At 41.9% G+C, this 125,477-nt stretch overlaps 4 protein-coding genes across 8 annotated transcripts; 3 read left to right on the forward strand and 1 right to left on the reverse strand.

The window, feature by feature from the left end:
- Nucleotides 1-29,918: 29,918 nt before the first annotated feature.
- TACC3 (transforming acidic coiled-coil containing protein 3) lies at nucleotides 29,919-49,195 on the reverse strand. Of its 2 annotated transcripts, XM_082759754.1 has the most exons (16): nucleotides 49,177-49,195; nucleotides 45,612-45,792; nucleotides 45,319-45,464; nucleotides 41,848-42,891; nucleotides 40,578-40,671; nucleotides 39,928-40,120; nucleotides 39,182-39,234; nucleotides 38,191-38,330; nucleotides 37,991-38,102; nucleotides 37,119-37,271; nucleotides 33,847-33,923; nucleotides 33,723-33,766; nucleotides 32,655-32,815; nucleotides 31,738-31,844; nucleotides 31,405-31,525; nucleotides 29,919-30,105 (listed from the first exon to the last, which is right to left on the reverse strand). In XM_082759754.1, exons 2-16 carry the CDS (start codon nucleotides 45,789-45,791, stop codon nucleotides 30,037-30,039), a joined length of 2,694 nt encoding a protein of 897 aa, XP_082615880.1. In that variant the 5' UTR covers nucleotide 45,792; nucleotides 49,177-49,195; the 3' UTR covers nucleotides 29,919-30,036. The 2 variants fall into 2 exon arrangements, with proteins under 2 accessions (XP_082615880.1, XP_082615881.1); XM_082759755.1 differs by lacking the exons at nucleotides 45,319-45,464; nucleotides 45,612-45,792; nucleotides 49,177-49,195 and adding an exon at nucleotides 43,632-43,887.
- A 1,565-nt stretch (nucleotides 49,196-50,760) lies between these two features.
- Nucleotides 50,761-61,664, forward strand: TMEM129 (transmembrane protein 129, E3 ubiquitin ligase). Its single transcript, XM_082760376.1, has 4 exons — nucleotides 50,761-51,632; nucleotides 52,022-52,496; nucleotides 54,954-55,113; nucleotides 57,469-61,664. Exons 1-4 carry the CDS (start codon nucleotides 51,428-51,430, stop codon nucleotides 57,715-57,717), a joined length of 1,089 nt encoding a protein of 362 aa, XP_082616502.1. The 5' UTR covers nucleotides 50,761-51,427; the 3' UTR covers nucleotides 57,718-61,664.
- Nucleotides 61,665-61,983: 319 nt separating this feature from the next.
- LOC309877244 (uncharacterized protein) lies at nucleotides 61,984-76,017 on the forward strand. 4 transcript variants are annotated; one of them, XM_082758474.1, is made up of 12 exons: nucleotides 61,984-62,074; nucleotides 63,271-63,387; nucleotides 65,136-65,240; nucleotides 65,913-66,044; nucleotides 68,393-68,542; nucleotides 69,358-69,495; nucleotides 70,093-70,209; nucleotides 71,315-71,422; nucleotides 71,776-71,889; nucleotides 72,171-72,278; nucleotides 73,020-73,206; nucleotides 74,102-76,017. In XM_082758474.1, exons 1-10 carry the CDS (start codon nucleotides 62,010-62,012, stop codon nucleotides 72,268-72,270), a joined length of 1,146 nt encoding a protein of 381 aa, XP_082614600.1. In that variant the 5' UTR covers nucleotides 61,984-62,009; the 3' UTR covers nucleotides 72,271-72,278; nucleotides 73,020-73,206; nucleotides 74,102-76,017. The 4 variants fall into 4 exon arrangements, with proteins under 4 accessions (XP_082614600.1, XP_082614601.1, XP_082614599.1 ...); XM_082758475.1 differs by having other exon boundaries at nucleotides 73,037-73,206; XM_082758473.1 differs by lacking the exon at nucleotides 72,171-72,278 and adding an exon at nucleotides 72,321-72,395.
- Nucleotides 76,018-79,529: 3,512 nt separating this feature from the next.
- On the forward strand, nucleotides 79,530-87,427 carry SLBP (stem-loop histone mRNA binding protein). Its single transcript, XM_082758751.1, has 8 exons — nucleotides 79,530-79,811; nucleotides 80,058-80,189; nucleotides 82,526-82,630; nucleotides 83,204-83,263; nucleotides 83,495-83,626; nucleotides 84,327-84,476; nucleotides 85,624-85,708; nucleotides 86,443-87,427. The coding sequence occupies exons 1-8, from the start codon at nucleotides 79,768-79,770 to the stop codon at nucleotides 86,557-86,559; spliced, it is 825 nt and encodes a 274-aa protein (XP_082614877.1). The 5' UTR covers nucleotides 79,530-79,767; the 3' UTR covers nucleotides 86,560-87,427.
- Nucleotides 87,428-125,477: the final 38,050 nt, after the last annotated feature.

The raw sequence follows: 125,477 nt of genomic DNA on the forward strand, positions 1-125,477 counted from the left end.
AGCATTATTTCTCCAAAATTCAATCATGATGTGCAGGCTGGACCATGGCAGCAATGAGCTCAGGTGCACGTGAGGGTACTATCAGGGCCTGCAGCCTCGTTTGTGATCACTCACTTATAAGATCTGCCCTCCTGGCCCCACCACACCTAAGATGGGTCTGAAATCTTTCCATGCACATTGAATTTTAGAGAAGTTTAACTATTTTGTGAAAAATTGGGCAACAGCTGAGAAATACAGTATTTCTGTACCCTTACATTGACAGAGCACTTTTAAGTAGCACATGTTGTACATGGGTTAGTAGCTCATGTTGTATTACGACTCCCCACATTTAATTTGAATGGGGATCAAGGGTGAAAAAAGTGCAATAACTTGGTAAGTCTCTACCTCAACTCATTTTGCCATGCAGTGGCAATAATCCCAAATGACTAAATATTTTTCACTACCTGACATTTCCTACGGCTAACTTCTCCTAAGATGCAAAGGCCTCAAAACAAGACATGTATAAACTCACCATTGATGTAGATGGGAAGGATTTTTGTAGGAAGCTAAAGTGGCAATGGGATAGGGATATTTATACTGAATTTTCTGCTTTTGCTAATAAAACTGCTGAGGCATCATATCAGTTGCTGTCAAACCATGACTGCAGACATCACCGTAAGCCATCCACCCCCCTGCCAGCAGAGGCTGTGACTTGCAGCAGGCATAGCCCCTGCAAAAAGGACTCCCTGGCTTGTTTCTGTGGCTCAGACACATCGTTCTCCTAACTGCTGCCCTAAATAACTTCTCTGCAGTGGCCAGCTTGATGGTGGTCGTAGCCACCTGAGGAGCAGCAGACCCATATCAATCTGCAGAGAAGGACTCGAAAGCAGCTGTGCCTTCTGGAGCCACCCCAATTCATTCAGAGGGCTGAACAGCCAAAACCACTTGCTCAAATTACCACAGTATTGGCTCGCTAATCCCAAATTAGATACACAGGAAGCACAGCAATTTTCAAGAGAATCTGTTTCTGCAAGTGGATTCAGAGTCGCTCGGGAACATCACCTCTCTGGACCCATGCTGGTGTGGGGCCATGGCCCCAGTGGATGTACAAAGAGCCTTGAGTTCATTCCCCTCTGTGTCTCCCCATGCTCACCACATTGTAAATATTGTGCTGATGCCCTGCAGTTGTTATGAGCATGGGGCTTTGTTCTTGTATGTGATATTTTCCTTTCCAAAGACAAACATAATAAGCAGGTTCCTAATGTGCTGGAAATGCTAGGGATGGTCTGTGCTCAAGATAACAGTTCATTTGTGTTGAATGACAACCATCCTAAACTGCTTCAGCTGGGAAATGCTCATCGATGCTGGGAAACTGATGCTGGAAGAGTGGAAAAAGCAGGGGACCCATACAGCATGGATCCACCCTGATTGCACAGGCCTCCCAAACTTTACCCTCTTCAGAGGCCACCCATAAACTCCAAACACACCAAAGATGCTAAGTGCCCTTGGCAGCTCTACATGGACCTGCTTAAGCAGGGGTTTCAACCAGATGACTTCCAGAGGTCCCTTCCAACCTCAACTGTTCTGGGATTCTGTGAAAAGGCAAATTCTGGAGAAAGAGCTGACATCATAACTCAGTAATATTTGTGTACACAGAAGGAGAGCAAAAATCATATTTTGGACCTCATGTTAAGAATCTCAGGATGCAGATGGGCCAAGTCTTCCAAAAATGCCAGTTGCTTTGACTGGCGTCAAGCCCTTGCCAAATTCGGTAGCAATAAACTTTCTAGCCATGGTCAGTTGAGCTAGGGATGAAGAAAGGACAAGGAAGAGGAACACTAGCAGAGGAACACTAGCGCTGGTGAGCACCTTGCTGGCTAAAGGAAGCCTTCCTGCAAACTTAATTGAAATGTGAATTCTGCCACTGTGCAAGGCTTGAAATCTGAATGTTTCCTGACGTCCCACACTGCTATTAAAATAAACCGAAAAGGTTTCCAACAAAGCAGCACATTTTATATATGCCAGGAAGAAAATGAATAAAAAATGCATATCTTTGTTTCTCCTGACAGTATCCCATTGATGCAAAGCAGCAAGCAAACCACAGCAACAATCAGTGCTCTGCAAAGAGGTGCCCATAACTGAGCAAGGAGGAGGTTTTGCTCCCCACCCTTGGACTACCCTCACTAGAAATCTGGATTTCCATGTGAATCTCCCTCCCCACGATGGAGACATCTCAAGGCCTATTTGCGTGCAATGGCTCTTGAAGGGAATAAGCACTTTAAACTGGCCCTGGCACCATGGAAAAGAATCAGGAAACTTTAATTAAGGGAGCAAAAACAAGAAATCACCCACAAGACATTTTTGTATTTACTTTCACTAAGTGCAAAAATGAACTTCACAGGAATTTCATCCCACAGGAATTTCCAATATTTCAGTATTTGTTTCCGTTATGACTCGGGACAAAATGTTGAAATATCAAAATGTTTTTCGTAGAATAAATTGTTCTGGGAAGCAATATTTCATACGTCACTTTGACGTGCTTCAGGCTTGATCTTGCACCTGGATGAGCTGCTGAGAGGTCACCAGACACATGCCCTATGGTCCCAGCCTCCTTAGTAGACAAGCCTCAGCGCGTTTGAGACTTCCCACCCCAAAATGCATCAGCGGGTCCCATGGCAAAACACAGAAACACAACAAGGCAGAAGGCAGTAGTTCATTATGGGATATGTAGTCCAGCTACAGGCTTGGTCTATGTAAGAGAATTAGCCACCAGGTCTCCATCCTGTGTGAGCTGAGCATGCATAAATGTTGAACACAGCTGAGCCCAAATGTTTCATTTCAATATTGTTGGCTTGTTTATTTTTTTTTTTGTCATAAAAAAATAGACAGTTCTCAGCCAGCTGTAATAGTGTCTTGGTTTTTCAGCACGCCAAAGACATCCCTACCTCAACCTGCACAGCAGAACTCAGTCTGTCCATCTCTTCCCTCCATCACCATCTTCAGGGGACTAAGCTTCTAGCTTAATCTTGTCACTTAAGCTCTCTCCTTGCCCTGGATGTAGCTCTGTTGGAGCTCCTGCGCATAGATCAAATCTCCAGAGAGGATTCATCTCAGCATAAGCTGATTAAAAGAGAGGCATCCAGTCCACACTCACCCATGTACTTTTCCATCATGAGGAGCAATGACATCCAGCAAAGGAGGTTCATTCCTATGCACTACCTCGAGGTACCTCCTTTGAGGCACCCCATGGAGGCACCCTCAGCATCCAGGTTAGAGGGTTACATGAGGAGAAGTGCATCCCACCTAATGTCCGCAGCACTTTTTCTTGATAAATCTGTCCTCCTTTTGTGGTTGTTTGTCACAGCCCTGCCTCACAGAGGTTTCCAGGTATCAAGATGAAGGAGCAGAGCAGCAAGTGGGGCCAACATACAGCAATCCACTTTTTCAGAAAAAGAGAAAAATCTCAACTCAGAACAATAACAAAAAAATCCTAGAGGTACAAGGGCCCCTGTGACTTTTTTGTATTAGTCTCAGTATCAGATTTCACATTACCTGGCAGAAAAGGATGGCAGAACTGATTGTGCCTCTTAATTTTTCTAACGTGTCTGGCCTAAGAACTGCTACTGTATATTTTCCACGTCTGATATTTTCTCACATATTGTTTGGTGCTCTCCAGCCATTGCCTTTCTGGGAATTCAGGTGACCTGTGGGGTTGGGCAGGAATTTCCCAGCCAAACATCACTCTTCCAGACATTTTTGGTATCAAGATAAGTAAGTCCCACTTCACACACACACTCTTTTTACCTTTGAAACCTTAATTTCTCCTGGAGCAAGCGTGGACCAGGAGCTGGCCAGGACCACACACAGCTCTCCCAATATCCCAACCTGATGAAGAAGATGGGGATGGAGGAGGCAACCAGCACATTGTGCAGAAGGGAAGGAGATGAAATCCAGCCATTGACAGGAAAGGACCACGAAGCCTAAGCTCAGATGAAAAACCCTGAGGAAATGAGTGGAAGTTTTGACAGAGGAAGGACAAAGTCCCATGATCTGCATCCTAGAGCCATGCATGAGGTTTTCCTGCAGGCATGGGCCCTGTTTGGGGCAGAGCATGAAGGCTGGCATGCCCATTGCTTCCTCTCAGGCTACTTGCCGGTCTCTTTCTAGGCCAAAGTCTTTTGGGCAAGATACCTTATGCCAAAGCCACCTTACAAAAGTGGGCTCCTCACCGCCAGCTCAGTCCCAGGGCTGGTCCAAGCCCCTTGCAGAGCTCCTGGTGGGGTGGAGGGCTGTCCCCAGAGGTTGGCTGGAAATAAATCAGCGTTGCATTTGTGTGGGTTTCCTGGCAGGTGGAGCAATCACACTCCACTGAGTTAGGATAAGAGCCTTCCATTTACCATGGACTTGTTTTCTGATGTAATGGAAGGTTTGGTTTCCACCATAACTCATGAGTCGACATGTCACAGGCTGCAAGGATGCATCTAGCCGACGGACAGAAATGGTGCATTGGGCTTAATTCTTCCAATTTGCAATTGTTTTGTTCCAAAGACAGGCCTTCACCCAGCAAAAGGTGCTGCCTGCAGGCATAGCTCCTTCCTGCAGCCCACAGCCCTCCGTGCATCCCTTCCAACAGGCACTTTCTCCACTTATAAACAACTCTTGCTCTTCCCAGTATTTCCAGGATGCATGAAGATTTTCCTACACATCCTCCGTGGCCACAAACACACTGTGTATGTTGCAGGCTTAATAAACAAAGAGTATTTGTTAAGCTTTCCATCAGATCATTCCCACCGAGACACGGGACGTTCTCAAGTCCAGTCAGTGGAAGCTTTTACTTAGGAAGAGACAGGGGAGGACATCTGCTGCAGCAAACCTCAGCTGATAGCAATTGGGAGAGCGCCTTTATCTCTTGTAATGGTATGCTAATTCAAACCAGAGCAGATTTCCTCGGATACCATGGTAGCAGGCTCAGATTGTTGTGAGAATCAGAATTGTTTGCAAGAGCCGATGTGCCTGACCAGACCTAAACTCTAGAAATGCTGTCACCTGGCCAAAAAGCACCTGACCTGCTGACAAAAGGGGGTTCAACTGGTCCCACTGCTCTGAGGTCTACCCATTCGGATGTCCAATCCCATGTCAGCCCAGGACTTCACCTCTTTTTCCTTGCCGGAGTGCCAAGAACGCTCAGTCCTCCGCTCTGCAAAAGGCTGAAGCACATGCCTCTCTTCCCAGCCAAGCATCAAGGAAATGATGATTTCTCTGCCTTCCAGTAACTTTTTAATAATGTGCAACTTATCTAACTTGGGACAGATCCCATCATTTTGCATCAGTGAAGATTTATCCCACAGCTGCCTGGTAGGAACAGATGAGGGGCTGCCGTGTCTCAGGAGTTATTTGCTGCCATTGGGACAACAGGGCCGAATGCTGCCCTCTCCTGAAGGAGAACAAGGGTGTATGTTTGTGGCATTGGGCTCAGGGGGGTTGGCTCCCAAAAAATCCCTTGTCTCAGTTTACTTGAATGAGCAAAGACACAAGAGAGTCAAAGGGTGCTTCTCAACATGTGTCATTCCTCGGGGCTGTGGGAATCAGGATTTACAGATGTGATGTCCCCTCACCAACTCCAAAAAGAAATGTCCAAACACACCTACTTCTGTGCTAGTGGCATTTTTGCTAATTTTGCTAATGGCATTTTTCCTAAATGCCATTTCCCATCCATTTTTTCCTAAATGCCATTAGGAAAAGTATTTTCACGTGTTCATTTTCAGGATTGCCACTCTGCAGATGTGCAGTCTCCACCATTGTAGGGAGGGTTGGCCTGAAATGAGGAACACCTTGTTTGCAGAGGCAGCACTGGAAAGCAAGAGCATCAAAGTGAAGGAGGAATGGAGAGATCTGTCAGAAATACTTTTGTCCATTCAGGACAGCACCAATACCTCACAGCAATGAGTTCCACAGGTCAACGGCAGCATTTAGGAAAAAAAAAAAAAAAAAAAACTGTTCCCACATAGTTATCACCTCAGAGTTCAAATTTTTTGGAGATGGCCATGGTGTTGCAGCTAAACAGAATAGGAGAACCCCTGACAACTTTAACACCAGAGCCTTTTGACTCTGATCTCTTTATCTGTGGTGTCTTCCTACATCACCCCCAAGGCTGAGGCTGTATACCAACACAGCATCTGGCTGCGGGTGGATTCACTCTCTCTGCAGCTTCAAAAACTAAAATAATAATTAAAAAAAAATCCCAGTGCAGGCACAGAAGCACCAGAACTAATTTTCCGGCAGATGCAAGAGACCGTCAACTAATGTAGGAAATTAAATGTTTAAGGAAATTATAGAACAAAAATATAAACTCTTGAATGGGAGCCAAAAAACACAAATTCCATCATTTATCAAAAAAAAAAGAAAAAGCTCTAAAATGAGCCTGAAACAGTGTGGGGACGACTGAATGAAAGGCTATATTCAGGCGGCAGCACTGTTTAGCTTACTTTTTGGACCTTTTCCCTTTATTGATGCTGTTGGGAGGCCCTCATTCCAAAACCTCTAATGCCGTCGTGTTCTAGGATGAGTTACTAAAAGCAACCGTTCTTCTGCATATGAAAACATTTGATTATTTGCATGTTCGGTGTCTTTAATGCCTCTTTTGTGCCTCTGTTTTAGGGGGTGAGGCAGATGAGGGATCTTGAATTTCAGCAGTATTCTGATATAAACTTCCTCCAAGAGAGGGAAGGCAAAGAAGAAAAAGTCTTTGCAAGCCTGAAACGGAGTCAAGGAGGGCTGCTTTTCTTGATTTACTTGAAGGGACCGATGAAGGTGTTTATTCAGGACTTGTGGAGTCCTGCCAGGCCTTAAATAAGGACTCAGCCCCAAAGTTTCAGCATTACCTAGTGCTCCTCCTGCCACGTGACACAGAAATGTCCGATCTGAACCACCCCAAACAGTTGCTGTAGTGGCATGAATACTGGAAACAGGCACAGGACAGACGACGGGCTCAGAGAGCTGCTCCATAAGCATCACAGAAAGCAGTGAGAGTGTATTAGGGGGAGCATTTAGGGGCAGAAAACCTTCTGGCACGTCACAGCAGCCAAGTCCAATGCTTTGCCATGTCAGTTTGGTTTTCTCTCGCTTGGGCTAGAAAGTTATAGGGAAGCTGGAGGCACCTGGCCAGCTGCAGACGTGTTAGCATACTAATGCTGGTAAATGCTGTCTAATTGACTTGTGAAACTCACTGCTGCAAGGCATCAGCGTGACTCCAGGTATGAGCGGATTGTGGCTCATTCCCTGGTAGGTTGGCTGGTGTTGAAACAGTGCCTGGCGTTGTGGGAGATGCTACCACTCTGCGAAAGCCGATTAGATCTCAGTTAAAAGTGCTGCCGAGCTCCACTGTGCAACTGCAAAGGGCTAAGAGCTCATAAATCGCCAGTGGCCAGGGCTCAGCGGAGAAGTGGTAATTCATTAAGCCATGATAATTCAATTGCCAGTGATTTTCTTCCTCTAGCCAACAAATCTAGTAGGAATCCACAAGAGAATTGCTTGCATTTGTGGCTAACAAGATTAGTTGGTCATAATAGCCAGCATTAAACAAACAAAAAACAAGAGGTTTAGAAGAAATCAAAATCTTAAGGGCTTAAACCAATGGCTGGGGATTAGGAAGAAATTTCTCTGATGTTCAGTTATTCCTAATCTCTCGTGGTTTCTTACATCTCTTGCCAGAGCATCTACCCTTTGCCCAAAAAATCCTGGCCTAGGCACAGCTCTGTCCTGCTCCACCATGGGCAGGGCTGGGTCTGCAGAGGACAGCCGAAGGAGATCGCTTTGTCCCCCCAAACACCCCGGTGGTCCTCGATCCCTCAGCGCTGTCTCTCTGCGTCCCCTTTTCAACACATCAGCTTTTGGCAGCAGAGCTCAGCATTTACCCGCCGAGGTGCTCCGAGAGCTCTGAGCTGCCTTGGTTTTCTCCGTGCTGACTTGCTCAAGTGGCGCTGCTTTTACTGGAGCTTTTATGGTCGGCAAATAGAGCCCAGCTCCGCTTTCCTGAGCCAGCAGCACCATCTACCGCCCGCTCCTACATCTGCAGCCTGCAGGGAATAGCCTCCCTCCTTCCATCTGCAGTTGAGGAAAAAAAAAAAAAAAGAAAGAAAAAGAAAGAAAAAAAAGTCACAAATAATTTACTCGTGTTTGGGTAGAAAGAGAAGGTGACAGAGAGAACAACACCTCTGGGGCTGGAAAAGATAACACGCAGCCATATACAGCTTGTGTAGTGTAATAAAAACGGGAAGGTAGGCGTAGTAGTGTTAGAGGCAAAAAGGATATGTTCCTAGCTAGACAAGTTATCTGCTGGTAGCTTGTTCCCAGGTAGTGCTGCATGTATCTGGAGGAGGAAGCTGGTCAGCCAGCGGGGGGTACAAGCCTTGTACAGTGCTTTCATCATGTGAAAAGGGGGCGGCAGCTTGGGCAACGTGACAAGAACGGCTGGTGATGGAGCCAGGACCACTGTGGATGCTGCTTCTGATTTCCTGGCCAACAGCCGGGTCGTTGCTACTTCTCCAAAGGCAAATGAAGAGGGTCATGGGGTTCAGTGTCCTAAAAACATCCATCCAGTGCAGAACAAGAGTCCCTTACACCATGACAAGCGCTGGTGCCGTGCAGGGCTTCCAAGGGGCACTTAAGGAGCAAGTTTATATCCTATAGAAGAAAACCGTATGAAATCACTCTAACATGCCACTGGAAGAGAGCAGGAGCAACCCAGGGCACAGCCTCTTGCAGATCTCTGCAATAGGAAGCAATCTGAACAATAAAGCTCGGGGACAATGCTAGCAAGCAGAGCATGCCCCATGCTCACAGAGGAAAGAAAAAAAAAATAAAATTAAAAAAAAAAAGAAAAAAAAAGAAAAAAAAATGCTTCCTTCTGTCTTTGGGTCTCAGGGGAAACTCTTCCTGATGCCCCAGCACTTTAAGCTCCCCAGGCTGGCCTTTGAGACAGCACTCAGCTGCTTAGAGGAGCCAGTGCTGAGAGCATGGGTTAGAGCAATGTCTTTCCCAGAATGAACTGGAAACAATTAGATCCTGAAAAATGGGTTAGCCAAAGCACTGGAGTTTGTATGGAAAAGGACAACCCTGCGTGGCCCCAGTGCTGCATGCCACCACTGAGGACAGCAGCTGGGGACATCTGCATCATGATGTACGCAGAATGGCAGGAGGAAGAGCTGGACACACACACAGATTAGTCCTAAACTAACCTATCCTGCCTCTTTTTGCAGCAAATCCATGTTTTGCTGTGTTGTTACAGGAGCCATGGACCAGTAAACCCAGGGGAACACATAAATTTCCCCCTTGTCTTCTCTTCCTTCCTCTCGGAAAGCAGGATCTGCTGTGCTGCCGACAGCTAAGTTAAACCCCACCAGTGCTCATTAGATGAAATTGTCTGGGACAGAGATTGTACCTTGTGGTTACACCCATATTAGTAACCTAGATGGGACCAAGAGACCAACACATGGTTCACGTGCCATCCCACAGCTGTCCACGGCCACCCATGCAGGAACAGCAACCACCAGGTCCTGGAGCCACGACTGCAAAGCCAAAGCAGCGCTCCTGGAAGGAGGGAGCAGAGATTTCCCAGGAGATGCTGAAGTGCCAGGACCACGCATCTTTGATCTCATTCACTCTTTCTCTCCAAGTAACAAGGGACTATACAGGAATAAATCAGCATAGTAATGGTGATGCTAATTGCAGCTGAATCTGGGATGGACTAAAATTTACATTCTTTTAACACCCCAATTTAAAACACTTTTTTTTTTTCCTTTTTTTTTTCCTTTTTTTTTTTTTTTTATGAGCGCAACTCATTTGAAAGATCAACCAGCCTTTCAATGCTTTTGAAATTTTGGTTAAAATTTATATTTTAACCAAACAGGACAACTAACAGGACTGATCCTGATCTCTATATCACAGTATAATCAACACTACCTCCTTTGTTAACGTGGAGCCATTCTGAGTGACTGAGGTCAGAATAAGGCCCCGTATTCAAAAGTGTGCCCTTTTAACAAGAGGCAGAAAATACACTTCTGTTCCCATTTCTCCTTGGCTGAGCAACACTGCGCTGTTAAATAACTGGCATTTCAATGCCTGTGTGCAGTGACCACATTCCTGAGTGAGCAAAGAGCTATGAAGTATGTGAAACTGCTAACGCTACGTATCAGGATACATATACGTGTGCTGCTTTGTTACCACCGGGGTGAGACTTCCACTCTCTGTACCTGAGGACCTGTAGCTCTGTCTCAGGAGACAAGCTGGATGCAGTGTGTGCCATCTGTGGAAGACCTTTCTTTGATCTTTGCTTTGACCAAAACTAAAAGGGCTTCAGGATGTGTCTGTTATGCACAGGAGAGCACAGCCCAGATGCATCTGGGCTAACACATGAGTCCAGGTCACCGAGTGCCTTAAAAATATAATTAGAGTGCCCCAAGTGCTTAAGCTCTCCTGTTCTCACGTGCTCCTCTTGCTGATGGTTTTGGTGCAGGTGGAAGGTGTGCTCCACCCCAGGCAGAGGAGTCAGGGGAGATTGCCAGTTTTCCCACTCCTGTTTTCCCAGCTCTACTGCAGACACCATCACAGGGGATGCAGTTTGGAGAGGACACTGTAATAGAGATGTAAAAGAACTGAAACATTCTCTCACACCCATGCTGTTCTAATACATGGCCCACAGCCTTGTCTTCCACTAGCTACCATTGAAGACAGCAGCTGTGTAAAGATGGGCAGCATCCCCCCTCCTTGTCCATTCTCTTGTCAGTCTGTCCCACTGCCAGCAGCTTTTTTTCCCTTTTGTTGGTTGTGGTCACCAGTCTCCAAAGTGAGCACATACCAAGCCAGAGACCAGTCAAACCACCCGAGTCTCATCAGTCCATGCAGAATCTCAGATTTTGCATTGGTTTGGTGTTTCGTGAGCTTTAGATATTTCTGATTACAGAGAAGCAGTGATAGCCCTTAGGAAAATGTTTTAATTAAGGACACAGTACCCTCTCTTTCTACTCTCTTTCCACTAAATCGTCTGTAGGTCCCAAAAGTACCCCAGTCACAACCTCTTCAGCCTTTGCCTGAGGTCTCAGCCCTGAGGCCAGGAGCTGGTCTCATCAGCAACATCCAAAGTTACTCTCTCTCATCTCTGCAGAACACCTCTCCAAATCCCTCTTTCCCCCATCCACATGTGGTCTGTTCTTCACACCTGCCTGTATGCATCCCAGTCACTTCACACCTTCATCCAGCTTGAAATGTTTGCCTGGAAAATAAGCATTTTGGCAAGTTTCCTCATTATAGCCTATTCTCACTTCTTTCTGAGGCTTTGTTCAGGAGAGAGTAGAAAGCTCCAGGGGCTTCTTTCTGGAGTCCCAGCTTAAACCTGAAGAGGATTTAGCTGTGGCAAAGCCATAAGACTGCATTTTGATTTGGGAAATTGCCCTGCTCCTAATAGGAAGACTCAGAGACTAGGCCTGGAGGTGCACACGCTTGCCTCTATGCTGAACTTAATTTATGGTGTGTTGTCATATAAAGAGCTGTTAAATGGAGTGCTAATCTTCTCCTTTAAGGGGGAGCTATAACAACAGAGGGGTATGAACAGGCTCGTGCACTTGAATCAGCCAAGACACAACTCTCCAGGCCTTCTCCCCTGTAGTGAGGCAGGGTAAATGCTTATAGCACTGCTGATGGCAGTGGATGGAAATACATATTTTCTGATATGTTAGATATGCATGCATAGGAAAATTTGCTTTCAGTTTTATAATATACATGTATGGGCAGAGTTTGGCCTTGCTTCTCTCGTAGGAACGTCATGGCTGGTTGGAAGCACCCAGGTAGGACTGGAGTGTCCCCAAGGACCCTAGAACAGTGATCCTCAGTGACACTGGTGCAGGTGTATGGGGACATGAGAAGGGAAAGGCTAGACCCCAGGAGGAGTGCTGGATGGCTCTGGATTCCCCCCCCCAGCAGTCAAACTTCCTCCAAGAACCACATGGAAGGAAGTTTCAGATGATGATGGGAGTCAACCCTCTCTTGGTGCATAGGATTTCAAAAACAAGTCTCTCTCCGAGAGAGATGCCAAAGGAGGGGTGGTGCCAAGTTCTGGGTGAGGACGCAAGGCCACAGTGGCTTTTAGCACCAGGAGGGGTGCTTAGCAGTGATTCCCAGGTCCAGCAGCCACCTGCACAGCTGTGAAAAGATGTACTCGTGTACAAATCACTTGACTCGAGGCTGGAGGCCAGCAGGCTTCACCACCCTTCAACATTGGGCTGAAAGCATTTGGTTCCTAACATGTCACCAAAGAAAAGCATCAGCTGCTGCAAATACTGAGAAGAAAAACCTTACCTTTAATCGTGGCTTCAAAGAGCTCACCCAGTGACAGGCAGGGCTGGAGCCAAGCTCCATCCCACACTCAGCCCCAGCAGCTCGGGAGGTGCTCGTGATGCAGAGGTGCCCTGAGCAGAGAAAGGGCTGAGCTCCCCGAGCGAGTGGCCAGTGATGTAACTGGGCAAGCACGCAGTAAAGTAGCAAATAAGTGGATCAAAAGTAAATAGTAGATTTTATGTAGCTGTTATATTTATTCTGCTGAAGTGTTTGGATGCCAGATTGAGGGGAAAGGGAGGGGAAGAATTTCAATTTACTTAATGGGACCTGGCTCCAGTGTACACATCCTTTCAAGCCTTGTCAGTCACTGTTATAAAAGGGGTGGCAAGGTGGGTGAACGTGCCAGCTTTTCAGTCTGGCAGATTTGTGTTGGGTTCACGGCCACTCACTGATTCCAGCACTCACTACTTTCACGTGCACCTTTAAACAGCCCCTGGGCTCTGTGCCCCACAAGTCGAGTGAGCAGGCGAGGCTGCCAGCTTGTGCTGAACAGCAAAACCATTGAGACATCACAGCGGGGCAGAAAGGTCCCCAAAACACCCAGCATGAACCCCAACCTGATTATTTCTTTAGAGTACAGAAGTTTTTAAATGCATCCAGAAATCTCCTGAGCCAAGATATAGACTTAGATAAATGGACAGTCTCTGCTTGGAGCAAAACCCTCTCCAGTGTGTCCAGCACTCGCTTTAGGGACAGGTCAAGCAGGGGACCAAAGCATGGATGGCAGACAATGGTTATATCCTGGCTGCAGTGATGGGAAGCATGTGCATGCAAGGGCAGTTTTTCCATAGGTCAGTTTTCATCATTTGGTATTCATGGGTTGGAAGTTTGGGATTCCTCATAGCCACAACTCTGCTTAGATGCTGTTTATAATGTTAATCAAAACAGACAAACGAGCAAAATATGGTATCTGAGGATATTCTGGCTCTTTAGATCAAATTTGGATTAATGCCAGTGAAATGACCTTTCCACTGACAAATGGCACAACCTTCAACTTTTCATAGTTTTGGGGGAACTCATGTCCAGCTCATCATTTTTATATATAAGGAATTAGGGAGAAAATGCATTGTTTTTCTCTGTTTTATCTATCACATCATATTAACTAGTTAAAGAACACACAGATAATTACTGACATAGATTTGTAACCCACACGTTGTACTCAGATTATGTCACTATATCGTATTCCTTGCTAATTGATGACAATATTTTCAATCGTGATAACACAGAAATGAACCTTTATACAGTATATCTGGAGAATTTATTTCTCATTGAAACAAAGAGGTTAAAATCCCTGCTTTGAAATGTGACCTATTCACATCAGAGTCCTCAAAATCAGCAAAATCTACCAATTAGATGATCTTTGGATAAAACCTGAAAGTAATTGAGGCTTCAGCTGGATTTGGTAATCTTTGAGGTCCTTTCCAACCTAAATGATTCTGTGACCCAATGATTCTACCTCTGTCCCCTGTGACTATGATCTCTGATCAACCTGTGGTGTAAATCAGGGCTTCCTTTTAAGATTTCCACACAGTTATCATCTTACCAGAGACACACAGTAGGAGGCACAGGAATTATGTTATTTGAGCATACACATCCTATCCACCTCTCCTAAAGCATTAGTGACAATATACAAAATACCACCCACACAAACCTGTGCTGGTAACTCTCTTCTACTGGCATGTCTGCAAGAAGAAGCACAATAAATACAAGCATGCTCTCATTTACTACAAAAGAGCTTTTAACCAACATTACTATGCAGCACACAGAAACAGTTGGTAGAGCTAAAGAGCCTGGAAAGTTTAGCCAGGCCCAAGTCCACACAGTAAAGCATCACAAGATTTTAGTTTTGTTTAAACCTTAACCAAAGAGGTACAGAAGCAAGTGTCTAAATTATAGCACAGGCCAACAGAAATATGAAGGAAAAAATGTGAAAGTCATTGGAAACACGTCGAGAGTTGAAGGGCTTGCTGCCCAACACCAGCTATAAGAAATTATTTTTTTCTACTTTGAAATGTGCTACAGAATGGTTCTGGAGCAGCCAGAGAAAACCTGTGGGCTTCCAGAAAGAAAATCAATGAGAGCAAATGTCTGAATTTTGCATTTACAATCTCTTGATAAAGTTTTCACCTCAGGTGCCTCCTTCACCCTTCAGCTGGCGGATCTCCAGCCAGACTGACCACAGAGACACCAAGCTGGCCAGACATTTATGCCCTATCTTGCCTAAACAGCCTTCTGTCCTGATACGCAGGATCTTCTCCATGTCCATTGGAGGGGACCATCTTGATCATTATTTTTTATTATTATTATTGTTGTTGTTGTTTTGTTGTTGTTGTTATTACTATTATTATTTTATTGTAGCTTCTTTGGGCTTTCTGCAATACTGAGAGACTCCTGGACTGAGAGATCAAGATCCACCAAGATGCCACGTGCTTGGGATGAAGTGCATTCCCTGGATATCCCCCTGGCACTGTAAGGCAAGCCAGGAACCATTACTACCTCCTCCCACAATGGGGTAGCTGGTCAGTCCCCACCACTGCTCCATGCAGCTCCAACACCTGGTAGCTGCTGGCACATTCATCTGCCCCAACATTTTGGTGCAATACAGGATGAGAGGAAATGATGGCATTCCCTGAGGAACAGAAAATAGTTTCAGCCCTAGGTGAAGGTAGGTGAAGGTTTAAAAGAAGTTGCTGCTCAAGCACAGAAGAAAAAAAAAAAAAAAAAAAAAAAAAAAAGGAGTCTGCTGAGCCGTAAGCTACTAGCTCTGGTTCTTCTGCTCTGCTGATGTTCTGGTTTAACCCCACAGGCAGCTCAGCACCACACAGCTGTTTGCTCACTCCCCGGCTATGGGATGGGGGAGAGAACTGGAAAAAAAAAAAAAAAAAAAAAAAAAAGATAAAACTTGTGGGTTGAGATAAAGACAGTTTAATAGAACAGAAAAGGAATGGAAAATAATAATAATGATAAAAGAATATACAAAACAAGAAATGCACAATGCAGTTGCTCACCACTTGCTGACCAATGCCCAGCCCAGCCCTGAGCAGTGCCCTCCCCAGTGTTTTTGTTCAGAATTATGCCATACAGTACAAAACATCCCTTGGGCCAGCCTGGGCCAGCTGTCCTGACTCTGTCCCCTCCCAGCCTCCTTGCTGGCATGGTAGTATGAGAAACTGAAAAATCCTTGACTTACTGTAAGCACTGCTCTGCAACAACAAAAACATCAGGGTGTTATCATCATTGTTCTCATGCAAAATCCAAAACACAGCACCACAGGAAGAAAATTAACTCTATCACAGCTAAAAGCAGGACACCTGGCCAGGTTCAATAGACAAGAGGCATCATGAGCTGTGCTTCTGTTGGCTGGTGGTTGTGGACACTGGATGCTGCCTGCTTTGTCCTCGCTGGACCCTCTTGTTCTCTCGGTACCCAGACACTTGGTGAATCTCCTTGACCAGACCTGCCAGTTGTATTCACAACATAGGCTTACAGCAACGGAAACATCTCTGCCTCTTCAAAGAAATCCCAGTAGCATGTGAAGGTCTGGCCCAATGTTTTTTGGCTGCTTAGCAGATGACATAAATAACTCAAACACATGCTTTAACAAAGTCTGGTCCGGTGGATTGCCAGACTAGGAGTCCTGCCATTGATCTGGCAGAGAAGGGGACCAAATCCACACATAAACACGACAGATCTGAAGGCTGAGAGCAAAACCCAGCAAGTGATAGGGAAGAAAGGACCCCATCTCCTCACAGCTGGATCCCTGAAGTTTAAGCAAGGCTCAGTCCTAACCTGTGGGCACCCAGGAACAGGCCTTAAAAGCTGCTTAAGGCAGGGTCACAGCATGGCTATGGTGGTAAGGGACTTCTGGAGATGTCCTATCCAGGGCCCTAGCTCAAGCCAGGCCAGAGCAGGTTGCTCAGGACGCCACTGGCACCACAGGTTGTCTCACCAGCACAACATGTTCACACATGGGGACCAAATCGCTCCCTTTCTGTCATCAAAATGTTCACTACCCCTGGAGAAGGGCCCGGTGCAAGGCCTGATCTGCAGGCCCACTTGGAGTAGTGCTGCTGGGCCTGGTACACGTGCAGAAAGGCAAAGCATAACCCCAGCTGTAATCCTTGTCCTTACCACAGTTTTTACTCTTTCTTTGGGTTAAAATAAATAAATAAATAAAAATCTCCAGTGTAAAAAACATGAGTTACATCAGCATGTGATCTGTGAAACGTGCTGACAGAGGCTGGGCCAGAGCCACTCTGGAGCAGTGTTAGCAGGTAAACCATGTGGAAACCAAGCAAACCGGTGCCAGGACTCCTGACAGTGGTGGATTTCCAGAGGAAAAAAAACACCTTCAGACCAATGTGGGAGCAAGCACAGAGTTTATAATGGAGCTGCTAATGGGATAAAGTGGAGGAAATGCAGACACAACTGATTGTACTGTCTCGCTGTGAAGAAAAGCAGATGAATCGAGTGGGGCATGGCTGCTGAGAACCATATTCAATGCGAAGGCTGAGGAGTCATTTGATAAGTACTGGGATTCCAGCAACCAGAAGAATGTGGAGAAATACTATTGTTTGGGCATTGTTTTTTTTTTTTCCTTTTTTACTTGAAACCAAGGAATGGAGGACAAAGTAAAGAATTCTGCTCCACAGCTGAGAACTTTGGCATCTGCATACAGACCGTGAAGCACAAACACTTCCTGGCTCAACAGAGAACTCTTTGTGGGACCCAAGATTTTCAGGAGGAATTACTGAGGGCAGCAGAGTTAGAACTCCAAACAGCAAGGCCAGCAGAAATGTCCAGGGAGCGGATGCTTTCTGCAGCCACTGAGCTGAACAAGTGCATGGCTTCAAGTGAAGGGAAGTTGGGAATCAGGACAGTGAGATGCACTGGAGGATCATATATCACAGGGCAGTGATGTAGAAAAGAAAAAATAAATAAATAAAAAATGAGTACCTAAGTTCTGGATAACAGCTGAGGGAGGAAGAGAGCTACTTTGTGTTCCCAAATAGCCTTTTCTTGCCAGAAGCTAGGCAAGGAAAAAGCAGTTTTATTGATGGAGGTGTTGGGGCTCTCCATTGCAATGGCAGGTGTGGAGCAGGTCTCCAGACTGGGTGGAATTAGATGGGATTAGAGGAGGTTTTCCTCCAGTAGTCTTCCCCACACATAAAGTGGTTTTGCCCCAGGAGAAGGATAACACTAGGGAGAGGTGATCCTCAACCATGGTCCCAGTGCTGTGCAGGGGGAATCTGGGGGTGGGCGCAGAGCGGGAACAGGCTGACCCTGGAGCTCTGACACCCCTGGCATCCCGGGAACTGAGGGAAGACATTGTGCCCTAAAGAAAATGTAAATGTGAAGCATCTGAAGGCTGAAATGTGAAGCTCCCAGGCCTCGGGATGGTGGGCATCCCCATGAATGGGCCCCATCTGTTGGCTTCATGACCACAAAGTTGTATTAACTCCCTTCCATGCCAAATGTGAGACACAAATATCCTAAATGTCTCAGCCTCTGGTCCTCAAGCACCCCCAGAAAGCCACCTAAGGGGCTAGCAGTGGCTCCCATCACTCAGCTGGATCCCTTCTCAGCCAAGCCCACTCTAGGAGCATTCCCAAACCGTGTTTCACAGCAAACAGGGCCGGAATAACAAGAGCCAATTTCCCCACCCTCCTGCCCTATATAGCATCACACCACGGATGGGCAGTAGCATTATTGTGGTTATCCTAACACAAGTGTGTGACCACTCAACCATGTCCTGTTCCTCGAGACGGTGGCACATCAGCCACGGTGTGTCAGGCTTAGGACCACAGTCCCTGGCATCACTCAGCCACTTGCTGGCAAATCTGAGGCAGCCCCATCACTGGATGGCAAAGAGCATTTTAAAGCATAATCAACTTTATTATTTGATAGTGACTTGTTATGCATGTACAAAAGTTTTTTGTTTGTTCCTGTTGTTGCAGTGTTTATTCCCCAAACTTTCAATAGTGGGCTTTTCACAAAGTGTTTCCCCAGCAGTGGGAACTACCATATACAGCACAAAGCAAACACTTGCAAGATAAACATCCTTCACATCCCGTGCTGGTCCTAACCCCTTGGAGCTTGCCATTACCTCCCTTGGAGCAATTTAGCACAACTTAATCAAAGTTAAAAATGATACTGTGTGATTTTATTTTTTGTACTTGCTCAGCGAGCTTTTATTGGCAGTTGCTGCCAGGATCTGGGATCCTGCCAAATTCCCTGGTTATATTGCTCCAGTGTGGACAAACAAAGAAAGCCTATTTAAAGCTTCTTGGAGGCAAATAAGGTAAAAACATAACAAAATAAAAAAACAATGTGTAATTATTTCTTTCCTTTATGAAGGGCCTCCTTTGGAGTCCTTTGAAATCTGTACTGGCTTCCACCTACGAAAGTCACCCAAGTGTATTATTTAATATTAATAGACATTCCCGAACCAGAATGCTACAACCAGAGGCACAAAATCCAGGGGAAAGAGGCTATCTGTATTTGCATTTCATATTAAACTCTCTGAGCCAAAATAACAACTTCAGCTCCTTGGCTTTCTTGGTAATGTAGGTTGCTTCACATCATGACTCAAAACAATTTTGTATTTAAATTAGTTAAGTGCAATTATATTAACTAAGAATTCTATATTAATTAAGAATTTAATGCAAATTATAGCAGATCTCAGTGCAAAATTGTGATGGGAAGGTTTTCTGGCCAGAGGGGAAGTGGAGAGGAGGAGAAAAAAGAGGGAGATGTGCAGATAGGATGGGAGAGGAAGAGAAGGAGATGTAGAAGGATAGGAGTACAGTGGGAACAGGAGAGAAGGAGAAGGAGGAGAAGATCTCTCCCTGTTGGACAATGATATTTGGCAGTATTTTGGAGCCAAAGCGCCTCCTGTCAACAACACACACAATGTACTTTTGAAAAAGCAGAAGCGTACATGGAGTTCCTTGGCAAATGGAAATAACCATCAACGTACAGACAAACAGGTTTTGGAGCATATGGTTTTTGAATGCACAAGAAACTCCAGCTTATTTGTTTTTTTTTTCAGGTCACCTCCAATTTATTATGCAGAGTCAGTTGCTTTCTGGTGTGCACAATCCCAAGTCACAATAAGAATAAGGGAAAAAAAAAAAAAAAAACAACAACTCTCTCCCAACAGAAAGGTCTGACAGCAAAAAAAGAACTAAGAGCTGAGAAAAGCTTCTTTTTTCCTCACCAGTGGCTGCAAAAAAAGAGATTAGTGGGAAAATAAAGTCCCCGTTTTGCTGCTCCCTCTCACTCAGCAAGTTTTGGTCTGAGAGAGCCTCTTAAAACTTTTTTTACAAAGCTTGAAAATGTTAAGTCTAAGTTAAATTCAGGTCACTTGTAAGAATTTCTTGGGGAACGTCTGAATTTCCACCTATAACAGAAAGCAGGGGCTGAGATTTTTGCCTTTCTTTCTAGGCCACTTTATGCAAGTCAAAGCTAGAGTAAGTATTCACAGGGTGGCCAAGGCTGGCAGGGACCTCTGGGGCCTTCTGCTCTGAGCCTTGCCCCAGCAGGGCCACCCCGAGCAGGGGTCACAGTCTTTAATAAAGATTTCTTTATTCCTTTATTTATTTCTTTATTTACTTCTGTGCAAGTTGTTGTCTCTTTGTTGCTTTTGTCAGGGTGGCTGTATCTTGGAATAGGATGGAGGGAAGGAATTGGGATTGGAAATTCACCTCATAAAGCTGATGGCTCATGTCAGCCCCATAGCCAGGTGGACCATCTTGAGCAAAAAGCCATGGTTGTGTCCTGCAGACCTTTAGCATGGCCCCGACTCACCAGTCTTTGAAAGTCACGGTCCTGAAAACCTACCAAATCCTTCCTGCAACTATCCCTCGCTCCTGCCGCGACCTAATCCAAGAGGATCCCTTGTGCCACCTCCCTACTTTTCTTTGAGAACGACAGATCATTTCCCCACTGGTCTAAAAAGAAAGCTGAGAGTTGAAAGCAGTCCATTGATCCATCTGCAGAGCTGTGAAGAAGATGTAAAGGAAAGGCAGCTTGCTGTGACAGCAGCCTCCCACCCTGGAGCTGTCTCGCGCAGGAGGAAACAGCTGGGACAGAGGCCAGCTCTGGGCCAAAGGAAATGTCTGACTCCACTGCAGTGACACCTGTTAGCTTCCACCATATATATATATATATATATTTTTTATTTTTTTATTTTTTGTAAAGTTACCCCTGGAATCATAAGTTATATTACCAGGTATTACAGGAAAGGGGGAATTGCAGCAAAATGCAGCTTGGTGGCAGGGATACCTCACAAGTCTGCTATCTCCCCACATGTAAAGCGCAGAGTAGGGGGGAGGAATAGCACTTGGGTCCTCATCATGAGCAAATACCTCATTCCCACTGAAATCCGTGCAAATGACATGTCTAACAGCCTTAAGGAACTGGCTGTATAGGACCAGGACATTTCTAGCTTCCCGTGCATGACAGTCGTGCTGAAACGTGCCTTGGACCTGTTTATTACAATTATTACAATTATGTACAGCCAGCACAGAAACCTAGCTCCTGCCTGTTCCTTGCTGCAGATGGCATGGATACGTGGCCTTGCAGTTTGTTGTCTTGTTTTGATGTTCCAAGGGAAGTAGCAACCCTCTTTTCACTTTTTCTTATTTGCAGACCTCTACTGGCAGTGCAAAGCAGGTGTGAACTACAAACTGGAGAATTAAAGCACACTTACACCATTTATTTATTGAGCCTCAACTTTTTGGGAACCATGGGTTGAAACTCATGCTGGCTCTTTCTGCCCTCTGTCCCAGCAGACACCCTGCAGCATGCTGCCTCGAGCCCTGGAGTCTATCACCATCCTCTGCCATGAATTCACAGCCCAGGCCCCTCTTAGCACACTTGTAAGGACCTGGAGATGTGCTTGCTGCTACCAAAACGCTTCACAACCCTGCCTGAGCCATACCATAAAACCTGGAGCTCGGTTTTGCCCATCCAGTTCATTTCTCCTATGATTGCTGGTAGGTTTCCAGCTTTTCATTTCGTATTTTACTCAATATTAATCAAACTACAACCCAAGCTGCTGTTCATTTTATTTACAAGAATCCACTATGTAATCATGGATCCACAGTTTTATCCATTTCTTCATCATCCTCTGGATTTCACAGCCACGTAGCACAGCAAAATGCAACTGAAAGATGCAGCCTGAATTAATTGCTTGGTTGCTTGCCAGGAGTATGAAGTTCCCATAAATTATATTTCTTACAAAGCTGAGAAACCAAATATCGCTGTGAGCAAAGCAAGCAATTAAGTGCACAACAGTTTCACACCTGGACAGGCAGCATAGGTACCTTAACTCCATGCCTACAGCAATCAAGCTGCTTTGCTCCCTGTCCACCCATGCGAATCAGCTGAAAAACACCTGGCAGTGCTACAAAGTGCTATGCCACTGGTGGACTGGGACTCTTATTTAGCTTCGGGAACACTTCTCGGAGCTGGTAAGATCCTGAGCTGCGTCTTAGCATAGTTGAAAACACGCAAGACCCTTATCTGGAGGTTTGGAGCTTGGATCAGACAACAAGGAATGATGCTTAGAGAGATGTGTATTTATGTACTGACCCGTGGTCTTATTTATATTTTTGTATCTAAATAGGAAAGGACAAATATGCCACCAACATTTCCAGTTGTATTTTTTTTTTTTATCCTGCTCACGTTAGGATGGATGCTCAGATTGGACCTAATCCTGGGTAATACAAAGCATCCTCCTCCTTCGGTCTCCATGGTCTGCCATTACCTAAAGCCCAAGCACAAGCTTTCCTGGGGTGCCTTGGATGGGATTTATGGTGGAAGAGGAGAGCAGCACTTGTAGGAACGAATTGCAGACGCCAAGCAGACAAACCAGCTCTGGGCTCTGCCTTGAATAATTGTCACTCGAAGACCTCGGGCACCAGAAAGAAGTTAACAACACTCCTTGCTCATATTGAGTCACCCCAAGTATTGAAATGTCACAAGTTTGAGCAATGGGTTTGTCAGTGCCAGCTAAATAAACAGTGGGTGATACAGCACCAGCTGCTGGGGGCTCTGCAACAACCAGACAGCCTCGCCCTAAGTCCTAGCATCAGCCACCACTTTGAGACTCTTTAAAAGCCTTCATTTTACAGAAAATACAGGGTGTTCCCATTTTTGTTTAGAAAAAGCACATTTTTTCATTGCCAGTTGCTCACCCAGTGCTACGAAACACAGTCCAGCTTTTCACCCCCACATCCCAGAGCTGCAACCCCAGGTTTGGAGGTCATCTTGATTAAACCAAGACTCAAATAAAACTTAAGAGCTACTCACAAGTCAGCCCTTTGGCTGAAATGTATTGGCATAAATGGACACCAAGGGTCCTGGCATGATCTTTTCCCACAGAAAGGCTCTCCTCCAAAGCAACCCCATACAGCTTGCCCTGGGAAATAGGGACAGGCTGAGAGAAACACGAACTTTGCCGCGGTGCCAGCTGTGAGATGGCTGACAGGGGAGATGTCTGTGGGGCTGGCAGGTTCAGAGGTACCACGATGTACAGCCAGACTCTGCTCATCACCCAGAACACTCGTCACAGACAACGTGAACAGTGCAACAAGATCTGCTTTTTGAAAAAAAGTATCTGTCACCTCCATTCAATAGTTAAACCCACAGCCAGTCTCCATGTCCTGGATTCCAGGCAGACCAGATCTCAGCTGGAGATTTCAGATTTGAGACCCAGATATAAGTTCCATTGTTTGGAAACAACTGCTGATCAAAACACTGTTTTGGAAAGGATTTTATTTGTTTACAGAAATCTCCCTAGAAACTCCAGCAGATATTTTTCTACCAGATGTGATGCTTCATTGTTAATTAGTTCATTTATCAGAACAACAGCTTTTCTATCACGAGATCTGGGTGGCTAAAATTCAGAGTGCTAGCTCCAGGCTGCCCCTCAGACGGAAAATATTAGTAACAGGCTCAGCTTTTGGAACTGAAAACCTCCCAGTGCATTGTGCAAAGCAGCAGCCCTCATCAATTTCCAGCTACCACTGTGCAAACGGAGGCACGGAGTACCAAAGCAGCTTTTCCAAGCGCACGCTACAACTCAGCACTTAGATCCCAGCACTCAAATTTAGCCCCCCATTGACTAAACCCCAGCTTTATTGCAAGATCCAATTAGAAATGTTATTGATTTACTGCAAGAACCAATAAAAAATGTTATCGATTAATGCTATAGATTATATTCAATGACATTCTGCCTCCAGGCTACAGGGGACACAGTGAACAGCAGCACTGAACAGGCCGGCAGCAAGATGCTGCTGAGGTTGGGAGAACAGAAAGCAGCCAGCACACCTCTATGCCCTCAACTTTGCTGAACGCACTTTAGGAGCTAGGCTGAGGATCTATTTTTAGACCAACATTTACCTCTCTTCCAACCCAAACATAATTCTCCCTCATCACACTGACGATGCTTTCAAAGGGAATGACAAGTCGTGGCGCCACGCTTATAAATAAAACCATCAGCTGTTGGGCAAAGGCTCCGGCACAGCTCCTCAGCACAAGCCAGGATAACGCTTGTCACTCGCTTCCCAAACGCAGTCCCGGTGGGTTTGCTAATGGAAAGAAAGGCAGGGGCTGGCTGGTTTAGGTGCCAGAGCCAGACAAGTGGTGGAACTTGCTGCATGATGGAACTTTACATAACTAAGTTCCCAAAAAATGTTCTCTCTTTCCTGTGTCTGCCACGCAATGCCTTTTTTTTTTTTCCTCCTTAATAGTACCTGTTCTCTTAAACTAGGGACAAATCCATGTCCAGAAATTCAAGGAAAACATTTGGGTTCCCTTACTGCCTGACGCCCTCCTATACTCTAGGCTGCACAGCCCATTCCAGCTATTTAATATGGACTCTTTGTTCCTTGTATCCAGAATCACCTTTCTGCAAGTTTTGTTCTTTTTTTGGCTAGCTACAAGGGAATAAGAGAAGCATCTTGAAGAACTGGTACAAAAGGGAGTTAACTGAATTTGAAAAGCTCAACATTTACTTATGGTAGAAGGAAAGAAATACAGGCTTTTGATTTGGGGAGAAAAAGGCAATGCAGAGAAACTTTATTTCTTTGTAGATGAAATTGGACAAAAAAATAAGACATCTAAAATTAAAAAGCATAACTGGCTTGAGGATACAATATAGCTCAACATGCTCCCACGACAAATTGAAGAAAAGCATTGAATGGTTCATTAGACAGCTCCATGCCATCCTACCACATTTCTTCCACAAACATCTGAATTCCACCTTGCTGTTGCACAAGAGGGTTAGCCACCAGATCTGGGACTGGAGCAACACAGTAGTGGAAGGGCTCAAAGACCTTTCCCCCCAGTCTTGCACTGCAAGTCCAAGGGATTTAAAGAGATGCAGGGAGGAAGATTCACCAGATTTATGTCCCAAGCAGCTCTTTTCTTATGCCTAACAATGTATATGACACATGAGCACACTTGGTGCTCTGTTGCAACCCACGTTTGCTCCATCAAACTGTCACAGCTGCTTCTGGGACACTGGGATCATACACAAGCTGGGCTCCAGCTCCATCAGCGCTCTGGCAGGTGACACCAGCCAGGAGCCAGTCTCACAGCCTGGCTTCTCCTCTCTAAGCACACCAAGAGTCAGGAAGGACTCCAGAAGACAGATAAAGTTACACCACAACCCTCTTAAAGCCAGCAGGATTTCACCACTGGGAAACTCTCGCCCAGCAGACTCAAAAAAAAAAAAAAAAAAAATCTAGAGTCTGACAGAGTTATGTTCCCAGTCTGCAAGTTGCCACTGAGATGTTCAGGGAGTAAGACATCATTGGCAAAAGCCTGACAAGTGCTGAAAAGCAAATACCTGATGTAAACTGCTGTTACTTTTAATGATACGAGTGTCAGTAAAACTAGGAAGAAACTCACAGGAATTCCTTCACTCCTCGGCAGCATTTAGTTTGCCAGTACTAACTAGGCATACAGGAAAGGAAAAGACATCTAAGAAAGTAAATGCTGTGACCAATCCATTTTACAAGCTCAAAAAAAAAAATCACAGGAATCTTTCAAAGCCAAAGAAGGATCAGTTATGCCATGATCGAATGACTTCTGACAAGGCTGAGCTCCTCATTCAGCCAAATACAGCATGCTGAAGCTAAAAGCTTTCTAAATCTGTTTTCTGGTGGAAAAAGAGTATTAATTTCTATTTTCTGCTTTAAAATATTGTTTACTGGTTCAGGTAGCAAATCCTTGCTCCAAAATGAGGAAAACACATATGTCCCATTATTTGTCTGGCTTTCTTCTGTGCAAATTACAGCATTTGGTTTGTGTTTTTAAATGTGGGACAGAAGTGAATTACATCTGCTTTGGAGTTATCAGTTCCAGCCTTAGAAGTGAAGCTGGTACATTCAAGTGTCCATCTGAAGTCACAGCAACAGATTCAGCCCTGCATGGTTCAAGTTTCACACTGGAGATGACTCTCCTGAAACTCTCCCACATTACACTATGGCATTTATTTAAACCAGAGCAGTGCAAAAAGGACTAGAAAGTCAGAATGCAACCCTCCAATTCTGGAATGAGTCTGGAGATATGTATTAAATGCAGCAGGGTTTGAGCCATGACTTCATAACCTATGTCTCTAACTATATGTGAGTCCAGGTACTCTGTGCTTGGACCATGAAGAGTGTTCCCCTGAAATCAGGTTATGATGGAACAGGAGCTGACATGGCTGGAAAGGTGACTTTGGATATGCTAGACAAGGCTAAGCAGTTACATTTGCTTTGAAAACCTAACAGAAAAAGGAGTCCCATCACAGTCTGACTAACATCAGTGCAGATTGCCTGCACAGTAGCACAGCTGAGAAGAGTCCAAGAGCAGCTGCGCACTCTTAAGACTTGAGTAATATGAAGAACCTGGGAAACGTCATGAAAAGGTGTTAGAAGCCCAGTCCCCTGAAAGACCTTACTATAAACACACGTGTGCAGTTAGCTCTCACAACAGATTCAGTACCTTTGATCCACCCTAAACAACTTCAAAATAAAAGTATCTCATCCTGTATACTTGAACCAGAAACTGGCTGTCTGGAGCAAGAATTGTCATCCTCTGATTGTGCAGCACCTAACAATTACTTGCATTTATATAAAATCTATATTATTTTAGTATGAATAAAGAAAAACAAGTGAGCACAGAGGCACCAGGTAGTACACTATTTCCCTATTATCTGCTTGCTGCTGGTAAATAGCAATAAGATAACAAACCAACCAGCTTGATGCATACCTGAGGGTAGTGTACTCTAATCTCATCCAACTGGAACACACAACTTCAGTACTGTGCACCCAGCCACCTATATTGCATGCTGTAAAAATGAATTCTTCTGACGGGGATTGTGCAGCACTAGAGGAATAATAGTTTAAAAAAAAAAAAAGATGCTTTGAAATAAGGAAGGTGACACTTAAACACTCTTCAACTAGAAATTATGAAACATTAGACTTTCTCACAGACTGTGAGTGCTAAATTGAAGATATATACTGCACTTGTAGAGAAAAATAAGTTATCCCTTCTGAGCTGATTAAAATGCAAAGGTCAAAGCAGACCATACAAAGAAGCAAAAGGGAAAAAAAAGCCATGCACAAACTTGACAAGCAAAATGTAGTCATCCAGGCTGAAAGTTAAGGAATACTCAAGCGATAAGCTTTGGTAATTCACACATTCAAAAACTGCCCACTCATCCTCCTCAGTGCACAGGTATTCATAGCCATCTCTGAGTGATGATTGTCACATACAGTTATCTTGTACAGAGGGAGATAACCAGCAAATAGAAGAGCCTCAGGCAGATTTCACAGCACAGTAGTCACAGATTGCAGTAGGACTGTGGTGTGCTATCTCTCAACATCTTACTGAAGTGCAGTTTCCATTATTCAATATAAATAGGCAATAAACAGCCACATGAGATGTGACTTTTGATGATACACGTGATAAGAGACCAAATGAAAATTGTATCTGGTGTGCTGCTCTCTTACTGGACTTGATCTGCATCCACCTCAGTCAGCAGACTGGGGACTAAGGTGTCTGCAATGCCCTTATATTCAAGCAAGGGAACAAGCAAGCTGAGAGGCTCCTCTCCTTCCTCCACTTCACAGCTCTCCTCCCTTTATCTGCCGAGATACTGGATCAGAGACGGTCTGCTTATGCAGCCCACCCAAAGCCATCCATGGACATTTCACTCTGATGGAACAAAGGAAGGTGAGGAGGGTGCCAGTACTCCCTTATGCAGCAGTTGCCTAAAGGCACGCACAAAATGCCTACAACTCCCCCATCCCACATCCATAGAGCAGAAGGGCAAAACTAGCAACAGAGACCCTATCACCCAGCCAACTCTGAAGAACTTGATTATATTAATTGGTGGTATGATTACTATTTTGATAGCTGTAGCACTGAAGTTCCATGTAGTATTATCACTATGTATATACAGTCTGTTGGCATACATCACTTTGCAGCTCTTCATCCCTCCCAACAGGAACCTACTAGAACAATTTACTAGAACAATTGCCTTATTAGTATTAAGCACTAGTCAGAGATTATCTCCACTTCTGCAGTGTGCTGACACACAGCCCTGCCATTTACAGCCAATATTTGGAAGAGCAGCAGCTACATCTTGTGGGAAGATTTGCCATTGCAAGTTTATTTCTAATAATATGAGTTTGTAGAGTTATTAGTTCAAGTTCAGTTTTGCATTAAGGTAGTCAGTTACTCTGCCAAAGTGACCTGCCTTTTTTTTTTTTTTTTTTTTTTTACCCCTTTTTGTACTAGATGTAAAAAGTGAACCTTCACAGCACATCGATCACATCGATCCCCTGCAAACCAGTTTCTTCTAATCAGACACCCTTTCACCTTGGCCAGTTAGTCCATCTGGGCCAGCACACCACAGAGATGATCCAACACCAGAGAGAAAAGGACTACACTTTGTGGCTACACGCCTAATCTTATCTTAAGATCAACCCACAGCCTCAGTATTCAATGAGGACTTCAAGAGAAATTAGTCTCCATAATTAAAAATATGAGCAAGAGTTCATATTCAACAGGCACCAAGTTTCTCAGCTCTGTTTAAGTCTACTACAAAGGGACACTCCAAGACACAGCTTGGAGCAATCCCTGTTATCTAAATTTGATAGCAAGGCTTTGTTTTTGTACAGTCTGTTCTGTGAATGATTTCTTCTCTGCCTCCATGTAGCACTTCCTGAGCTATAGATTAAAGAAAAAAATCTAGCAAAGCAATTTCTGCAGGAAGCGGGCATTCAATATCATTGCTACTGACTTCACATTGACATTCCCAGGTTAGTTCTGAAACTACAAAGTGAAAGAAAACTCAACACACCATGAGCTTTGAAGTATTAGTTAACCCTAGAGTGGAACAGGTCTCGAGTATTCTAGCTACATACGGCTTCCTGTAAACATACCAATAATGATGAGTAGCTACCTAGCCAGAGTATACCACAGATTCTATGATTTAAGTACTGTTAGTCATTTTTCCTCCTGCCCCAAGCAAACTACCCTTAACAAATAAGGGAAGAGCTCCAAGTACAGCTACAAGCACACCCGGCAGCAACAACCCTTCTGAGAGAAAAATGCAGCTACTAGTTAGGCAAGTGAGGGAATGACCTCCCAGTAATATTAAATGAAAAACTATAGCTTACACAATGAGACAATCCTGTAGAAGGTCTGTTAGGTAATAACTTATCTGACGTATCTACTTCTGTCCTAATTAAAACTGATTTCATTATGACCTGTGACCTGCAGCCTACTACATTCCTCAAAGCCTTTCTGTAAGAGTGGCATAGAACTCTAGATGGCTGACTGGAAAGTCAATAGTATCAGACTAATGACTTGAAAAATATTACGGCAGTAGAGTAGCAAGCAAGTCTGTCCTGTTTTCCAGTCCCTTGGCATCTTAGCCCATCTGAAAACAAATCACTTCAGCTCATGTTTATATTTTTCTTTTAATAAAGAAAAGCTGAAGTTCTGAGTTTTTTTTTTTTTTTTTACATCACTAAGTGAAAAAATTATCCCACAACTTCTTCCCCCCACCGCCAAGCCCTGCTTGGAAATAAAGTACAAAACACTCCTATACAATATTCTGCTCAGTATTCACTTTCAAGATCAGTAATTGGCCTGGTTTACTGCAAACAGCTATCAGGTCTTCTCAAGATTCACAACCGTCTCTTATTTAGAAGGAACATAAGTCACCATTGACAGGATGTGACACCTAATCTGCTTAAAACTACAGTCCTCTAACTTTGTAAAGTTTTGACTGAAATGACACAGCAGGAAGTGAAAGACAGACATGGCCTTAATGCTGACCTTCATCAGCAGCCAGGTCATCACAGAATCTTGGTGTTCTCACACAGGGAAGAGACTGAGGGTAAGACAATTAGAAGTTTTTCCTTCCACTGACATATGTGAAAGTAGGCAATATATTGATACATACCAGAAGAGAAAATTGAACTTCAGTATTTATAAACATATCGGTAAACTGACATTTCCAACAAGAGATAATAATATACAAGAGGAGTGCAAATGTGAAGTTTTATTTTTTCCCCCAATACATAATTAAAAGACTGAATGAACACACGGGACAGGAAGTCAGAAAAACTAGAAATATTTACAAGAACAATTAAGCTATGCATTTTTTTCCATCTTCAAAATCAAGTCATCACAGATTTTTGTTAGTTCATCATTTTCTTTAGCCTGTTAAAGAAAAAAAGAAGAGTTACAGGTACATGTAAGGTATACTACAGGTAGCAAGCTGAGTCACAATAAGCCACATTTCCCAACATGGAATAGAAAGTCCATTTATATGCTAGTGACTTACAGAAATTTACTCAAAAGGGACAGTCTACTTTGTAGATCTCATGTAGATCCCCTTAAGAGCCCCAGGAAGTGAAGCAGAATTAACTACAATTTCTCTCTACTTCAACAGATTTCCATAGATCAATTTGTTTCTAAAAATTTTGGTAAACTTAGACTTTTCAGACTCAAGGTCATTTTGTTAGGTATACTGAAATTCAAGATGATAGCAATGGTTTGGATTTTAAACTTCACAAGACAGACATCTCCATGGGATGATGCTTCAGTACTTTTACCAACATGTGGTAGTAGTTTCCAGCTTGTGTTAATTGCTTGAGTGGTTAAACCATTTTAATAAGAGTTCCTAACATAAAATAAAAGAAAAATCAAATCTTAAACAGGAAAAAAAATAGTTCTCTGCTAAATGACTCATCTCATCTTTCTAGTTATAGGCCTACTGTTTACTTATTTATTCAAACCTTAGCCATAACCGTGAAGACATAAATACAGGATATTTTTTCTTAACAGCAGGAATGAATCAGAATTATCTGTTTTTGAGTCTTCAGTGTTGGCAGAAGTACAACCACGATGCAGTAGAACTAAGAGCATGCACTTCCAGCAATATATGTTTCAACCCTCAAATATTTCTATTTATTTGTTCTAACAAAGGAGACTGATGTGGCTTTACAAAGCATTTCAAGACTTCATCCATGAAGTGTATTTGATCGCAGTGTTTCATAAAGATTAAGGGCCTGAACAATATTGAAAGAGTTCAGCCAATACAAAACAGCTTGACTAGTGCTAATGGCTTACAAATCATGTGTCTACAAACAAGCTGAATCAGACAGTTATTCAAGATCATTTCCAGATTCTGCTCTTGGATGTGTTTAAGTTTCAAAACACTAACTCCTTCAGTAGTTTAGAGAGCATCCTGAGACAGCAGCCTCGATTGGTCATTTCTGTGACCCATCTATGGGAACAAGCCCTTTTGCTCCAAAAAAAAAAAAAATCTATATACAGATAAGGCACACATCAATTATGTCAAGACTCAATTTCAGTACTTATTTCCCAACACCTACCTGGACAGCAGTCACCTAAAACAGCAGTTATTAGGACTATTTCTAGTAGTGGTGCAAGGTATTTCTTCAGCTTGTCTAAGGCAATAGATTAAAAAGACTCAATCACAGCATTTTGACTAACCTTTTGTTCAAGGCTCCTCTCTAAAGACTGGATCCTCATTTGTTCTTTGCGGAGGCTGGCTTGGAGTGCTGCAGTCTCCGATTTAGCTTTGCTTCGTACTTGGGCAATTTCCTCATTTGCTCTGGAATTGAAGCAAAATGGATGTTTCTATCACATTCAAACAGCACAGTATGACTGTTCATAGAATCACACTAGATTCTCATTCTTTGAAGATCAACCCCCCAAAATCAATACTTTAAGCCAGGTTTTGGCATAAGCAAACCCCATTTAACAGCAACTGGGGAAAACTGCATATTTCACTCTTAGTACTTGGCTTCTTGGCATGGTACTTACTGATGCAGCTTTTCTTCAGCATGTGCCTTTAGTGCCTGATATCTCTGTTCCTCTCTCTTAATTCTAGCCAGGTATTCTTCAGCATATTTTTTCAAAGCCTCTTCATTCTGCCACAGGAAGAAGTTTAGTTGGCTTTTTATGTACTAGTTGGTAAAATGGAAAGACTTTGCACAAGTCAGCAACTTAACTACACCAAAGTGACAGTATTTACCAATCAGAGTAAGAGGAAAAAATTGCCAAGTAACATAAGCTATGAAACAAGTGCCAAGTCTCCCTACTAATTCCAACTCCTGACTTCAGCAACTCACTGTCTCCAGGTGATGCTTTAACTCTGTGCTAAGGAAAGGGCTTTGGAAAGCAGGGCAGAGGGATGGAAAGAATGCAAGATGAAGTCCTGCATAGGTTTCTGCTGAATAAGTCTAAGCATTTTGTATAAGAAACCATAGCTTATGATCATCATTAACTTCATTCTTCTAGTCTGAGTATGTTTGACTTCACCAGTTTAAGCTAGAGAACATTCAGTAAAGTATATCATTTTGACTTGTAATAGAAAATCCTCTTCAGTACCCATTCAATGCTACATAGGGGAAAACAAGCTGTCCTTATGCAACAAGTTGCTACAATAGATTTGTTCCTCATAATTAACAGAAAAACCAATATGCATACAATAAGAAACAGCTCATTTTTGTTTGAAAAGCCTTTGGCTTCTAACAGAAAGATCATTATCATACTTTAAGCCAGCCACTAAATATAATAGAACATTTTTAAATCTTTAAAGCAGACAACTTGTTTTACAGGCTGTGCCTCTACTAGCTAATTAATGGCTGCTCTAGAAATGCATAACTTATGATCTTCTCTAATAGGAAAGGAAGTCTTATTTATCTTGGAAGAATATTATTTGCATTATAGCATCTTACTTTATGGTAACCCTCCAGCACTTCTTTCTGTTTTTCAAATCTCTTAAAGAGTTCAGAAAAAGATTTCTCCATAGAATTCAGATCTGAAATAACTTGTTGCTTCTCTTCCATCATCCTCTGCATTTCTTTCTTTGAAAGCTCCTTTTGCTTCTGAGCATCCTCTAAAGAAATCGGAGGTAACAGGGTTACATTAATGATTGTTATTGAATTAGTATAAAGCTAGATCTATAATATGGACAAGTAACCCACCAGATAACACTGAAAAGATGTTTTCATAGCATAATGTCTCCTCCAAAAAGGAGGCTGTATCTTTACTTTTAGTAAAGTAGTAGTATTCTCTTAGTTTGCTACATATTCTCTTGTACTAACCCCAAGGCTATTAAAGATTGTGATTATCACAATAGTTGAATAACTGGAGAAGACTGGGATAACAAGACAAACTAGCCTGGCAAACCTTTCCAGGACAACTTTTCGCTAGCACGCCTGAGCTACATTTCCCATAGGCTTACTTTTAAAAAAAGCATACATACAAAAGACACAGCATACTCTTCAGTTTCCTGAAAAGGAACTACATTTAAGCAAGGCACAGATTTGGCTAATTCACTTCTCAGCTAGGACAATGTACCTATGTAACAAGAACTTCACTTAATGTGCTTCAAAAGTTAGGAAGACAAACTTGATGGAAGCAGAGGGCAGATCAGTCCAGCAAGATCTCCTACTGACATCCCATTGCTTAATTAAGGCCAGATAATGAACCGTTAAGCAAGCTGCAGACATCTGGATCTGCCAGTTTTAATAAACTGGTAGTTCACAGTCCACTGGAGTGTCAGAGGATGTTAGATGTGCTCATGCTTGCCTCCCAATGTCATTATTATCTACTAAATCAACACACAGCCATGTCTATATGAATATTCATTGAAATGTTACCCTCTAAGTACCTTGTCTGAAACCTTATTCACCCTCAAAGCACTTGAAACATTAATGACATCAGAAGTGAAACAGTTCAGTTGGCAACCTTAGGCTAAGCACAGCCCCCAGAATAATTTCAAATGCAAATTCAGAACTTACCCATCATTTGGGTTATTGTACCTTCAAACTCAGCAACTATTTTTCTATAAAAAGAAAAGAAAGTTAGACTATAAGATGGAAGAAGCAGCTGCAGTAAATAAGCTGGCATAGAAGAGATACTTACCCCATTTCCTTATATTCCATATGAAGCTTTTCATACTTCTTTTTCCATTCGAGAGTCTCCAACTGTTTCTCTTCAACCTTTCAGGGAAAAGTAAACATGTCTCTTTCACATGAAGTGATACAAGATTTGATACTAGGAATGGTCCAAAGGGTAGCTTAGTTATACTTAATTTTCCCCATTTCAAACTCTAACTGCCTAACAGGTTCAAAGTGAAACATTTCTTTACAAATTTGAGTCAAGTAAGATGTACGTGAAAACTAGAACTCAAACTGCACAATTCCCAGCGTTACCAAATTCTCTCAGCTGGCAAGTCCACCACTTGCTTGCTCTTATCCATCCTACACATTGCTCATTGGCCAGTAATGCTCTCAGGTGACATATATTCCCTTTTTATTTACAAATCATAAAGTCAGTCACGCATCTACTGATCATAACACAAGACAGACAGTAAATACTGAAAGACTAAGCTGGTCAAGATTAATTTGCTGTTTGGAGTCATCTTTATTCAATACTCAACTCACTCCCTAACATGTTTCCAAATTTAAGACACCTCAGTCATCTTAAAAATAAATGTAACTATTTCACATCAGTTTAATTAAAGCAGAGCTCACAGTAACAGCAAAGAGTGCTTTTACTGCTTAATACTAAATAGTTTGTGCAAACCCCAGGAATTCAGTTTTGTCCTGGAATTTCTATTACTAGCCATAATGTTGATAAGTTGACTGCACAGTGTGGGAGGCCTTGAACATCGAACAAGGCCCAAAACAGCTGTGAAATTTGAACAGAAAAAGGTAAGTGCACTTAATTATTGCTGTCTTCCTCTCAAAGTTGCATGGTACATTGCAGTACACTGTTTTTTGTTTGTTTTTTGTTTTTTTTTTTAAGCAGTTTTAAGAGTAAATGCATTTTAAGTGTACTGTAGTATTTCAGATGGCAGGAAGCAAGTCATGAGTGAAAAAGAATATAAAATAAGGAGAATCTGAACATTTCAACTCAAGAGGTATGCCTGCAGAAGGCATCAATAATAGTTAAGCTAGAAATAAGTGTTAAAACAGCAGAAGCATGTTAAGATAGAAGCTTTCATTAGCAAACTCATCTGAAATGGTTCAGCAGACAAGAAAGCATGCTTTCATGAAACGATACATTTGCTCAGGAGGAAAACACATTTTCCCTCCTTCTCATCTCAGCTTGAGGTGTTTCACAAAAATCGTAAATTCGATCCATCTTGCTTTCAGGTTAATACAGTAAACCCGAGCACTTCTATCCATTTTTAAGAGCCCCAATAGCTGGTATAACAGTCACACCTGCCTTGCTGCAACTATTTCTCCATGTTTAAAATGGTGCTCTAATATCTCACTTCAAAGAATTATGTTCAAGATATTATAAGCTTTGCTCCCTGTTCTTCTAACTTCTTTGTTTCAGATCAGCGCACTAAGAGGTGACCCCTGCCGGAGCCACACATTTCCCATTTCATGTGTTAGACAACATACTGGGTAAAAGTCACTCCCAGAAAAGGTAGTATTTTTATACTCTAAAAAAGAAAAGAACTGTAAAGCAGCAATAGGCTGCAGGTCACCTTCACCAAGGGAATTTACTGGTTGCCATATTCACTTGGAATTTAGAATGCTTTTCTTCTGCAGTTAATTTTGAAGTGAAAACTAGCTTTATGGGAACTGGTGCTTCAGTCCTTCTCTTACAATATTCAGTATTCATGAATTCACGTAATCCAAAAGCTATAATAAATTAAGTATCCAGATTCTTTAAAGTGAGTGAATACACTATTCTTTTGGCATCAGGGAGAAGGTGGGGTTTCAAAAGCAATTTCTGTAGTGATTTAGTTACAGAAGATAATGAGGGAAGTGCCTCAGGCATCAATACTTGGTCCAGTCCTATTTACCTTTTTCATTAACAATCTGGATGACTGGGGGTAGAGTGCACCCTCAATGAGTTCACAGATGAGGCAAAAGGGAGTGACCCATTCACCAGAGGGTCATGCTGTCATCTAGAAGGACCTCAACACACTAGAGACATACGAAGTCCTGCACCTCAGGAGGAACAAATGGCACCAACACATGCTGGGAGGCACCCAACTAGAAGGCAGCTTTGCAGAAAAGGATCTAGGAATCCTGGTGGACACCAATTTGAAAACGAACCAGCAACACGCCCTTGCTCTTAAGAAGGCTAACTATTCTTGGATGCATCAGGCAAAGTATCAGCAGCAGGGAAAAAGGCAATCCTTCCTCTCGCAATCCTTCTCTAACTCGGCACTGGTGAGGCTGCACCTGGAGTGCTGGGTCTAGTTCTGGGTCCCCCAGCACTGAAAAGAGTCCAGAGGTCCACCAAAATAGTGAAAGGCCTGGAGCACCTATCCTACGAGGAGAGCTGAGACTGTTCAGCATGGAAAAAGAAGGAGCTCAGGGGGATTTCATCCATGTCTGTATATACCTGAAGGAAAGATGCAAAGAAGATGAAGCCAAGCTCTTTTCAGCAGTGCCCAGTGACAGGACAAGAAGCAACAGGCAAGAACTAGAACACAAAAGGTTCCTCCCGAACATCAGGAAACATTATTTTTACCATGCAGGTTGCCTGGAGAGGTTGTGGAGCTCCCCTCCTTGGAGGGCTTCAAAAGCCACCTGGACATAGTCCTGGGCCACCTGCTCTGGGTGGCCATGCCTTAGCAGGAGTCAGACCACACAGCCTCCAGAGGGCCCTTCCAACCTCAGCCACTCTGTGAGTCAATGTTTAAAATCCCATTGACTCTTTCTGCCCCTCCCAACTAATGTTAGTCCAGAGGGAGCTCTGGATCTCCCCAGCACTTATTTTAGTTGCTGGACATACTGACATGCCTCCCTATTCCACAAAAAAAAAAAAGTTATCACCACACTGAATTGATATTACAGATTTATCTTGCTTTACTGGAATAGTTATATAAAACGCAGCCCCTCCTTCCCACTGGTAAGAATAGGTATTTCCTGGGTAGTTTAAAAAAAAATTTTGATAACTGTTATCAAGCCCCAAATCTGATCAAGAATGCTTTTTAATATGCATCGGTTCTAAGGCAGAACCCAACTAAAAGTGAAGTTTCACATATTTCCTTAGATATCAGCTCTTCAGAGTTCTACACCTATTGTTCCTATCAAGAACACAACAAACTTTTGGAGATGAGATGTTTATGTCTAGTATGACTGACAGAATTGCCAAGCATGGAACTCTACAACACAATCTAAACAAAAACAATTTTCAAGGCTATGCAGAGTCATGTGTCACCATACCTCTCTTTTAACCAGTTCAACAGCTGCATCCATGTCTTTTTGGCTATATTTTAGTACATCTATAATAGCATCCACCGCAGCATCTGTGGAAGCAGCAGAATGGAGTGGAGAAATGTCACTAGTGAAGGAGTCTGGGATTAAGGAATCTGTGTCCTGTGAGGAAGTAAAAGTTGAGTTAAGTGATTCTGACTTTTTTATGCAATCATTAACTGTTGATAGATTATTCAGTGTAAATGAATATATCCCAATAAGAAGCCCCCCTAAATACCTCCATAACTTAATTACCATGGCTTTCTTATCTTGTAGGTATTTTATAAAGCTACATTGTTATCTGAGGTGTAACAGAGTGCTATCCTCCAATTATCTGCTGTGTTTCTGATGGTTATGACACCATACTATTCCCTATGAATAAACAGAACACCTTTTCAGGATGAGTTACTGTGTGCAGATCTGTTCATATAAGGGTGTTCATTGCTCTGAAGCTTACACTGTATGGCATCAAGTTTAATCAAAAAGTGCTTTTCATCTCAGCACTGCAATTAAAATAGAAGTTTGTCTTATTTTTGTGGCTTCAGCTGTATGAAAAAAGATTGCTTGATTAAAGCAGTTTTTAAAAACAGTTCAAATTCTCCTAGACCATGTGCAATGCCATCAGTTTCCCCAAAAAAAGATTTGTAATACAAGAAAATTAAGTCCATCCAAAAGTTCAGCTTTGATATGAGTAGTTAACCAACCTTTCTAGGACAACAATTAAAATAAGCCTCAAATATTCTGCAATCTTTAAAAGCTGTGTAAGTCTTAACTCCAGATTCTGGCTGATCGCTTCCCCAAAATAAAGACATGAAACCCAGTATCACTCCAGACATCCTTACAGAAGTTGTAAATGTTCCTAGAAGATCTAGTCCTTTTGGTTTCTCTTCATTTTGAAGACTCACTGCAGGCTTTTCAGCTTCCTCAAGCAGTTTGCTTAGATCAGAAACAGGGCTAAAAACAAACAAACACAACATAATATTCCAGCGCTGCCTTTCCTTATACCACCACATACTACAGTCTGGATTAAATCAATACCTACCCATACCGTGGTGGAGCAGTTGCAGTCATGATACTTGTACTTGTCTCAATAGTGCCAAAAATTGGTTTTCTTGGACTGTCTCTCAGCAGAGGGTCAAACTTCAAATACAGAGATTGTTTCCTCAAAGCAGACTCTTTGAACTGAGGGGAAGAGGCATAAACTGGTAGATTTGCTGCTTCATAGAATAACACACACGCAAACCCCCACACAAATAACCCTCTGGAGAGAGGGTGAGCCTATTCTTCTGTGGCCAGAGTATTGTTCTCAGGAGAAAAATACATAAGCTTGTGGGCACCGAGTTCTGAAGTCCTTATGTAACATCAAGTGAACAGTCCTCTGCTCACAGATAGAGCCAAAAGGACAAACTTTTACTAACTATTCAAAACCAGCAAAGACACTGAAAGATGGTACTGTAAACTGAATGCATAGTCTTGTCTTTTGTTTTTACTCACATAAAAATAAGGACAAACACAGTATGACTAAAAACCAAGTTTAATTTCAGTATATTCACTCTATACTCAAAGCCACTCCCACTCCAGCCCAAAGCGGGAGAAAAAAACAACTGAGCTGAACTGATTGAAACATGACATAGCCAATTCAGAGTCAGATTTCCTGAAACATTTCCTGAAACAGCCCATGAAACGGAAGGGCTTAAAAAAATCTTTTCAAAACAATGATCCTGCACTTTCAAAGCATGCTGTTCTTGCCATTTTGGCAGAGAGGGGAAATGTCATCCATCCGAACTTCACCACTGTAAGAAAACTGGCAAACTCTCCAAACTGGAAGCATAGGACACCTGATTCTTTGCAGAATTGTTTATAACTATATTCCCTCCTCCTCACCATGCCTTATTGACACATTCCTATGAAATAAACCTGTATTTCTGTAAGCAAGTTCAAAGTCAAGTTACTTCACAAAAACATTTAAGGCTTCATGGCTTCCTTTTCACCCAGCCAGGGAGGCAAACAAAGCATTTCAATACAATACTTACTGATGAAGTTCCAAACTGCTCCAGATAGTCTATTTCATTGCCCATTCCTAGAACTGGAAAAGAAGTGATATATGATATGATAATATTGCATCTTCATTGCTATCTCACAGTGAAGCATCTACAGCTATGCTGGTGTATACAGTCAATAAGTTTGTGTTCCTATCTCATGAGCTCATTTTCCATCTACTAAAAGATATTGCACTTTTTATCTCAAAAAGAAATAAAATGAAAATCAGGCAAAGAGCTCTAAAATGTATGAATGACCATCCATATAGCAATAAGCAGCGACTATTCAAGCAGTGCTGGGGGCTTGCAGTTACCCTCAAGACTCACAATTACAGGTAGTTGTATAGCTCCAGTGTTCTCCCTTTAGAAACCCCTTAATACCAGAAGTGATTTTAAGGGCAGAGGTTTTCTTCTTAAAAAAAGAAAAGCTGCCACTGAAGCCCCAAATAAATTATTTCTACACAAGCCCAAGTTTCATCTTCACAAGCAGCTGATGGCTGATAGCCAGCTATTTCAATTTAGCTTAACCTATTAATACAGAAAAAGTTAGAAGTAAGCTCAGGTACATTTCCCACCCTGCTAGTTATTGTGTTGGGCTTTTTTTCCCCCCAACAATCCTTCCAGAAGAAGGAAATGGAAGATAATAAAAGCTAAAATCAGTACTAAAACTGAAAAGAAATACATGCACAGAAGTTACTATAACAATATCTTTCCATTTTACTGTGAAGGAGTATCCTTACCTTCTGCTGATGGTCTGAAGAACTCTTCAGCTTCAGTGCTTGCTGTCTGCTCATCTGCTGTTATTTCAGTTTTGTGTGAGCTAGGTTTAGTTTCTTCTGCAGGCGTTGACCTTTTCCCACTGTCAGCAGAAACTAAATTATCGTGAGATGGGGTATTAGCTGGAGACACTTTAGATGGGTTTATTTGCTTCTCCTGAAAAGAAAAAAACAATCCTTTTTATTGTTTAAAACAACAATTTAAATGCAATATGAAAGTCACTAATAATCAAATTGGTTTGGCACAAATTAGCTGTGCAACCAGGATAATAAGCCTCAGTAATTCAGACTGGGAAACTAAACAGTACCAACACTAAGTACAGGAGTCACTTTTTAAGAATCCACACCCTTGTGTTTGTCCTCGTACGCAACTGCTGATCAAAAATGATACCACATACCAAGACACCAATTGTCTGTCTCTGATGTTACCTTCAAAAGACAAGTCGACACAGTTTACATTTACTCTAGAACTGCTGAAGCTTCATTAAAAAAAAAAAAAAAAAAAACTATTTCTTGGATAAATTATCAAACATGGGTCTGACAAGGTTAAGTTGCAAAGAACTTTGTTCCAAGGAACAACTTGGTAAAAGCTGGCTATCTTTTCTATACCTTACCATTGCCGGTGCTTCTGGAAGTTCAGCTTCTTGAACTCCTGGCGTTTCTTGCATTCTTGGCTTGTCTTCTACCACATTCTGTTTGCCGATCTCCCTTGGTGGGAAGAGGAGGGAAAAGTCAAAATCCCAGTCACAGACAGTTCTGAATTTTACCTATATGAGATATACTGAAGCACTGAATAAATAAGCTTATTTGAGCGCTTCTACTGCAAAGTACAGGAAGCTTCAAGGAAGATGAGGATGTAAATTCTCCATCTTGCCTGGTCACAACTTAAATGACAAAGCTCTACCTCCACCAGAAGCAGTGCTATGTGGGAAGCAGAAAAATCACAACAGTATTACTTGTTCCTGTTCACTTAACACCCTTCTCATTTCCATTTGAGCAGCCCAACATTTTTAAACTAAAGATAGGCTTTTGTTTAATTAAGAGCAGAATTACAAGCAGGCTGCTCTTTCCACCAAAATAACACTGTGATTCTTGGTGTAAGCCATAGAACTTCATTAGAGAGGTCCAATACTTCAGTTAATGCTGACAGCATAACTTTCCCCTTTGGTAAATAGTAGCTGATTACAGTACACTGGGAGAGCAAACATTTCTGTTAAAATCAGCATCTCCTGGCAGTCTCCTTCAGGTTTGTTCCTGGCTGCCTATTGTAATGCTGACATTTTAATAGTTACACTTCCAAGAAAAGGCAACACATTATCTCCCATTCCCAAGTAGGAGAAGCTTGCTTCATCTGGTGCCAAAAAAACAGAACTTTCATAACCAGCATTTTTATGGGAGATAGCATTCAGATACCAAGAAAATGCAAGGCAGAAACAGCACCTCTGAGTTCAGCCAAGACACTAAGTATAGAACAGAACTGCCTAGTTCTTCCATGTAGTACCTGATATGCAACACTGCCTATTTACCTGTTTACTGAAAGATAATAGTTACCTGATATTTCACACTTCACTTTCATCTTGGAGTAGGTAAAGAGCTACTTGACCAAGGCATTAATGCTCTTCCCATGTAAGTCTGCCCCCTTCCCTTCCTCCAAATTTAAAGATACATTTTGCCAAGAGCTAGCCATGGTTTCTCCAGTGAAATCTTAGCTGCTGCAACATGTTGTGTTAAAGGTTACCATGTGCAATATAAGCCAGCCAGCCTTGGAGGAAGAAAGTCAAGGAGGTGTAGGAGTCTAATTATTATTAGATAGATACCATTTAACTACTTTTTCCTCACACGAGTTCAAGGCCCTTCTACTTTCAGTTATACAGATTTACTTACGGGCTTCTGGGTTCTTTTTTCTCAAGAATTTCACCAGTAATTGGTCTGTTATCCTGCTCCACTGGAAGAGGCTCCTTTCTTGGTGAGGTGTGATCCAGCTCCTCCTGCAGGTCAGCTTTCTGAGAGCTAGGTTCAGAGCACTTGGGTGAGGTGGAAATTTTAGAGCCTCCTCCAAAGGGATTGAAGTTTGGATCATCAAGTTTGTCCCAGTCAAACTTATAAGATGCTTTTGGAACAGGAATTTCATCTTCCACATTACTTTTATTTTGCACTTCAGTATTCTCTGGCTTTGTTTTGGTAGTCGGAATTTTTTTGGAAGGTGGTTTAATACCAGGCCTTTTACCTAGTTTCTTCGGCGGTGGTTTTCTAGCACTGGTATTATCAAAGTCAAATTCCAGTTTTACTGGTCCGGCTTTGGGGACACCAGGCTTTTCTGAGGGTTCCCTTTTAGAGACAGCAGGTTCTTCCAGAGGCTTCAACTCTTCTGCAGAAGCTTTTTCTGCTACTGAAACATTCTGAAGCTTTGATTCCCCAGTTTTAGAAGAATCAGTTACATCAGAGCTACGAGGACCCAGATTGCCAGATTTACCAGCTTGGTTTACTTCTGTGGAAGTTGACTCCTGCACAGAGTCACTGATAGTTTGTTTTGGGGACAGCTTGGGTTTGTTAGACTCCAACTCTGTCAAAACAGATTCTTTTCCAGCAAAAAAAGTATTCTCCTCTTCACTTGGGTGCTCAGTACTTGCTATAGCTGAAGAAGCTGTACTATCCAGTGGAAGAGAATTACTACTTTTTTCAGAAGTTTTCCCAGAGCTGCTAGATACTCTTACAGGAGATTTTTGCAGATTTCCAGGAGAGTTCTGAAGCTGCATTGAACTCTGAAAGGGATTGATGTCATTTAAGTTATCAAAATCAATATTGTAGGAACCTCGGCTCTTCACTGGCATCTCATCATCTGGGAAAGGAGCAGCACTGACTTTCTCTGGCATTTGCGTATTTATCTCTGTATTACTTGCTTCAGCTTCAGTCTTTTGAAGACTCGTGCTGCATTAAAAAAGGTCAAATCACACATGATATAGCCATTTTTTAGATATCTCTTTAAATATGATGTGAAATGCTATTTGCTTAAGTAGCTTTCTTCAGATAATAAAAATTGGTGGTATAATGAGAGCAGCTGATAGCAAAAGAATGCCCTAAAAGCAAAAATCCAGATGCTACCTAAGTAGTCTAAAATCACGAGCTAGCACACACAAACTACATGAAAAAAACAATCTTTGAAGGTACTCAGTATTCTTAAGCCATCAGTTCTACACACAGCTACCTTACACCAGTCACCTCTGATGACCTGTACTCACTACAACTTACAGACATTTCTCTGTCACTAAGCAGTGTGAAATACACGTTGCTTAGGAAGTTATTAACAACAAGGAGTCTGAGGAAAGGCACAACAAGTGGTGCATTTTTGTGTAATTTCATCCATGAGTCATGACCAAGTCACAAGACAGACTAAACTAAATTATGATTCAGGTTCTCCCATTCTAGTCAATGCTCTGTCTGGTCACCAACAGATTTCCCCCCCCTTCCCCCCGGTGCAAGTATCCACCAGGATATCATCTGCAGAGGCCTATATGTCAAAAACAGATCCTACATTTCAGGCACTCTGAACTCAATACAAAACAAGAGCTGAAGAGCAAAGCAGTATACAAGCAAATACTTCTCCAGTAAGTAAAACATAAGACTCTCCAGCAGAAGAAACAGGTTAAAGAATGAGTTTGTGTACTCACTACTGGTTGGTAGTCTACAAGTCATTGCTCTCCACGTTAGTTCCCCAAACTTGACTTAACTTCTGAGGCTTTGCCTCAGACTACAGAGAGTTAAGCCATTACTTCCTGAAACAGGATTTCCTCCCATTGTTTTGTCCCTGCTCAAAGTAGCTATTTCTATGTGCCAATCATATCTGCTGTAGAGCAGGACATGATTAAAAGCCTGTCAATAAAAATACCACTTTGATAAGCCTGAAAGCAAAGGCAGGAGATAGAGTTCAGGAAGTTCTTCTCACCGGGTTGGAGCGCCTCTTCCCTGCTATAGTTCAGCCCCAGACTTGTTCAACTGCTCAGGCCCCTCCCATTCTCCTTCAGTGCTTAACCTAATAAATGCCAGCCCAGAGCAAGACACCTGCTTGAAACTTTGCTTAATTTATTCAGAAACTAGTCAAAAGTGACCTCTTTCAGCAAGACCCACTCCTTTAGCTTGTTTGCTGCAAGCAGATTCTTATATTTTAAATGTAGAAAAGATATGCACAGCCAAAGTGGTATCTTGACACACACTCATCCCCCTAACTAAAGCCAGTTTGGTGCTAGCCTTTTTAACTGAACTGAGCCATGTATGTACCAAATCTTCATTTAAGCAATAAGTTTGAGGCATAAACACAATTAAGTTACTTAAGAATTGAGGTGGTTTGCTCAGATGTACTTTTCTCAACTGAAGATTACATACAAATTAACGGCTGAAGCAAACCTAAATGTTTAATGAACATGTAAGCATTCAATCTTTCTCTCTTCTCCCTGTCCCAAACACAAGAATTGGGATCAAATGAATACTATAGAGTAGCTGAAAACAAAAGGATGTACTTCCTCACAGAAGACAAAAGTTAAGATCTGAGACTTCTTGTCACTGGGCACTGTAGACACCAGATGTTTGCAGAAGTTTAAGAAGGGGCTGAAAAATTCAGTAAGAAAAATATGCATTGAGGCTTGCCTATTTAGATATTTTATCATTATACCATTATAACAACACTTGTAGTAAAGGAGAGGTTACAAAACCCTAAACTGTAACATTGCAGACCTTGTGCTCTTCTCTAGACAGGTGCCACCAGGCTCCTTAAGACCCAGGCTGCTAGACTGTTCTTACTTGGAATTGACATGATATTCCCTGTGTTATTAGATTTCCTTTAATCTTAACACTCACTGGCTCAAGGTGGCAATTCAAGCTAACCCTCCAGAAAACGTATCCTAAGGAGAAAGCCTAAAGAGATAAAGTAGTACCTAACATAAAGATGGAGTTTTAAGGCTTGATTAACTTCAGAATAGTCATAGCCTCGCATGAAAACCTTACCATAGGAAGCAGTTTCACATTCTCTGCCTAAAGTACTTTTCTCTTAAATTATTTATGCTTACTAGTAAATACACTAAGAAATATATCTTATTATAGTCATCTGAAGGAAATCAGTTAGTAAAGGAATTAAAAATGTAGTTCAATATTCAATATTACAAACCACAAGAAGGCTTTCTTAAAAGTAGTAACAGTTATCTTTGAAAGAAGTTTATGTATCAAGTCAGCATTATTTTTTACTGTTTCCATCTCGTTACAAAATATTGTATTACAGTTTAAATATACAGGTTTAAAAAGGGGAAAATTAGCTTGCAGATGTCCCCCATTGCTAATGCTGCTAGCAGTGAATACTCTACTTACTCAATACTGACTGGTGCAGATAAAAGATCATCCTGAAAGGCTTCACTGCAATCATCAAGTGTGAAAGTAGACTCAAGTTTGTCCGTCATGGTAGGACTCAAGATTTTTCGAGTCTGAGGATCTCTTAGAGGAGTTTGAAAGGTTACCTTTAAGAAAGGGACAGGGGTGAGCAGGGGAAAAGAAAAAAAGAACATGAACACCAGAACATCTTCAAGCTCCAAACAGCATACGCGTTCAGTAGCGTAGATCATAGGAGGAAGAAGAACATAACCAATATGAAAGCAAAACTCTACCTTCATAGCTTTTGCCACGCTTTTTGGTGGCAGGTTTTCTTTCTGGGACAGGCGCAGAATGGAAGGTCTTCCTGTAGGTTCCGGTGGTGCGAAGCAAAAACCACAGTCTTCCGCTGTTAGATCATCACTGATGTTTTCTCCATTTTCTCCATTTTCTGCATTTAAAATCTGCAGACTCATTCTAGGATATCAACACATACAACATCACTGCATGAATGAGAGGGTGTGGTCAGCCAGATGCACTTTCAGATAACTGAAGTTGGAAGCCTGACACTGGCTAGCAAAAAAAAAAAAAAGCTTCAAAAGCAGCCTTAAAAGCATTCAAAATCCTGACATGAAAAGGTACCTCGAGACTATGAAAGCATCTAAATGCAGCATTTGTCCAGCCCCTCTGCTTTTGCTAGTGGTCTAGGCAGTTAATTGCTAATATTATGCTTTCCAGTTAACATACTACCCTACTAATTAAGCTGCCCATACTTTAGAAGGAGCTCTATCATTTGCAAGTTTCTTCATTCTCAGCCCCTTAAAACCAGCAGTGACATGCAGTCATGTCTCTTGTAATAGGGCATCCAGCTAAGCAAAATTACAGCTTTTGCAAGGGGCAGATGACAATCATTCCTCTATTTTATTCACATGGTCTCATTTCTACATTGTATATCAGCAAAACACAAATGTGTTTAGTTAGGGTGTGTTTAGGATCAGAGTCCTGAATACAATTATTCAGCTTTTTCCAGCACTGTCTGAACACATGCTGCTTTTGTGAAGCACATATACTTAAGAATCCTTTGTTGTATAGACATTACTAGTATGTAAATCTAAAAAAAAAGTAATAAATAGATATTTATGAAATATTGCTTTTAAGACATGCACAAAGCTTCACTAGACCATACAGGCTTGTCTAATTTTACTAATATTTAAAATGTGAAAGACTTGAAACTAAAATTTCCACAACATCTAAGATCAAAGATGAAAATAAGTTAGAAATACAAAAAGAACACTTCAAGTATCCCAGGCAAGCCAACATGTTCTATGTACTTGAACTCAGTCTACTTCTAATTCCCATTGGAGTCTCCTCTGTTTTTAAACATTAAAGCAACAATGCTCAGTGTTGCTACTGAGCAAACAGAAACAACCAAAAAGGACCAGAGCACAAGAAGCATTTTAAGCAAGATCTAGGCATAACCATTGTCCACCAAGGATAGCTCAGCTATCTGCCAGGCCTCTGACAAAGTGATTTCTTTCATAGGAATTGAAATTAGAAGGCATCAGAAAGCACTTATGCAAGATAACCAGGATCATCAAGCAGAGATGTTGGCTTTCTGCACTGGATAACCATTCCAAGTTATCTCAAAAGCTTGATTTGAACAAACAGCTGACCATCAGCTGCTTTCTTCACCCTCCATCATGCAGTCAACAAAATTAGCAGAGGGAGACTCCAAATGATCATTTTAATTTTCGTAAAGAGGTAACAAGAACACTCACACTGAAAGCTTTGTCACATTTTCAATCTCATTGCCCTTGTATGCAGAGACTTAAATATGGAAATTTGAATATTCATCTCCCCACTCTTACAATAATCCTTATGGGAAAGTCCGTTTCCTACTCTCCAGTAAGCTCAGCTTCTTTGTCTGAGAGACTGACAACAGCAGGGTGTTAATCAGCAAGAGAATGCAAACAACAGATATGGAAGCAATGCCAAGTACGCCTCTATTTGCTATTTCTTCATTCCTTCTTTAGCTTTCACCACACTCATACTTTAGCCCAAGTTATTTTACATAAAATATTTTTACATTAACCTGTAGAACTTGAAATAAAGCACTTCAGTGCAAGCTAAAATTGGGATAGCAATTCTTTAGTTATTTTGTGCAATCAGTTTAGAAACAAAGCCTAAGATGTGATGAAGTTGGCAGCACCTTTAAAACAAGCTCCATAAGCATGGGATGCTCACCTGAAGACTTCAGGCTTGTTATTCAGCTACACATGCACCAGATTCAGATCACTAGAATGGCTAACAAATTGACCCCATATACGTGTGTATTTTTGTCCAGACTTTTAGATATTAAGTCTAGAAGTCAAATTCTGCATTTATTTAAAATATTTAAGTAAAAAAAAAAAAAATGACATTGTTTGAGGTGGTCAGTAGCCAACTCATGCAAGTAGGGGTTGTGAAAGACAAGTTTTCCCCCACTATGGCCACTCAGAGATCCCAAAATGAAACTGCTTCGTGTTTCTGAAGAATATTTATTTATGTACAAGCAGCAGTCTTCCATTCCGAATTTGAGAACATAAGTCTGGTGACAACAAGTGAATCCAATTTATAAATTGAGGGCTTCCTAGCAGCTACCTGTTAGGTACTACCAGTCACAGAGGCACAACACCCAATACACCAGTGTGGTCTCAAATGCCTGCACTGAGCACACAAAGCAAAAGCAATTTTTTCCTACTTATTTATCCTTTTGAAGCCCTCCAGCAGCTAAGATGCAGAGCACTCACCCCAGACAGAGTGACACATTACAACCAACATTCACGCCTGGTATTTTGGGCTGGTTTTCACATGTTAACTGCAGCTCACACATCACTAAGTGACCCAAGGCACGTGCTGCTGTGTTTCCCCACAGAGCTGACAGTTATCTTTTCACAGAATGGTTGAGGTTAGAAGGGACCTCCAGAGATCATTAGTCCTGCTCAAGCAGGATCACATAAAGCATGCTGCACAGGACCACATCCAGGCAGGTTCTGAGCATCTCCAAAGAAGGAGACTCCACAACCTCTCTGGGCAGCCAGTTCCAGTGCTCTGTCATCCAAACCATAAAGAAGCTCTCCCTCATATGGCAATGAAGCCTCCTGTGGTTCAATTTACACCCGTTAACCACCGTTCTATCACTGGCCACCACTGAGAAGAGCTTGGCCCCATCCTCTTCACATGGCCCCCTCAGGTACTTGTAGAGATTGGTGAGATCCCTTCTCAGTACCCTCTTCTCTAGGCTAAACAGGCCCAGCTCACTTGGACTTTCCTCAAAAAGTTTTTCCTTTCTACCACAAACACCTCAGCTCAGAACCAGCGATGACTTTTCCCGTTAACAGCCTCCTTCACAGTCGTGGCCTGCCTCTGACCACAGAGGCCACCCGACTCCCAAACCGTTTGAGGGAGAATTCGCATCAGCCCCAGCCCAGAACAGCCGTGGGGGGCAGCAGCCAGCCCCCTCGTCCTCCCTTCTTTATGGGGGACCAAAAAGCGGCCTCAGCGACCTAGAAAAGCGCATCTCTGTTGACCGAGCCCCCCCAGCTCCCTGGGGACCCCAATCCCACTGAGCCAAACCCGTACCCCCTCACCTCACCCCCACTCCCCAGAGACCCCCCTACATCGCCCCCAAGACCCAAGGACGACCCCAAGCCCTTCCCGAGCCCCCCGCCGCCCCCTGAGCCCTGCCTCTGGGCCCCAACCCCACAGACCCCCTCACAAGACCCCACACACACCCACAAAACCCTCCCAACCCCCCGAAAAAACACAAAGGGGCCCCCAAGCGCCCCCCAAAGCACACCAAGGAACCCCCTCAGCCCTTACCTGCCGGCAGCGACCCGGGCCCGAGCCCCCTCAGCGCGTCCAGCGGGACCCAGCAGGCACCAACCCCCCTCCGCCACAGCCGCCACCACCTCCGCCGCCTCAGGATTTCAAATTTCAACGGCGGCTCCAACCGGCGAATGGGAAGCGGCATTCACAACGCTTTAGCCAATAGGAAAAGAGCGCTGCCAGGTGGGGCGGGGATAGAGGGGCGGCGCGCCAATAGGGCGCCTCGGAAGGGGGTGTTGCCGCGTGAGGCATGCTGGGAATTGTAGTTTTGCGGCGCTCTGTTATGGCTGAATGGCTCAGCCCCGCTTCCCGCTAGGCCAAGCACCTGCTGGCTCTTGGGGGGAGAAAACCCCGTGTTTAGTGCTATTCTGGAGAAATTTGTGGTGTTACTGGCACCCCAAGCTCGGCCCCCACAGGACTGAAGTGTATTTAGGGGGCAAAGACTCGAGTCCGTAAATCCTGTAAATCCTGTGTTAAATAACTCCACTTTTTGGTGTGACATTTTACAAAACCAACATTTTAATAGCCAAAACCCTCTTGCAGCAGAAGGAAGTGAGCTAAGAGGGCTGCTGCAAAGCACTGAAAGCCCATAGAGATATTTATGGACTCAGGCAGGTGCCTGCCTGTGCTCATCAGTCTGTACTACACACACCCTGATGCCCACACAAAGCAAAAAAGGGTAAAAATCACAGGAATAGGCTCTAATATTCTCTCTCAGGAGACTGGAGGAGTCAGGTCTGAGCCTACAGCAGGCTGGGCTGGCTTTTTGAGAGGTCTCTGGAAGTAAAAACCCAGAGCGTCCCCTGAGAGTCACGCCTGTGCTGAGCTCATGAAATGTTTTTTTTTTTTTTTTTCCCCATTAAGATCCTTTAAAATAAATAAAAATTTGCTGATACAGAAAACAATGCAGGATCAGCTCAGAAGTTGGAAAAGTTTTACATTCACGTTTAAATTCTGGTTCTGTTGAGAAATCTGTGTTGATAAATACATCCACATGGACCTTCAGGACTTTTGCACAACTGTCCCACATAGCTCTGATAGTATTTTGCCTCTCCTCCCCCTGGCACAATAACTTCCACAACAGCTCAGTTATTCTGTTTCAACATTCCTCTTAAAAAAAAAAAAAAAAAAAAAAAAAAAAAAAAAAAAACACCTTCACAAGCTTATTTTTATGAATCTTCATAGCCCAGCCGACAAATTAAAACAGTTCTTGCAGCTGAGTCATTAGCAACAATGAAATGATTGTTACAACAATTTTGTAACAACACTGTCTTTTAGGATGAAATAAGATGCTCCCAATCTAAGCTTAGTTGTATCGATGCAGCAATCTTATTCAAGAATCACTAAACAACCGCGAATTCCTGATCCCCAACAACATCAGTAACACAGCAACCATCTGCCAGTATAAGATTTCACATTGTGGGGGCTGCATTTCCTATTTACTTGGTTTACTTGGTAGCAGTTTAAAATGTTGCACAATGGTTTCTTTTCTGTGCTTCTCCAATTACACAATTTCCTCTTTCTTTGTAACAGACAAACGTTGCAGTTCATGGTTACTGCAGGGTGCAGGCAGGGGGGTTGTTGCATTCTGAGAGAAACAGCCATTCTTGTGGCTATTAGTTTTTGTTTTGTTTTGTTTCGCTTCTATTTCAGGAGTAGCCAGAAATCACAGGTAGGACTCTACTGTGTTTTGGAGTGTACAAATGTACCTTTAAATCTGTCTCCCATTAAGGTCTTAGCTGATCATCCTCTAAAGAAAATATTACGTAAAACACAACAGGAAGCCTGGAGAAAAAGTGCTTTTTTTTTTTTTTTTTTTTTTTTTTTTTTTTTTTCTGTGTTCTTTTTTTTCTGGAGCCTTAAGTAAAACATTAGCCTAATTCAGACGGATGTTATCTTCATACAGCACTCTTCTGGGTTTAAAACTCTAATTAATTTCCTCCGCCGGGCCTGCGCAGCGTACAATTAAAAGTTTATGAACTTCATCGAGCACAGCACCTCCGCATTCACGTGCCTGGCTGCCGGGGATGGAGACAGCAGGTGACGCCACAACGAGAGCCTTTGGGTGAGGAGCAACCCCAAACCCTCCTGGCCCTGCCCAGCCTCCCCACGGCCATCTATCTCCTGAGGCCGTGCCGTGCGGTGGCAGCAGGACTTTGGCGAGCCTGCAGGACTACATCTCCCAGAGAGCCTCGCAAAGCCGAGCTGAGCCGTGCTGAGCCGTGCTGTGCCCCGGCGGCTCAGCATGGAGAGCCCGGCGGTGACCTTCACGTTGGCTTACGTGGTGTTCGCCGTCTGCTTCGTCTTCCCCCCGGACGAGGTGCGCTCGGCGGGGCTGACGGTGCAGGGCCTGCTGGCCGCCTGGCTGGGCAGCGAGGACGCGGCCTTCGTGCAATACCACCTGCGGCGCAGCACCGGCACGCTGCTGGCTCACTCCCTGCTGCCCCTCGGTGAGACACCCGGCTTCGGTGGGGAGATAGGGGCCGGCACCCACCTCCCACCCTTGGGTGCGGGAAGGTGGGCAGCTCCCCGACAGCGGGCGGCGTGGTGGGAGCTCTCCGGCTTCTTTGGAATGCTGAGCTTTGAAACTACCTGGCTGCATCCATGCCATTACAAAAAAAAAGAGGTTTTTATTTAACCAGGAAGTTCAAATCGGCTTCCTTGAGTGATATATTTCTAGTAAAACTCAGTGACAGGTAAGGGTACGAAGTATCAAATTGCTTAGGATGACAGATACCGTCCTACAGCTGTCCCGGGAGTGAGCTCACTGGCTAGATTAACTGTAAGATCCAGGGGTGTGTCTTTACGTGTGTACTTAACTGCTTCCTCTTCCTTGCAGGTTATTACCTTGGTATGTGCTTTGCTGCACCTGAAAAACATCTTTATTTTTTCTACCTGGCTTCAAGTGGATGGAAAACTTTCCTGTTTTTCGCCGTTCTCTTCCCAGCGGTGGCTGGTGCCCTGGCATATTACTGGTCACGGAAGGGTTGGAATAACCACCCCTTAGCCCGGACGCTTGCTGTTCACGCTCTCCCACAGTCAGGATGGAGGGCAGTGGCTTCTTCCATCAATACAGAATTCAGGAGAATTGACAAATTTGCTACTGGAGCCCCAGGAGCGAGGGTGATCGTTACGGACACGTGGGTGATTAAGGTGACCACCTACTGTTTACATGTTGCCCAGCAGCAGGACATTCATTTGACAGTGACAGACTCCAGACAGCATGAGCTCACGCCAGACTCAAATATGCCTGTGCAGTTCCTCACCATCCGTGTTGCCAGTATTAATCCCTACGTGAAGGCGTTTGATATTCGGTAAAACAAAATATATTGCCATGTTATGTTATAGATATGGTATTTGATGATGCTGATGGAGTGTGTTTGTGGCAGATCTGAAGGCTCCTTGGATCTTGCCCCTTCCTTTTTGCTCCCTGCCTGGTGTTCAGAGATGCTGTGAGCACAGTTCTACCGTGCAGCGTGTTGAAGAAAGATTTTTTAGGAAGATTCATGTACCTACAGTAATAATGCACAACGGTTAAACAGAGGGACTGCCCCATTTGGTCCTCTCTTAGAAAAAGGGTTGTTCTGGATGCAGAAAAAAAAAAAAAAAAGTAACTAGAAAAACTTAGTTGAAAGGTGAAGAACAGGAAAGAAAGGGAGAATCTCTGAATCTTTGGTCTCACAAATTTTGGGAGTGAAGAAATAGTGATTTGTCTAAAACTGTCTGTTGTTCTCCCATGTCTTTTTTTCCCCATCCTGCTCAAGGCTTGTAACTTTGTTACTTGTCAAAAGAGAGCTCACTGAGCAAGCCAACTATCCTTAAAGCAAGGAAATAATTTTGGTCCATTTATGATTTATGTATTCTCATAGCAGTAAATCATCGTAAATATTCTGTGAACTGTTATGGATCATTTTCCCAGGGCCTGCGCTATTTTTTCAGCAGTCTTTCTGTGTAGCAGGGCAAAAGTACAAGATTCTGCAGAAACCTGTAACACTGATTAGAACGGTGCTAAAGTCTTTGATGTTCTTGTGTCATTAAAAGGAGTACACAAAGACATGTTTGTGCTCCTGCAACTATACATTTGAAAAGGTATTTGAGTGTCTGCTGTAAATTTGTAAGTCAGCAGCATTTATTTACGAGGTAACTAAAAATAGACGTTACCAGACATTTAGCTAAACGGAGGGGTCCTGGCAAGCGTGAGGGTGGCATGAGACATCCAGGTGAACAGCTCAAACTGAGAAGTTAGGGTGAGCATGACAGAATCCAAAAGAGGAGACTTCTATAGGCCTGTGAGAGTGGTGACCAAATAAATATTAAACAACTAAATTATCTTCTTCTGTAAGTGCTTCAGTGTCAGAGTGATAAAACTATATCCCCTGCTGAGAAAAGTGTGACTTCCTTGGCAATTTCTGTTAGGAAAAAAAATTACAAAACCACAAATTCTATGGCTAAATGGAACAGCACCGAGAAGACTGTTTAGAAGCTCTTGTAATAAGACATGTCAAAAAGAGCAAATCAGTTAGGCTGCAGCCATACAGTATTTAAGAAAATTGCCATAGGACAAAAATCCCTTTTTAAGGCTACAGAATCATTGTATATATGCAGAATCAGAAGTAGATACAGTGGGATGTTTCTGAAAGAAAAATGCTTTTGTATAGGCAGGCCATGTTTCTCTGCATGTTCAGCGTGAGTTCATTCTCTGGATACAAAGGTCTCTGTTATTTGTACAGACACTGTAGTCAGCAAGCTCCATTATCCTACAGCAGTTAAAACAATTGAGACCACCAGGAATTAAAATTAAGCTAGCCTTGTGCTGCAGGAACCGAGCTAGTGGCAGAATGACCTAGGAATTTCAGGGCAATGTTTCCAGGGCTCCTTCAATGAAAGCTGTTTAATGAGTGGAAACACTGAGATGGGGACTTCTGAATCTACAGTTCAGAGCTGCTAAATTTGAAAGGGTAACAATAATAATGTGTCACTACAGGATCTGTAAAGTCTTGTGGCACTTAAGGCCTGTGCAACTCGCTTAGGGAGACTTATTTTACTAGAGGTAACCTAGTGTGAAACACAGCCTGCTGCTGCCTTGAATCAGAGCATAAGTCACATTCAGCAGCCATTTGTAGCCTTTGTAAAATTTCAGTTTTAGTCTGTAATTGTATCACAGAGTCATAGAAACTTATACCGACTGTCATTCTTCTGATACTTACATGTACTGTATTGATATGTGATACATGCCTCCTCATATGATAATTGTAATTTCTGTCCTCACGAGTTCATGAACTCTAGGGAATTATATATATTATTATAATGAACTTGTACTATTGTGTAAGTAAATAGGCATTAAAAAGATGGACAGAAACTGTGCATGCAGTATTTTCTAGTTAAAGTATGATTTATCTATCAGTATTACTTTTATTCATGCTAATGACTTCAAAAGCCTTCCTTTTATGACGTTTTAGCTGATCTTTGGAATATCTTGCTGGCAATCTGATAAGGGTATGATGAAGAACTGGCTGGACATGAAGCCTGAACTTACTTATATATGCAGGTTGGGATCCAGGCAGGATGACATCGTGTTTCAAGTTGTATCAGAAACAAACAAACAGCAAAAGAAAATAAAATCATTGCTGTCATGTTTATTCTAACCAGTACGTACAACCTACACAGCTTTTCTGTGTATTCACTTCTCTGATGTTCATCTCTGCACCGTACTATCAAGGTATTTGAATGGATAACCAAGGTAACATTTTGTTCCATCTTTTTTTCTTCAGGCTGAACTCCACAGAGTATGGGGAGCTCCGAGAAAAGCTCCGTGCTCCCATCAGCAATGCAGCTAATGTTGTGATCCATCAAAGCCTTAGTGATTTATTTCTAGAAACCTTTACTTCTCTGGTGGAAATTAACCAGCCTTATTCTGTTCCAAGCACTCAGGTGAGACCTTCTATCCATGTGAGACTGTAATAATTATATTTTTCAATGTAGGTGAGCCTGTGATTACTGTAATTGGTAACTCTGTTTACTTAGGGCTCACCTTCTGTTTCAGTAAACATTTATTATGTAGATCTGGCTGCTGCTTCTGTTCCTTCTACTAAGAAACAAACTGTCTTGTGAACATTACATTTTTGAGACACAAGAAAAATAGCATAGTAGAAGGAAGTCCCCTATAATAATTTTCATAAAACTTTTACTTGAAAACATTTGGATATGGTGAGGTTGTATTTTCAGAAGGTTTACAGAGACCTAGAATAACAGCTGTTGTTACTGTGCTTTAGGCAGTTTGCTCTATTACAGCTTGCTTTTCTAGACAGCCAGGTTTTGCTGGATCTTCTTCTGTAATAAATTAAAGATGCTTAACTGGGGCTTGCTTTAATTGTAAATAATGCCGTGGAGTCCTTCCTTCAGTAGCCTTTGGGGAGACCTGGTTATTATTATACTTGTGCTGTAATCATAAGCGTGACTAAAGCATTGTTCAGTGTAACAGAGGCAACTAATCGAACTAGCTCTGGTGACCTTGCAGGGAGACTGTGGCAGATGTACCACCTAATGGAGTGAGTACTTGATATCCTGGGCAGTATCACGCAGCTTCTATTATCTTCACTGCATGGTTACATGCAATAGCTAAAATAAAGCTGGATCAGACATGTCTGCACATAATGAGGTTGTGCATTCTGATTGCAGTGCCAGCAAACAGTCTGAAGACATTAAAGAAAATATACTATTTATTTGTTAGAGTTGCTTTCAGAGCTTTAATTTGTGTCATATTTAAGTGTCAACTGAGCTACTCAATTTTGCTTTGACATTGCACAATAAAAAAAAAAAAAAAAAAAACAACAAAAAATATGATGCAGACATTAAAAATACGACGTGATTTTTCCCTACTCTGAAGCTCTGTGAATATATAGAAAAAGTTAGTTAACCTTTCTGCACTGGAGTTTTTCTTGCCTAAAAACTAAGATAAACTCTAATTTCTCAAACTAAAACCTTATATAGCCCCTGAAAGAAGCAGTCCTGCTTCCTACACTCTTCCTTTCCTAATGTTGATGCAACACTTTGTCTGTGGTGAACATGACTGGGAGAAATGACTGGGGTGAAAAGAGGCTAAGGAAGATGACTAGTTTTTGTCTGATCTGTTCGACAATCAAACCACCTATGTGGTTAAAGGAAGATGTGCTGTGGAAGTGGTAGCCAGAGACCACAAAGCAGAGCTGCTTTTTGTTATATCAGTGCTATCTTACACCAACAGTATGGTTTTACCCTGCTGTGAGGATAGTTTTGTAAATGCTAGTAAACACTTCAATGTTTTGTTTTGTTTTGTTTTCATTTATGCCATTATATTTTTAAAAAGGTAAGTAACAGATAGTTATTTCCATTTTTCTTTAATATAAATACACATTTAGGTGTTAAGATGCATTTCTCAGAATTTTATAAATCCCTGATAGCAGCATGAACAGGATTCACATCTCCTTGCCTGTTCAGCACTCTTTTGAACTTCATCAAGTTCTTGGAGAGCTTTAGCTGGAAGACACATGGGAAATGCTAATTGTTTATCAATTAATTAGTGGCAGGGGGTTGGAATTAGATGATCTTTAAGGTCCTTCCAACCCAAACCATTCTGTGATTCTAATTGCTAAAACACTTCAGAGCAAGATGATCTCTCTATATGCAACTGCTAGTTCACATGGCATAATTAACTGTGGGGAAATATAAATTATTCTAATATTTTCCGAGAAAAATTAAGTAAATTTCTGGTCCCTCAAGACCAGTACTTATTAATTTCAGGAGACCCCATATTTCCTGTTATTTATGTCTTTTATTTACAAACATGGAAGATAGGAACCACTTGATGTAACAAGTAGTGAGAACTGCTTGCTTTGATTATTTTCCTAACTGTATATTTCTGTGTTGTTTGAAAAAGAGCATGTCTGAATGATAAAGATGGCTGCTTGTTTACCTTAATGTGGCTGCTGTACTCTGGAAACAGATGGAGATCTTCAGAGACCTGAAAAAAAATCTGTTTTCAGTCATTTGTGCTTAATCAGTTTCACGCAGCAGTTCTGGATTTTCTGCCTATAGAGTAAATTTGTTCTCATTCATTAGTTTGTGTTCTCATGGAAGCTCTGGAGACTGGAAGCACATGCTATCTTCTGCTGAGGCAGGTCTGCCTTGAGGCTCTGCCCAGCTCGGGTTCCTGCTGTGCTTGTATGGAGATAATTTTCAAAAAGCCTTTTGAAGAGCAATAGCAAGCCATTGTGTGCGATTCATAGTTTTGACATTATTCTCCTTCAGGAGCTGGAGCCATGCATAGGGTGTATGCAGACTATTGCAAACATCAAGCTCATCAAGAACTGCCAGGAGCCAAATGAAGGGGAATGCCAGCAATGCTACTGTCGTCCTATGTGGTGCCTCACTTGCATGGGCAAATGGTTTGCTAGCCGACAGGATCAGCAGCACCCAGAGACCTGGCTGTCGAGCCGCGTGCCTTGTCCAACTTGCCGAGCCAAGTTCTGCATTTTAGATGTTTGCATAATAAGATGAATAATACTTGGATATGCTTTAACTTTTTAAATCTGAATGTATTTCATAGTGGTTTTGGCCAAAAGGCCTGTTAGCATTTTCTTATACTTCACATTCTACAGGAGTTCAAACTCAGAGCTTTCTTTTACAGCCTTTAAAATGGATGTTGATCTCTTTATGTTCCTTTCCATTTTTACCTGTGTCTTTGTTTTTTTTATTTATCAGATGTCAGTTTCTGGAACTACAATATTTTGTTTATGTCGTGGATGGAATAAGGTTATCCCATCCATGTGTGCGGTAGTATTCTCTTTTAAACATAAGTATTTCTGATTCTTTCACAAAGGGCTAACTGAAAAAAATGACTTTGGTTAGTCTTCATTGATACCTTTGTGTTTATTTAATCTGTTTTTCAAGTTATTATTCATCTTGGCTAGTGTTCACAAAGCAAGTATTCCGGTTGTGTTCCTTCTGCTGGTCCCCTCCACATGTAAAGGGGATGGGTTTCTGTAAACTCAGGAACTGAATTCCTGAAGATATGCAATTCCCACAGGGACTTTTTATTCCAGTTGTGTCTAGTTTATTTTTCGATGGACATATTTATTTCAAACAACAGAAGGATTCAGAACTGTACCCTGCTTACTTACACTACTAATGCTGTGCATCATTAAATCTGTTGGTTTCCAGGAGCTACATTGCTTAGGGTTTCAATGTTTTCTAGATGATGGATTATTTTCTAAGTTTGAAAGGAGCACAGCAAATATCCAAACTGTCAAATTACTCTGAAAGAGTGCTCAGCTTTTTCAAAGCCTTTAAGTTTTGAAAGGTAACCTTTTCCCTGAAAGAGATGCCAGGATCACAGAGGTGTAAATTGCCATGTTAGATGCCCCAAGAATGACCATCATTCATTTCACTAATCAGAATTTTTCAGGTGTGCACTTTCAAGACTGCTCATAAGCAGTATTCAGTGTTTTAACATTCAGAGGGCACTGATGCACACTCCCTGATACAGTCTGCATCAGGATAATTTGCAAATTTAAACCCAAGCATTTTCCATAAATTTAAGAGAGTCCTTCTCCTGGACCTAAATGTCGTGTTTACTGTTTTGTATGTCTATCAGACCCTTCAATGAATGATTGCTTGTCACACTGCTTGGTGAAAAGCTTCAAGGTGCTGGAGAATGTGTGTTTGAGTTCTCACACTGATCTGTGCACTGCAGTGGCTGAGATGCAGGTATTTGCTTATCCAGGTAGTCCATCTTAGAGGGGCAGTAACCTCTAGCAGACAGGTGGGACAAATGGTGAGAGAAAGGAGTTGTTTAAAGCTTTGGTCTAGGAGAATGAAAGCCTTAATGCTTCCCTTATATAGTGTGTGATCAGAAGGTTCTGTAAATCATAAGCACAGGTAACATGCCAGTGGCTAACTGAAAAAATCTTGATGTCCTTGAGAAGCAAGACTGTTCTGAGAAGGAATAGGTAGCAGGGTGTTAAAAATGGCACAAGTACTGGAAGTGCAACCACCAAAGATTTTGCTAGTATCAGCCTAGCCATAGGATGTATGCTGAATGCACCAAACTCCAATTAAATCAATGTGGTGAGGAAATGGTTATATATATGTGGCTTTAAGCCGTGTTTTGGAGAGCGATAAGGAACTGAAAACAGATTTGACAGCATCATTTGAGATCTGACATACTATATTGTATGGCTGGTGGAGGAGCTTTTTTTTTTCTTGTTTGTTTGTTTGTTTGTTTTTAAATTTGCACTTATAAGAGACCAAACGAGTATAAGGACACTGAGTATATATCTCAGTTGTTACGTATACAACTTTTACTACACAATTATCTGTACTGCCTATTAATAAGAGTGTTTTTTTCTGTTTTTCATTACATGTTGTTTCAGATCATAAAAAGTAAAAATTTAACACTGCACCTGGCAGTACAATTTTATTTTAAATGGCATGCGCCATCTGAATAGCATAAAATTGAGTTTCAGTTTTGTTGTAAAGTCTGAAAATTAGTAGAAAATCAAGAAGCTGATGAGTGAATTTTCCAGTACTTTTGTAGAAAAGTTATTTGGAATTTTGAAGTAGTCTCTCTGCAGGACTTTTTTTAACCTTTCAAAGAGTCCTACAAGGCCAGGTGGTATCACCTGACATGCACCTTCTTATTATACAGTAGACTTTATAAATAAGCATTTTGAACCATTTACTTAACAGTAAGTTTGCATAATATGGCACATATATAAGGGATATGGTCCTTGAAATAGCTGCAGAAGGGAAGGTAGGATTCTGGACTCTGTCACTGACAGCCAATTCCTACATCTCTTTTCCTGTTTGGAATAAAAATATTTATTGTAATGATGTATGAAGTTAAAATCATAAAGGCCTTGAGAACTTTAGACAATAAGCACATGTAGTTGCAGATATTTATATTAAAAAAAAAAGTCAATTGCCAGTAATATCTCATGTAGTAAAAGCTTTAGTCTCCCAATTGCTTGTGCAGTAGTGTTTTTCTTTAGATAACTCTATCTTCTTTGTATTGATTGAAAGCTTTCCTTTCAGTAGAACTTTGATTTTACCCATCTTATTTCTTTTGCCAGTATGACAATACAGCAAAGTAATAGTCATAAATGTATAATACTGTTGCATATTTTTTATGGTAGTGTTCTGTCCACAGAAGTGCCTCTAAGAAAACTTTGTAACAATTACAAAAATAAAATTATGATTTATGTTAATAATACTGCCTGTCTTAAATTCCTTAAAACAAGCATTTTTCCAAGTTTAAATTCTTGTAATAATCTGGCATGCCTCCAAAGTTGGTAAGCTTGTTAAAAGCTATGTTACAGAACTAACTTGTTAAAAATCTGTATGACATTTTCTTCTAAGAGACAGTAAAAGGAAAAACCATGACAGGTTTCTTAACACAGGTCATCTGATAATCTTATTTGTCTTGCATAATTCACTGAACATGAAATTTATATAGTATAAAAATAGGAATTTGTCTTCGTGATAGCTTCAGGTCCTCATTTTGCTTGCAGTAAAAAATAAATACATTGCCTCCCGCCCAACCATGATATGTTTCCTAAACAAAGGGGTAGGGATTAGAATTGTTCTTTTTACAATTTTCTAAGAGAAAAATGAACCGAGTAATGTTATGGGATAAAATATTTACTTTAAGAATAAAACCTTCGTCTATTATTAGTGACTTGGAGATACTTTTTCAGCTGCATGTTCTTCCCATCACTCACCTGTAGGTAGGTAATGTTAGTAAACTGCAGTACATTATGTAATGTCATTACATTATGACAAGCTATATGTGGCTGCATAGTGTCAGTGTAAGTACCACATAAGTATGTAGACATATATAGCCCAAATTTCCATATGCACTGCAGCTGAACAGGTGTTTCTGAGAACATGGGCAGTGTCTATATGTATTATTTATTTCCACAGTTGTGTTTTGTTTGGTTTTCTGTAATTGTAGCATTCCAGATAATACTGGCAAAATGTTTGTTAGTGACAAACATAATTTGGTAACCCACAAAAGGCATGTTGCCTAAGCAGGATATAGTTGGAATCCATGCTATAAATGAAGTTGTTTACCAGGAGGCTTGCCAAAACCTGCAACAAGAATACCTGATTATTATGTGATCACTTCCAATCGAGTATTTTTGTTGTGCTGAAGCGTTGTACACTGCAGCTATGTAGCATTCCAGTCAGCCTCAACTTACACAAGTAATTAATGAGTGACATTTCTTAAGAAATTTTGAGATATTTGAGGAGGTGAGATATGAACATTCAAGCTCTGACATGCACTACGAGACATTTTCTTCCAAAGATATACCACAAGGTTTGTTATTTGTGTTGCTTTTTGATCCAAACAGTTTATCTATTTTAAAACAGAGTTATTGGATAGCCTTTATGTTAAAGGCTTAATGAATACATGTAGTTCATTTTAAAACTTTGTGAAGAGATTAATAAAAATACAGCTGATTTTATGCAAGAAAGACTTCTGGTTTTCATTTTTAAGTTGTGTTTCACGGTTAAAACTGGGGGGTGGGTGGAAAGCAGACCAACTTATTGCTGTGGTTTCAGCTCAGAATATGACAGCAGAAGAAGGGCTAACATTCTCCTGAAGGAACACTTGACAACTCCTTCTTTTATACATCTCCCTCGTATAGTATGAATGAGGAGGGCTGCATAAAATAAGCTGAGAGAGAGAACCTCGCTCTGCGGCTCCCCTCAGGCAGCCGTGACCGCGCCTGCGCCGTTCGCCCGGCCGGCAGCCATGTTCGGCAGCGGCGGTGGGGCTCGCCTCAGCCATGTCGGGCGGGCGGCGGGGGCTGCCGCGCTGCGATGGCGGCGGGGGGCCCGGCGGGCTGCACAGGTGGGAGCCCCCCCGGAGGGCTGGGGGTGAGGGTCTGGCTCCTTCAGGGCGGTTTCTGGGGGGAGATAGGGTTGTGGGGTGGCCTCGGTTCGTGGTCGTGAGGAGAAAAGGTGCTGCTTTGCCTTGGTGGTGTGTTTTCGGGTCAGTGGTGAGGGGCGCGGGGGTTTGGTTGGGGTTTGTGTGCTGCTTGTTTCAGGTGTTTTAATTGGGTAATTGTCGCGGGTGATTAGGGAGGCGTTTTGTCTTTTAACTGTCTTTGCGAAAAGGAATGTGTCGAAAGTGAGTCGAAATGGAAATGTGTCACGGAACGTGCCGAAAGCGAGTCTGGGTGGAGGAACAAAAGCTAGGCCGTTAAGCCAGGTTTACAATAACAAAGCCCTCACTTTCACTTTTTGACTTAAAAAAGTGCAGTTACCTTACGGGGGCTGGGTCTGTGTGCCTGCAGTGTGGAGCCGGCAGCACGGGCTCCTTCCCTCAGGGAGGTGCTGGCAGAGCTGCTGGTTCTTACCCTAGAAGCCAGGGCTGCGGAGCAGTTTTATTTAGTAACCTATCATTTAAGATGTCAAAGCCGCCAGAACTGAGGAGGAAGGCAAGGAAAAATTAGGTAACTTAATCTTTCAGCTGTCCTTTCAGCCGGTTATAAGTGCCTCCGTGCTTGTGAGGACCCCAAGGCAGTGTCTGGTAAACTATTTCCTGTGTAAAAGTGTTTCCATGTCAACGGTTGGCCTAAGTCTCTTTAAACGTGCCGTTTTCCTGTGTTAAAAGTCATAATTCTGTACGTTTGGTTCTTCTGAGCATTAAATGATGAATAGACTAGTATATAAATGTAAACTAATGTATTGCAAACTGTGAATGTTGGCACATGTCAGCAGTTCTATAAACACTATTGAAGGTCTTCAGTTATGTTTTCCCCCTTTTTTATCCCAAATAGAGAAAGGGTACTTCTGCTTTTCTAAAAATGAGCAGACTATTTTAAAATTCAGGTGTCATAACTGCAGTAGTAAAAGACCCTTTTCTCAGTAATTGCATTATCGACCACACTCTCCAAGATAGCATTGCTGAATGAATAACTTGGCACAAATTGCATATCTCTGCCAAAGTAATCAACATTTTGTAACTATAATTGACAATACTCTGTTCCACATAGTCAGTGTTTAGTGACTCCCTGTGACGGAATGAAAATTCTTATTTTCTAGTTACATGCAAGATCCAGACTGCTGGCAACAAGAACAGAAATGTGGAAGCTGGAATGATTCGGATTCTTTGGGAATTGATCAGTATCAATGTAGCCATATAGACCAGTGGTTGGAGAGGTAAGCAGTGCATGTCAAGCTTGTTTAAATACTCTCTTGGCACACTTGTCTTAAGCAATTTGACAAAGCTTGGGATGTGATCAAATTCAATGTTTTCTTATAATGCCATAGCACACAGTTAGCAAACTATATCTGCAACAGTAGACCATTAAGTTTGGCTAATTGAAATACGTGCCATAACATCAGCAAGTAATGCTTATGAAAGAAAGAAATTGTATATACTGAAGCAGTAGCTTAAGCTCTTTATTATTGATGTTTTCAGTGTTAGTATAAAACTCCCGTGGAAGCTATATGCTGGGTTTTTTTTATGCTTTGCTTGTTTGTACATCTTTATGTGAGTGGGGCAAACAATGATGAAGTCTCTTCTCTTGACAGTGCATTCAGCTTTACTGCAATTTTTAGTAAACAACAATTTTCTTTGCAGTCTAGTGTTGATAATAATTTGATGAAATCAAATATTACAGGTGGGTAGTTCCATGAGTATTTTGGTTTGCTTCTTGGGTATTCTGGACTAAAGACCTCAGGCAGAAGAACTGATTGAAGTTGGTATTTTAATGTCTGACAGGAAGTATGAGAAGTGGTGAATGCTTGGATACCTGCAGAATATTGCATAGAACGTAAATTAGGAGAGGTTAAATGTTTTAGTGAAGATAAATGAAAACTTCTGAGTGCTTTGTACATCTGAGTACTGCATTATATGAAAGTGGCTCTTATAATTTCCAATGGTGTGTTTGATATTGTTTCAGTTAATAAACAACTCTTTTGAAGAGGTTAGGAAAAATAATCTTACCTTCAGGAGTGTTTCCTGTGTCTCTTAACGCTGTCGTTAAAAAAAACAATGGCACATTACGATTGTGAATCAAAACAGATGTGTTAGCAACATATTGTTTCTTTTTGGTTGAGTAGATAAATTCCTTTGTGCTGGATCTTCATGCCATGTAGTGTTAAAATTATTTTAACAGCATCGATGGTCACTTCAACTGTTGATGCAAAACAGTTCAGGGAGGTTAGACTGTAAACTAAATCTACTTTATTTTACTTTATGTTAAAAGTTGAGGCATTAGTGCTTAAAGAAGTGGACAGACTTCAGTCTGAAGGAAAACTTCTGACCCCACTAGGATATTGCTTCATTTTCCAGTTTTTATTTACTGTGTTGTTGTTTTTTTTTTAACTGTAACAGGTGTGTGTCACTTCACTCAGAAAATATCAATAATCCACTAGTTATTAAGCAGCTTCCTGGCTCCCTTCTTGCCATTATGTGGCAGAGCTTACATTCTTGAAATGGTGTGCCAGGAAAGTATGAAATACAAGTGTCTGTCAGGATATTAGTTCTGCTTGGGTGATAGACATTTTTCTAATCTACTCCATTTCTCCTGTCCTTTATGAAGTCCTTTGCCAGTGAAAGATTTTTGACCTTACATAATTTTGTTTATTATGCTCTTTGATGGAGCTGTAGAAAGAGCTGGCAGTAGCTAAGCTGGGAATGTTTTAAGAGATTAAGGTCTATGTTTTAATGTAAAACTTTGACTGTTTTCTTTTCCTGCAAAGTTAACCCAATTATACTACATTGCCACAGAAGATGACTTAAGTTGAAATGTTTTAATTTGTTTGACTTTGAACTAAAATGGAGTAGGAACACTCTCATGGTGTCACAGTTGGGGAGGAAGCTGCATTTGTCCACCACTGAAGGTTCTGTCACTTAAATATTTATGAGCAACAAATGTTCATACACAGTTCTGATTTTCCAGGACTATGACAGCAGACGATTCTCAGCCTCTTTATAATTGCCCTGACTGGGAAGGTGGAATTGAAGAAGGCAAAACAATGAGAACATCTGCTAGGAAAATGACAAAGTAAGTATTGAATAATTACTAAATTACTGTTGTGTGGTTTTAGCAATAACCATCTGATGATTTTCACCTATTTCACATGCATAAACAAAGACTTGAAATATGGACAGGCTTTTTCATATTAAGCCTGAAGGAAACCTGAAGTAGAGAGTAGCCTGGAGAACTCAAAAGCTGTTTGTGTGATCATTGCAAGTTCTCTTCCTTCTTAGGTTAGATTTCATATTACAATTGTCTGTCCAAGAAAATAGAGATAGTGAGGTGGGAAAACAAAAACCAATTTTCTAGGCTTAGAGAAATGGCCATGAGGTCACTCAAGCCTTTATATTATCCATCTTTGTTTTACTGAGCTGATTTTTAATGTATACTAGGAGGTTGTTACTCATGTATGCAGTAATCATGCACAACTTGATTTCCTTGTTGTAAGGCAGCTCTGGCACTAAGTAGCCTCAAGTATGTCTGCTTATTACAAACCTGAGCAATTGCATTAACCTAGAAAACCCCAGTCTGCTTGTTCTAGTGGCTGGTTTGGTTAGTCCAACTTTCAGCTCTGTGTAAACTAGCGAAGTAAGAGTTCTGTCCACTGTCTGTCATTGCAGTTGCAGACTGTATGTTTATATGACTTGAAAAGCACCTTAATAGCTCTACAACAGTCTCATTCTAACTTTTATTTTTAAGTTCTGTTTCAAATGATTCAGCTAATCCGTCTGAAAGGGAAACAGATGAAGTGGTTCTGAGGAGAAGACAAAAACAGATCAATTTTGGAAAGAACACACTTGCATATGACAGATACATTAAAGAAGTTCCAAAGTAAGTTGTACTGTGTTGCGCGTTTCCAAATACTTTTTTTTTTGTGACATGGGTAGGTCAGCACACAGCTTCAGTTCGCTTGAAGTAATAGGAATGATAAGTGAAGAAAACTTGAATCAATTATTTTCTTTATAGAGAAGTCATATTTTTTTTTTGTATAGGAGCAAATTTAGTTAGTGAAGTTTTAAAGCTAAATATTGCATTTGTGTATTGCTGTTGGTATAGTGGCGATCATGCTTGAAAAAAATATCTGTATTAATCAGATTTTTAATGAGACCTTTCTGGTGACTGTTGGTAGGCCATTATGAAGTTAATTGATACCAGGAAATGCTATCTTTGAGGAATGAATGAAGCCTTGCATTTAAGTATTGTTAAGAGCAACCAATCGTTAATGATTTGTCAGTACGTAACTGAAATCAGAACTTGGATTTCTTCTCATCTTTGTTATTCCACTTCAGGCTTTTTTATATGAATTGTGGAAGTTGAAGACTTCTTAGTTAGTCCCCTCTGCTTACTGCAGACCTATCAGGACTCAGAAACTAGTCTGTAGTAACATGTGGATGTGCATCTGTGTTCTTGGTTTTTAGTTTTGGAGGTAGTTACATAGAGTTTCTGGTTTTAATGTGACTTGATACTTAGAATTGTGTTCTCTGGATTCTGCCTTTAAGAGTCTGTGGTGAAAATTGCCAGCCAGCGCAGTGAGTGCAGCAAGCTTCCTGTTGAACAAAATATTAAAAACTTGATTAAATATCAACAACAGATGTCATAAATGACCACAGATATTCCACAATATAATGAACGCATCTTCAATAAAGTTCTTTCTTCAGAGTTGCAGACTGCCTTTTGAATTGTGATTTTGCTTGTCTCTGTGTCATCAGTGATAGGACTGCAGCCAGTCTTACAATGGTGCCTGGCTGCTGCGTAGCTGTGCTGTGATCAGTTAAATTGTAGGTGGAAAATAGGAAGAGGTGAGAACATTGAGGAGGGAAAAAAAATAATGGATAAACTATTTAAAAAGTTTTCTGGGTGGCATTTTAACAAGGCAGTTAATAATACTGTTCTTAAGCAGAGATCTATTTATTTTAAAATGATAACAAAACTGCAGTGGATGATTATATTGATCTGTGAAGGTGGTAGGGAGAACTACTTGAGGTAAAGGTGCTTTGTGTGATTTAAAGCATGATTTTTTGTTCCTGTGAACAGTATTTTGTACTGGAGCCAGGGTTTGAGTGAACTTAGTGGTGGTTAGGGTCTGAGTTGGTTGCACCATCTGAGAAATACTGCCTCTGGTCACTGGTTGATCCCAGGCAGCATTGTTACAGCATCTACACAGTGATGATTCAGGAAAGGCACACCATTTGTGTATTAGCTGGAGCATGTGGGTACACGGCTCTCCATGCTCCCAAAGGAAAAATGCTATTTAGAAGCAGAGCAATCCACCTTGTAATAATGCGTGGAAGAAGTCTTCAGTGAAGACAATTGTGAGTTGACCCCTGGCAGCCACGTACCCACACAGCTCTTTGCTCACTGCCCCTTTCCCAGTGGCTTGGAGGGGGAATAGGGAGAGCAAAATTGAGAAAGCTCATGGATTGAGATCAGGGAAAATTAATAGGTGATGGAAAGGAGGAGGAGGAAACTTGGTGTATGCAAAGGCAATCACTTACACAAGAATACTGATAGTCTGCTGGTCTCTGAGAAGCAGCCACTTTGGAAGATATGTCTTCTTCCTCTGCCCCAGTTCTTGTTGCTGAGCTTGATGTTATATAATATGGAATACTGCTTTGGGCAATTTGAGTCAGCTGTGACAGCTGTTTTCCCCTCTTCTTGCCTGCTCCCAGCTTACTGGCTGCAGGAGGGAGCTGGGCAGATTAGGGAAAAAGAGAGAAATTAGCAGGCAAAATATTAGTTTCTTATCACCACTGTTTAGCTGTAAATCCAAAACACAGTGAAGCAGGGGTACTTATGAAGAAAGCTAACTCCATCCCAGCTATGCCCAGTACAACAGTGAGTACAAAGAAACTGGACAAGATTCATGAAGTTTGAGATAGAAGTATCCAGAGGCTAGGATACTACTGAAGTGTGTTTCTTTGGTTTCCTGTTTGTCTGCAGCCAGTAGGCACCTGCTTTGGTGTCTTGCTGGACTGAATGAAGCTATGGTCTGAATCAGTATTTTGTTGTTGCTTGTGCAGTCTGTTGTCAACAATGCTTTAGAATTTACATATCTCAGTGTAAGTGTTTAGAAATAGGAGAACTATTAGACCACTGCTGCTTGCTTTATCTGATGGACAGGATTTTTTTTAAGAACAAAAATAATATCTTGAAGTACAAACATTACTGTGTATTTACAGGAATCAACGAATACCGGGAGTGCATCCTCGAACGCCCAACAAATTTAAGAAGTACAGCCGTAGATCCTGGGACCAGCAGATCAGGCTGTGGAAGATAGCACTGCACGCATGGGATCCTCCTGCTGAAGAGACCTGGGATCTGCAGCCAGTGTATGTATTGGAGAATCGGTCAGCAGCACACCTCTTGCTTCACAGGAAGACTCTGTGTTTCCTTCAGAGTGTTCCTAAGTAGGAACTGAAGAGGAAATGAGTTTCAGACTCAGGAATGGGGGCCTAATTGAAACCTTTGTTTTAATTTTTGAATTCTGTTAATCTTCAAGTCCATTTTTAGTCTAAATTCATCTCTGATGAATCTCCTTCCACTTGAAGGAAGAACGCATTTGGTCTCTCTGTGGTAGAACACAGTATTCCCCTGTGCATTCACACCAGTCAGCACAAGATAAAATTATCTTAGAAAGGGATAAGAATAAGTAGAAATCTGGTCATTACTGTTCCTTGACCTTGACAAGCTTTCCATCGTTCCTTCTTCTGTTGTCAGCAGAACCACTGTCCTGCGATAATGATACACGAGAGAATTCAAGAATTCTGTGAAGATTAGAGAGAATTCTGTGTTCTTTGCAGGAGAATGGCAGCTGTGTTCAAGATGGAATTTTTTTTATTTTTTTTCATACCTTTGAATTTCTGTAACAAGGCTAGCTTCATTCACTCGCACCACTTAACATTTTACAAGTTTTGGACCAGTAAAGTGGGAGTAGAAGAGTGAATGTACTTCTGTAAGCACTATCACTGAGGTGTGTAAATAGTTTTTAGCTGTGATCTGATTGACGTGCAGTGGAAGCTGCAGTTGTTTGCACCATTTGGGTGTTGTATGAGGTGAGCCATGAACCGCTGCAAGTATTGTGTCTTTTTGAAGCAGTAAGCTAGCTGGGTAGCATTTAAAATCCAGATTTTTGTTGTGTTTTTAGTAATACGGAACCTTCAGGCAGTTCTCAGGAATGGTTCTGCAGAGATCATGATGATTCTGTTTTCCCCATGTTTGATGAAAAACTGAAGAGAAATGAGTGTGGAAACCAACACAGCCAGACAGACTATGCACCAGAGGGGTATGAAATAAAACTTCTTTGATCAACTTACTGAGATAAATAAATACACGTTGCTGCTGTCAGGTTTTTTTTTGTATGAAATGTTTAGTGAGAGGGCGATTGATGCTGGGACTAAGCTTCACGTTTACACTGCTGAATGCAGGCCATCTATGGTACAGAGCATTGAATGGGGGAAAAACTACCAGAATTACAGAATTGCTTGATGAACAGCAGAAGAGAGCAGCATTCTTTCTGCTTCTGTGTTTTAACAGCACTGTGCTTGTCAGCAGAACAGCAGGGAGTGTAAAACCAAAGCACCTCATGCACTCATCTCTCTACTGAAGTACTTCAATCGGGGGTTATGCGTGCTGAAAATGTTCCACTTCCAAGCTCACTGGATTTTCTTGGGCAATTCTGACTGGGTTCAGTTTTCAGAATACAATGGAATGATTACCAAATCTGAGCCATTTTCTTCGGTATTCCTTTGTTATCACTGAAGGATCATACCACAAAGGGAAAAAAAATCTTGCGAACCATCACATGCTGTTACTTTGCAAAACTGATAAGCATTTAAACACGTGAATTTTTACATCTTATTTTTTCATCCTATTTTTGTAGTTCCTGCTCTCCTGATTGTTCTCCAGTATGGAAACGCAGAAAACGAAACAATCCTGACCCTTCTGTGGTTTCAAAGGGCAAAAGCCATTATATGCATATGTACCATGCACTGGAAAGGTATGAAATGATTCTCCATGTGGTGATCCATTCATATTACAAACAGACTTTTGGAATATAACTGGAATTTATTCTTCCATTTGCTAATAGCTCTAATTTTATGTAAACGTAGTGCAATTTAATGAAGACAGGAATTCATTCCAGAATAATTATGCTGTATGATTGGATATATTTACACTGTGTTCTGTTGCAAAGTTGAAGAAAACATCAGGACATACAGCATAAGTTATTTTGAGGCAGGTGGTTTTTTATGTATATGTTCAGACAACATTAATGTCTTGCTCTTGATTCCACATAGAATGTAGTTTCTGCTTCAGTGGTTGTAATTCTGAAATTACTGTGGCTCTGCAGTAGTTATTTTCTGTACGTGTTATGTGCACTGCATTCTACCTTCTGGCATGCAGAAGTTTGGCTATATAGAAGTTAATGAATGTTATAGTAGAGGAATGGAATGCACAAAAAAATGTGCATTCATAAGTCAGCAAATATTGAAGCTTGCTGCCTGGTAAACTACTGCCCTGTTAAATTTACTACAGATATTACAGGGAAATTGTATTTATGAAAAGTTCTTTCTTCATATCCCTTCTGTATTTTGATAAAGCTTTTCCTTGCTTATGAAAGGTAGTATGAGGAAAAAGTACTTACTGGCACAACAGAATTGTCCTAGTCCCAGGCTGGGTAACCAGAGTCAGGTTAATGTTCAAAAATATGTAACAGAAAGGTAGAGTTTTTCAGGCTAGTACCTTTTTTTGTTTTAAGTTGCTCAGGAATTACACTTCTGCTCTAGTGATTGATTTTGATCTTATTTCTTCCTTCCCTTTCCTAGTTCTGGTGTAAAAATCTTCCAGGAAAATAAGTTAATAAAGTAGAATGAGGTTTAACTCTATACAAAGTTGTGTCGGAACCACAAAAAAGGCAGCCATGATCCAATGTTTTAAGTTGGGGGGTGGGGAGAGGGAGGTGAGTAGTTCTTTTTTCACAAACATTAGTAAAAATGCTTATACGGTTGTGTTTTTTCTCAACTTAGCCCCCTTATCCTCTGAAGAGTTAGGAGGAACTATGATACAAAGCTCCATGATTTCAGACCTTTTCATTTTATTTTCAGTTTTACTGAATCAGGACATCAGAGGGCTTTTTCGAATTGTTCAGAGTGGGAGACCTTAGGTGATAATGATGAAGTAATGACAGTACAACATGGTATAGAAATAACAAGGTAAATACTATAATGATGATCTCTTTTAATTGTCTATGCTGTGAAGGTGTTCATGGCTTTTTTTTTTTAATCTCGCTTTTCCATCCCTGTATAATACTGCTTTTTTTCTCAGTATTTTTTTCTCTAGTCTAACTCCCCACCTACTGCTTTCTGCTGCTTCCACCATTAGGAAATGCTGTAAGATGCTGACAATCTTTCCCCTGTTGTCTTACGGAAAGCAATGGCAATTTGTAGAATTGGTCCCTGTTGTTGTTACTGGCCTGCTATAAGCCTAGGAGCTGAAAACTTTCTTCTCCTCAGAGGTGAAGCTGCTCTACAGCTTGTAACAATGACAGTTCTTTGTTTTTATGCAGTGACCTGATTCCAGCGAGTTGTTCTTCGGGATGGAACGCCCAGAAACAGAAAAACACAAGCATCTTTCTGCCTGACAGCAAAACTTTCAGAGATTCAGACTGCAGGCTGGAGAGGTATAAAATGCAGCTTATCAATTGTTTTTTTCCACATACTAAGTTAAGAACCAAGCTTGCATTATTACTATATTCCAATCCAAGCTTTCATGATTATTTTTTTATTATTGGTTTTAAGGATGTGTTGGTGGTAAAATTCTATCCTTACTGTTCTCTTGTGATAGTCAATTAGATTAAGCAGGAGGTTGTCGCTGTTCTTAGTAGAAAAAGGTTACTGTAATAAAGCAATTTTGAATTGAAAAAGGGGTACAGAAGGAAAATATGTGGATTTCTATTTGTAGGCTTAAGCTTTGTAGCAGTTTACTGGAAGGACATCAGCCAGAATACTCTGAAAAGGGATGGGGAAGCACTGGAGAGAGAATAATGACAAAAAGAATTTAAATACCAAGGTGAGTTCATGGTGACTATTTGTTTTATCTATTCTGTTTCAGTAGCCCATATGCAGCATTGAACAGAATCCAACTGTTCGTTTCAAACAGATCAGTTTCTCTTTTTATTCCTTTATGGTAAGTGTTAACCTCTCATCCTCCTGTATTTAGTGCAGTACCTTAAAAGTTCTAATACTTCAGAGTTAGTTGAAATATTTGTTTGGTTAGAAAACATGTCTTATCACCTAATTGCCATTTTTTTGAAAACTATTTTAATAGCAGATTTTCTGCCTTTAGTATTTTGTGATGAAATCAGCTCTGCATTTGCAGCAATAGGTTTCAATGAAAGTTCTCTTCTGAACTGTAGATTCTTTTGTTGCGTTAATACGATGGTTTGTATCTTGAGTCAGAGTTTTATGAATATAGTATTTTGTGTAATTTGATCTACACTTAATGAAGACTGAAGTATGGAGTAGGATACAGGTGTCTTTAACAGTCATTATCATGAAATATATTGCATAATAAAATCATTAAAATATTGCCTCATTAAAAATGTGCCGCATAACTAGTTTTACACTACTTAGATTTTGCATTCCCCTAGGAATATGAGGAAAAGGCAGGTAGAACAACTTTTTTTTTAGAGTGCTACTAACATCTTTTTGCTGTTGGCTCAAATGATTTTAAGTTAAATTCTTTGAGCTTGACTAAGACATAATGTGTTACTTTTTCTAAAGTGCTAATTCAGTATTTGTAAATATTTAGTCTGTCTTTGTATATAGAACTATCAAAGAAGGACTTTCCTCCTGTGACAGAATGACTTGAATATGATACAGCACGAGATCAGTGGATCGAGACTTGGAAGACTGGTAAAGCCTCATAAATTCTGCACTGAAAGAAGAAGGGATTTACAGTCAGCATATGTACAATCAGCACGAGGTGAAATGAGCAGGTGAAAAAAGCGTGCATTTATAATCAGAGTTGGGAGCCTTTCTGGTCTTCTGGGTAGTCACTTGATATTTATCTGCTTTGTAGTTGTCTTTGTTTTAAACAAGGCTATAATGATTGTTTATGCTCACTGGGTTTGTAATCACTCATTCTAATTGAAAAGCTGTCTTTGTGACACATAAAATACAGAAAGTGAATTAAATAGCTTCTCTCTGAGACAACACCTAGGTTGCCTGGGATACAGAGATCAATATTCAGAGATAGACAATACCTTTTACAATAGTTTTCAGGAGTGATGAGCTCTAGCTCTCAAATGGCAGGAGCTCTCTGACATATCTGTGGAAAGCGAATATTGCTTTAAAACTAGCTTGTGAGTTATGAGAGAACCCCACTCCGCTCCATTTTTGAAAATTTCTACTTGGAGTTTTGGTCTCAGGAAAAAAAACGGAGCTGTTCTGAGCCCCATTACATGTCTATAATTTTGAATGTATCTGGTTGCTTTTTAAAGAGGAAAAAAAAATAGTAGGACACATGTCAGGAATGTGTTGATTAGATTTGAGATAAATGTATTTTTTGAAGTAGTAAATACTTAAGTGAAGATGATGTAAGGGGTTGGGAATATAGGCTCAGCTGCTTCATTTTCTTATTGGCAAATAGTTTAGTTATATCAGGTATGTATTCTTTTTACAGTAAGTTACATTCTCAAAGTGTTCACGCAGTCTGTAACACTTCCTTTAGTATGGAAAGTATGGCTGTGTCTTTTACACTGTGCTTTAAGTTCACCCTGTACAATGCTCTGATCCTTTTGTACTGTAATACCACAGCTTAGGAGAGTAATGTTTTGCTGTTAATGAATAGATAATAATGTATTTATAAAATGTTATCTGCCTTTTGTTTAGGTTTCTCCAGATCTTTAAGGATAGATTGTCTTCTGCGAGTTCTGCCTCAAGTGTAAAACCTCAAATTTCATTAAGCTTTTGCTAAGATGATGATGGATGTTCCTTAAAGTTTGTGAGACTGTTTCTTCTTGACCTGCACTGACAGATGACTTGCACCATACTGTAAAGTCTACTTCAGTTGATGGCTCTTCCTGTTGCTATTTGGAGACCATGCTGCATAAAGCGAACTGATGTTTTGCTGCTGAATTGGTCCAATATTGATTCAGAGTGAAGAATACTTCCTGTTAAACCAAGGACTTAAAACCCTGTTTGTTCTACTGGACCGATTGTACATGCAACCTGGAGAACTGCTTCAAAAGAATGTAGATAATTCCAGCCTTTCTTCAGTTGCTAAAGACAGACTGCTTTTAACTTTTGGTGATTACCTTTTCAGCTTGTTTTCCGTTCTCTGAGATAAAACGCATTAAGCTAGCATCTGCCTAAGTGAGAGGAGAGAAGGGGAAAGGTAGATTATTATAATCAACTGTGTCTCTATGAGGGGATGAGTGACTGTCTGAACAGCAACACGGTCTGAATACCTGGATTGCACTTTCATGTGTGTTGCAGCATGTCCTGAAAAAACAATCTACTGCTGAAAGTAGATGAGGGCAGTGATATTGTTACAGGAAATGGATGACAGCCAGCAGTATTTGCAGGTTTGGGGCTGCTCTTGGGCATGGAGTGTCCTGGCTGAAATCCACAATGGTCTTGACTCTCCCTTGCTCTACCTTTGTATCACTGTGCTGAAAACCTCAAAAGTGAGGGCTGTGGCTCCAGTGGAGTTCAGAGCAGAACTATTTAAATTGGAAGAATTTTTTACAGACCTTGTGACTTATGTAGCATGTATGAGGTACAAGTGTCTGTTAGAGCTGGTAATTCTCTTTGCAGTAGTTCAGCTTTGCTGTTGCAGCCCTTTGTAAGGCCTCTGCAGAAACTGTGGCCTAGGGATGGTGCCTAGTAGCCTTGTTGTGGGGCTTGCAATATACCCAAGGGCTAGAAGCCAGATACGCTGCTGAAGCAGAAGTAAGCTGCTTCCTCAGGAACTACTTCCAGTCCCTTCCAAAACCATATTTCCAATTTTTCCAATTGTTGCTGAAGTCTTTTCGAGGTGAGTTTTTGCAGGATTTCTGTGCTTGTTTGGGATTTTCAGGCACAATTCTGATGTGTCCAGTGCACCAGGAAAACCTGACTGCAAACAGCATTATTGCAGTGGGCTGAACATTAGATTGCCTTCACCAAGGCCTGTCACATGCACAGAAATTCACTGCTGTGGTTATTTATCATGAGTTTGGCAGTTCCTAACAAAGAACAAACTTTGATTAGGTAGGGGAATGTGTGCTGCTGCTTCAACAGAAGTGTGTTAGGTCACAGCTACTGCTCAGTGGTAAGAATGTCCTGGCTGTGTGCTCTGTTCCCAGACACAGGAAGAGGCTGGGGCCTCTGCTATTTAAAACGTTAGTTAACCTCTCACTGTTGTGGGGTGGAGGGAAACTGCCTATGGGTTGGTGACTTTTGTCCTGTGCAGTTCCTGTGGCTGTTGGGACTCATCTATCTGTGCTTAGGCATGGGGTTTGGTAGTATCCCAGCACAACGTGGCTCAGTCACGTACTGCTGAGCATGGGGTGTGTATATGGGGTACAAATCTGTACAGTACCTTTTAAAGTAATATATAGACCATTGTTGTTCCAGTGTGCATGCTTCCATGTGCTTTATGATTGTACATATGAGAATGTTATGTTTTTGGCATATTGTCTTTATGCAGAAGAATTAAAGACTTTAAAAATCCCTGTTAGTCATTTTTCCATGTTGAATTTGTCGGTGCTTCATTATAAAAGGCATATGTGGGTTTGGTAGTCTTCTTGTTTGCTTTAGGGTGTTTTTTTTGGATGGGGGTCTAGTTCTTGCTGAAAGGGGAGGGATTGAGTCCAACTCCTCAGTTTGTATTTTGACATCTTGTCATGGGCTTGCATTTAATGCATTGTAGCTTGGTGGTAGGGGGAAGCTGAGGTTCCAGAACCCATTCTGCCAGGAGAAAGGTGTCCTTGTGGGGCAGGTGGAGTTGTCACTTGGGGGTAATGGGCTATCACAAAATGTTTAAGCTCAGCTGTCAGAGCCCTGAAGCTTTTGTCTGTGATAGATAAGGTCTGCAGCTGACTTACAGACACAAATCCATAGGACTTGTAATGAGTCAGTTCTTAATGTGTGTTTCTTGGTTGAAGGTACTTAAATTAGGAATAGAACAACCAATCTGCCTGTGGCAGTAACATTTTGGACAGGCTTGTTCCCTAATCCAGGTTCCACATGGTTGGACGAGCTATGATAGCATAATGAAAGGAATGATACTGAACAGATAAGGTTTGAGGTCTACTAAAGTCATCTCCTGCAGTGCTGCCACTGGATATAGAACCATATCAACACCTTTTAATTAGCAACACCATCAGTCTAAATAGAGCAGTTAAAACTTGAATGCAATCCATCCATTTGCTTGTTTATCTATCTGAAACTATTTGATGTAAGGATTTATAACTCAGGTAAGCAAAGCTGAAATTTAGTATTCCATGCTCAGTTTCCAGTTGATAGTTTTCCATTACTTTTACCTCTTAATTAAATGCAGTTTGCGTAATTCTGTGCTCAGTTTGTAATTATGCCAAAATAAATTCCAAACTTCGCTAGTCAGGTTTAAATTTCTTTCAAGAAGTGACACGTATCTTCCACTGGGAGAATAACCTTACAGATGATACATTATCTGTGCTTGTAGAAACAGTCCTTCACTAGCAGTTCTGAAATGCCACTGTGTCTTTTTTTAAAAACAAGAACAAAAAAAACTGTTCCTTTGAGGTCACAATGATGAAGATATCTCCTTGTTCCCTTAAGATTCCCACTGGAGTGTGAGAGTGCTTTTCTGAAGGATTTTCTTTGCTGGAAAGGATGGAAAAGTTGCAAGACAACTGTAACCCCTCATCTGTGTTCCAGCAGATAGTTTTGCTCGGTAAACTGAATGCAGTGCTATGCTAACAGCACTGTGCATCTTCTAGGCTGGGACCATTCTCTATCGGGCAGCTTGGATGAGTTCAGGTAAACAAGTCAACTGATCTCAGAGTAAGGCTGGAAGAAATGGGTTGGTTTGTATCCGCTTTGAACCTCCGCTGAGCTGCAAGAGTGTCCTTGGTTCAGAAACACAATTCTGTTATCTGTAGTATGGTGTGGGAAAGGAGCAGTGCTACTGCAGCAGAAACATTCCTGTGCAAGCATGTATTTATTATACAAATACAGAACAAGAGACGTGGGCAAAGGGGAAGGAACTTCCAAGATGGGTACATCACTTAAATTGTACTGCTTTCATGTCTTAGAATTTTACTGAGTGCAGAGCCAGCCTGATTGTTACCGCACACAGATGGGCAACTTGGAGGCATCCTGCAACAGGTCTTGCAGAGGAGAAAAATGCACGACCTGTGTACAAACTTTGGGGGGAGGGAAGGGGAAGAGCATGAGGTGATAGAAAGTAAACTCAGTTTTCCCTTGTATCTTCCCTAAATACTACTGATTTCAGCCAGGAGCACAAAGTATGTGGATACTACCCAAAGAGCATCATGAAATAGCAAAAAGAACACTTACAAGTTTATAGTTATTTATATAAGTGTGTCTTTTTTGGTGTGTGTGTGTATATGTATATAATGAGAATGCAGATGAATTTTCTATAAGTGAAAATTAATTTCAGTGCATTCTCAATGGTTTTGCTTTTCTTCCATTTGAAAAATTAAGCAAAATAATGCAAAAACTCAAAGCAAGCCACCTACCCGCTGAGATTTCAAACTGTTTAAAGTCTAAAAGCTATTGCAAATTAGTGGCTGAAGACTCTTGGTCTGGCTTGGTGCAGCACAACAAGGGCAGGCAGGCAGTGAGCACTTTCAGTTTGAAGCTGTTCATTTTGCTGGGAGGTTTGTGGTAATGTCTCTATTCATCCGTCTGTTGTTTGGCCCAGCTTTGCAAAAGAAAGTTTAGCCAAGTGCTTAAATAGCGTTTGGGCCTTTTGGAGGAAATTAATAGTGTGAGTTTCGCTTGTTACAGGAAGACAAGAGACAGTGAGCTCTGTAAATCACCATGAAGAGGATGTTCACCACTTCAGGGCAATGCTGAGCTTCTCAGAGCTGGTAGGTGCCTCCTATCGGCCTTCAAGAGCACATAGGTAATACTGCAGTGATCCCTGTGCTGATCTGAGACATTTATATCTGACCTCTTCCTTTTGCTCTTATGCCCAGAGCCGTTTCATGTTTTTTTTTTTTTTTTCTCAAAGTTTGTAGGCAGGTCCTGTGCTTTTTCTCTTTGAGATCTGTTGTAGGAAGTCTCTGAGATGCTGCTGTTCTGTGACAACAGGCTGGCTCCATGCTCAGTAAAACACTAAGATCTGAAAACAGGACATCTAAGATGTGTTTACCTTCAAAGTTAGCTGCTGTACAGTGGTAATATTTTTTTACTTACTTATTTAAAAGACATGATGAAGACCTGGATAGTGGAAAATAAGTTATCCCATGCTGCAGGTGGTAACCAAATGCCCCTAATGGAGAGGCCACCTGGGTCAGTGCAAGATTGCTGGGTTTGCGATGCAGGAAACTGCATTCTTAGAATTAATGCAAAATTGTGCCAGCTTCTACAGCAAGAGAGTGCTGCTATGGCCACAGATGACAATAGTTCTTAAAAAGCTTACAGTTCCTGAGAAGTAATTCCTTGACAGCAGTAAATTTATGACCAGAAGTCTAGAATGACTATTATATGTTATCTTTAGATAATCATCCCATTCTTGTTTCCACCTTGCCACTTTTTGAACACTGACAGAATCCGCAGAAATCTGGCCGTTATTACATTTAAAAAATAATAAAAGAAAGATACTTTATTTAAAGGTGTGTTTGTGTTTTCCTGGGGCTGTTTTCCAGTTAGTTTCTGGTAAATGTCAGCCTGTAGCAGGTCTCACAGGTGCATGGGAATTCGTGATGCCTGTGCTTGAAATCATAGTAACACAAAAAACTCCACTTATTTAGAAGTTTAGTGACCTTGTGGCATAAGCACTGTTATTCAATACTGATTTTAATTATTATTTAAGGTTATGTTTCTTCATAAGATACAAATTTATACTGTAGCTCTTGAGTTTGGGCTTGAAGCGGCCGTTTAAATACCCTTATCCTCCTCCTGGATTAAAGAGCCATCCTGCTGCCTCCAGGCCTTAACCTTTAAATCCCGGCCAGCCTCCCCTTTCCCTTTTTCGCCTGTTTTTGGGGGGGTTTTGGTGCTGAGAGGGAGGTGCCTCAGCCATGGCGCTGCCGGGGGCCGCGCTCGGCTCTCCCGCCAACACGCCCCGGGCCGGGTCCAACCATGGCGGCGGGGGGGACGGCGACGGAGCCGGGAGCGCCTTGAAGCCTCCCGTTCCTCCATCAACCACGAAGGAGCCCTCTTGGTTCTCGGCGAAGCTCGGCGGCGGCCCGGCGGCCGCATTTTCCCCCTCCTCAGCCCTCCACACGCCCGTGTGTCCCCCCGGGGCGCCGCGGTGGAGGGGCCGGCAGGGAGGCGGGCTCGGCGCGGCGGCGGCGGGAGATGCGAAGCGGGGCCGGCTGCGCTCCCTGCCGCCCCACGCCATGGCTGCCCGGCAGCGGAGCCCTCACGGCGCCGAGACCGCCAGGTAGGAGCCATGGGGGAGCCCGGAGGTCCCCCTCGGCCATCTCCCTTCACCCCCTTCCTCCTCGCTTCCCTCCCTCGCTTCCCCCTCAGCGCGGCCGCCTCATGAGGGGGGCGCCGCCGCCGCCATGTTGCGAGCCGCCGGCCCCTCGCTGAGGGGACGCCGCGTCGTTGCGGGGAGTCGTTTTCTTTTATTATTATTTATTTTTAATAGAGGTGGAAATAACGGCTTTGTCTTGTCCGCCGGCAGCCCGCAGTCTGCTCCTCGGTGGTGCCAGGGGAGGAAGCGCGGCGCGGATGGGAAGCGGAGGCGGCAGAGCCAGGACGGCGGCGCGGCGAGGGACGAGAGCTCCGGCAGGGCAGCCGACGGCAGGCTGGGCAGGTAGGTCTGGGGCTGCTCCCCTCAGGGAAAACCCTGCTGGAACACCGATAAGGGCAGCATCCAGATGCCTCCTGAGCACCGAGAGGTGTGGGGCACCAGCCACCTCTCCGGGATCATGTCCCAGGGTCTGAGTGTCTGCACAGCAAGGCGGTTTTTCCTCACACACGCTATGATCCTCCCCTGACACAGCTCAGTGCACAGTAAATAGGAGAGAATAATCTACTGTGGTGTCTTGGAGTTGCTCCTTGAGAAAGAAGGCTCTTTAATCTTTTAACCTTATCAATATGTATAAATATTTGAGGGGAGAACATCAAGACAATAGAGCCGTGCTCTTTTCAGTTGTGCCCAGCAACAGGGTGAGAAGCAATGGGCACAAACTGAAGCACAGGAGGTTCCAACTGAATACAAGGGGACGCTTCTTCCTTGTGAGGGTGACAGAGCACTGGGACAGGCTGCCCAGAGAGCTTGTGAGGTCTCCTTCTTCGGAGATACTCAAAGCCTGCCTAGATGCCATCCTGCACAGTGTGCTCTAGGTGATCCTGCTCAGCAGGGGGGTTGGAGTAGATGATCTTTAGAGGTCCTTCCAGCCTCGGCCATTTTGTGATTAATTCTGATGATTTGCACTGTTTTTCTTCATTTTTTTTTTATGCTTGTGCTTTATGCCTGTTTACTGCTGTTTATCATGACATGCTTAACAGCACAAGCCAACCCGTCTGTCTTTGTGGGTACAGGCTGTGCTTACTGTTATGGTTTAAAAAAAAAAAAAAAAAAAGAAAAAAAAAAAAAGCGGGCTAATGAAACATGCAAGTCTGCAAAGTGATCTGCTCTTATTTTTCGTCTTACTTCTGAGGATGCTACATCATTCCAAAAAGTTGTTTCTAAACAAATGTATGGGGACCCACTTCTGAGGTCAGTCACTCTGTTCGTAGTGCTGCCATTTGCCTTCCTTGCCATTTGCCTTCCTTACCATTTCCCCAGCACAGGAAATGACAATTTAGTGAATGTATCTTATTTTATAGCCCTGTTAAATCTGAGCTATAAATACCAGGGTCCCTTTTGTTCCTCTCATCAGTGGATGGGAGTTGCAGCATACAGCCCTGTTGATTGAACCTAGGCTTCTGATCCAGAATGAGATGGGTTGTACCCTAGAAGTACACATTGATGGTAAGCCCAGAAGAGATTGATCAATGGATGAAAGGCTGATATAAAAAATAAATTACTAAATTAATATCAGGAAGCATGCTTGAATTGTTTATTTTGGGACAGTCAGCAGTGCACCATTTTCTTCCATGGGGGAGCAGTAACCAAATGGAACCTGCTTTTTCAGTTAGAGATGGATTTAAGTAAATGCTAGAAATCATTTTTGGATGAACAGATATTTGCAATGTGACTTGTAACTTTTTTGAGTTGGCAACTGGAGTTCATCTAAAAAGGACTTCCAGCATGAATTTAACAAAAACATTAAAGTAGTGCAAGCCCGTTTCTGAGCTGGGAGCAGAAAGGGATTTGGAGCTGTTTTTAGTGCAGATGGGTCAAATTCCCTGACTTCAAGAGACTTCTCTGGGCAGAACCTTTGCAACTCTCCAGAGAATTTCCAGATCTAATGAAAAAGCTCTGGTCCGTGGGATGCGGTTTTGATTTTGTACTTTAGGAAGATAAATCATCAGGACAGGAGGTGGTCTGGAAAACATATTTAATAATCTGAATGTAGGCAGTTGTCAGCTGGGAAAGGTTATAAGCTTACTCCCTTTTAATAGTCCAAATCTGCTCGTGATGTTAATGGGCTGCAATGAAGTTGTTAAATGCTGTTTGCAAGGTCAGAGCAAATCTCAGGTTACCAACTGAAAACTGAGTGTGTTTTGTAATGATCTGTACAATAAAATTACATGTTCTAACTTTTGTCTCCTATAGCTAACGAGTCTGCAATCATGAAAGTAAATATTTGATAAATTGTTTAGTGGAGTGAAAATACGGAAGTGAGTAAACGAGTGAAGACGATAATTCACATACCATATTCTGAAGGAAACCAACTTAAACTTACTGAAGTGTAGGCTAGGTAACTTGCTACAGTGGTTAGTTTCTACAGATACCTACCTAAACTTCTTAACAAAAACAAAACAAAAACAGACAACCTCGAAGTGGATCTATCAATTGTTTGGTTTTAAAATGCTGCCATTTGCAGCATTTTAAATGCTTCTACAGAACCATAGAAGATCTTCAGAATTGTCATTACTGTACATGAATATATCAAATAGCTATCGAGCTGTGAAGGGGGGAGATGGTAGGAGAGGGATGAAATACAACAAAGTTAATTCTTACTTTTTTTTCTTCTTCAGTTTTACAACACCAGAAGGCCCTGGCCCCCTTTCCCGGTGTTCAGACTGGGCAGCTGCAGTGGAAGAAGATGAAATGAGAACCAACGTTAACAAAGAAATTGCAAGGTACCCGTGGGTGTTTTAAGATGTGGAGAAAGGAGGGAAAATGGCAGTTTTCTTGTAGAATCTGTATTGACTTGTATTTTTAACTTAACTGTTGTAGTAAAACCAGACCAACCTTGGCCTTAGAGTCAGAGGTAGCAAGTTCTGCTTTAGGCTAGCTGTGGCTTAGGTCCTGTAGCAGTGACGTAGCACACTGGAGAGTCACTAAACCTCTCCTTTTTGGACAAAACTTCTCCCATGTCTCCAGATTTAAATGATCTCCTTTGAATATCCTTTTGATATTTACTGTTTTTGCGTATTTTTACCATGGGAAGGTTTTTTAGACAGAAGAGTTGAGAAGTGAAAGTTCTTGGAGCTCTGCTTTGTTTGTTTTTTTTTTTTTTTTTATTTTGCTTTTGTTTGTTTGTTTGTTTTTAGGGAAAAACTGAAGCAACTGTTCCATAGTGGGAAGGTACTTAGGTTGACTTATTTAAGGCTACTGTTTAACTGAGAAGTAAAATTAACTGTGAGCTGGGACAGTGCAGCCTTGTCTGTTCTCTTTGCGTATATTCTTACTACTGACTTGAACTCTTACAGATACAGAAGAAAACTACTGATAAATGAGTTTTCAAGAGAAAGAAGGTCCTCTTCTGGAAGGTAGGTTTCTAACTTAGCTGACAAACAATAGGTTTGAATTTTCAAATGTGCTGTGTTGCTTCTGAAAACTAAGTAGTTCATCCAAGGTCTCCCCTGATACTGAAATTCAGTAACATTCTCAGCATCCATTTTAAATTTTTTAATGTTTCTTTTTAATTTGCGGCATACAAATTTGTTCTAGGTGTATCACTTATTTTCTGGTACCCCCATTTTATATTACTTTTTTCTTAGTTCTGATTCAAAGGAGTCCACTGCACCAGTAGAACTTGAGACGGATGAAGTGGTTTTGATGAGAAGACAAAAACAGATAAACTATGGAAAAAATACAATTGCGTACGATAGATACATTAAAGAAGTTCCTAGGTAAGTTGCTTGAGTTTCTGGAAAACTAAACGTACAAATAGAGGTCATATCTGTTCTTTGAAAGCATGTGAACATACTAAACTTGATATCTGAGGTATCTACATATGAAACTACGACTTTTTTTTTTTCAACCAGATAAGCAAAATGAACAAATTAAATGTGTCTTGGATTTTTGTTTATTTTACAACTACTCTGTACATGAGGAAATGTACATGTAAAGGAAATGTACATGTACATTTCCTTTCGAACTTCCTCATGCTGCAGAAATGAAAGTGTAAGTTCTTTTGCTGTGCTTGTCATTTAGAGGAAATGAAACTGCTTTTTTTTTGCAGCCAGTTTTCTCATTAGTAAACTGACAGACAAAATGGACTATGGTTTCTCTTATGGTTTGGATTATATGTTATATGTGGAAACTGCATAATTAAGTTTTCAGGTCTAACATTGACTTTTTTTTTCCTCACTTGATGCAAAAATGGAAGAACTAAAATATTCACATGTAGATGCCAGCCTTTCACTTGGGTATTGGAATTGTGCAGTAGTCTTTTTTGTTGGTGGTTTTTGTTTGTTAGTTTTTCCTCAAAAAATCGCTTAGAATTTACTGGGTTGTAATGAGCATGGGCAGCGGGAAATGTCTTAACTTTTGCAGCTCTCTCATATCTCTGTGTGAAAAGCATTAATAATTTTTTCATGTCTAATGTAGATGCCATCGTATACCAGGAGTTCACCCCAGAACTCCAAATAAATTTAAGAAGTACAGCCGTAGGTCATGGGACCAACAAATAAAACTATGGAAAGTTGCACTGCATTCCTGGGATCCACCTACTGAAGAAGGATGTGATCTGCAAGAAATGTATGTATAGAATCTTAAAGAGAAATGTATATATTAAAAAAACACAACACCTTATGTTCAAAAAATAAAGCAGCGTAGCTATTTGGGAGACAAGTCAGTGATTACTGAATGTTTTCCTTAGTTAGTTGTCCACAGTTAGTGTTCTTGATTGCTACTCAGTTCCCTCTCAGAGTATGTAACAGCTTTCTGGACCTAATTGGTGAGAGTGGACTTCTAAGGGCATATCTATATACCCCTCATTTCTTTTAATGTATTTCCACTGGATGAGATCAGAGTTCATGCTGCAGTGCTTTATAGAGGGAAATATCACACCAGCAAGGCAGAATGTTCTTTCAGGGCAGTGTAAATTGATTAATCTGTGGTAGAAGCAGTGCTGGAGAATTCTGACTGACAGATCTCATGAATACTGACCTCAGAACAGAATGATGCAAATAGTTATTTTTTTCTACAGAAAGCAATAAAACTGGTCAGGGAATATCCAAAATAAAACTGTGGTATTACAGAATGAAGGGATGCAGACGTAACTAATTCCTCAGGAAACAGATTTGTGGTGACAGACTACTTGATCACCTCCCTTGGCGCACCCCCCCCCACCCCCCCAAACAATGGTGATGATCTTAAAATCAATATGGAGCAGTGGATCTAAAAAAGCAAGGGCTCACTTTAGCTTTCTTTTACTTGTAATCAACAAGAATGGAGTTAAGTGGTATTTCATCCTGAAACCTGCGGTATCTTTTGGTGTTGAAATGCTAGTCTGTCTTCAGATTCTAGCGTCCAATTCTGTGTATTGTGGCTCTTAAATCTTGTGTGGAAATCAAATTAATGAAAATCTTGCCCAGGGAAATAAAAGTTCTTTGCTCTTTCCGTAACTGTTGTTCTCTATATATTGAGGCATTGCTTGAGTGTTGGGTTGTTTTAGTTGCAGTACTCAATCTCAAGGCTTTAACACAGTCTTCAGTCATTTTGGCTGTGTAAGTTAACCTGCCGTTCTGTTTTGTCTCAGCAGTTGTCACCTCTGTATAACCTCTGCAGGTCTCGTTGCTCTTGTTCTGACATAGCTTTCCGGTCTGCGCCCATAAACTACAATAAACCTCCTGTTAAAAAATGTAATTGGTTCTAAGGTGTATGCTTTTTAATTATTTTACAGTAGTCCTGTTGACCTTGGTGAGATGGAGACAGAATCCGTAGGAAGCCATTCTACAGAGTCTCAAACGAGCTGTCAAGATAATGATGTAAGAATGCCTGTCATTTGCATAAATATTTGTTTAGTAATTGGTCCGTTAATTAGAATTGTGGCCAGAGTAGCCTGAATACACAAGAAGCTCCACAGTCAGCTGTGTTTAGGGGCTGAGCAATTACTAAATTCAGACACGTTCACAGCTGTAATCAATGTCTGTCTGTAGCCTGAATTTAGAGAATTGTAACTTAACTGTCATCTGAGATGATCACTTACCTAATTTTTCATAGCTTGCAGAAGAGAATACACCTGTTCAAAACATGTCACTGGTGAACTGTGATGTAGAGAGGAAATGCTACTTTACTTTGCAATATCTGATTTTAAAACAGGAAACAATTGGTGTAGTTTTCTGGGCATGAGTGGACATTTTGAAGGCTTTTTTTGTACCTAGAAAATACGTAGCACAGCTGAGCAGTGCCCTTTTCTAAAGATTTATTAGTGCTTTTCTTGCTGTTAATACATCTTTCGTGATGATTATTGATGCTGTATAACGTTTTGGTATATGCATACACTGATCCTTAAGATGTACATAAGAAACTTTAGAAAGTGGTTGAATGGCCTTCACTTAAATCTCTTCAGACTAGTCTAAGGTTTCTATATAGCCTTTTAAAAAAAGTGTTCTTAAGTCTCCGTTACAGAGTTGTTTAAATGAACTGAAGAAGTTAAATGAATTATTGCATAAGCAAACCTGTATTTAACTTCTTATTTTTAACATTTTTTGTATTCCAGGATACCTGTTCTGGCACTCCCACCAAAGTTAGACACATTGACTATCAAGCAGAAGGTGAATTTGACTTGGAAGCATGTTTGAGTGAGCCACTTAAAGATTTCAATACTGTGAGTTAAATAGTTTTATGCAAATTGGTTTAGGGGAAATTCCTTTTAATTTTGAGAGGTTAGCTTGATTCATAAACTGGGTGTTTTCTACCTGATAATAGTAAGAAAGTTTAAGCAAAGTTAAAGACTGTTCTCTAAGTCATGGTTGGTCTACATACTCTCTGGACCAAACTTATGTAAAAATAGAATTAAATTGTGTGACTTCTTTTTAACTTATGTCAGATTTTTTTTATAAAACCTTTCAATAGAAAAAAATAGCCAAAGGCAGTGCTATTCTCAAGTGATTATAAACAGTTCAGCAAGATCTTACAATTTATTTTTTTTGCACCATTGCATCCCTTATTTCAGTTGTCCACCTGCAGATCAAGAGCAAAATAGGGAAATGTTTTTCAGCGTCTGTATGTCATTTTGCTTTTCCATCTGTCTCTACAAAGATCTGTCTGGAAGTAATGCAGGCGGTAGCTGAAGCATACTGCTGATTAGTACTAGCACACTTGTCTGTTGCAGTCACTAAAGTTTAAACTGCCTTACCTTTTAAAAATGAAAAAAAAAAGATTATTTTTATTTGCAAAAATGTTTCTGAAACAATTGGAGAAGAATTACTCAAGAAATTAGTCAATATTGTAAAGACTAGGTAGCAGTAATATTGTTTTAAGAAGCAGTAGCATGAATTTGAGAATTGTAAATATTAATGAGTTGTTTGTTAATACAGTCAAGAAAACAAAATGTTTAGGGAAAATAATTGATGCTTTTTAATTTGCCAATTTTAAATGTAAAACTTGTAAATGATAACACTGTACAGACTTTCTGCTGAAAGCAGTTAATGTTTCTATTGCTTTTGTATGGGATGTTGCTGGAAAATAAATGGATGTGCATTTCTTTATGACTCTTCAACTTCATTTCCTACTGTGGATAACAACTTCATTTGTTAATAACTTCATAACAACTAATCAACTTCATTTATTCTGTGGATAACAAAATGCAGAGAAAATACTGAAAGCCATACATCTGAGACTGATATTAATAATAAACTAGAGTATTACATGGGTTTTAGCAATGTCCTCTGACTTCGAGAAAGACCTAGAATCTGTTTGTATGCAGGCCACTGTGTTGAATTTAAGACTGGTTTGTAATGGGTGAGCCTTTTGCAGTCTCCTTCAAAGCAGTTTAGATTAGTAGGTATCCATGAGCTGGTTACAAGGCTGTGTTCTCTGGAACTTCTGGAAAAACTAGGTGGACAGTTAAAGCTCTGTTAACAGGACCTCACCTGATTTGATCTCTAACGTGGAATTTCTGGGTGTTGGTGTTCTGTACATGCTAGCTAAATGGCCTTTAAACTAGAGTTCAGTAACAGTTCTGAATGTCAACGTATGATTCTAACTTGGGTGGTAGGGCTGACAGGCAAGTGCACATGAAGCTCCTTGGGAACACCATTTCAAATCATGACTACCTGCTGTTGGGTATTCTGTGTTTTGTTTTGTTTTTAATGGTTAGTGCATCTAATTTCCATCAACCACTTAATGTAGTTCTGCCACTGTGCCACTTACTGTTGGCAACTGGTGGTACTAAATGTTTTCTTAATTTTTTTTGTTTGCTTCACTTTTAAATGTTTTGAAGATATGTAATGAGTCACATGAAGTCAGGAACAAAGCTACTCGTATTGTAAATAAGAAACCGATAGTACACACTTCAGCATTGGTCAAGAATAAAGTATTAATGTTAAATGAGGTTGTGTCTTTACCCAATGTGAACTAGTACAGCAGGATTTCTCTAGAAAACTACATACATGTATTGCAGAGCTGCAAATTAATACTTCGTTTCATCTTGATTCTGTACTCATAATCCTGAAGTACTTGATTCTGCAAACCATAGGGTGGTAGTTGCCACTGAGCTGTTGTCTCAGTTTCCATGGTTTCAGGAAGTGCCAGGTGCTTCTTCTGCTTTTACACTTGCTGTAGCAAGTAGAAATAGTCAAGCTGTCTACTTTGCTGTTGTTTTACTGAAGGGAGTATGTGAGGAATTAGATGATCGGTGAATTGGCTTTTCTCCATGTTGTTCATAATGCCATACTCTATCTAAACTTCCCACAAAGAGCATGGCAAAACTTGTCAAGGTGTTGTGGTTTAACCTGGGCCAGCTGCCCTGGCTGTGTCCCCTCCCAGCCCCTGATGTGCCCTGTTGAGGCAGCACAAGAAGCTGAAAAGTCTTTGACTCAGTGTAAGCAAGCACTGCTCTGCAACAACTAGAACATCAGTGTGTTATCAGCATTATTCTCATCCTAAATCCAAATCACAGCACCATAGCAGCTACTAGGAAAAAATTAACTATCCCAGCTGAAACAAGGACACAAAGTTATACCCAGGCTGTTCAGGTCGTTTTGAATAAAATTAAGCCCAGAGATGCTAGCAGATACATGCAACCTGGTCTCCTGGGTAAAACGGGTCACACAATATCACCTTAATCCTGTAGTAAGTAATTTTAAGCCTCTTGTGGAGAATCAGGATAAGGCAGTATTGGAGTCAAGAGAAGTAACTCGACTTTTTAAAGGGGGATGTTAGATTTAACACCTGATTTAACATTCATAGGCAGCTAAGCATCACACAGCTGCTCACTCACTCCCCCCAGTGGAATGAGGGAGAGAATCAGAAATGTAAAAGAGAAAACTCGTGGGCTGAGTTTTTACAGCCTTTTAAAAAGGCTGTTTAATAAGTAAAGCAAAAGGTGCATGCTGAAAGATCCAGGCCTGGGGGAAAGAGGGCAAAACTTCACGAAGAAATGTAGTGGAACCATAGGGTAAGAAGATATTAGGCAAAGAGTGGAGACTGCTTTTCTGTTATAACAAAATGTATAACAAATATTTCTCTTTCAGCAAGCATCTTGGGACACTAAAGTTCCTACAGAGTAACTTCTCAGGGGTTTATCTGTAAGCTTAGATAATTTATTTCTCCTGGCTTGCTTAAAAGCAACCCTTAGGTGCAGGTCTGGGGTGTTCAGCATGCATTCTTACCCAAGCACTGATACCTGTTGGTAAACCATTTCAGCTTAGAAATCTTTTTAGCTGTACTATGATCAGTGTCTGCTTGTGAAAGAGGCTCAGATTCTGAGTTTGTTCTGAAACAACTGGGCATCCATGGCATTGTTTTTAATCCTATGAGTTACTCCCCTTCACTTTAACTATTCAGAGAACTTAAGTGTTTAAGGATTGCATCTAGGTAGGGGTTTAAAGAGAGCACCCGTGTTTTCTGGGATGGGATGTATTTTCAAAAATGATAAACAGGATTATTATTATTATTATTTTCTTCATTGAGTGCAAAATTGAACAAATCTTAGAATGATATGGCTTGGAAGGGACCTTAAAGCCCATCCAATTCCAACCCCTGCCATGGGCAGGGACACCTCCCACCAGCCCAGGCTGCCCAAATCCCCATCCAGCCTGACCTTGGGTACCTCCAGGGATGGGGCACCCACAGCTCCTCTGGGCAGCTTGTTCAGTGCCTCACCACCCTCAGAGTAAATAATTTCTTCCTAGTATCTTATCTAAACCTACCCTACCTTAGTTTAAAGCCACTACCCCTTGTTCAGTCACTGCACCCCCTGTCAAAGAGTCCCTCCCCAGCTTTCCTGCAGCCTCCTTTAGGCACTGGCAGGCCGCTGTAAGGTCTCCCTGGAGCCTTCTCTTCTCCAGGCTGAACAACCCCAGCTCCCTCAGCCTGTCTTCCCAGGAGAGGTGCTCCAGCCCCTTGATCATCTTCATGGCCTCCTCTGGACTCGTTCAAATAGATCCACATCTTTGTCCTGGGCGCCCTAGAGCTGGGTGCAGGGCTCCAGGTGGGGTCTCACCAGAGCAGAGGGGGACAATCCCCTCTCTTCCCTGCTGCCCATGCTGCTGTTGGTGCAGCACAGGACACAGCTGGCTTTCTGGGCTGCAGGTGCTCATTGCTGGCTCACGTTGAGCTTCTCATCAACCAGCACCCCCAGGGCCTTCTCAGGGCTGCTCTCAATGAAGTCCTCTGGTGGTTAAATGTGGGATAACATCATTTGGATAGGTTAATGTCTAGTTAATAGAACAATATTATAGAAGAATAACATTTTTTTTTCAATTGTGCATGATTGCATTTGATGGAGTTTGCTTCAGATGGAGAACTGGTGAGTCAAACAGTGGAATTAATAGGTTAAAGCCTTTTCAAAACGCGCAGGTTGTTATGTGGGCAGCAGAACCTGTCAGCCTTGCTTTTTATAGATTTGAGCCTTCTGTTTTATGTTTCTTTTACTCTCATCATAGCAAGAGCCTTGTGTCCTCTTTCAGCATCCCTCAAACCATGCCTAGCTAACTGACAGTAGTCTTGGCTCTGGCTAATTCAAAACTCCACCTTTTTTGACTTTGGTAACGTGCTGAGCACGTCGGAGCTAAGCTGTGCCAACTCTTCCTTCATTTGTGCATTAACTGGGCCTTCCTTCATTACTTAGCCGGTGTCACATAAAGCTTACAGGAAGGTATGTACCCTTTTGTTAAATACAGAGGAAAATGGAAAGCTAGTTTAAAAATTAGAAAGGGTGGGACAGATGTTCTGAAAAAGACTTGACAATGCAATGATTTAAGCCTCTTTAAGGAAGCCAAGCTAAAGCCAGCTTTGTTCCATGAATCCATTTTTAAGTCAAAAATACCCATTCAAACAACATTTTGTTCATGCGTGTATTTACTAAAGTTATTTTCAGGATTATCTGCTTTGTTGTGTTGCTAATGCACAGAAGATCCCTGGTACAAAGGCAAGGTTTTTGTAATTACATTTGAATGTGGATCTGTGGGGAAGTCTACTGGGGGCTTTTTTTTTAATCAAAACTGGATTGGTAAAAGAGCTCTTTTGAAAGAAATTTGAACTTAGTGGAAGTTCTCATTCTCTGGTTTCCTTCTATATGGTGTCTCAAAACGTGAGAAGATTGGTTAATAACTATTTGGGAATTCCTTCCTGAGAGCTTCATGACAAATAGGGATAATTTTGGTGAAATACTGCATGACTGGCAAAGAGACTGAAGTTACTTTGGGAAGGGTCAAAATCTATTTTAGTTTTAAAGAACCCAGTGTAGTTAGGAAGTGGGATATGTAAGAAATCAGGAGAGAAGGCAGTATTTCAGGGCAGAATTTATTCAATACATTTGGTATTTAATTTTGCAGCATCCACCACCTAAATACAAGATGTACAAGGAATTGAGGTCCAGCATCTGTCACTTCACTGGATTTTTGGATTCCCAATGTTAGTTTCATCTCGGAGTTTGCCACTTACCTCCCTTGGATAATGTTGAAACACAATAGGAAACAAATTTATCCCCAAGGTGCTGATTCATACACTTGAGAAATAAGTTTTAAGTGGAACCCTGGAACTTCCTTCATGGGTTAAACCGGGGTTCAGCTGTCTGCGCTGGGAGCTTGCTTTCTATTCAGGTTCCCATTGAGAGAGTTCCTGGGAGGTACTGAAAAGGCCCTAATTATTAGTAAAAACAATGTTCCCTTTTGTGTCCCGTTAGAAAGGGGCTATTCCATTTCTTCTGAAAAATGCTTTGTTTTCAGAAATATGAGTGCAATATAGAGATGAAGATTTGTGTCTGTTCTTTCAAGCAGCTTTCATGTGCTGGAATCAAAGTAACTTTGCAATACTGCAGAGGGCAGTAAAAGTGCATGTTTAATTACATGCACACAAAAGAAATCTCCGAGTTGCTTTACATTTGTTGTAAATGCTAGGAATCTAATTATACTTACTGATTCTGACCTTAGGAGCAACCCATAGTTCCAATAAAATCCCTTCAAGTCTGTCATCTTTCACTGTTCTTTCCATTTCCAGTTTCACTTGATCTTAAGCCCATTATTACAGGGAATGGAGGATAATAGAAACTTAACAGCAGACAGGGAGAAAAAAATGGACCTGGGGAGGGGAGAAAGTCCTCCTGACAGATAGCACTAGCCTGCTTGCATTTAAAATCCCTAGTGCTATACAGTGGAAGTATTTAAAAATGCTTATTTAATTTGCTTTATAAAGACATTTTTTTCATATGCAAAGAATAAAGGAAACTTTTTTTTTTTTTTTTTTTTTTTTTCCCCCTCAGGGTTTTAAATTTCCCAAAGAAGACTCCTTTTAGGATTTTGTCCATGGTTAATTGTTTTCAGAACCTTTCCGAGCATTGAATTCATTTTCTTTGACATAATCGTTTAGACTGTGTTAGTCTCATATCTACCAGATCATTAGTGCTCTAAAAGCATTGCTGTATGAATTAAAAATTATACGCTGTAGTTGCAGAGTTAGCTGTAAAATCAAAGTAGGAAATTAGCAGCAACTGAAAAGACTACGTTGGTAAGGTTACCACGTACAATGCATAGAGGAAAGAATGCTCGAAAATGTAGTTAAAAAAGTGTCAGTACAATCTAGAGACTGCTCAAAGCCTGAATTGTTGAGCATTGTATGCAAGGTGGTGGCAAAGCCAGTGCTGGTAAATGTGTAAGAAATAAAATGATGTTCTGGTGGTCCCCTGTCCCTGAGCAGAGGCAGTATTCCTTATCTGCAATGAAAAAGAAGGAGGAAGAACTTCAAGCTAGCCAGGCTGCTCTGGAAGCAAATTCAGGCTTCAGTATGCAACTAGAATTTCTGGAACAATATGCTCCAAAGAAAAGACCAGCAAGGAAATACACACTGCTGATTAACAGGCAATGCCCTGGCAACAGTTAATGCATTTGATAGCAACTCTATTAAACTGTCAATTTACCAGAAAATTTTTTAATTTTCTTTCTCTGGTGTTTGATCATAAAACTCTTCATTTTCTCTTTTTAGGGAGCCCTGATAGGGCAAACCAACAATCTTTGTTAGACCAAGTATGGCACGAAGTGTAAAGTATGGATGTGAGGCTTTACCTGACTTTTAATGTATTTTTTGTGGCATGATTCAGAATATGACTTTCTCAGATTTCCATCCCAATAATAAATAGATATTGTATTGGGATGAATTTATACATGTATATATAATAAATATGTACGTGTGTATACATATATTATTATATATATATGTATATATATGCACATCTACTGAAATGTTAACGTAAGTCCTTCCAATATTAATGGATTATTTTTCTGAATAATAATCATGCCATAGATTAAGCAAGGCCTGTGGCAATTTTTATTATTGGGAACTAGAGATAGAATGGCTGAATGGAACTACAGGTTTTGCAAATCTTAATCTGGGGTGGAAAATAGCTTTATTCAAATAGGCGGTGAGCACTTCAGCTAGGTCTTTAGCAAGTGTCTAGAACTGGGCAGGGATGGGCTTCTTGTGAAAGATTTCTGTGTGTTGAACCTCTGTTTTTAAACAAACAAAAAAAAAAAAAATGGAAAAGCAAAGATGTCATCCTGGAAATTCCGATTCAGATCCTTGCTTCTCCACAGCTGCCTGATGTGGAGGAGGCAGAGGAAGGACTGTTGCATCCTTGCAGACTCTTAATTATTCTCCAGCTAGGGCCCCAGCTCTCCTCATGGTCAGAAAATACTCCCAAAGAACCTTCATATACAAATATCAGCAAAGACATTCCTTCCAAAAATTCCCAAACAAGTCTAACGTGAACTTTTAAGCATAGATACAGGTAGCACAGAGTAAGGCATGCCGTGTTTCCCAACACCAGTCTGTGACACTAAAATCCTAAGTAGAATTTAAGCCCTTTGTTGGAACTCAACATAAAGATTTTTTCACATTAGTACAGAACTTTAAAATCTGTTTTCCAAAAAGATAATTCAACTCCACGTGGATTCCTTAGAACACAGAGACCTGAAAATGTGACTTCTTCCATTGAAGGATGCAGTTTTCTTGCTTTCGTTGCCTCTCTTGGTTTGGTTTTGATGCATTCATAAGGAAAAACAAATGAATTTGGTAAAGATGTGTTTTGCAAATTAAGGTGGGTATAAATGGGAAAAAACACATTCTTGCAGGTAGAGTGAGTGTGTCAGACTGGTAACAGCAAAGTAGCCCCTCTGAACTTGGGCTGTTGTAAATCAACTAATAGTAAGTTAAAGCCCAAAGCAGTGTTTTGCTTTCAGGCTCTTCTTGCTGAGAGTTCTGCTTTTCACAGGGATGCAGATGAAAAAGGGATGATCCCTTTAAGAGCTTGATAGGTTAAGTCAGGAAATTCATATCTCGCACACCAGGCAAAAATATGCCAGCAACTGCTGGGAAAATGACAACTGCAGTGTCTGATCGCTTGTCAAATCAATGAGGCTTTTCTCTCCTTTTGGTGAGAATTTATTTGCAGGGGTTGGTGAGCTGAGAAAATAAGATTCCTGACCTAATGGTCACCCCCATTGGTATCTCATTGTGGAAAATACTCTCTGCTGCAGTCCATTCAAGTGATTGGCAATGACAGCTTGGATGGATATTGTCAGTTGACAGGGCTTTGCACTCTTTCTGTTTTAAAAATGATGCGAAAGATCCCTTCCCCAGCGTGCAGTGCCACAAGTCAAGTTTATGAATGAATGGATGAATGCATGCTTCTCCCCTGTCATCTGTGACAAAAAAAAAATAAAAAATACTCCGATCCCATCCCCGAAATGATATGCTAAGTAAATTCACACACTTGCGTTTAACGCTCAAGTGGTGCCTGAAGGCAAGCTGAGCAAGTCCTCCCGAACGCCACGGCTGTATTTTTCTGTAGTCATTAGGAATTTCATGGAAAATGTAAAACTGCCCAGTTGATATGGAAAAGCTCCATGAAAAATGTGAAATTCCAGCGTTTCCAGCAAGGTTTTGCTGACAGCTCATGCATGGCGAATAGCCTGAAAGACATGCATGCAATTAAGGGACCCATCTAGCCGGGCTGCAGAGAACAAGGCAGGCGGGGGGGGATGTGGCCTTTGCTAGGGCCAGCTGGTGTCTGCTCCTGGGCTCTCCGAGGGCACCAGACCATTCAGAGAAGTGGGGCGAAAGGGGGGAAAAAAAAAAAAAAAAAGAAAACACAAGCTTCAGAGAAAATGAACCAAGTCTATCGGAGAAAATCCCGAAGCTCCTAGGTAACACTTTCCCTCCCCACGCCTCCCCCTTTCTGGAGGCTGTCAGATGCAGCTCGGAGCCTGACAGAAGTGGCTGGGTTTTGCAGCCCCGGTGGTAATGATGCAAATATCAAGGGCGCAGAGATAGTGGGGAACTTAGCCAGGGAGCCAGGTGCTAGGTTATGAAGATGAGAATGGTTTGGAAGGGAGGGTATTTAAACATCACTCTGTAATCATGTCAGGCGCGTAACACCAGCGCTTGCTGGAGATGCTAGGGGTTGAGGAGAGACTTTTGCTCTGTATCTGGGTTGCTTTGTGACATTTCTGAATGGTTTAGCCCTTTATTGAACATGTTATTGAACAGGGAGGCTAAAACAAAAAAGAGAACTGCAAAACTTCTCCTGCCCCACTCCCCCTCCCTGTTCCCATTGCCATACAGCAGTGTAACGCTGCAGGTAGCGGGTTTCTTGTAGTGCCACATGCTCCTTTATCTGCGAACCTGCAGCCTGCTGACACCAGCCTGGCCTGTAGCACTCTTGTTTTGTGCCCTTACTGATTGAACCTGTACTAGCAGGAGCAGGTTGAACACTTCAAGCTAGGGACTGCAGGTTGGCAGAACAAGAACAAAGCGCTGAAGGAAAGGGAACTGCCCTACAGCGCGTTTGTCCTTAAAACATCCCCGAAAGCCGTGTGCTGCCATCATTCCTCCTGAGACGGGGCAGGCAGGGAGGTGTGGTACGGGCATGCTGAAGCTACCAGGGGTCTCCTCTCTTGGACAAGTCATTCAGCACAGTACAACACCTGGATCTGAAGTGATGTGGCTTCAGGAGCCAGCTCTATGGCCCAAATTTCTGATGCTGCTGGACTGCCTTTAGTTGGGGTGCCTGCCCTGCACTCCCTGCACTGTGGAGGCTGGGATTCAGTGGTGCACCCATCATGCACAACGTAAGTGAATGCACGGGCACCTAAAGGAATTGGGAAAAGACAATACCCTGACTTATTTTCCTCATTTAGGGGCCTTTGTGCAGTTTTGTCCCAAAGCAGGTAGGGTTCATTCTTAACTTTTTTCCTTGCAGTGTTTAGGAAATACCTGCTGTATGCAATGTTTGGGAGAGAAGGTGGGAAGATGAGGGCACAAGAAAGGGTGAAAATGCAGCATCTGTTGATGTCGTGTATGAACGCAGAGCAGAGGTCCACCGTGCAGAGGGGAGAGAAGACTTCAGGAGAGGCTGGCTGTGGAAACACGAGTCCTACGCTGCTTCTGAAGCATATTTAATTAAGGTCAGTAAAACCACGCGGCCTCTGCAATATCACAGCAAAATAGGCTCGGATAGTTGCCCTCTCACAGCTGCACCATCAAAGGAGGTACATTTAAATGTTTTGTTTGGACCCTTCCCCCTTCCCCCTCCCTCCCCAAATCCACGAGCACTCACTCCCACGCACAGGGAATATATAAACCCCTCGGCAAGAGCGTGAGGGTCCTGTCGCGTGAGCTTTGCCATTGCAAAGAGAGGAGGTAAGAAGCTTTCACTGTACTCCAGGACACTTTCATCTCCATCCGAACAAAACTGTTTACTCATTGACTTAACCGACTTTTTCCAGAAAGGCTTGGGCATCCTGTGTGCGGTGCTTTGTTTGCCGAGCTCTGTTTGCTTTACAAGCAGCACAGGGAAAATGGAAGCCAAGGGGACCCCTTGTAAGACCCCGCTGGCTAAGACTGCAGTTCGGCATTTATCCTCGTCCTCCTTTTTTCAGTCATTTACTTCCACCCCTTCTGTATTTTAGCTCCGCTGCTGTTTGTGGTCTTTTAACGAGGGGATCTTGTGTGACCTGAGCATGACAATCAGCGACGTGAGAGGGCAGGATCCAAAGGAGCAGAGCACTTTGTAACACTAGGACAGAAATTACAAGACATAGCAGGTATTGCTAGTAAAAAATAATAATTGTACAGGGTACGTGACAGCTATTTAAGGACAAGATGCTGGCTGCTGGAGAGGTCCTTGGGGAAGAAAGCAAATCCAGACTTACAGCCCCTTCTCCTTTGACAGCAGTTTCTCAATTAATGCGTTTGCCTTATGTTGTGGCTAGTTTGCAAGTGATATAATGTGGCATGTTTGCTAGGTTTGTATATTGCCTAGCGGGGTGTAGCATGCCTGTATTAGTGTCACGTTCCTCACATTTTGGGAGGTGATTTTTTTTTTTTTTTTATCACTGTGGGTATGTAGGGCTCTGGTTCACTGTAGAATTGGCTGAAATTCTAGGTATTGTCCAGGACTTGAGTGTTTTCACATATAAAAGCCTTTACTTAGAGCAAGGTGGTGGTTTATATGAGTCAGCTGGGCCATTATCAGGGTTTGGCTGGGGATTAGTGCTTTTATCAGCTGAATGTTTCATATTGATAAACAACTCGGTGCTAGTGTGTAGTGTTCTCATTTTGCCCATGGAAGACAAGCAGGCTTCAAAGGGCAAAATTCATTATTCCTAAAGAAAAATACATCTCCGTAGTTCAATGCTATTAATATTGCTTAAATATGTGGGGAAAAGGCAGAATGTTACCAACCAGGGCCAACTAGTGAGAACAGACGTGCTTCCCTTCATCGTTTACACATGCCTGACTGGAATAGCTCCACACAAGGCTAGTCTGGAGTAAAGGTTCTTTCATTCTGTAGACAAAAATAATTGTTCTCAGATAAAGTCTCTTATATCCTGGGACAGAGCCTAGATTCTTCTACAAAAAAAGGCGGTTTTGCTGTTGCAAATAGCAACGGCCCCAAATAGATCCGTCGAGAACCAGTTGCACCAGCCAAGCCCTCTTGCCTTGATTAGTGGGCAGAATGTGGGTGAAACGATAAGGAGCGCATGGCAAACTGCAAGTAAAAACGATGCTTTGTTCTCTCATTCAGATTCTGTAATTCACTTTGCTTTCTGCATACACACTGCCGTCTTTTCAGGGGAAAAAAATATTCTCCTCCCCCTAAAATGCTGGTGGTCACTCGACCATGGTGAATGTACTTGAATCTTGAGATTTATGATCCCAATCCTGTTATCTGCAGTGTCAGGATGATTATCCCAGCAGCCCTATGGGATCAACCTAAAAATTGTTGGGCAAGAAAATTATTTGTCAGGAATTACGGCAAGAAGATGATTTGTTCTGAATGTGAAACAGACGTAGTTATTTGCAGCTGCTCTGGCTGTCCCCCCCTCTTTCCCATGCTGTCCAAACGAGATGAGATACAGGTTCTTGCTTCTTCTGTCAGCATTTGTAGCCTGTTTATATTCTCACTTGTTTTCTTTATTTCACATCTGTGAATGTGCAATAACTGCACCACATGTTAAAGATGATTTAAATCCATTTTATCTTCTGTGTCCAAGGGTTTGCTCTCTTGTATTCGGGTGGCTGTATTTAACGGAGCAAACATAAAATACCGAGAGGTCTGTTGTGAGTAGAAATCTGAAGAAAAGTGTCTCTTCACCTTCAAAAGCTAAGTACAGCCTGAGCTCTAATCTCTTTAACAAAACAAAAGACAAGCCCATTAACAACGATGCTACCAGTTTCAGTATAATTTCTTAAACCTCCTGTCAACTTTCTGCAACACTTGAAAGCAAATAGAAACTGGCCCTCAGTGCAGTGAAGTATGAAAACCATGACATTTCTCTGGCAATAGAAGGATGACTTTTATACTTTTAAAAATAAATTAATTAAAAGATTTCTTCTCTAAGCACCCTCAGCTCTGTCTAGACATCATACTTAGAAAACAATTTCAGCACTTGCATTAACTTGAACAGGTAGCTAGTTCAGTGGACTTTGGTGGCTGAAAGATATTCCTATATGAATGCTTTATAGACAACTTGCTTGTTAGAAGGTCTGTTGCAGTAAATGTAATTCTCTCACTGACTTTAGATGGCTGCCAGATTTGGTGTTTGGGAAGGCCACAAGGCATAATTTGTGATCAGTAAGTATCTCAAATTGTATTATATCAGGTTTTCTGCCTCGTCTGATTTCTCATTTCTCATCTATAGCCAGGTGTTAATTGGGCTGGGCTTCTTCTGTAAGAGTTGCTACACATGGTTTTGGAACACAGAGCCTTCACCAGGCTCCCAGCTGGTCCGTCTGGGTGGCCAGATGTGAATTCTTGCATCTACAATTGTGTTTTCATTGTCCGTAGCACCTTCCACAAACAGCTAGGGGCAAGATTAGGGTGTCTGTGAGGCATCTCACAGCAATTTTTGGAAAGCTCTGAGATCTATGGGAACTCGTTCCCTCATCCTTTGCAGTTGTATTGGCAAAGAAATATCATCTTCTTTTCACATTGCAGGACCACTTAGGGCTGTGTTGTGCTGAAGGCTGCAGCAACTTGACAATTGTTGACATAGGGCACAACCCAACAGAATTTAAACTCTGTTAGCTGCTCATGCATTCTTGCACTTTATTGAAACTTGTATCTGTCTCTAATTTATAATGGTATTTGTTCTGTGGAGTGGCAGGGAAAAAGTGAGTCAAATTCAACAGCTGAAACAAGTTCTAGTTAATACCAGGCATCACATAAGACTGGAAAAGACCTCAAGACAATGCCCTTACCCAAAGTAGGCTCAGCTTCACCCATCACATTCCTGCACGCGTTGCTAGACCTCTTTCTATCTCCAGATGCATCACTGGGACTCTGAAACCTCCCTAGGGAATCATTTCCAGTGTGTCCATATTTTCACTATTACAAAACTCTTCCTGAATGTGCTTTACCTTCTTGCAGTAGTTCAAAGCAATTACTTCTCATCCGGTCCACTGTTGGCACGGAACAGAGGTTATCCATCGGAAACACCTTATCATTGTAAAAACCTTATCATTTAGGAGTCATACTAAGACCACTAAGATCTGACAGATTCACAAAACAGATGACATTGTGCATAAGTATTCAACCTATTTATTAACCCATTTCTGGTTCTTTGCCCCTTGGAATCTCTGTTCTTTTCATGCCACAGCAATGATTTAGGTTCATACAAGAGTATTAAGTTTTGCAATGCTGCTGTGATTTAATGGCCATTTGTGATGCACCAGCTCCTCCCCGGTGCAACTCATCTTCAGGGTAAAGGAGCTAACACCACAGGTGGGGAATGTGTGGAAAATTAGAGTGATTAGCATCTTTGGGAGCATGTGAAGAGATAAATCTCAACTGAGGTTATTGTTGGGTTTATAAAAAATAATAACAGAAGTGTCTCAGAAGAGTAACAGAAGAGTTACAGAGGAGCACTCATGAAGGCAGCTCTCTCCTGGCATTTGTTGTCCTGAGGTAAAGGGGATCAAAGGGGACAAGTTAATGTTCTGACCCTCCTAACTTCAAAATATTTGCTCAGCATTATGGTTCTTTTACACCTGACAAAATGGTGGCAAGGAAAGAACCAGAAAAAGTAGTAGTATTTGGATAAAAAAGACACCTTATTTTAAAGAAAAATAAAGAAAAATAGTTTTGATGGAGTTCAAAATTCAATTTCTCTGCCATTGCATCCCATAAAAGGAAGAATTCACATGACAGTTTCTAATGTTGGTCATTATATCAGTGTGTATTAACATTTACCATCCCCTTATTGTACTGAAATGTTGATGGATTTATTTTGTAAATAATATGCATCAGATTTTAAAGCAGCACATATAATTGATGTAGCTCATTAAAGTTTATGAAACATGACATTCCTTTACTGCAATGAAGCTTGTTGGACTGACAAACCTCCTGCACTGAGATCCTAAGCCAAGGGCCAGGCTGATTTCTGTTACTCTCAATGAGTAAACGAAATTCCACAAGTATTTGGAAGTTTAATTCAGATCAAAGTCTGTTTTTTTTTTTTTTTTTTTTTTTTTTTCTGGTGGGCTTTAGGGTAGGACAGCCTACCATATCCTGACCGAACAAGAAAGTGTTAAATGGTACTCAAACCAACCATGTGTCTGGACAAATTGCATCTGGCCTCTGCTACTCCAGCTTGTGTGAGACGTTTTGAAGCCTTAAAAAAGTTGTTTTGCTTGAAGATTGGTACTTCTTTGTTAATGAGCAAATTTTGAGGCTCTTCTAAGACCCTGACCCTTATAAAGGGGAAAATACTTAAAAGATGCATGAAGTTTTGTAGAAGGGTACAAACTGTTTAACTGCTGCCAAAAATGAGGACCCTGTTTTCTCCTACTCTTCCCCTTCTCCTTTTATCTCCAGCCAGCCACATGGCCCTCCTACTTATTTCGTACAATCTCTTGTAGTTGTCAGACCCCTTTGTAAACAAAATCAACTGCTAGATCAGTCACTTGATTTAGCTCAGTGAAAGTCACAAAAAGCCAGAGCAAGTGCAAGAACGGAAAGGGACCAAGAGGCTGGGAGTGCATGGGAGATACCCTGAAGATCTTCAGATAGGGTGGAGCTGTGCCCGAAGGCAGTAGTTCTCTTATGGCAAGAGCAAATTTAACAGCTTGTCATGGTGAGAGAAAACCTTGCTTTTCTTCCTTCTGCTTCCAGCTGTGCGTTCCCTTCCTCTCCCTTGGGCCAGCTCTGGCACACGTTGAATCAACTTGTTAAGCAGGCAGAAAAGCACACAGGGAACAAAAGAGAGCCTGTATCTCCGAAGGACCTGAATTAGCTCTACAAAGGGTCAGTGGGAAGGAGGGGTGCTGAGAAAGGTGGAGGTCGAATCCTTGGTCTGTCCGAGCTGAAGGTGCTGTGGTGATAGGGACAAACCTCAAGAGCCTAGGCACAGGCCAAGGGATGTGGTTCCTGTGGGGACTATCACTTAGCAAAAGGCATCCCAAAATGGGAGGCACACCTACATGGGGATACCTCAGCCTGGGCTCCAACCTGCCAGGGGAAAGTGGCCTGTGCCACGGGTAAAAACCATGCAATGAAAGCACAATAGGGATATCTGTTGATATGAGAGGACAGGTGAAATCAAGGGAGGACACATCATCACTTTCCTCTGACCAAAGATGTAAGGAGCTGGTTAAGAACATGAAAATAACATGTAATAAGTGCCATGCTTCTGCTGGATGCTAGAAAAGAAGGTAAGAACCGAAGTGCACTCTGAGATTTCTCTGGTATGCTCTCCTAGCTTCCAGCTATCTGTGGCTTAAAGGCTTCTTAAGTTGGAGATTACGCTTTTGTGTTTCATGGCCCTTGGCATATTTTCCTCCTGCAAACTTATTTAACCGTGTCTTTGAATCCGTGAAAACTTTGGCATGATAATTTGAGATCCTTGGATGAAAAGAACCATCATAATATAAAAGCATCTAGCAGAAAACACCAGGTTTTCTCTAGTGTAATGAAAATTTCTTGTAAACAGAAGCTCTACATCTTTTTCCTAAGTATACATACATATACACATATATATTTATTTTTTGAAGCAAGACCAACAAAAGGTAAAAATATTCAATTACTGGTAAAAACAGTTTACCTTTTGCAAAACCATCCTTCTTTTTTTCTCTTTTTCTCCTTAAATAATGAGAACCTCGTTATATTTACACCGCCCCTACACATGCTAAGGTTTTTGCCCACATTAACACCGATTCTGTTTCTCTTCCTGCCTTGAATACTCACTGTGATGGAAATTCAGGGCTCATGACCACTGCTAAAGGTCCCTACGTGGTGGTGCAGTGCTGTTCTGAACATATTTCTCCGAGGTAGCTTTCAAGTGCCAGAACCAGCCAGCAGCCACCTACACTCAGACTCCCAGTGCCTACAACTGTGGGGAAAGCCAACTGATATTATCAACATCAGGAAACATTTTCACAGACTTCCCCAGCTTAGATGGGGCCCCTGGAGTCAAGACATCTCAGCAGGGCCCGCTCAGCAGGTAGATGGCTGCCAAGGAGCTTTCACTGCAGGCCTCTACTTTCCCACTTGCGCTTTCCTGGTGGAAAACTTTCTGTGTTACTTTGTGATTGGCACCATTTTGCAGACATTCAAGTTTCCTAATTTTCTATTTGCCTTCTGGATGACTGAACACCTGGGTAGTCCCAAAGGACAGATAGCCCCAACATTAGATTAAGTTGCTCAGGGCCTTGCCTGGTTTAGTGTTGAATATTCTACCACCTCTTTGGCCCTGTGTTTAACCACTGTCATTATGAAGTATTTCTTCTTAATATCCTTTTGAATTTCATAGAGGCAGCCTAGATTTCTTATCTCTCATCCTTTTAGTAGGCTCCTGTGAGAAGAGCTTGGCTTCACGTTCCCTATAATCCTCATGAGATCTCAACAAGAGGTGATGTGTCCCTTTTCAGCCACTGAAAGGAGGGCAGTACTGTCAAATAGAAATGCTCCAGTGCCATGAGTGCCATCCCTCTCTTCATTCCTTTTGGGATTGTTTTAATTGAAAAGTGACTTTGTTCAGGACTTTGGAGTGGAATTCATTGTCCTTCCTTCCTGTTTTTGTTGTTATTTTAGGGTTTGGTTTTTTTTTTTTTTTTTTTTTGGTTCCTACTGATACTAGTTTTTTTCAGGTGAGCTATGCTCTACCTTGTTCAGCCCCCATGCCGTGGTGTGGAAACGCTGCTTTGATTTTATTACCACCTACAGGGACACTGGCCATGAATCAAAGGCCTGGAACAGAGCCCCTGGGTTGGGTAAGACATATGAGGCCTGACCAACACACAGCAGTGCAAGAGGCACACTCATGGCAGCCACGCGTATGTTGAAGGTTCCTGGCCATTTTTGGGGGGATCCAGAGCTAGCTGAATGGCAGAATCTGAGGCCAGGATCCAGGGTGCTGACAAAAATCCCTGGTGAACCTTGATGGGGTGGCATAAGAGGCTTCCTCCCCGTAGTGCGGAAGGCTCTTGCTCATCCAGCAGCACCAGCAGAAAGGCCACATGCCCATTTTCCAACCAACCTCCTGCCAAACCTGGTGCTGCAGCTCCCACCCTGCCTTGGCACCCTGTGTGAAGGCAGAGGCCTGGTCTGTGAACCCAAGGAGGATACATGCTCCCTGCCAGCCCTCCTGCAGCTGTGCAAGCCGCCACAGCAGCATGGAGCAGGCAGCAGCGTTTTCAGCCGTGCAGTTTTACTGCTAGGCCGTTAGATCTGCCTCTGGTGCTGTTGTGCCCAGAGTGGATTTATCCAAGTGCCTCAAAGAATCCTCTCTAAAGCGTTTAAATAGAGACAGATTGCTTCTCCTCTGCAAGGAAGGAAAGCAAAGTCTTGCACCAGAGACAGCTGGGCTGGAGTGGAACGTGTTCAAGTCATAACTTGGTCCCTGCAGGCGCATGAGAAGCAGGGCTCTGCCGAGTGAGAACTCCCTGGTGTGATTTGCATTGCTCTTTTCCATATGTTCAGTAAAACCAGAGCAAACCTGTCCATGGGCGCTCCTTGCCTTGCTTTAGTTTCTCACCAGATTAAAGCAAGCCGATAGGAGCCTGGTTTTAATACACTGCAGGAACGTCCATTCCTCCGCTTGCTCCAGGGTTGGTATTAGTTTAATGAATTGGTTTGAATTAACATCTAGTTGAATTGGTGCAGCTCGTTCATGTAGATGAGGCCCGAGGCTACTAGATAAACAAGAGATGAGGTGAGAGGACCTTTAAGCTTTTCACAGCCCAACGGAAGCCTGTAGGAATGAATTGAGATCTATTTTTGTCTTTACCTTTTAAAAGGAGCCGTAAAATAGCTAGAACAACTTGTAGCAGAAAGATAGGGCCAGGGAGTGGGTGGAGAAGAATGCTGGGAGGTTACAAGAGCAACTTCTGGAGCTCGTACCTGGCAGTGCCTCGTCCCGAAGCCAGAGCAGCCGCCAGCAAGCTGCACATGTGCAGCACATGAAGGGGTGAAAAGAGGAAGCACAGGGGAAGGCTGCAGGGCTCGATCCCAATCCCATTTAAAGAATTTAAAGTCGGTGGCAAAGCTCCACCGACTCAGATTGGCCCTTGGCCCTGAATTCATTAGTTCCAAGGGTTTGCTTGTGCAATTGTTAATCTGTGCTGATGAACAATAATTGCTACAGGAAGGGAGAAGTGAAGAGGAGGCAGCGGCAGCAACACAAAAGCTGTAGAATCCGTCCTGACCCTGCCTGGACTCGGCGCTTCACTTCATGGTTTCGCTGTGTGCATTGCTGGAGGGAAGCATCCTCCTTGTGCCAATGCCACATCAAAGTGCAATGTGTGGTGCAAGATTCCAGTGTCCCAGGGCAGCAGGCAGTAACAGATGGAGTTGCCTGTGAACCGAGCAGAAATGCGGGCCTGCAGCTGGACAAAGGCTCACCTTCCTTTTGGAGATGTTTGGGGAAATGCAAAAGCCAATCAGCCATACAGAGGGATTTAGGAAACTAAAAACTAAAAACTTTCACTGTACAGAGAAAATGGACGTGACAGTCATATGTGGATTTTACATGCCAGTGCTTCCCCATCAGTCCCAATTACAGACAGGAAAACTGCAGCAAAACAGAAATGACTTGCCCCATGTCACACGGGAGGTCAGAGGCATAGCAGGAACGGTTTCCCTTGCTGCAGTTCTGCCTTCTATTTCGTAAGACAAAAGTGACCTTCTGCTTCAAGCAATAAGTAAATATTTAACTAATACAGATACTTTATTTAATACCACGATATAAATCAAAAACTATTTTAACTTGCACCACAGCGCTTTTTTTTTTTCCCCTGCCAGGTGTAAGCAGCATGGTTCTGGGGCAGCTGGAGCGCTGTTGTTTTTTTTTCCTCACCATTAATGTTGCAATGGGCCATTTACAATGGCTCTTTCCAATACATCTGTTTTCAGGAATCCAATCATCTGGGAAGCATTTCAGATAACATTTAAAGATAGTTGAAGAAACTGAAGATGAAACATCAGTCATCCATAGCCCTGTTAAATAATATCAGGATATAAGGGTGGTTGTTTTTTTTTTTTTTTTTTAGAATTCTTTTGAGCTCTAGCCAGTTCTGCAATTGAAACTCTTCTTAAAAAAGGAAATCAATCAAGGCTGGTTATGAATACTCTGGGGAGGTTAATGCTGTCTCGTTTTGCTGCTCTCAGTGGCTCACATCCTTAATTTAAAGGAGATATAAATCTCATGTTTGTAAATGAACAGACATCTCCTGTGGTTGGGTTACACTGATCACCCTCGGTGTCTCGTTGTCCTGAAGTACCTGCAGCTTGCGGCTGTGTGGGGATGATCCACCAGACCAAACTCAGGGTGGACTCCGGTCTCCAGTTCAACATCCATGCCAAGCCATGGCGATGTCCTGACAACTGAGCTGGCTGTCTGGTGGGTCCGCAGGCAGGAGATGCTCTCTCACACACATGCCTCCTCCTTCCAGGTTCTTGGGCAAGCCCTGTATTAATTATTCTCATCAACAGATAATGCATCATGCAGCATTAAGATACGGCTTGATGTTTAAGCCATGGCTTCCCTTTGCTCTTCAGGGAATATTTTCCCAATTTTATTGGCAAATGACAGTAATTTTTTGCCATCAGAGTCAAAATATGCAAAACCTTCTGATGCCTCTGTTGTTTAATATAAAACTGTGCTTCCTTTCCTGTTATGTCTCCTGAGCTCTTAGTCAGCTGTCCAAGAAACTGTTGAAACCATCAGTCTTCTGGCTGACCTATCCAAACTACAAACACTTTTTTTTTCCCCTTTGTCTTGTGTAACATGAATTAAAACTGAAATAGAACACAATTAAGGCATTTGAAAAAAATTATGCCAAAGACCAGTGGTTGCAGAAACGTCCCTCCCTCTGCTCAGCCCAGAGATCTTTTTGACTTGAATTTAACCATGCTTTGCCTTTTCACAGTACCTCCTTCTCACGATGCACAAGGCCCTGTGCAGGTGTTTGTTTCAGGGCTGATTCTTCCTTTCTGAGTTAAAAGCAGAATTTGAGAGCAGAGAGTAAAGTTCCTTACAGACTTGAAGTTTCCCTGATCCAACAAGCCGGGAAAGGGGCTTTGCCTTCCCTAGGCTTGATCAGATTATTTGTTTGAAAATACTCTGCCTCTTGTGCTATGATCAGAACTTCCCCAGTCATATACTGGTCCCTTTAGCTGGGGCAAATGAAGCCTGAATTAAATAATCTGAATTAAGGCACAGACTGGTAGTGGTGGTGGCTATCCCTGACAGTAGCTTACCAAGATACATGCTAAATCCCTTGGTGGCTCTAAATGAAATGTATTACTTGGTGTGATAATGAAATCCTGTGGCCTGTGGTGTGATAATGGCCCCATGAAATCCTGTGGCCTGTGCCACTCAGGAGGTAAAGCTGGGTGGTTTTGGTAGCCCCAAGTCCCTGAAAAGGCAGTGGGTGTCTTAAATGCAAGGTCCTCTTTCTATTGTCCTAGTATTTCATACCCATAGGTTTAAATTACACCATTATTTTCTAGCTCATATTTCCCCCCTTTCATATACTAACATTTATACAAATTTCAAGGGAAATGTAGAGGGAGCTGTGCACAAAGACCCCCAAATTCAGTGTTAATGGTTATTTTGTTTTTGTTTTTGTTTTTGGGGCATTGAATTCAACAGTCCAGTATGGAAGAAGTGTAAGTGAGCTTCCTAGGCAGTTTCCCTTATGGAGAAGAGCTGTTAAGAGAAGAGAAGCCCTGTAAAATTATTTATTGGTATCTACACCTTGCTTCTCTGCAGGCTTTGGGCACAGAACTGGGGCCCCACCAACTTTTGGCTGGAAGCATTTCCAGCACTGGTTCTGTATCTTCTCCCTAAATAAAGTGATGTCCATATTGTCCATCCCTGCTAACCATGTCTTCAATGCTGTTGCTCAAAGTTTCTGACTGTATGACTTGCTCTTTGCCCCAAGGGAAGGAATAGGAGCCGGGCTGTCATTACCATCGGTCAGCTGTAGCCTGGTAACGTGTTAATGGTCTTTGTGCATCTCTAGCTGTGGTGGGAGGTAGCACAGGACAACAGCTGTATTCCACTTCCAAATCTCCGTCCCATATGTGGAAGAGCCGGTGAGCTCCAATCTCTTATGAAAGCCTGAGACTGCATAACTTTTAGGTCTATGCTAATCTTGGGTATCTGGTGTGCTTGCTTCTGCATATCTTCCCTCCTCCAGCCAGCCAGACTTCACATCTGGAGGTGGGTTGGGAAGATTACCAAAATGCAAAGGCTTAAGGTTGCTCTAAACCAGAAAATGAAGCAGGCTGTCCCTTACTGGCTTCCCGTTTTCTCTGAAAAATATCCCATCCAAAGCTTGTTGGAAATAGGCAATTACTTTCAGTCTCTAATGTTATTCCTTATCCAGCCTTTATTTCGAAATTGGAACAAAAACATCAGCATTACTTTCATTTGCACCAATAATCTTAGAAAGCAACAGAAACACTGGGCAACATCTGTTGTTTTTTCAAAGTATGTTTTCAGACTTCAGGTTCTTCAGAGTAGCCACCCAGAGCAAGTTTTTCTCATGTTCTCTCTCACTCTCATTAAAAGGCATTGAAAACATAATTAATATATAACTAATGAAATAAAAAGTACATTTAAACACTGACTCCTTATTAAATCTACAACTTTCTGGATTGCTCAGGAGAGATCTTCTGACTAAAGGAAATGTGCCTTCACAGTATGTACCACAGAGATGGCAATTAATATTGGACAACTATATAGAAGTGTATAAGTGTATGTGAGTTTTGAAAAGTAAGTTTTTACTTAGAAATTACTTAAAATCTTTAAAATCACTCTTTTTTTTTTTTTTCCTTTTTTCTTCTTGTGGGGGTTATACACAGAGTAAATATATGAAAGGCCAAGATATTAAGAGGAACCTGGAGCCAGAGTTCAACACTTCACCTACAAGTGATTGGGTTCAGCCTGGCCCTGATGACTGATGCGGCTCAAAATATCAGACATCTCTTATGGTTTGCAGAAGGGGTCACACATCACCTCACAGAACAGGGCTCTCATTCTGTCATTTTTGCCTGCTTCCAAACAAGCTTAGTGGTTTCGGGCCGGTTTGTGAGGAGGAAAAATGCACGGGGCAAAAAGCCCTGCTGCTGAGGGCAGTTCTAGTCTTAGGGCCAGCTTCCTTGCAAGGCCCTGAGGAGGCCCTGAAAGGAGAAATGGAGTCTGAGTAAATCCTACTGCTGCAACAGTGTACGATTGTGCTGTCCTGTAACCCTTCTGACAGCTAGGCTTGGAGGTTTGTTACTTCCATCAGTGAGGCCATGGGCTCTGTCCCAGTAAATGAAGTCACAGGAGAATCCTGTGCTGAAATATCAGCAGGGCTGTTTGTCTGCTGCCATGCTGCTTCATGCCTCTGGCAACCCTGGCACATCACTGCCTTCGCCCAGCAACTGGCAGGAGCTTCATGGGCTCTGCCTTCAGAAATCATATTCTTGCCATCGAGGGCCCAGCTCCATTCATTCTTTGGGATTCAGTCCTAAGGGAGGTGGGAAGCCTGACCACCCACATCCAGCTTAGCACTGAAGCTTCTCAGCTTTGTGACAACAAGTGATGCAATGTGCTTAGAGCTGAACTAGCAAAAACAGAGTGTTCCTGTCCCAGAGCAGTCCTGCAGTAGGGATAAAGCTGGTTCCTGATCTCTGCTGCAGGCATAACCTGGGAGAGGAACAGGGTAGGTCAGGGAGGATTTAGTAGGGTTGGAGCTTGGGTGAGTTCTCCAAGACCATGGCATTGCCTCCAGGCAGCCTGACATAAAACCAGGTCTCTCCTGGTATGGTGATGGCTACCTACTAGTGAACTGTCATATCTGGGGAGGATGGGTGAGGAAGGAATGAAATTTTCCATTTTTTTCCCTGCCTGAATCTAGCAACATTAAGAATGAAGCCAGAGGTATGCTCCTCTTCCTTTTGTTCTCCAGCGTGCTGCCTTCATCTTTGTGCACCACTTTCAAACCTCAGCTAATTCATCAGAGGGTCATCTGCCTCTCTTTGCAGTCAAATATTTCGGGGGACAGCATTGCCTTCAGTCAAATGACAGCTCACTTTCAAGGTCCTCTGCAGTAGCTGGAAAATGCAAATCAAAATGTCAGAACCTATTGTTCCTGTGGCATCTTGCTTTGCATTGAAGTTTGTGTTTTCGCAGCTCTTTTTCCTTTGCACACTTTTATATTTCCGTATTTAGTTACAGCTGAGGGGCAAAATCAATGCTGTGCCCAACCCCATGCAAAGGAAGCTGCTGTGACAAGAGAAAGGTTATGCTCCATCTCTGGGTGGATGTATCACTGGGTGGCTGAATATCCCTTCTCACACAGTAAAATACATGATGCATTAGTGTATTAATGAAGCTCTGTCATTCTGGAATACAACTATAAAATATTTTTCATTATTTCCCATTCATCCTAGACTATTTTTCTGGCATCAGTTATTCCCTGCGGTCTTTTAACCTCCCTGTTCTCAGTGCCTAAACAAACAGAGACCAAACCTTGCGTGGTGTTTTTCAGTGTTGCAGAGTTGGGGTTCATTAAACTCATGGCAGAATTCATGACTTTGCCCCTGGTAAGTCCTAGGAAGTGGAAATGTTTGCTTCCTTCGTGATGTTTATGTTAAATAAAAAAGGAATAGGTGATGTTTTCTGGCACAAAGAAAAGTGGCTACATGTACACTGTATGGCACTAGGGTCCCTTCTGGACCCACATGGTGGCCTTGTAGGCCTAAGACATTGTACTTTGAGGTTCAAAGTGTTCAAACCAACACAAGAGCTGAGCTGCATCCCATCAAGGTGGTGCAACAACATGAAAACTGATGGCGTGCACATTTGGTGAGACCTGGAGCGCAGCACAAGAAAGGGCCAGACATCCCCGAGGATGCAAAGCCTGCTGAGATAACACTGGAGAGCCACAGAGGGAGCCAGAGCTGGCTCTGGATTGTCCATGCTGCCTTTCAGGAGTGCCTGCTGTCCCCCAGGTCATGCTTGCCATCTCTGGGAGGGTACTTACGAACACAGGCCACAGCTATATGAGGAATGATACTGATAATTCAGTGGGGTGCACAATGAACAGTCCAGAGTTTGTGTCCGATTCAGCTCTGGATCTATTAGCAGTGCAGACATTGCCACTGGGATCAGTGGTGGTTGAATTTTGAGGTTTCCTGCAGAGTGCTGAGGGGCACACCAACAGCAGAGAGCCAACCCCTGGGACCTAAAACTCCTTTCCAAAGGGCCTCTGAATGTCCCTCCTGCCTGGCATTGCAGCACATCGAATCTAGGTCCCAAACTAAACAGACCTAATATATCTTCCATATATATATATCTCTACATCCCTCTACATGTTCGCGTGGGCTGACGCATCGGATATTTTCTGTGTTGTGGCTTTAGTTTTTTTTTTCATCGCATGTAACGTTTTTGCTAGCACCATGGAATGACCCGGAGCATGTAACGAAACTGCTTGTCTCAGGTATTATGACATTTCTGTGGTCAGCTTGTGTTCAAAGAAAGGTCTGGTAGGGGGGATTTTTTTCCAGGGCTGCTAAATATCTCCAGCTGCCCTAAAAATTGCTGGGGAACAGCAGATCTGAGGATTGGGTCTCAAGAAATTATGGTAAAGCATTCTGCTGTGCAAGGGAAGAAAAAGGGAGGGGATGGGAAAAGTGAGATAAGGTTTGTCATTTAAACCTAAACACAGAATAGCCTCACCTTATATCTTTAAATCTGCATCAATTATAATGCCTTGTTCACTTGCAAATTTCACTTTAAGATAAAGAATCATGCCTGGTTTGTTTGCCATTCCTACCGCCAAAGACAAGCTTCACTTACTCCCCTTTTATTTTCAATGACTAAGACCGAAAGAGCTAAATTACATTTCCTCCCCCCTATGGAAACCTGATGAACCAGTGTGAACCTGCACCTGAGAACCCCCGGGAACGCCGCAGATTTGGCCACACAGATCGGACAGTTGGATGCTTAATTGCGTTCTGGGCACAAAGCCTGCTTGAATGTGCGTCTTTTATTAAATGTGTGGGAGGCCAGCACAAAAATTAGACCCCATTAAGGTGCCAGAAGGAGAAAAGTGGTGCAAAGGCTTTGCAGTGCCTGTCTCCACTGGAGAGTATCAAACTCCCCGTGCCAGAAGCCCGCTGAAAAATGTACACCCTGCGTGTCAACCTGGAACTCATAAGGCAGATGTAAGGATTTGCTCCGGGTGCTGGTGGAGACCTGCACGAAGAGTTTATTTATGGTGCTGACAATAGGGCTGGTGCCAGGAGCACAACCCAACAGCGTGCTGCAGAGCTAAGGGAAGGAGCCCCACGAGGATGTCAGGGCAGCTGGGGTGTGTTGAGAGCATGATGCTCTGCAAGGCTAATGCTAACCCCAATAAAAGGGTCTGGCCACAGATGGGGGGTGAAAACATTGATCAAAACAGGGAAATGGAGAAGAACAAGGACAAACTGGTGTAAAGGGATGAGTCCAAGAAGAGAGAATTCTCATTAGATAAAAGGGTCGTGATTTTTCCCTTTGCTACAAGATTAAGTTCGAAGTGAGACATTCACTCCCGTTTGAACTTTCCCAGGCTTTGCAAAGTAGATGATTGGGAGCCTTTTTCTGGATGGGGGCCTCGCTGCTATTCCATGCATCTTTGCATGAATTGCTGCGGATGGCGAAATCTGTGCCTCGCTTGAAGAGCGACTCAGAGCTGGTTATATTTAGTTATTTTATAGTTATATTTTGTAGCCGCAACCCAGCTGGAGCCCAATAGCTAGCGTACAATATATCTTATGGTGTTCACTTGGGATTTGTAACTTAGGTCGGTCCTCGGCCTCTAAATCAGAACGTGAGTGAAATGCATTGAATGATCCCATTAATATAAATAGCGCCGCAGTTTAAAGCAGGGTTGTGTGAAAGGACTTTTGATACACTGGCTACTGTCGCCCGCGAGTCAGCAGGTGGCATTATAGAACAATCGGAAATCACCAAACCTTCGCTGCTTCCCACTTTGCAGCCCCAGACCTGAGCCTACAGGGGAATGAGCATGAAACCCGCCTGTTCAAAACGCACGCAAAGGCACAATGAGCAGTTGCCAATTAGGGCCGTGGCTATTGTCTGCTAAAGGTCAAGTGTTGGCCTCGCTGAAATCTTTCAACGCTGGCTCCGGCGAGATTGGAATCGAATTTATTTTATGCGGCTGAAGACTTGCTTGGCCCTGCACGGGGCACCGCCAGCTTTTCCCCTTCCCCCGTATTCCCCAGGCCTTCCGTATGTGCTGGGAAGCCTCGAGGAGGGAGCAACCTGGCGTTTGGGGTTTTAATCTGTTCCCACCTCCCTCCCTGTAGGTACTGTGGAAGAACTGAGCTGTTGGCAAGGAGGTAGAAAAGGAGGTGGTTTGGCAGCTTGGGGAAGGGGAGGGTGTTTGGGACTCAGTTTGTTTTACCGTCTCCCAAGAGATTTCCTTTATAACTCTGGTGGTACATGTTTTTACAGCTTACTACTTTTAGTATCTGTCACTTGAAAAGAATAGATGGTCTAGATACAGGGAAAAAAAAAAAAAAAAAAAAAGAAGAAAAAAAAAACACATGCAAGCAGCAACACGTAACCAGCAAAAAGAAAACTTTCCCATGAAATACCCTAGTGATACAGATGTTGCCGGGTGCTTAACAAATCACAGGTTAGGGAAAAAACTCGAGACCTTCTGGCTAGCTCCTGGATCCAGAGGCTGCAGATGAGAGCGTTCAGGCTTCCTCGGGTCTGACGCCAGACGATCCATCAGCCTAATGACCATGCCAAGGCTCTGTACCTTCCAGCAGCTGCAGCTGGCAAGGATCTCTTCCCAGACTCTGAACCAGAAATAAGAAGTCCACGCTTGTCTACAGCTCTGGTGCTGTAATTGCTGCTGCACGGCAGTGTTGCCCGGTGGGGCCCTGCGCTGACGCAAGGGTTTCGACTTGCACAAAGGCAGCCACTGGAGGTGAATCCCCTCCTGCAGCTCCCAGGAGGAGTTACTGATGTTGTTCCTTGTGCCCTGCCACTTGGGGCCAGCACTTATGGAAGGGGACGGTGACTTTGGTTCCCAGTTAGTGGCCGCAGTGTCCAAAAGGGCTGTGGGTTGCAGTGTCCCCTTGGGAGTGCAAGCTCGGCCTTTAAACCCCTGCGCAAGGGCTAAGTCTCACAATTAGGATGAGCTCAGGGTGGTCCTGGAGAGCACTCAGTGTCCCTTTTACTGCTGGTGACACCAGGCACAGGCTGGCACTGGGCATTACCCATGCACAGAGGCGCTACGTGACAGGGAGATGGGCACTGGAACAGAGCCGGCCCGCGGCCCAGCTTAAACCCACGCTTTCCACATGCTAATAACCCCCCGGTTCGAGCTACCTGTACTCTGTGTGTGTGGTCTCGAAAACTTACCTCTCTACTTGAGAAGAAGAAGAAAAAAAATAGTTATAATATTTGCCCATTTGTTGCCACGGTAACAAAGGAGTGTGGGACAAAAGAAAGATATTCCAGTTGCCCCGGGCCTGTGAACAAACAGAATCGGAGGAGAGAGGTGGTGAGAATGTGCTGTTAGCTGTAACCAGAGAAGGCAGCAGTCAGCCACCATTACTGGGCTGCAAAGTATTCTTAAAGCCCTCTTTTATGTCGTGCCATCGCAAAATGACATCCCCCTGAAAGCTGGATGACAAAGAACACCGACAGCTGGACTTTCAGTGTGCCAGGCCAGACTTGGCCCATAAATTAAGCCAGCTGAAAATCTAGCCTCGCTCCCTCAAGGTATTCGTTTTCCTAACTTCATCGATAACCTGGCACGAGCAGATCTGAGGCGAAATGTTATCTCGGTGCTGCCAGGACTTGCCGGGAGGCTGGAGGGGGAAGGCAGCACTGCTGACTCCCAGAGATAACAGGTGGAATGCAACAGTTGCCGCCTTTGTCTGCCCCAACTTCTGCTCAAAGCCCTGCGATGCTGCCTGAGCCTTCGCCATCCCAGCAGCTTTCTCACTGGCCTGGACAAATGCAGGCAAAGGAAATCATTTCACAACTTCCAGCTGCTGATATCACTGATAAAAACGCATCCAAAACGCCATAGTGCCCTTCCCCTGCGCATGCACGGTGATAAGGGGGCTCTTTGCTGCTTCCTCGGTACGGAGTGCAGGCGCAGAAATTAATTGTAATTGTTGGTTCTCATTCTGTACATGCACAACATTTGGCATGAAAAGTGTCTGCCTCATCTGTAAATCCCTCTTCAATTATGTGGAAGTGATGGGTTTAATTTAAACCATGGCTGCTCCTAGCTAGCTTAAAAAGAAAAGAAAATAAAAATAGAGGCACCCAAATCGGTCATAGTAGCTTGGTCCTGTTTATGTTACGTATGCGTTTTTGGATTTGCTGCTGTACAGACAGAAACGTGAAGCCCACTGCTAAAGAATCCCAGTCTGCAAGGTCTCAAGATGCTATTAGATCCATATGTACCTGGCTCTTCTGAAAGATTATTTTCCTTGCCTCAACCTATATTTTTCTGCTTGCAAGAGCCCAGAGGATGATGCAACCTTCAGATCAAGTCCAAGCTCACAGCTGTAAGGATGCCTCGGCACAGTATTTTTAGAGGCAGCATTTTTACAGCTCTTACTAGGCAAAATGGGTTTTGGAAGAATGGAAAAGGCGGTGGGTTAAAAATGTGTCCAAATTAAATGCGGCCTTACTGATGTACTTTTAAATACAAAGCTTGTCAATATAAAGATCACAGGATCTGGCTTAAAGTCATCAGAGATGGAAAAATACTTATCAGATAAGGCTCTGCAAGGGCAGCATATAGTCCCTCCTCAGAGAGGACTGGCTCTCATCTTTCATTGTTCTTTCTTCCATTAACTTGATCTTTGATCTCAGTTCCTGTTAGAAATAACTGTAAACAGCGATGATGTTCTAGGCCATTAACCAGATGTACAAGTAAGCGAGATCCCTGCCACTAACGGACCATCTGAAAAAAAAGACATACACAAGAGTGATGCTTAAGAATAATAACAATATTTTCCAGGAAAGAAGGCACAGCATTTTCATTTCCTGCAGGATCCATCTGTCATGTCTGAAGCGAATCAGGCTGCTGGAAATGTGGTTCACAACAGCCCTTTCAGAGTCATGGCCCAAGCATCTACAGCCATGCTGACATTTTATTTCAACAAGTGTTCAGCTCACCTGTATTAATAACGGGGTACAAGTTCCACCAGCAAGTTCTAGACTGAAAAGAAACTTGAATAGCTGATATTCCAGAAGTGGACCCTATAACAGGGTGTCATCCTGACTCTCGTTTAGCCTCAATCTATACAGAGTTTGAATCTTTAAGCTTCCAGCTCCGTACAGGTGATATGCTGGGGAACTCCTGGAGCATTGCTCGTGCTGTGAAAGGCTGCATTCTCAGACGGAGGTGCCCTGGAAGTTCTTCCCCAAAAAGATCAGGCTGAGCTCAGGCTGATGGTGATCATATACAACTGCAAAGTGCATCTTTTGGTTCATAAAGTCTTCTACTGATCTGACCTCTAAATAAACTGCCCCATAGGCAGTATTCTTCTCTGAGGCAGGAACATCAGAAAAAAGCCCACTTTTAGCTTTTATAGTTTAGCAATTTTGTACAGCATGATAGGCAATGTATAAAGACATGTACAACAATCAGGTCAAATACTTAAATTGTACGTATCCATAATTTATAGGCTCTTGCTAACACATTATTTAGCCCCATTCACAATCCTGAGCATTTAAAAATTGAATGCAAAGCCCAACACTGGAAAAATGATGCAGAGATCTGTTTCAAATGTACTCCTAAGTACTGCTAGAGTGCTTTTATGAATAACAGACTGTAGCACTTCCTATTGTTTCATTTTTGTCCTGTTTTAGAGACTTAAGAGTGATGTCATAACAGGGCAAAACTTGTCATGGACACACATTAAAAGCCAAACACCAAGAGAAGACCTTTGATAACAGATATTTAGATGCATACATGGGTAATTCAATAAGGGGAGAAAATGCTGAATTAGAGACATTTTTAGAGTTACTTACACGCATGTCTCAGAAATTCTACCTCTGTTCAGAGAGGCACATACTGAACTGCAATCAAATTACTATGCCCAGCTCTGCAATTTCAATCATTCATCCAATTTATAGGGGTCTTTTTGTCTTGAATTAGGCAAAATGTGAGCCCAACAGGAAATTAAGCAACCAAGCAAAATCAGGAAATTCACTCAAGTGGCTTAGGCAGTGGAATGCCAATGCTATCTTCAAACTAAAACTCCAAAGAGAAGAGGTTGAACTGTAGTCAGATTTATTTTCAAAGTGGCTAATGTGCTTTTAATTTGTACAAGGTTGGTAACCAGGAAAAGAAATGGGCAGAGCCTTACATTGCTGTTGTGAGGTTTGCTTTTTTTCTTTTTTCACATAAGGCCTTAGCATACAGACAGATATACATATAAATGCACGTACATATAAATAAAGTTGGTTTTAAAATGCACCGCTTGTAAAAAAAAAAAAAAAAAAAAAATATTAAAACATCTATCTTAATTACAAAGTTTGAAACACTTGTTATAAATAAAGTACCTGCTGGCTTCAGAACATTAAAAATGAACTGAAACAGGAAATGTACACTCTAAAATTGCACTTCTTCTTCCTCAAAGAACATATTTGATGATTGCTCTCTTGGGGGAAGGGAAATTCTTTCAGCTGTTTGGAGTGACCTCTATGCAGTTTGGATCTGCAGATACATATGTGGATTTTTTTTTTCTTTGGCAAGCAAAAATCATTGGCTTACAGAAAATACCCCCTTTCCCCTTCAAGTCCCTAAAGCAATTTCTTGAACCCAGAGTACCATCAGTAATTTATCTACCCAAAGTACCTCAGAAGTCTAGTGATGGTCCAGACCCCTGTTATGCTGGGCACTGTACAGCCCTGGCCTGAAGAATTGCCAAAATATAGATGAGCCAAGAGGAGAGAAGCAGGCAGTCCCCAGAGTTTAGGGAAAAGACTATGTGGTAAGTAAGTGTCTTCAGCCTGGTAAGCAGGACCTTCACCCTTCACGCCCTTTGTGGGCTTTGTCAAGCTTCTGTAGATCTCAGAGCAAAGCTGGAGACTGTGAGGGGATGTGAGAGGAGATAAATATAACCTCGTGGTTAGAGGGAGTTTCTTCACAGCCTGAAGACTGGCACAGAAGAAAGCCAAGAAGCGTGCACCAGTAGGTTAATAAGGAGACAGAGGTTCAATGGCTGGTCCTTATTATGGATTCTGGTGGCCCTCATTGCACATACTGATATATTGCAATTTGTATATTGATATATTGCAATTTGAAATCACATACATTTTTTGAGTTGTGATTGTACATATGTATTGCTGCTTAGTTAGCAATGCATTGTGCTGGCTATCGATTTAAGCTAAATCGTGAGATGCTTCATTAGCTTCAAGAGGAAAACCAGGGAACCTCTGTGGTTTCTAGGTTTGGGGCTGGAGGTTCTCGACTGGTTCCTCCTGAATCTGGTATCTGTACTGGAGTCTTCCTGCTCTGTCCTTTCTGTGTGTAAGGCTTTGTGCATGGCCTTCACCACTCTTGTAACAATCCCGGTTCAGTGTTAAAATAATGGCTATAACCAAATCTCCTGTCTTTAGCAAATAGTATCGGAGATGAGGGAGAAATTATTACTCCTCCATTTTCCTTCTCCCAATCCACAGCCACCAGTACGTGTCATCTGTGCCCATCCATGCATATTTGTACTCACAGTAACACATTTAAAACCAGTTGGAAAACTTCATCTGAATTTGGTAAAGACTTAGAGGCCTCATGATTAAGGTTGTACACAATTTATGGAAGTGGCCAACTGAATAGAAGATACCCTACAAGTGTTCCCACGGAAGACAAAGCTACTTCATCAATTCCCACAGTAATAGACACAGAGAACACAGAAAAAAATAAAAAGCTTATGAGGCTTTGCACCTACCCCAGCTACAGAAAAAGATTGTCAGGACTTGTATCTTAGTCAGCCTTGAAATACATCCAAAAGACACCAGGTTTCATTAAAACAGACACATTTATTAGGTCAAGTATTATCTCCTCCCTTCTTCAGAGGCATCCTAGATGGCTCAGAACTCGAAACACAGAACAGATTAAGTAGGTGCTTTGAAGTAACAGGGAAACCCCTCTGTCTACAGGACTGATGGATGTATCTTGGTCCCTCATACAGGGTTCATTGGGGGTCAGGATGAGATTTCCCTCCCAGCCAGGGGAGCAGTAAGATGAAGATTCATTTGTCTTTTTTTATCCCCTTCCTCTACAGCCAACGGCCTGGCTGACCTCCTGAATCATTCAGGCCATCGTAAAAGCCTCAGGCAAAGGTGATCACTCTTGTTTTCTGCTTGTGAAACACAGGTTGGTCTCCTGAGAATTAAAATGCTTCAGTTTAATTGAAACCTTTGGGTTTAATATATGGGTTTATTTGCTAAATGTAAAGGTCTGAGGTGAGTAGAGGTCACACAAGGTGATCATATGGTGCAGTTCATTGTGTCTGGGGCAAAAGCTGCTTTTGCTTTAGTAAGATATATAGAGGTGGAACAGGCTACGTGAGGCTTTGAATGGAAAGACAGAGAACATGTGTTTGATATAACAAAACCGAAGACAGTGGGGAGTTAGAAGAAGGTTGGTGTGGCTAAAGGATGTGGCTAGACAACCACTGCTGAAGCATTTTGAATGGATATGAATGAGGTAAGGTTGTATCAGTCAAGTAAAAAAGTCAGAGAAAAGTAAAAGTTCTATTTGAGTCACAATGAGCTCAATTTGACAGTTACGTATTTGGAATGGGATTTCTGAGAGACAGGCTACAATTTTAGTTTGAGCAGAGGAGGCAGGTCTGGGTCTATGAGTAGAAACATAGCATTTGAATTGTCATCTGCAAGGGAAATTATCTGGAAATATAAGATTAAAAGAAAGCCCTTCAATACAAGAATATACCTGATGATTAGCATTCACGAATCTATGTGAAGAATTCATGTTTAAAATCTTGCGTATATATCACTCTGCTCAGCTAAACGCAGGTGAAAATTTATCCCCAAATCTCTAGTTTGATTTAGTGATTAAAATAGTTCCTTCTTTATATAACCACAGTAAATTTAGAAATGAGATGAAGTACAATTAATGTTTTGCAACCACTTTGTTTTCCAGTGAGGTTTCATGTTTGGAAGATCTTTGTTTCCTGGAAACAGGTAAAAGGTATTAAGGCCTGACACAATGCCACTGCCCGCTGTACATCCTCTACCACTCCTCAGCAGATTTTGAAGTAGAATAAAAGAAAATCCTATCTATTAAAGTATACACAATTCTTACACTAAATAAGTAGTTATCCAGGGTGTTAACACAGGACCAAGACTTTGTTACTTGTTGCCTTATTTTCTGGATAAGTAAGAACAGAAGCAAGGTAAGTACCAGAACAGTGCTCACTACTATCTCCTTCAAAACAACACAAACAGACAAAAAATAATGACAAAAAATCAACTCATTAAAATAATAAAATAGATAAAATGGCTCATACAGGTATTCTGTATTAAGGACGGAGAAACATATCATGTGATAAGTTGTGCTTTCAGTAACAATGCTTATTAATCACATTTATGTGCTAGTGATCTGTGTTCCCTGTGCCTTGTGTTGGAAATCACTAGAGAAGTATGCAAGACCTTTGTAAGCCCTGTCTTGACAGAAAAAAATGGGAATTTGAGAACAAGCAACCCTTATAGCTACAGCAGGATGTGAGTAACTAATGCACCTTCACCATCTCTTGCTTTGTTCAAAGAGAGACAAGGTGGGAAAAAGTTCTGGGCTGAGAAAAGGCTCAATCAGGAAGTGAATAAGACATTTTGTAAAGCAGGCAAGTGCAGGGAAGGTCTAGGAAGGAAGTGTCATGTATTGGTGCTCTGCAAAAAGAACAAGGCACTTGGAAATTTATGTAGGAGGGACTAGAAACTTGAGTAGGCAGAAGATGCTTTGGCTGAACTCTTAGCAATTTAGAGTTCTCATGAGTGGGACTGTTCCTAGGGGACTGCAGTGAAAAGCAGAACAATGCTGTATTGGCTCAGTACTTGGAGCTCAATTTGCCCTTTTTGAAATTTTGTGGCTAATTCAGACCCTGAAAAATGGAGTATATCCTGGCCAGATGGCTCAATTTAAGAAGAAGCAGGCAACTGTGTAGCTGGAATAGCAGGTAAGGGAGGTGAAAGGCTGGGTGTAGGAAAAGTCAGCTGTGTACAGGGGGCACGGGATGGAGTCACCCTTCCATGAAATCCAATAAAACTTGATCTGGTCATGATTAACTCAACATTTTCAAAATCCTTTTAAGAGTTCACAAAGAACATAATGTCTAGCCAACCTGTAGTGGTATATGAGACCCCTGATTCTAATATCCCAGGATGTCAGCTCTCTGCTTGTTTCAGATTTTGATGCTGAACACTCCCTTGCTTCTCAATTCCAGCTTATTTATTTAGCATTCTTACTGCTTTATCTCATTCGTAACGAGCCCTTGAACATAAATAAGGAAAAGTTCCTTATAGAGAAAACTGACCTGTTTGAACAGTCTGAGCAAGGTTAGCATTAAAACCACCAACTGATATATATAATTAGTGGCAGAACTTCCTCTTGTGCCCAGAACCTGTACACTCAGCTGTGAAACTGCTAAACAAAGAGAATGGAGAAGTGTAAAAAGCATCTTTGATGAGCATCAGCCATGCTGAAACATCCCCTTCAATCACACAGGATATCATAGCACACCTCAATACCTTTTGCTGTGTCTCCTGTACCTGCTGTACGTCAGACTCTGAAGTCAGTCCACTTCTTGTCTTTGCTCCCTTGAGTGAGAAGGTCATGGACTGAGGGATGGAATCCACATTGCCCACTTGCAACTGCAAAGTGACCCTAAAGCAAAGGGGATCAGTGAAGGATTTGGAATGTTTCTGACAGGTCTTCATAAATTTGCCTTGAAAACAGAGGCCCCTCTTCCATTATACATAGTTTATGTAGAAACAGATGAATGACTAACCATGACTACTACAGGAAGAGAAATACCACGACTTGAGTAAATTTGCCTAAGACTTGCAATCAATATCCCAACTCAATTGTGTTGCTTCATTGTAAAAGGACCGCTGTATGTAGTAAATATACAACTTTTGTCTTAGTAATGCTGTGCTAAGTAAAAATTGATTAGTGTACAAAGTACCTTTCAACCAATTTGAAATAGGGCGTTGGAAACGTTCATCTTAACCTTACGAGCAGCTCTGAACGTTAGTGTCAGAACATTTTTGTGCTATTTTTAAAACAATAACTAGATCAAAGAGTTGCTAGGCTCCTTATCTACAGCTAGTAACAAAAAATAAAAAGAGAAAAAGAAAAATAAAAGAACTGAGCCGCATAGTCTCCTCCATTTCCCTTCTTCATACTAGGTGGTAATTTGCCTAGGTAGGTAACAGTTTACTACCACACACAGCGCGTTAAGGTCTACTTATTTTCACAGGAGAGGTAAAACCAACGTGCCACACATGTGTATCTACCATATTCTGACCAAGGAAGGAACAACTTTTCTTTCCCAAATAGCCGTGCCTAGGAGCTAGGTGTCTTGAGATGGGATTTAAGAACTGCTAATTCCTTTATGTAAATGTTAGTCCTATTTGTATATGTAGGTCACGATGGACCAAATTCAACCTCTTATTTTTGTGTGTGCTGAAGACTTGTATACACATACTTACTCAAGTATTTTGGGTTCCCCAGAATGCTATCTTAGAACAATCATGCCATGCATCTGCTCCCCTAGATGAAAACTTTCTCTCAAGAGTCATTCTGATGGGCTCATTACACCTATATTGGCCAGTGATGTATTGTAATGACATTTTTGTGTCACTACCTCTTTAGGTGGTTTTGTTGTTGTTGTTGTGTGGTTGTGGTTTTTAAATTTAGAAACCTGTCTACATTCATGTCTCACTGCTTTGTTGGAAACAGATGGCCCTTCCTAGAGACCACAGTTGAGTGAACAGACATCAACCACTTTAACATGTGGTAGCATGTTTGTAATTAGATATTTTGAAGTGCTAGACAATTACTATCAAACCTTGTCATGAGGGAAATTTAGGTCTGTGTTTACCAAAATCTGAATTATAACCTGGATCCCTGCCAGAGCTTTACTCCTGGGTATAAAAGAAGACTGTGGTTTAATACCAAAAGACATTGATTAAAGCTGCCACCTGCCCTGTCTCAGATAAGATCCTTCACTCCTATGTCCCTGATAGTCCCCTAGTCTTTGTTGACCCTTGTAGTTGTATGTGATTTGCCCATGAGGTAAATTTTGAGATTCAGCAAACTGATCAGAGGAAATACCACCTCTGTATCATGACCAGCTTAGGGCTCAGCCTCCCACCTGTTTTAGGACTACAGGGTTGAACAGGGTTGAAAGCAGCTCCACCCCAAAAGAACAGAGTATAAGCCGTTGTCGGAATGGAAAAAAAATCTGATAAAGTTAGAGAAAAGAATGGAGGGTGATAAAAGGAATCAGGGGAGAAATTACAGGGGAGCATTACAGGAGAAGACCTAAGAGTTATCTGCTCCATAAGGTAATTTAATTACTGTGAGGTTCTTACATTGGTTGGAAGTCTCTAGCCTGTGGAAGTTCAGAGCTCACTGCTGGGGGAATGCAGCTGTAAACCCTTTCACATGCCTCCCCCATGGCCACAGGGATGGTTGTAAGTAAACTGTTGCAATCAAGAAGCAGTTGAGCTTCAGAAGTATGAAGTTCCCTCTAGTTTTACATTACTTACAGCAGAAATAGTGCAGGAGGCTGGAGGAAAGAAATTGTGGCTTAACTCTAGCAACTATGAAAATGTTTAAACATGTAGGTAAGGGAAAATCAACTTTACATCAAAATCTCTCACCTCAGCTGTTAAACCCCAGTGAAAAACTTGGTTATAATGGTTGTGAAAGATAAAATTATGACGATTTTTAAAAACTAAACTGTTAATTCTAAGTTTGGATAAGGATTTAGCAATGAAATACTTCAGGGATAATTTGTTTTCAATGGGGAATTCTGTGTACAAAACTGATTACAGAATGGAGCCAAATCCCTGCCAAAGATACGGATAGGATGATGAAACAGATGAACTACAATTTCCCATGTACCAGAATTGACAACAAGGCCAGAAGCAAAATGAGCACAACCAGAAAGTATTTTAAGAACCAGGACTGAACGATGGGAAAAAAATCTGTGTACCTTTAATCACTTGCAAGATCTTTCTAAAGAGAGATAGGCGTTGATCTTCCAGAGAACTAGTACACTAAATTAAGTATTCAGTGTATAATTTGTGAAAGGTATTCTGGTAAACTATCTGAAACTATTTCATCTTCAGGTCTATCAAAATAAATATGCACACATTTTCAAGAAAATGGGTACTGTAGGGGTTACATGTGGTGTTAAAAATGTATGATAGTGACAAAAAACAAGCAGAAAAATGGTAATAATGTTTGAAGTAAGATTAGTTTTAAGGTATTAGTCTTCTAGGGTTAAAATTTGAAAGCCTGGAAGACAGCCAGGCTGAAATAAGGGTGTCCCAGTTACAGAGTTTTGATCTGGACTCTGCTTTGCTAAACTCAAGATACTTGCTGCTGCATGGTCTTGTAATTTATCGAAATCTTACAGGATAACGAGGTGAACGGGGAAACTTCTGTGTTAAAGGAAAGGTGTGGAAGCCAAGTGTAACATGCAAAAACCCAAGGACAGGTTGTGGAAAGCTGAAATAACAGATGCTTGTTAAAGGGATGCAAAGAGCTTGTTAATGGTTACCACACGCCCGTAACGCAGCGGCGTTAGGCCTGTAGGCAGCAGTAAATCGGGGCTGGGTTCCTCACAGCGCTGGGGATTATGAGGCACCGCACCGAGCAGGCCCTGCCCTGACAAGTGCTGCCCAAACACATTCCGCTGCCTCGCTGCGCCTGACTCACGGCTGCTTCTGAAAAAAACTCCCACAGGAATATATATATATATATATTTTGAGAATAACGTGATTTATTTTATTTTAT

The sequence above is a fragment of the Aythya marila genome, assembly GCF_965140915.1.
Source record: "Aythya marila genome assembly, chromosome: 4".
Taxonomy (NCBI): domain Eukaryota; kingdom Metazoa; phylum Chordata; class Aves; order Anseriformes; family Anatidae; genus Aythya; species Aythya marila.

Coding starts and splice junctions, on each gene's coding strand:
- TACC3 (XM_082759754.1), bottom strand. CDS start 45,791: ATGAGTCTGCAGATTTTAAATGCAGAAAATGGAGAAAATGGAGAAAAC. Junction 32,816..33,722: donor TACAATAACCCAAATGATGG/GTAAGTTCTGAA, acceptor CGATTTCTTTAG/AGGATGCTCAGAAGCAAAAG. Junction 30,106..31,404: donor AGAGGAGCCTTGAACAAAAG/GTTAGTCAAAAT, acceptor TTTCTTTAACAG/GCTAAAGAAAATGATGAACT.
- TMEM129 (XM_082760376.1), top strand. CDS start 51,428: ATGGAGAGCCCGGCGGTGACCTTCACGTTGGCTTACGTGGTGTTCGCC. Junction 51,633..52,021: donor TCACTCCCTGCTGCCCCTCG/GTGAGACACCCG, acceptor TCTTCCTTGCAG/GTTATTACCTTGGTATGTGC. Junction 52,497..54,953: donor GTGAAGGCGTTTGATATTCG/GTAAAACAAAAT, acceptor TTTTTTCTTCAG/GCTGAACTCCACAGAGTATG.
- LOC309877244 (XM_082758473.1), top strand. CDS start 62,010: ATGTCGGGCGGGCGGCGGGGGCTGCCGCGCTGCGATGGCGGCGGGGGG. Junction 65,241..65,912: donor TCTGCTAGGAAAATGACAAA/GTAAGTATTGAA, acceptor TTTATTTTTAAG/TTCTGTTTCAAATGATTCAG. Junction 72,396..73,019: donor TCTCTTTTTATTCCTTTATG/GTAAGTGTTAAC, acceptor GTAAATATTTAG/TCTGTCTTTGTATATAGAAC.
- SLBP (XM_082758751.1), top strand. CDS start 79,768: ATGGCTGCCCGGCAGCGGAGCCCTCACGGCGCCGAGACCGCCAG. Junction 83,264..83,494: donor AGAAGGTCCTCTTCTGGAAG/GTAGGTTTCTAA, acceptor CTTTTTTCTTAG/TTCTGATTCAAAGGAGTCCA. Junction 85,709..86,442: donor CGAGCTGTCAAGATAATGAT/GTAAGAATGCCT, acceptor TTTGTATTCCAG/GATACCTGTTCTGGCACTCC.